Here is a 144,179-nt window from a genome sequence, read left to right on the forward strand (position 1 = left end):
TTTTAAATGCGACACATTCGTAAATTTCTGTATAACTGTCTCCCAGAACTGTTTAGCATGGCTGCGTTCCCAAACCCTCAATTTTTATTGCTATTTGTAGCAATAGCCAAGAATAAATTGTATGGGTCAAAATTTATTATTATTATTATTATTATTATTATTATTATTATTATTATCTTTATTTTATTTTTTTTTTCTCTCTTTAATGCCAAAAATCATTAGGATATTAAGTAAAAATCCTTGTTCCTTAAATGTTCCTCGAAGATATTTTGTGTATATATATCCTACCCTAAATATCACAACTTTCTTCAACTGCATTGCTAAGAACTTCATTTAGACAACTTTAAAAGGTTATTTTTATTTTTATTTTTTTATTAAAAATAGCATATTCAGTGGCTTCTCATACTTAGTCTCTTTCTGATAAACTAGCACTAAATATCACTATATTGTCTTATTGCACATAAGCAAATTTGCACTTGGATGGAAGCCCAGCTAGTGACATCTTTCGTATGTCTTATGTATTAAGTTTGAAAATGTATCATTCCTGTGAAGCAAAGCTGAATTTTCAGCATCATTACTGTAGTCTTCGGTGTCACAGCACTTCACATTTTTGTAACTATTCACAGAATCTTTTAGAGAAATCATTTGTTTGAAATGGAAATCTTTTGTAGCGTTATAAATGTTTAAATGGCACTTTTGATCAATTTAATGCATCCTTGCTGAACAGAATTCTTTAATAACCCTAATGACTTAAATTTTGAACTGTATTGTGTATTTTTGATTGCCTTTTGGCTTGCTTAGTTGGTGGTTAAAATACATTTAATATTCAGTAATATTATCAAGGTGATGACACGGCCCCTTCGATGAGAACAAAGCCTATGTACTTGTGTCAACTGAATAACACTTTCCATCTATACTGCTGAAATGAACTTGTTTGGTAATTGATTAAAGTACAGTTATTGATCTGATCCAACACTAAACTGACTTGAGCTGAATAATGACGCTATTGTCTTTTTCTGCTTTAAAGCAGAATTTGGATTTGTCTCATGTTTAAATAATTTTACATCATTGATTGTTACTTTTGTTTATTATTGTGAAGCTGCTTTGAAACGGTCTCTATTGTATTAAGTGCCTTTATTTTAAAAAAAAAAAAAAAAAAAAAAACTGTTTCCTACCGTTTGGTTCCGTATGTGACGTTCAGATGTTTGTGATTCTGTAGATGACCTGACGGGGGCAGCACTGATCCCCGCGTCTCCTGAGGCGTGGGCTCCGTATCCTCTCTATACCACTGAACTGACCCCAGGCCTGCCTCACGCCGCCTTCACCTATCCCGCCGCCGCTGCTGCCGCCGCCGCCCTGCACGCCCAGGTGAGGGACCAACCGGTGTGTTCCCTCTTTTCCTTTACTCCATCACTGTGTCTCTCTGCTTTTTGCTGTTTTTCTGTCTGGTGTGACGCCACCAGCGCTCAGTGAATATTACTTGACATTAGTTTGACGCTGCAAATCTTTGTCAGTGTGAAACTAAATCTCAGTTTGTGTTTTCAAAAGTACATGCTGTGCTTGCGAGTTTCCCAAAACGTGTAGTTGCTTGGTCCATATCAACAAACTAAATAAAAAAAAAAAAAAAAAAAAAAAAAAAAAATTTTATCAAACAGATACAGAATAAGATTAAAAAACAGGATGTATATACACCCATACAATAGCTGTGTACATACTCATCCTAACAGAAGGAACACATTAAGTACATATGTACATGCAGTATGTATACGTGACCATATATCTGCATATAAACCAGGTCACCAGGTACATGAGACCAGGACTTAGGATATTTGAGTGTTTAGATCCAAAGCCCAAGTTTTGAGAGTGTACTAATTTATTTTTTTATTCCATTTTTATTTATTTATTTTTTCATTTGTTTTAAATTGTTTATTGAATCTGTTAATATCTATTATATATATATATATATATATATATTATATTTATTTTTATTTATTTATTTATTTATTTATTTTTAAATGTGTTTGAGGTTTAATTTTGAATCTATTTTACTAAATCTTCTTGGTGTGTATAGATTATTTTTTGAATCTCTTTGTTTGTTTGTTTATTTATTTATTTATTTTAACTTTTTCTGTTTTTGTTTTAAATCTTTTTTTTTTTTTTAACTTATATTATATTTATCTATTTATTAATTTATTTTTTAATTTCTATATAAATTATTTTGTGAGTTTTACTTATGGAATTGCATACTGAACAATGTAATGCAATGCTAAATATCGTTTTATACGGCACTCGCGATGTCACTATTGTCGTATACTGCACTATTTGACAATGTTAGCCTTCATTTAAGTAGCTTGTACTTCAGTCTGCTAACTTTTCCCATAATGCCCCTCACTCACGCTTTGGTGGAAACTGACCCTGGGTCAACATGACGCAGCTACACCAAATGAGGTGTCAGAGGTCCGCTCTGAATATGACAGGTCTGATTACCCAGAATCCCTCAGAACAGCATTCCTTGGCCTGTTAGCGTTGCTAAGAGATCACATCAGAGAAAAGCTGTTTTTAATTGCATCTTAGGTTGGATTATGACTGAGTCGTTGAGTGAATCTGTACAGAGGGAGGTGCCGGTTAAAGTTTAGCCAGTGTGTGTGAGCGTTTTTATGATCCATTAAAAGCAGCACATGTTAAAATTCTCCCCCACAAACGCATTGCATTCTAGTTTTAAATGGGTAAAAATTAATTTCTGAGTGTTTTATGCTCCTCAGGTGATAATGTCATGGTTTATTATAGATCTTGCATTGTTCGCTTCAGTTTAATGAGATGTGATTGGTTTTGAAGACTGTGCTGACAGATCAAGTTTATTGATTGGAAGGCTAGATTTTGAGGTTGTCATGGCAACCCAGTGAGAACTACTGTAAAGGTCATGGATGAAGAGGTTTTAGCTCAGTCTCTTGAGCCATACTGTTAGCTCACAGCATCATCAAGCCTTAAATTGAGCTCATTTGCAATTTAAGAGCAAGAGAACAAGACAAGTTTAGTTGTAATTTAGTGTTTAAGATCTGATCCAACCAAAATCTTTTACAGTAATGTTTGGAATAACTGGTTATGGTTGTATGTTTTGTCAGGATCTCAAAGGGGTTGTAAAAGGTTTCGTCCTCTGGGTGAGAAGGAGAGCGAGAGTGTGCTAATGGATCCACACGATAACACATTCTCTGCCCAATGTCACTCTGAGAGTCTTCAGAGAGTTCAACGATCATTTTGGTTCCAAAGAATGCATGGATTTTCATTTATTTTCTTTTCTTTTATTTTATTTATTTTTTTTGTGCACCTATAAGAATTTATATAAGCGAGATTTTTATAAGAATTATACGTTTCTTATAAAATTTTATATATTCATATTTTTATAAAGAAACAAATCAAATTATTCAAATTGTATATTTTGGTGGTTGTTGTTCATCACAATATGAAAATGTATAACAGATCAAGTATTTGTTTATATAATAGCTATATAAAATCTATTTTTGCTGCACAATTTTTTACTATAATAATTGGTGATGATTTATTATTTATTATTATTATTATTATTATTATTATTATTATTATTATTATTATCACAACAATATGAAAATGTATAACAAATCAAGTATTTGTTTAAATAATAGCTATATAAAATCTATTTTTGGTACACAAAATATTAATTGTTACTTTAATAATTGATGATGATTTTTTATTATTATTATTATTATTATTATTATTATTATTATTATTATTATTATTTTTAATAATAATAATAATAATAATAATAATAATAATAATAATAATAATAATAATAATAATAATAATAATAATTACAACAATATGAAAATGTATAACAAATCAAGTATTTGTTTATATAATACCTGTATAAAATCTATTTTTGGTGCACAAATAATCGTTACTATAATTGATGATGATGAATTATTATTATTATTATTATTATTATTATTATTATTATTATTATTATTATTATTATTTAGATGGTGCCTATACTTTCTATAGTATATACACATTCTGCTTAATTTAGATAATTTTTTTTTTTTTTTTTTTATCAATTATAGTAGTCAATAAATGGTCATTTAAATAAATCATTATAAAGTACCATCATCTTGTAAAAACAGAAAAGGCATACATTTTGTAGAAAAAGCTGATAATTTCCTGCTTTTCAAATTGTGTTTCCATTAGGAGTGTAACTGTACACAGATGTCACGGTTCGGTACGTACCTCGGTTCGAGGGTCACTGTTCGATGCGATTTCAGAGGAAAAAAAAAAAAAAAAAAAGTACTATGCTAGGTTTCTTTTCATTTATTTTAAACAGAGCGTAGTACAACTTTCTTTATTTATTTATTTATTTATTTATTTATTTATTTATTTATTTATTTATTTATTTATTTAACGTTACCTACATGTGAAAATAATAAATATTATATTAAACTAATGTCATATAGGCTCTAAAATCTGCAGTACATATGTACATACAAGGAATAAATACTTAATTTAACCAGTAGACATGGCAAAAAAAACTGCGACACGTAACGCAGCCTATATTTGCTGAGTTTCAGTTCAGTTTTGTGACTGAAAGGAAACTTAAATGGCAGAAAGTGACATCCTGTTTAAGTTGATATGCTTAAATGAGGAAAGTTGAAGTAATCGCGCTGGCGCTCACAAACAGAAAACGCATATCCGATTCAGAATCAGCACATGGTCACCGTCCAGTGGGCTTTGTTTTCAAGTGAGCAACTCCTGGCATTCGCTGTTCTTTTGCTGTCGGTTATCAAATAGAGTTGCATTACTGCGCCCCCTTCTGGAATGAAGGTGAATTGCCTGTATTCGTTATAAGGACTCATGCACCGAACCGAGATGCCCGTACCGTGACTGTTCGGTACGGATACGTGTATCGTTACACCCTTACTTTCCATATTCTATATTAAACTATTGTCGTAATAATCATAAATATAAAACCCCTAAACAAACATGAACTTAATATTCAAAACAGTTTAAATCTCCTAAAAGAGGCATATAATAGCAGTCCTGCATGATTTGGCTGAAGGAAAATAGAAGTGGAATTCCTTTGGCATGTTTGCATGTAGCTAGGATGACGCAACTGTAAATCTGCAGTTAAACTCCTGGAAGCTCTTAGCTTTCTCTTACTCCACCCTCTCCAGACCTGTCCAACACACACACCTGCAGCGGGGGATCACAGCTGTGGCGAGTGTGTCCGTGTGCCGCCGATCAAACCGCCTTGTAAAAAACGTGGGAAGCTCGGAGTAATTCTGCAAAGGGCCAAAACGGACGTGCCAGGCTGATTGTTGTCGTTCTCTTGCCCTTGGCTGGGGAAGTGGGTGTTTTGGCGTGGTTTGGGAAGGCAGGACGGGAAAGGAGTTAATGTCATCTTGCTGAAAGATGTTTATAGATGCACTGATAAGAGTTTCCTGCTCAGTCAGGAAGTTCATGCTTGCGTCAGGTCATTAGCGCAGCTCAAATTGCTTGACTATGAAGTGGGTTGAAGAAATTCCTCTTTTTCTGGTTTTGTTTGTGTGTTGTTGCCATCTACAGTTTTAAAGGTTTGTGACTGGTTCTTAAATGGCTCTTGGCAGCAACATTGGTTCAACGAAGTAGTTTTAGTTGGCTGTATGGTGCTTTTGGGAGGTTTAAATTATGAATGTTAAGGTATGGTGTGTGTGTGTGTGTGTGTGTTTTTTTTTTTTTTTTTAAGTAGTTCATGTAGTTGGTTTTTATTTTCAGTGTGATCTATACATATTCAAACATTATTATTATTATTATTATTATTATTATTATTATTATTATTATTATTATTGAATGAAAAAACATTTTCTTTTAAATGTAACAACTTTAAAAATCTCATTGTAATCTTTGATGTTGATCTTGTCTGTAGATGCGCTGGTATCCTTCTCCCTCTGAAAGTTCTCAACCGGGGTGGAAGTCACGCCAATTCTGTTAAATAATCAGTAAGTATCTTTATCTTCACCTCCTGCATACGATCACTAGTCCCTATGATTGTAAATGACCGTAAACTGATGCGCTGTTCTTATCCCCACAGATGCCATTCCGTACCAGACGTTTAGTTTTTGTTTCTCCCTCCTGTTTAAATGAAGGACAACCGGGGCTCAGCATTTAATTTAATCAGGTTTATTTAACGGACAATCTAAGCATGAAGGATCATTTTCCTGGAGAAGGTCTTCTCTACAAAGCACTCTGATATGCTGAGGACTCTGACAAACCTCAACGGTACTGTCTCCATTTCAAAAGCCGCGCTTGACGAGCCAATCACGCGCAGGCGTTCAACGTGTTTAGCTGCTCTGGTAGATGTGCATTTCTGAGGTCGTCATTCTGCATGCGATACGGCATGAGTTTTAGAATCCAAACCTTTTCTTTCCCTCCCAGCCAACCCTAAAATGTTGTCTTGCAGTTTCTTTCAATGTCTGAAAGGTGGAGACCTGAAGTGTTTTTTTTTTTTTTTTTTTTTTTTTTTTTTTTTTCTTTTTCTTTTCGCAATCCAGTCTCTGTGTACTTTTGTTTTCTATTTTTAAGAACTGATGACATATGCACTGGGTATTTGTTTGTGTTCGTGATCTTGACCTGACCCGAGCGGATTCGGGTTCTTGTCTCCTCCAGACCTTCAATGCATCTTCCTCTGCCCTGAAATCACCAAACCTCCGCTATCTGTGTCTGCTTGGAGAATATTTGAACAAAAAAAAAAAAGAAATGTACAAGTATTTTTGTACATTTGTGTAATAATGAATATTTATGCATTTTTGTTTTGTGCAATTAAATAAGTATATATGTATGAGCAGTTTAGTGTTCCCTTGTGTTATTTTTGGTGTTTTAGTTGGTTGTTAATTCAGTCTATAACCTGTTTGAAGTAAATAAGTGCAATTCCTGATTTGTTTTTGTTTTTCTTATCATATTATTTTTTTTGTTTTGTTTTGTTTTGTTTTTTTTTTCGCTCTGTTACATACTGAAGTTTCCAGACTGTGGCAGTACGGCGAGTTTAAACGGACTGCTAACATGAGATTGCTGTATTATAATATTAAAAAAAAAAAAGTAAAAATGCTGATTTTTCTTTTTCAGAATGTGAAACTGGAGAATAAAAGGGAATCTGAGGATCTTGTGTTTTGAGTGGCTTCTTCTAATCCAACTTTGAATTTTCAGTCAAAGGAATAGTTCAAGTTCAACCAAAATTGCAGATTAGCATTTTTGCTGGTGATGTATTCACCCTCAGGCCATCCAAGATGTAGATTAGGGTTTCTTCATCAGAACAGATTTAAAGAAATGTAGCATTACGTTGCTTGCTCACCAATGGATCCTCTGCAGTGAATGAGTGCCATGAGAATGAGAGTCTAAACAGCTGATTAAAAACATCACAATTGGCATGACTTCAGTCCATCAATCAAAAGTTGCCTAGCCTGAATCAGGAAAGAAATATGCACGGATCAAGCACTGCTTACAAGCCATATATGAAGAGTTCATTTGCAAAAACTATTATTATTATTATTATTATTATTTTTTTTTTAATTGAGCAAGTAATATCAATCAAACTGCAGTTGGGTTGTTTTAAGTAATAACTTAAATACAGGTAGTTTACAAAATTAAAGGTCACTGAAAGTTTATTTTTTTTAAATGTATTTTAAGTTTGTTTTATAACAAAAGCAGATAACTTCACGTCACGTGTTTTAGAGTTTAAAAAAAAAATACACGTTTAGTCTTGTAATTGTCTCAGATACATTGTAGATCCCTGACAAACACTGTTGACGTTGTTGTCATAGACTGTATGGATGTGATTACATGCAGTACACCAAGCTTTTCCCTCACCATTGTAATGCGCTGTTTCTACAAGGTTCCGTGAAAATGTTTTAGATTTTATTTTCCTTTTACGCCCTGAAGAAGATATCCCAAGTTCACCAAGTTCGTTGAAATTATGGACGAAAGTCCTCTCAGCTATAGGCTGCATCCGAAAGCTCTACAATGCTGCCTTTGGAGGCAGCATTCCAAGGCAGGAAGGCATCAAGGCACGTCCGAATTCTAATTCTGCTTCAGTTCCTGTCTCCAGAGGTACCTTCTTCTGATTGGAATTTTGAAGGCAACATAGATGTATCCTTCGCTGCCTTCTATTTCCCACAATCCTGTGTGTGTTTGTCATATAGGCTATATAAATAAAGATATTCTGGTAAAATTAGACTTGTTGCTTTATATAATAGATGAGGTCTTGACCATGATAAACTTAATAAATCGTAATAGTGTAAAAAGCATAATAAATAATGTTGTTTGTAGTAATAGTATTTAATAAAAATATTAAAAGGATTCAAATGAGTAGTAAATAAGAATAATATTTACAATATACTACCTATAATAGCGAAACAGCCACTAATAACAACGACCTGTTCTGTAATATTACTTGCATCAGTGCTTTTATTTTTTAGGCAAAAAGTAGCTGCCATTCTCAGTCGTCTTCTCCGATGCAAAGACCTTCGGTGGGTAATGACATCGAGGTCTTTATGTATTATTAAAGCATTTATACATAACTGTATATCGTTTTTCTCCAAAATCTACAGCTTAACTGTTGGGTAACCTTATCAGCTTCCGTTTACAAACGACAAGATCGCTTGCCGGCTTCTGCAGTAAAACGTGAACTCGCGATGCCTTGGAAGTGGACAATACCGGCTTTTTTGACAAAACGTGTTTAGGGTGGAGAATAATGCACGGCAATCAGCTCATTTTTTAATGTGGTGTTTATCAGTTTTTGCGAATATACTCATCATACCGAAACTCCACTATATGTTATTTACTAAAATTGTCACTACCATAACGGTCACAACTAAAACATCTGGTGGAGTTTCGGTAATGACATCTTTGTTATATCTTAAAATTGTCACTACGGTAACGGTGACAACTAAAACATTGGTGGAGTTTCGGTAATGACATCTTTGTTATCTTATAAAATTGTCACTTCCGTAACGGTCACAACTAAAACATCTGGTGGAGTTTCGGTAATGACATCTTTGTTATCTTATAAAATTGTCACTTCCGTAACGGTCACAACTAAAACATTTGGTGGCGTTTCGGTAATGACATCTTTGTTATATCATAAAATTGTCACTACCGTAACGGTCACAACTAAAACATCTGGTGGAGTTTCGGTAATGACATCTTTGTTATATCATAAAATTGTCACTACCATAACGGTCACAACTAAAACATTTGGTGGCGTTTCGGTAGTGGCATCTTTGTTATCTTATAAAATTGTCACTACCGTAACGGTCACAACTAAAACATCTGGTGGAGTTTCGGTAATGACATCTTTGTTATCTTATAAAATTGACACTACCGTAACGGGCACAACTAAAACATCTGGTGAAGTTTCGGTAGTGACATCTTTGTTATCTTATTAATTGTCACTACCGTAACGGTCACAACTAAAACATCTGGTGGCGTTTCGGTAATGACATCTTTGTTTATATCATAAAATTGTCACTACCGTAACGGTCACAACTAAAACATTTGGTGGCGTTTCGGTAGTGGCATCTTTGTTATCTTATAAAATTGTCACTACCGTAACGGTCACAACTAAAACATCTGGTGGAGTTTCGGTAATGACATCTTTGTTATCTTATAAAATTGACACTACCGTAACGGGCACAACTAAAACATCTGGTGGAGTTTCGGTAGTGACATCTTTGTTATCTTATTAATTGTCACTACCGTAACGGTCACAACTAAAACATCTGGTGGAGTTTCGGTAATGACATCTTTGTTATCTTATAAAATTGTCACTTCCGTAACGGTCACAACTAAAACATTTGGTGGCGTTTCGGTAATGACATCTTTGTTATATCATAAAATTGTCACTACCGTAACGGTCACAGCTAAAACATCTGGTGGAGTTTCGGTAATGACATCTTTGTTATATCATAAAATTGTCACTACCGTAACGGTCACAACTAAAACATTTGGTGGCGTTTCGGTAGTGGCATCTTTGTTATCTTATAAAATTGTCACTACCGTAACGGTCACAACTAAAACATCTGGTGGAGTTTCGGTAATGACATCTTTGTTATCTTATAAAATTGACACTACCGTAACGGGCACAACTAAAACATCTGGTGGAGTTTCGGTAGTGACATCTTTGTTATCTTATTAATTGTCACTACCGTAACGGTCACAACTAAAACATCTGGTGGAGTTTCGGTAATGACATCTTTGTTATCTTATAAAATTGTCACTTCCGTAACGGTCACAACTAAAACATTTGGTGGCGTTTCGGTAATGACATCTTTGTTATATCATAAAATTGTCACTACCGTAACGGTCACAACTAAAACATCTGGTGGAGTTTCGGTAATGACATCTTTGTTATATCATAAAATTGTCACTACCATAACGGTCACAACTAAAACATTTGGTGGCGTTTCGGTAGTGGCATCTTTGTTATCTTATAAAATTGTCACTTCCGTAACGGTCACAACTAAAACATTTGGTGGCGTTTCGGTAATGACATCTTTGTTATATCATAAAATTGTCACTACCGTAACGGTCACAACTAAAACATCTGGTGGAGTTTCGGTAATGACATCTTTGTTATATCATAAAATTGTCACTACCGTAACGGTCACAACTAAAACATTTGGTGGCGTTTCGGTAGTGGCATCTTTGTTATCTTATAAAATTGTCACTACCGTAACGGTCACAACTAAAACATCTGGTGGAGTTTCGGTAATGACATCTTTGTTATCTTATAAAATTGACACTACCGTAACGGGCACAACTAAAACATCTGGTGGAGTTTCGGTAGTGACATCTTTGTTATCTTATTAATTGTCACTACCGTAACGGTCACAACTAAAACATCTGGTGGAGTTTCGGTAATGACATCTTTGTTATCTTATAAAATTGTCACTTCCGTAACGGTCACAACTAAAACATTTGGTGGCGTTTCGGTAATGGCATCTTTGTTATATCATAAAATTGTCACTACCGTAACGGTCACAGCTAAAACATCTGGTGGAGTTTCGGTAATGACATCTTTGTTATATCATAAAATTGTCACTACCGTAACGGTCACAACTAAAACATCTGGTGGAGTTTCGGTAATGACATCTTTGTTATATCATAAAATTGTCACTACCGTAACGGTCACAACTAAAACATCTGGTGGAGTTTCGGTAATGACATCTTTGTTATATCATAAAATTGTCACTACCATAACGGTCACAACTAAAACATTTGGTGGCGTTTCGGTAGTGGCATCTTTGTTATCTTATAAAATTGTCACTACCGTAATGGTCACAACTAAAACATCTGGTGGAGTTTCGGTAATGACATCTTTGTTATCTTATAAAATTGACACTACCGTAACGGGCACAACTAAAACATCTGGTGAAGTTTCGGTAGTGACATCTTTGTTATCTTATTAATTGTCACTACCGTAACGGTCACAACTAAAACATCTGGTGGAGTTTCGGTAATGACATCTTTGTTTATATCATAAAATTGTCACTACTGTAACGGTCACAACTAAAACATTTGGTGGCGTTTCGGTAGTGGCATCTTTGTTATCTTATAAAATTGTCACTACCGTAACGGTCACAACTAAAACATCTGGTGGAGTTTCGGTAATGACATCTTTGTTATCTTATAAAATTGACACTACCGTAACGGGCACAACTAAAACATCTGGTGAAGTTTCGGTAGTGACATCTTTGTTATCTTATAAAATTGTCACTACCGTAACGGTCACAACTAAAACATCTGGTGGAGTTTCGGTAATGACATCTTTGTTATCTTATAAAATTGACACTACCGTAACGGGCACAACTAAAACATCTGGTGAAGTTTCGGTAGTGACATCTTTGTTATCTTATAAAATTGTCACTACCGTAACGGGCACAACTAAAACATCTGGTGAAGTTTCGGTAGTGGCATCTTTGTTATCTTATTAATTGTCACTACTGTAACGGTCACAACTAAAACATCTGGTGGAGTTTCGGTAATGACATCTTTGTTTATATCATAAAATTGTCACTACCGTAACGGTCACAACTAAAACATCTGGTGGCTTTTCGGTAGTGGCATCTTTGTTATCTTATAAAATTGTCACTACCGTAACAGTCACAACTAAAACATCTGGTGGAGTTTCGGTAATGACATCTTTGTTATCTTATAAAATTGTCACTACCGTAACGGTCACAACTAAAACATCTGGTGGCGTTTCGGTAGTGGCATCTTTGTTATCTTATAAAATTGTCACTACTGTAACGGTCACAACTAAAACATCTGGTGGAGTTTCGGTAGTGGCATCTTTGTTATCTTATAAAATTGTCACTACCGTAACGGTCACAGCTAAAACATTTGGTGGAGTTTCGGTAATGACATCTTTGTTATCTTATAAAATTGTCACTACCGTAACGGTCACAACTAAAACATTTGGTGGAGTTTCGGTAGTGACATCTTTGTTATCCCATAAAATTGTCACTACCGTAACAGTCATCCCTAAAACATTTGGTGGCGTTTTGGTAGTGACATCTTTATTTTTTTTAGTGTTATCCCATAAAATTGTCACTATGGTAACAGTCACAACTGAGACATTTAGTGGAGTTTTGATAGTGACATCTTTGTTTTTTGGGTGCTATCCCATAAATTTGTCACTACCGAAACAGTCACGATGGAAACATGTCATCATTGTTTCGGTAGTGACAAAGGGGAACACATAATCTTATATTTTGGGGGAAATAAACTAAATTTTAGTACAGTTATGCAATGTTTTTGTATTTTAGTATGTTTCAGTAAATTGTGTAATGTGATGTGGTACCAAAGCGTTGCTGTCACTACCGAAACAATATATCAATATATAGATCAATATAACCCTTCGTATTAAATTATTACTGTTTTGGTGGTGACAAATTTGAGGAGAGGACAAAGATTCCAAAATTTTATGAAAATACAATATGAGAACTAACTGCCTAATTACTAGAAATGTGTACCTTGGATATTATACAATTTGCATACACACAATTTTTTTTTCGGAAAGAGACATTTTTTTTCCAAGATGTCCAAGACTTTGGACCAATTCTGTAGAATGCCCCATAAACAAATACATGGATTTTGACGTTAGAGAACAGAAAATGGACTTTTTCCACTGGAGGAAGTGATATGAATTTTTGCCAGAAGCAGTTTAAAGTTTAAATGTCTTGATGAGTTTGTTTTATCCAAACATGCAACTTTTCGCTTCACAAGATGTTAATTGATTGACTGGAGTGGTGTGGATTATTGATGTTTTTATCAGCTGTTTGGACTCTCTGACGGCACCCATTCACTGCAAAAGATCCATTGGTGAGCAAGTGATGTAATGCTATATTTCTCCAAATCTGATGAAGAAACAAACTCATCTACATCCTAGATCAGGGGTGAACCCTGTTCCTGGAGAGTTTAGTTCCAACCCTAATCAAACACACCTGTCTGTAATTATCAAGTGCTAATAGATCCTAATTAGCTGGTTCAGGTGCGTTTGGTCAGGGTTGGAGCTGAACCCTGCAGGAAGGTCGATCTCCAGGAACAGGGTTGAGCACCCCTGTCTTAGATTGCCTGAGGGTAAGTACATTTTCAGCAAGTTTGCATTTTTCAGAGAACTATTCCTTAAATAGCATTTCCTTGTATGGATTTTACGTTTTCCTATACCTCTCATATTACTCCTGCAGCTACCATGAGTTTATGGGTTATTTTAGAGTGCGTATCTGCACTCTCCTTCCATGTTTTTCCTTTTATGGCATCATTTCCTAAGCAGCTGTTAGCAGCTGAAAAACAGAACTTCATCTAATCACAACACAACTGCAGATCTGGCCTGTGAAAAGCTGGTGTTTATTTGAACAGCACTATTGTTTTCAAACTACATCTGAAAGTCTAATTGGTAGGTAATTCAGTTTATTTGAATGGTGCTTTCACAGTATATTGTTCCAAGTCAGCTTTAACAAAAATAGTACCTTACCATACTCCCAAGTGAACAAGATCCCCTTAGATGTTTAAGCAGACAAGAAAAAACCCTTACAAAGGGAAACCCTCCTTCTCATCTGGCACATCGCCAAGAACTTGACTTTTGTGACTCATAGCTTTGACCATAGCCATAGTGTAAATAACTCATATCCGCCTTTATTTTTAAAGTAGTTATGAGCGGGTGCGTCCATTTGTAACTCAAAGGTGCGAGGCTTCCGGTTACATTAGCTGTATAAGAACAACTAAAGTAACTTGATTTTGCACATTTTTATTTATTATCATACTTTATAAATGTATTATTACAATCATGAACACACTGGCTTGTAGGGCAAATAAATGTACTGCACTTTGTTTTTCCTTTAGCCTAGCTTACTTCCACGTTGCAAAATAAAGTAGATAAACGCGTGTTTCTGACAATAAAAAACAGTTGTATGTTTACACAGAGCAGAAAAAATGTTTGTCCGCCTCCCACTTAAGAGGGATTTCCTGAATCCAAGAAAACATCTCAAGTGTTCCCTCAGAGAACGGAAAGAAAGAGACAAGTATGTGTCTGTCTATTCAGCTCTCATTAGAGCATCAAACATATAACGGCATTGTTGCTGTTTACATTAAAGAAATGCCATAAATGGCTCGCTTTAAAGCATTTTAGTAAATTAATTAACAGAGAAAAGGTTTTTGTTTACTCAGGCAGGCTGATGTCAACTTTTGGCCTGAGAACTGAAAACCAAACACCCACAGGACAGACTCTGCCCAGGGTTTATTTCCCATTGGTCTGTTGCTATATGACGTTCTCTTTGGAATGATGTCATGTTGCTACTTTCAGTCTTTGGTCCTTCATACACATTTGTTTGAGTAGTAGATAAGGAAGGTATTGTGTGAATATAATCTGTGCAATAAATACATGAGGTGTGAGTCACTCAGTGTAGATCAGGTGTGACAAAACATCTGGCAGCAGGAGCGTCTGTGTGATGGAGCGCTGCCGCCATCTGGTGGTTAGAAAGTAGACTTGACAATAATAATAAAAATAATAATAATAATAAATAATAATAATAATAATGATGATGATGATGATGCACTTCAGTATTTTATAAAATGAAACATGAAATCCTTTTCAAATTTCAGACGTAAAAATTAAACTATGCTGTATTGTGTGTATGTGTGTTTATGTAAAGGAATAAATAAAATAAAATATATCAAAACATTAATTAATTAATTTATTTAATTATTGATACTTAGTAGGAAGATGAGGACCGAAATTAAAATAAACAAATATAACTCAAAATAAATTACATTTAGTTCTAAAAAAAGTACTAAAAGTACATTAGATGCTAAATTAACTTATTTTTATTTATTTATTTATTGATACTTAGTAGGAAGGTGAGGACCGAAATTAAAATAAATAAATATAACTCAAAGTAAATTACATTTAGTTCTAAAAAAAGTACTAAAAGTACATTAGATGCTAAATTAACTTATTTTTATTTATTTATTTATTGATACTTAGAAGGAAGGTGAGGGCCGAAAATAAAATTAAATACAACTCAAAGTAAAATTTTATATTTTAATCACATTTAGTTCTAATTAAAGTACTAAAAGTACATTAGATGCTAAATTATCTTTTATTTATTTATTTACTTACTTACTTATGTTATTTATTTATTTATTCACTTACTTATTTTAATATCTCACTTCAGTACTGATGAAATAAAATATAAAATAAAATCTTGTTTATATCATGTGTTTTTGGATACTTGGATACACGGAAATAAGAACAAAAAAACAATTTTTGGACTATTTTATTTGCATTTAGTTCGAAAATATTCTTCAAGAAGTCTTTATTACTGAAATTAGATGCTAAATGAAATTATTTTTCGTATTTATTTATTTATTTATATATTTATTTTCAGTACAGTCTCACTACAGTACTGATGAAATAAAATAACAAAATAAAATCGTATGTTTATATCATGTGTTTTGGGATACAGCTTAGCTAAAACTGAAAAAAAAAAAAAAAATTGATACCTCCCTTTGGTACTGATAAAATAAAACAAACAAACAAACAAAAATTTAAATATTAAAATAAAAAGTCGGTTTATTTCCCGTTTTGGGGTACTTCATATGTAAATGAGGCCATAAAATTAAAAGCAACTAAAAGTATATTAGATGCTAAAAATTAAATGCTAAATTAAATTAGTTTTCACATTTTCACTTTTTTTGGGATATCTTACTGACGAAATAAAATATAAAATAAAATATTGTATATACTATATAAAATATCATACGTCATTAAATTATTATATAATGATGTTTTTGGATACTTCACACGGAAATGAAATTCAAAATCAAATAAAATTAAGTTAAAACTTTTAGTTGAATTTAGTTTGAAAAGATTCCTCAAGAAATATTTATTACTAGAATGAGATGCTAAATTAAATTATTTTTCGTTATTATTTCCGTTGTTTTGGATACCTCACTACTGTGTTGAGAAATGAAATAAAATGAAATGTTTTCACCGCAACTTGGACAGATATGAACCGGGATGAGCGTAGAGGTGCTCGCGCACGCATGCGCGCGCCCCCGGCCCTGTCCGCTTCAGCACCGCGTAACTGGTCACGTGACTCAGTCTCCGCTCTCCGCCGCTCCGCATCATCAGCAGCAGCAGAGATGTCCGCGAGCTCCGCGTTCAGCGATGAGAAAGGAGGCTCCGCCAGCGAGCCCGAGTACGGCCACGACCCGGCCAGCGGCGGCATCTTCTCCTCCGACTACAAGAGGTGAGACACGCCGAGTCTGTAAGCGCGGTGACATCTCGCCACCGGCGGCGGCCCACCGGAGCGTTTACCGTAGAGAAAATCTCAGACGGGGTGAGGTGCGCATGCGCGGATGAACGAATGAATCCTATGGAAAAACAAAGAGATGATAAACAGTGAGATGAATTGGCGTGAATGGAGTGTGTATGTGTGTGTTGTTCGTGTGTTTGTGTTTCAGCACCGGTGGGTGGACAGCGCTCAGGTCCTATAGGATGACTTCTGTGCTGTTGTTCACCTCAGTTTGACTCTTTCAGTCGTTTATTTGGTGAAATGGTTGGTTTATGTTGTTAATATTCGTATTAATGGGATTTATCGTTGTTCTTACAGTGTAAATATAGCCCTGTAACCTATATTCCTCGCTATCCTATAGTCTTAGCGTCGCTAGCATCTTGCTGACTAGCACAGCTACCTACCTCTTCATCTACATCCGTCCCTGTTGAGTGTAACCCTAGATTATCATCTCAACAAACACAGAATGGGGGATATTTTGGGGGGAACGATAGAGAACTCTTATAAAATAACCTTCCCAGACAGTTTCAGATGTTATTTTAAGTAATTACCTAAAGAGAACTTACACAGAACGTTCTCTAGATGCCATTTTTATGTTTTATTTTTATTACCATTAGTTAACCGTCCTAGAGCATTCTGGGAGACAAAAAAACTGATAGTTGTGGTAAAATGGCAGTTGTTTTTGTCTATGTTTCACACAGATAGGCTTTACTCTAGATTTTCAATTCACACTGTTTATCTTTGGCACAACAATGAGATATATATATATTATATTTATATATTTATATATTTAATTGTTGTGCCAAAGATAAACAGTGTGAATTAAAAAAAAAAACATAAAAAAAAACAAAATTATTGCTATATATATATATATATATATATATATAGCAATAAATTAAAGCTAAATAGAAAACTAAAAAAATTACAAAAGCACATAATAAAACATAATAAATTCAAACTTAACCTAAAAAAATAAATAAATATGAAATAAAAGCTTATTTAATATATGTATACATATTATAGAAGTATATAAATAATGCAAAAAAAAAAAAAAAAAAAGTAACTACAAAAAGTAACCTCCCCAGATCATTGCAGGCATTTGTTTTTATAATAACCTAAATAATATTCTTTAATGGTTATTTCTAGCAACACAAATGAAAACGTAAATATAAAATTAAAAACTAATTCAAAATATAAAAAATACTATAGTAGTATATAAAAATAATACTAAAATTAGTAATCAGTAAAGTTTTTTTTTTTTCATTTTTCTAGGAAACAAAAATTACAAATGTGAAAATGTGATCTTAACCTAGGATTACATATAATAATAATAATAATAATAATAATAATGATGACAAAAGCATTACAAAAATATTAATAAATACTACAGTTGTAGTACAAAAATTATTTATTTATTTATTTATTTTTCCTGGGAAACAAAAATTACAAATGTGAAAATGTTGCTTAACACAAGCTTAATTGTGACCTTAACCTCTTCCTCCACCTCTATTCTGCCTCTGTTTCTTGTAAGGATGTGAAGATTCTGACGATTAGATCTTTAACTGAGATTGATAATCAATGTTGGCAGACTCTCTTTCCCTGTCTGTGGCTATATTTAGAGGCGGGTGCTTCAGATCAGTGTTGTGTGAGGAGAATATCAAGGCTCTGGTCAGTTTCTGCTGAGGTCACGTGACATGCTTCAGTGTTTATTTACTAATATTTTTCACCTGAAATGTCTGTTCTTATCGTTTATCCGTTGTGTTTTTGATGCTTGTTGAATCCAGTATTGTTATCGTTAACCAAGACTAAGATTAAAATGATGAAAAAATATTTTTGGTAGTTAAAATAAAACTAAAATTATGAGATGAAAAACTTAAAAATTCACAATTTAGTTAGAAACTCACTAAAATAAATAAAGAACTAAAATGACTGAAAACTAAAGCAAACAATTTAAATTAAAAAATAGTAATAAATTAAAAATAAATTAAATCTAAATAGAAATATTTAAGGAAAACTAATGAAAATGACAAAAGCAAATCATAAAATGACTAAATATTAATAAATGCTATAATAGTATGTAAATAAAACTGATATAACACTGCTTGGATAAATCTGGCCTTTCACTGTGCATCATTTAGTTCATGTAATTTCTCTCTCAGACAGTAGAGGGAGCCAGACCTACACATTTTCATATAATTGCTTTTTCTGGCTGTTATTTGAATTCATTTGAATATTATTTGAAGATGATTTCACACTCTATGTCAGCAAACCTGGCTTTATTACAGCTTTAATCGTCAATGATGTTCAAAATAGTGTCTTTGAATTTATACTGAATTCAGTAACTACACTACTGTTTAAAGGTTTGAGCTTTCTTAAGCTCACCAAAGCTGCATTTATTTGATCAAAAATACAGTAGAAAGAGTAATGTTGTGAAATATTATTGCAGTTTAAAATTATTGCTGTTTTCCATTTCTATTAAAATATAATTTATTCTTGTGGTGCAAAGCTGAATTTTCAGTCTTCAGTGTCATGATTCTTCAGAAATCATCCTGATATGCTGATTTGCTGCTCAAGATACATTTCTGATTATTATCAATGCTTAACACAGTTGTTCTGCTTCATATTTTGTGGAAACTGCAACGCTTAAGGATTCTGAGATGAATAGAAAGATCAAAAGAGCAACATTTATTTGAAACAGAAATCTTTTATAACATTATAAATGTATATACTGTCGAATTTGATCAATCTAATGCGTCCTTGTTGAGTAAAAGCATTCATTTCTATTTTTCTTTGAATGGACATACAGCACTATTCCAGCAGAGGTCGCTGTAATGTTAGAATTAATGCAAAACACAAATTGGTACAGTTAAGTTTGAAGATTTTAGCTCAGTTTAACGTTATTTTAGGTGTTTGTATTTCTGTTTTAATGTGTAAGGACAACATGTACCTTATTTACTTATGCTTTCAGTTTATTCATCAGCCCGCTGCGTTATTATCTACCTTTTTCTATAACACGAAATAAGCCTATGGGTGAGACTTCCGGTTCATTATCCGCAAATAACGAAATAACGAGAATAACAACGTTTAGTAAACGGTAAAACTACAAACCATAATTAAGACAATACATTAAAATAATACGATAAGACACACCAATTTGCAATATCAAGCAGCAAAACAAGCTGTTAAGATCAGACCGGAAGCCAGACTCATAATATTTACAAATGTCCGTGCCCATTCTTAAAAGAAGAAAGATAAAGAAAAATAATTTACCAGAATAACTTCTGAAGCAACTTTCCTGTTCTAATAAAAATAATAACCAGTAATATAATAGCCTAATATATTTTACACTCCCTGTCCTCAGGCTTATTTCCCACTTAATATTCTGTTTCTCTTAGAAGTATGTCGCTGTATGAACATGAGATGCACTGTTTCATACTGTTGTTATTGTGAATGAGGCATAAATGTGACAGAGGCTGACATAAATATTTTTTTCTCTGCATAATCATCACTTTCAGATTTCTGCTCTGCTGTCACAGAGCTCTGACACTGTTGCGCTGCAGGATGCGCGCGCACACGTGTGTGTCTGTGTGTGTGTGATGGCAGTTCGACTGGTTCCACAGTAAACATGAAGACGAGCGATCCTCACATGCTGTTGCCTTGGCAACACGCCCCTCTCATCTGCTACTGTACAGCTCTCCATCTCTGCTCCGTTAACAGCTAAATAAACAGAGAAGCAGAGACGCAAATCTATAGAGAATCACACTCAAGTATTCATGAGACTGCTGGAGATCAGACAGACAGGCTCTGTATGTGAGTTCAGAGAGATTTGGGGGTTTCTGACGCAGGAGAGTGTCTCTTTTAGAGGTCAGTGGCTTTTAGCACTGCAGTGTGAATTCTGCGTCTGTCTGTGAATTCGGCTGTTCCCTTCTCCATGTTATTCTGGGCTCAGAAACGCCACGTCACACGCTGACAAAAGAATCAAACTCATTCAAATGAATCAAACTGTGTTTAACAAAATAGCAGTGCATCATTTTGATCAAACTGTGCGAAACATAAAAGTATCAGACTGATTAAAATGTAGCCAAACGGTATCTGACATAAAAATGCTGCAATTAATCAATCAATCAATCAATTCGTGAACTTGAATTGATTTGTAAATTGATTCGGAGGTTTTCCGAAAGCATCGCGATTCTGTTTGGAATCGATTTTGTGCTTAGTTTTTAACCGCACATTCAAAATCGATTTGAGAGAGAATCGTTATGCATTCTGAAAATCTCAGAATCGATACACGAATCGATTTTGCATCGATTTATTGTCACATCACTAAAAATTAAGAGTAAACTGAGTAATAATGACTGAAATAGCGTTCAGAAAATCTCAGAATTGATCCATGAATCAATTCTGCATCGATTTATTGTCGCATCCCTAAGACAAAGTAATAGTAAATTGAGTCATAATGATTCAAATTAAACAAACTGTATCAGACAGCATAAAACTGAATCATTTTAATCAGACTAAATGGAACTGAATCTGAAGGATTCAAATTAATCAAGCTGTCCTGGAAAGAATGAACATGAGTCAACTGAGTCAAACTAAATCAGATAATTTCAAATGATTCAAACTGTTTAAATAGAATAAAAGTGAATCAAAATAAATCAGACTGATTCAGATTTACCCAAACAGAGTTGGACAGAATGAGTCTGAATCTAACTAAATCATACTCGTTCAAATTAATCACTGTATTGAACAAAATAACAGTGAATCATTTTGATCAAACTGTGTCAAACAGTGTTTGACTGATTAAAATGTAACCAAACTGTATCTGACAAAATAACAGTAAACTGAGACATAATTGTTCAAATAAAACAAACTGTATTGGACAGAATAAAACTGAATCGAGTTAAATCAGATTAATTTAAATTTAGACTGTACTAAAACGATTGAAACTAAATCAAAATAAATCATACTGATTTTAAACTGTGTTTGACAAAATTAATTGGACTCATTCAAATGAATCAAACTGTACTGAACAAAATGACAGTGAATTATTCTGATCAAACTGTCAAACATCAAGTATTAGACTGTTTAATATATAATCAAACTCTATCTGACAAAATAACAGTAAACTGAGTCATAATAATTAAAACAAAACAAACTGTATTGGATGGAATAAAACGGAATAATTTTAATCAAACTAAATGTGACTGGAATGGAACTGAATCAGATGGAATCAAATGGAAAGAATAGCATGCATCAAGCTGAATTATACTGATTCAACTGAAATAAAATGTCATACAGATTGAAACCGAGGCATTTTAATCAAACTGAATTAAACTAGATGAAACTGAATCAAAGTAAATCAGATGAATTCAAATTACTCAGACTGTAGTAAACAGAACAAAAAGTGAATCAAAATAAATCAGAGTGATTCAAATTTAATCAAACTGTGTAGAACGACAGTGAATCAAACTAAATCGAACTCAAATTCAAATTAATCATTAGAATGATTAAAATGTAACCAAACTGTATCTGACAAAATAACGGTAAACTGAGTCATAATGATTCAAATGAAACAAACTGTATCAGACAGAATAAAACTGAAGCATTTTATTTAGACTAAATGTGACTGGAATAGAACTGAATCAGATGGATTCAAATGAATCAAGCCGTACTGGAAAGAATGAACGTGGATCAAACTCAATTATACTGATTTAACTGAACAAAAATGTCATACAGAATGAAACCAAAGCATTTTAATCAAACTGAACTGAACAGGATGAAACTGAATCAAGCTAAATCAGATGAATTCAAATGATTCAGACTGTACCAAACCAAATGAAGTTGAATCAAAATAAATCAGACTGATTCAAATTTGATTAAACTGTGTTGGTCAGAATGACAGTGAATCAAACTAAATCAGACTCATTCAAATGAATCAAACTGTATTAGAACTAAACAGATTTTTAAGTGAATTGGACAGAAAAAAATGAATTTAACTAAATTATATTGAACTGAACAGAATGAAACTGATTCAATTTTTATCAAACTGTATTAGACAGAATAAAACTAAATCATTATTCAGACTAAATGTGACTGGAATGGAATTGAATCAGGTGGATTCAAACGAATCAAGCTGTACTGGAAAGAATGAACATGGATCAAACTGAATTATACTGATTTAACTGAATAAAAATGTCATACAGAATGAAACCAAAGCATTTTAATCAAACTGAACTGAACAGGATGAAACTGAACTGAGCTAAATCCGATGAATTCAAATGAATCAAACTGTATTAGAACTAAACTGATTTTTAAGTGACCTGGACAGAAAAAAATGAATCTAACTAAATTACATTAAACTGAACAGAATTAAACTGATTACATTTTTATCAAACTGTATGGGACAGAATGAAAGTGAATAAAATCATAGAAGACTGATTCAAATTTAATCAAACTGAATCAGACAGAATGACAATGGAACTGAATCATACTGATTCAAATGAATCAAAAGGACAGAACTGAATTAAACAGTATCAGTCAGAATGAAAGTGGATCAGATCAGTGAATCAGTCTGATTTAATTTGATTCTGTATATTTCAGTCGCTCTCACTCAGATTCAATTTGATTCAGTTTTAAAACCAATTTAAGTTAGACAAATGCTGTTTTGCATGCACATTGCTATCTGACTCTTTATATACCACATAGTATATACAACAACACTGTTGTCACATGATCGCATTTTGTGCACGTTTTAAACGAAGTAGCATCCAGTTTTGATCTTTGATGCAAAAAAACATTTATTTCACACTTCAAAGCAAATTTTGTGTAAGAAATATTAGTCAAATGGATCAAATAATGAGAAAAAACAGATACCGAATGTGAATGGTGCAGAATGTGCGCACACACTTAAGGCAACATGAATGTCTCTATGTGTGAATATCTGCACTGTGTTTTTTCATCTTTATTTAGCATTCAGAGCGAATAAGAATACAGTGCTTGTGCGTGTCGCCATCCCGACGAAGGGGTTTTCCTGTGAAAAGCCTTTTTTCAAAGCAGCGTTTCTAGCTGAGTCATATCAGAGAGAGGGAGAGGCAATCGACCGTTGCAGAAAATACGATGGAAAGAGGACGAGGGACAGAAAAATGTGCCAGAGAGCTGGGAAAGAGCGATGGTGTGAATGAAAGGAGAGGGAGAGACGGAGCGTGTGTTTCATGAGGGGCGGGGTTTGCTGCTGGTGGGCGGGGTTTAGCTCTGCTCCGCCATCAGAGCAGTGTGTTCACCATCAGTCGGCTCTGAGCAGGATGAGAACAGCTTTTTCCGTCACCTCCCTTCTCGTCTCCTCACCTCCCAGGGCCGCCTCGAGCGAAAGACGGAAAGACGCAGAGCGCTTTATAGCCTCCGTATCTGCATTGAGTTGATGGAAGCAGCTGACAGCTGAAGACCAGACCTGAGGATTCAGTACAACAGGCTGTTACGTGCTTGTACTTTGGAGTTTATGGTCTACTGTTGCTTTTGAGACGGATTCTACAAGTGTTTGTGTCTTTAAGAATCGTCTACAGGTGTGTTTACCTGCCTCAGGGGTTCTAAACAGGTACGAAAGTTTTCGGACTAGCTTGACGATGACCACCATGCAGAAGTTGCTCCAGTTGCCAGTGAATGCTGTGAATATCGTGAAGAGCGTGCAGGGAGTCGCTCAGGGTCAGGAGGAAGCTCTCAGTCCGGTTCTGACGCCCGACAGCGGCCCGCAAAACTGGTACAGCGCCGTCCAGCCCGAAGAACTCCGACACCTGAGATCTGGGGGGACGGGAGGTGGGGGTGGGAGTGGAGGGGGAGAGGGGTCAGAGGATCGACCCGGGCTGGAGGAGGGGCTTACCAGCGTTCAGTCGCAACCTTTACGGTACGCTAACACTCATGTAAAGTCGTGAATGGCTGTGTGAATGATGCTCCTTTAAAGCGTAATTTTGAATGTACTTTGCCTTTGTTTTTTCTCTGAAAAAAATTGACACAAATGAGATAGCTACTAAAAAAAAATTTGAAATTCATTTGAATTCGTTTAATCGAAATATAAAATTCATTTGAATTTTTTCTCTTTTTTTTTAAAACGAATAAAATTAGTACATATTTAGTTAGAACTAGCTGTACATTTATAAATTAGAATTTAAAAATGTATAAATAATTTTTAAAATAATAATTTTATACATTTATAAACTATATAAACAAATTTTATTTTGTACTAATATATATATTTATTTATATGTCACGTGTACTAATTTATTTAGTTGATACTAATTTGTTCATTTAGTTGATACATTTAAATTATTTTAAATTCATTAGAATTCATTGTCGAAATTTTAAAATTCATTTGAATTCTTTCAAAATGTATTTTTTTTATTAAAATGAATCAAATTAGTACATATTTAGTTAGAACTAGCTGTACATTTATAAATTATAATTAAAAAATGTACAAATAATTTTAAACAATTATAATTTTATAAATTTATAAACTATATAAACACATTTTATTTTGTACTAATATATATTCATTTATATGTCACGTGTACTAATCTATTTAGTTGGTACTAATTTATTTATTTGGGGAATACATTTCAATTATTTCGAAATTTATTAGAATTCGTTCAGTTGAAATGTAAAATTCATTTGAATTCATTCAAAATGTAAAATTTTTGATTAAAATGAATGAAATTAGTACATATTTGGTTAGAGCTAGCTATACATTTATAAATGATGATAAAAAAAATCTATAAATAATTTTCAAAAATTACAATTTTATAAATGTATAATCTATAGAAACAAATTTTATTTTGTACTAATATATATTAATTTTTATGCCATGTGTACAAATGTATTTAGCTGATGCTAATTTATTTAATTGATCAATTTAAATTATTTGACATTTATCTGAATTCGTATAGTCAAAATGTAAAATTCATTTGAATTCATGCAAAATGTAAAATTTTTTATTAAAATGAATAAAATTAGTACATATTTAGTTAGAACTAGCTATAAATTTATAAATTATAATTGAAGAAATGTACAAATAATTTTAAAAATTATTATTTAATTAAACTTAATTAAATTATTTAATACATTTATAAACTATATAAACAAATTATATATATATATATATATATATTAATTAAAAAATAATCTTATTGCTTGTTTTTTTGTATGTAACAGTCGTACACTATAATTTAATATACATTTAAATAATTTATTTAGTTGATAAATTTGCATTTTTTTATCAGATTTTCAATTTTATAATAATCTTATTGCTCTTTTTATTCTATGTAAAAGTCATACATATATAATGTTTATATATTTTTGTATATGTACATATAATTTACTTTGTTTATATATTTACATTTTTTAAATTGTAATTTTAATTTTAAAAAATCTTATTGCTCGTTTTATTATATATAAAAGTCATAAACATAGCCTATATAATGAAATACACACACATGCACACAATTTACATATAAATATTTTTATTATAAATATATATTACAATCATATATATATATTGTGTGTGTGTGTGTGTATGTGTATGTATGTGGGCCTACTTAATTATATTTTGGGGACAAAACTGTACCCAAAAGTGAGCTAAACCTGAAAAAAAATCTCCAAAAACTTCCCTTTGGGGACATCCTCATTTGTAAAACTGGTATAAAAAAAAATTAAGCACATTTTTTTATTATTGTAAAAATGCAGAACGTTTTCTGTGAGGGGTAGGGTCAGGATTAGCTTATAAAATCTACAATATATCTGTATATAAAAACAATATAAGTGTATGTAATGTCTCCATTTAAATACCAATAGTAAATGTGTGTGTATGTGTGTGTGTGTGTGTGTGTGTGTAATTGGTAAAACTCTTACGATCCAGCCTTTTCTGAAACTCCTTAAGAAACACTGCTGTCTTGGAGAAACTCTCATTAGTGCTTTTTCTTCCCTACTGGATCTTGTCTTAAGTTGTTGAACCTCTTGAGTAGAGGGGTTGTTAATTGTCAGCTGTGGCTGGTGTAACAGTCACCTGTGCAGCTGCTCGTACAGTGACACCTGAGTCATGCAGATCTTCCTCTACACACGGTCCAGAACTGTTGGCAGAAACTCCAAGAGTATCAGTGTCTCAGAGTTCGTCTTCAGAGTGGATAGCTGTGCTCCTCAACAGGCTGCAAGAGAGAGCGAGAGAAACCCTGTCGAGTGTTGAATTATGAATAACTTTAATAAAATGGAGCTCAAAATGTCTCACGCATGAAGAAGGAGACGACAGGAGATATATTGCAAATCAGATTCTCTGCAGGGAACGTATATTTCATTATATATGGTCCTTACAATATGCTATAAAATGGTTTTAGTTTCACATTAGTTCAATATTCCTCTCATGCAAATGCAGAAGCTGGGACAATGCATTGCCAGTGCTTTGTGTCTCATTGTAATCGAAAAGACGATCGATTCACATTAATACAGCAATCTGTCCCGCAACATTAAAGAGTGTGAAAAACACATTATTGTAAGACATGTTGTTTGTATTTCACCACAAAACTGACAGATTTTGAAAGCTGAGGCTTTGTTTTATATTAAAAGTACCAAAAAGTGCTATTATTGGGTGGTTGGCGCACTATAAATAGGCCTAATGAATGCAAACAAAGACGTGAAATATTATTTCCATGCATACTGTCCCTGCGAGTAACACATGGTATGATTTCTGTGAATAATCCTACATATATTAAAATAAATTCCGGTGGCCTGGCAACCAGCTCCTAATCTGGGCAATCTGCATTCGCAGACTATACTCTCAAAATATTATAATTTTAATTGCTATGATTTAATTCTCATAATTTTGACTTTTTTCTTAAAATATTTCAACTTTATTCTCAAAATTTCAGCTTTATTCTCAAAACATTTCGACTTTATTCTTTAAACATTTCGACTTTATTCTCAAAACATTTCAACTTTATTCTCGAAGTATTTCCACTTTATTCTAGAATCATTTTGACTTCATTCTTGAAACGTTTCAATTATTTCCAAACTTTCAACATTATTCTCAAAATGTTTCAACTTTATTCTCAAAATATTTCAACTTTATTCTCAAAACATTTCAACTTTATTCTCGGAACAGTTTGACTTCATTCTTGTAATTTCAAGTTTATTTTCAAAATATTTCAATTTTATTCTCAAAACATTTTGACTTCATTCTTGAAACATTTAGACTTTATTTTTGAAATATTTTAACTTGATTCTCGAAATTTCAACTTTATTCTCGAAACAGTTTGACTTTATTCTTGAAATTTCTACTTTATTCTCAAAATATTTCAACTTTATTTTTGAAATTTCTACTTTATTCTTGAAATATTTTGACTTTATTCTCGAAACATTTTGACTTTATTCTCGAAATATTTCAACTTTATTCTCAAAACATTTCAACTTTATTCTCGAAATTTCAACTTTATTCTCAAAACATTTCGACTTTATTCTTGAAACATTTTGACTTTATTCTCGAAATATTTCAACTTTATTCTCGAAACATTTTGACTTTATTCTCGAAATATTTCAACTTTATTCTCGAAATTTCAACTTTATTCTCTAAACATTTCAACTTTTTTCTCAAAACAGTTTGACTTTATGCTTGAAATTTCTACTTTATTCTCAAAACATTTAGACTTTATTCTCAAAATATTTCAACTTTATTCTCGCAATTCTCGAAATATTGCGACTTTAATTTAATCATTTTAGATTTTTTTAACGTGGCACTAAAATGCTGTCGTATAATACTTTTGTGTGCAAAGAAAACAAAAATAATGACTTTAACAGTTTCGTTCATGAGAGTACTTGGTCAATTTTTTACGATGTCCTTACTACTTTCATGTGTCTTGAATGTGTCAGTTGTGTTGCTGTCTATGCAGGGTCAGAAAGCTCTCGGATTTCATCTAAAATATCTTTATTTGTGTTCAGAAGATGCACAAAGGTCTTATGGTTTTGGAACAACATGAGGTTCATTTTTGGGTGAACCATTTGGGTAAAGTATCTAATAATAAACACACTTTTTGTAAACACACTCTAACCTGTTAAAAAATGAAATGAAAAATACAGGTTAGACTGTGTTTTGGGCCTAAGATTGCGCCTTTTCCATTAGAGTAAAATACACCCCTTGTTGTAAATATACCCAGCGTCAGATCTATCGTCAGGACTAATTAATTTGCTAAAAGCTCCAGAATGTAAATCAAAGCCTTGGTGCTCAGAGTTGCTGCAGGTCAGAAGGGAAAGCGATTACAGGTTTGTATTTCCTCCGCATGCAGTAGTTCATACTGTGATTCAGAGACTTCCCGTAGCTCATCTCTGATGTGTGACTGTGTTGATCCACTGCATTTATTATCCAAAACGACTTACAGTTCATGCACAGCACTGTGGAATATGACATATGATAATCTGGCGTACTGTGGAGGTGATGTATTTGACTGTAGCACGTCTGCTGAATCACCAAGCCCGTGTTCATCCTCTTACGTCGCTCTGATCACGACACACCGCGTGCGCGCGCGTTTGTGTGTGTGAGGTAACCGGAGCTGACGGAGCGCGTCCACACACGACTAGCACAGCCGTCATGACAGGACACACACACTGATGCGTGAACGGAAACACCGCCCACACCTTCTCACACACACATACGCACTAATATTTGACAGTGTGAATCTCTGCGGACCCTTCCGGCTAATGAAAGCCACCGAGGGAGTCTTTTTTCAAGAGCGATAGATAGTTGTGTTGGGTGGGAGACTCTGGCAGCAAATCTATTCACTGGAGTTTATTGCTCTCTTTGTTGCTGTGGAAACCAGAGAGCGGGACCTGGGTGTGTTGTGAGATATCATAGTCGTTTAATTCCGGCAACGGTGGCGTGACAGCCACCGGGGGAATGTTTTTAATTAGCGAATTGTGTTATCTCGGCCAGCTCATAATATTTTCATGCCACAGCTTTTGAGGGAACACGCTCGCTCTGACTGGCTCGTTCTGAACCCGCTGGGATGATGATGATTAGGGGTTGTCGAAATGCTTGACATGTTTGCATTGATCAAGGCTCTTTGATGACATGAGTGGAAATCCAGTGTTGCATCACTGTAGATATTATCAACCTTTTTCTTCAGTGTGGAAGTAAGCCTATGGGTAAGACTTCCGGTTCATTACCCGCTATAGGGAAATGAGAAGAATAACAACGTGCAGTAAACGGTAAAACTGTTTGCACTACAAACCAGTGAGTTTATAATTAGCATCATACATTAAAATAACATGGTAAGACACCAGTTTGAAATATGAAGCAGCAAAACAAGCTGTTTTGTACATCTAAAAAGAGCTGGACGCGGATGAGACCGGAAGCCTGACCCATAAAATGGCGCTCTCAGGCCACACATCATGCTCTTATGCATTGAAAAATCATGGAGCACAGAGGAAACTGACAATGCGCTGACAGACAAGACAGAGCAGGTTACTTTAGGTATGAAACAAAGTCTCAGCATTCAAATTTTGTCATTTTTAAAAAGTGATTACCAGGGTTCAAGTGCTTGAAGGCATATAAGCACATATGAAATTGAGATTATTTAGCAAGCCTGTAACCACCTAAATCAATGATTTAAAAAGCATTTTTGGCAAATCCAGGTAATTTACCATAGAAATATTACGTAAACGTTATGACTGTTATAGCGCCAGCTGTGATCCTTAAAACTTTGCATGCTTGTTTAGAATCACCTGTCGCATTTACTCACCAGGTTTTGTGAAGTTTTGAGTTTTCCTTTAGGCTTTATAGGATTTTGGGTAAATTTGGACAGGCCCGATTTCTAAACAACCCCATTATAGCTTCCCAAATAGTAAATGTCAATGTTTTTTTCATAATTATTGACCTAGAGGGTCCAGAGAAATGTACTACAGTGTTTTTTTCAGGTTGAGTGAAAAACCTAGGAGTAGTTCATAAAAAAATCTTCTCAATCATTTAACAAATGATTTTATTGACAGCAGTGGGTCTAGAGGCAAAGTTGTCCAGAATGAAGAGTTCTCTCATATGATACGAATATCGCGTGTATGCGCGAAAAACCGTGCAATGTTCAATTGTTAACGGCTTTGAAAAATTCGATATTGCCCCCCCCCCCGGTGGCGTTCACTGGCCATTGGTGGCCATGTTTTTATTTTTTAGATACGCGAATGTCCTTATAGACACTGTGGCACTTTGGACCAAGACCGTGCACAGCGATTTTCATGCTGAGGACAAATGGTTGCGTAGCTATAGCCATTTTATGTTTTATAGCGCCACAAAGTGGCCAAGGTCTGCGATGTTTTTTTTTTTTTTTTTCCTGTGACCTCAGACTGAGCTCTTACATACGTGCTCTGAGTTTGGCAAAGATCTCATTCCATTCAGGAGTTATAGGCATTTTACTAAATGTGGCCCCGCCCCTTTTGAATGTTTTAGCATCCCATTGCGACGGCAAGTCGTAAGTTAAGCTTTTTTTGGATAATTTTTGATATTCACTGTCCAGAGAATCTTCCTGTACTGGTTTGGTTCAGATTGGGTGAAAAACCTAAGACTAGTCTGCAAAAGTATGTTTTTCAAAAAATGCAAAATACCCAAAAATTTCGCCAGACATGCATTTTGTCCGGTGTGAGCCAAAGATTCCAGCAACATTAAACACTTGAGCCGTGACGAACGTTTAAGGAATTATGAGCGATTACGTACTTTTGATCGCTGTAGGCAGTGTGAGTACTACCATCCCTCCAGGTTTTAAGTCTCTATGACTTACGGTTTGGTCTGCACTATAAGATTGCTGATCTTGGCCATTCTAACAATTATAATAGGGTTTCAGCATTACGCACTTGAATCCCTAAATACAGTTTCGTGGCTCTTTGATGTACCATGACAAATCTCTGTAGTTTCAAGTCCCTACAACTAATGGTTTGGTCTGCACAATCAGTTTTACATGGAGATTGCTTATCCTTGGCCATTCTAACAATTACAATAGGGTTTCAGCCCTATGCAAAAATAGTTTTGTGGCTCTTTGATGTACCATGACAAATCACTGTAGCATCACAGTTCAAGTGGCTCGTGAACCAATCATCTATTCCTCTTTACTAGTTATAGCATGAAATAAACATAAATGAACATCAGAAGTAGTACATCTCAATTCCATTCATACTACCCACATTCATACTATATAGAACATACTTTTTAATGGTCAGCAATTACGTTCAAATTCAAACGTAGTACCTACTCGAGCAGTGTGTGATTTTGAATGCAGATTATGTTAAACAAGTGCAATTTAACCACAATGAACATGCTTTTTCTTGAGGTACTTACATTTAAAAAAGGCTGTGTCTCCGCCTTCCGCCACTTTTCGAATATGACGACTCCTCTCCCGTGGCCTCATGGGATAGTAAAGTGACCATCGTCCAAGTATCCACCTACTTGCCTCGCATACTGTATAGTAGGGAAGTATACGATTTCAGACGCAGCAACGATATCTTGTACCTTACACTAATGTTCATTTTTAAGGAAGTTTCTTATGCTCTGTGTTTAAATAATTCAGTGTTTGTTTAATCAAAAATACTGTAAAATTGTGAAATATTATTACAATTTAAAATAGCTGCTTTCTATTTTAATATATTTTAAAATCTAATTTATTCCTGTGATGCAAAGCTGAATTTTCAGCACCATTACTCCAGTCTTCAGTGTAACATGATCCTTCAGAAATCATTCTGATATGCTGATTGGCTGTTTGAGAAACACTTTTCTTATTATTATCAATGCCGGAAATAATTGTGCTGCTAAATAAGTTTTTGTGAAAAAGCCAAGACTGCATGTAAGTAGGATTTCCTACTAGACATGTTCATTCAGTTGATTTGTGTGTGCATGTGTCTGTTATGTGTGAACAGATGTCAGTTTGTTGATTTAAACCCAGCCAGTGATTACTGGCGAGAGAGAGATAAAACGTCTCCGCATCTTTCCTTCATGACTTCTTTCTAAAAGGAGATTGCTAACATTAGGATGTGGTTGCTATAGTAATGGGTATCTATGGACAGAAGGGTTATGGGCTTATACGTCTTGCACGCAGGATGTCAGACAGTCGCATCTGTGTCAGATTGATGAGTCGACTGACCCAGGATCAGATGAAGGTCTCAGTGTCACAGATAACTTTGTTGAATCAGAATAAGTTTAGCTCATCATGTGACTGATGCGCAGATCCTCTTTACTCATTATGGTTCAAATTGAGGATCTTTTACATTTAGTTACATGCAGAGAGAGTTTAATATTTATATCTTTGCTCATTTGAACTATAATATTAATAGCGTTTCCCAGACATCTGGAGAATCAGCGGCTTTATTCATTATCGTGGCTCAGGGTTCGTTTGGAGTCACCGAAATCAGCTAACGGGGAACATGTAGTTAGTTTAGAGCAACAAATCCTTCTATCTTCAATCATTAAAGACCCTTTGAAAACAGTTTCTTTAATGTGTTGACATACTGTGTAAAACCAAGACATATTTTATGTATTTTGAAGACCTGATTCTTTTTTTTTAAATAGCTAATAGCTATAACTCACAGAATAGCAAAATCACACTTGACTGTTCGACTTATAGATAAAAAGACACTTTTAAATGAATAAATCTACACCACTTCCTTGCAACCAGTGGATGGGAAAGGAAAATAAGCTATTAGTGTTGGAACAACACAAACGACACATTGGCGTTGCTAATTGCTAATTAAATTTTGCTAGAACTGGCTAATTGCTGATGCTTGCAGGTAGTACTTCTAAAGTAAAGCAAAGGAAAATTCTGTTTTTATGACTTATACTGCAATGTTAATGACTTAAACATGGTTTTAAACCTAAATTAAGCTAAAGAAGCTCATTTTATGATACTGTGCTATGATACTCTACTGAGAGATGAGGAACTTTTATTTTGAAATGTACAATATGATTTAATACATTCATTTTCCCAAATGTTTTGAGGATTGAAATAAAGACATATCATCAAACCAGAATTTGTTAATTGCTAATGCTTGCAGGAAGTACTTAAAGTAAAGCAAAGGAATATTCCCATTCTCTCTTTTTTATGACTTATACTTTGAAAAAAATCACTGTTTTAAACCTAAATTAAGCTAAAGAAGCTAATTTTAGGATACTGTACGGTGATACTCTACAGAGAGATGGGGAACTTTTATTTTTAAAAAAGGTACAAATTTGACTTAATACATTGTTTTTTCCAAACGTTTTAAGGATTAAAATAAAGACACATTGTCGAACCAGAATTTGTTAAATTGCTAATACTTGCAGGTAGTACTTATAAAGTAAAGCAAAGGAATTTTCTAATTCTCTCTTTTTTGTGACTTATACTGCTGAAAAAAACACTGTTTTTTAATCAGAATTAAGCTAAAGAAGCTCATTTTATGATACTGTGCTATGATATTCTTATTGAGAGATGGGGAGCTTTTATTTTGAAATGTACAAATTTGATTTAATACATTCTTTTTCCAAATGTTTTAAGAATTGAAATAAAGACACATCGTCAAACCAGAATTTGCTAATTGCTAATACTTGCAGGTAGCACTTATAAAATAAAGCAAAGGAATATTCTCATTCTCTTTTTTATGACTTATACTGCTGAAAAAAACACTGTTTTTAAAGGAATTAAAGGGGTCATCGGATGCTAAGTTCACTTTTACATGCAGTTTGAACATTACTGTGTGTTTGCAGTGTATGTACAAATCTACCCTATAATAATAAAAATAAATGCAGTGGTTTTTAATTAATCTGCAAAAATAATATCCCCTTTCTCAAATCGAGCCGTTCTCAGATGCCTGTCGTTGTTGCGTCACACCCACAGAGGCCGCTCCCACGATAGTTGATTGACATGAGCGTTTTACCTCAGATCAGTTGTAACAGTCCAACCTCCATGTTTTGATGCCGGAGCAGGGATGTAAGTTAGACAAGAATATCTCCGATTGAGCGATTGAGGTGTTGTGTTGCTGGATGTAATAATAAACGTAGTGGTCGTCATTAACTCCCGACATCTGAGCTGCTGAAGATGCAGTGGATTACGTTTGTTTGTGAAGGGAATGCGCCTCCCGATCTACATATATCATATATCATATATGTTCACACAAATCATTCATGATCCAGCTTCACTTACAGCAGAAGTGAGTATAAGGGGTTTTTTTATGAATCTTTGTGATTGCCTTTCCTAATAATGTGCTAGTTAGCAAGTTTAGTGGCTAAACGTGGCTAAATGTGGCTAAAGTAAACAGGCTCGTCACTCCACAGAGAGAAGAGAGGGGCGGGGCAAGCAGAGCTCATTTGCATTTAAAGCAACCTCAACCAGAATAGGATGATTTTTGCAGAGCTGGTAAAAAGGGTAAAAAGGATGTTGTTTTACACTACCATTGAGAATTTTTAATTTTATATTATAGACTTTTCATTAAGACCCTAAAGAATCATAACAACTTGTGGAAAATGAACATCCGATGACCCCTTTAAGCTAAAGAAGCTAATTTTATGATAATGTACTATGATACTCTATTGAGAGATGGGGAACTTTTATTATGAAATGTACAAATTTGATTTAATACATTCTTTTTTCCTAATGTTTTAAGAATTGAAATAAAGACACATCGTCAACCCAGAATTTGTTAATTGCTGATGCTTGTAGGCAGTACTTATAAAATAAAACAAAAGGGTATTCTTATTCTGTCTTTTTTTATGACCTATACTACTGGGAAAAAACAGTTTTTAACCTGAATTAAGCTAAAGAAGCTAATTTTATGAAACTGTATGATAATCTACTGAGAGATGGGGAGCTTACACATTTGATTTAATACACCTTTTTCCCCAAATAAGGAATAAAATAAAATTAAACTTACATTTTCTGAAATTGCCTGGCAAACAGTTTAAGTCTTTCTCCTCTCACTCAGTTAATAAAAAACTGTTGCTTGAGTAGAAAATGGCTGCCTGGGGGTGTAACCAAGATGGCCTCCAAGTGAACTGACTTGCCTGAAAGGGATTTTTTCCAGTGAAAACAAATGCTCAGAAGTTGCTATTTCAGAGGAGACTTAACTGAGGTCTTGTTTATGTTTGAATATCAGCATTTCTCAGTCATTTCTCCTAGAATTAATCACAAACAAGACATTTTTGGCATCTATAGAGATGAATGAAAATGATTTAGCTCAGGTGATTTTGGATATATTTGATCGGATATTTTGATTCATTCTGAGATCTCTGACTGTGCAGTTTCTTCTGGTATCACAGTTTGAGACTTTGTTGTAAAATATATGTATTTAAGAGTCTTATGCTCAGGAGAGGCATGTCAGAACAACAATTTACTGCCATTGATTTCTTGGAGAAATGATTCAAGTGAGAAAAAGAGAAGAGGTTTGTGGCTTCCCTTAAGTTAGTATCTTATGCTTATGAAAACCAAATCATGCTGTTGATGATATTTCTGGGTGTGTTTGTCTATTCTGTTCTCTGTTTGTCAAATTTGTGTGAATCCTTTGATGAAAGGCTTGATTTCATTTGTTCTGGTTGGTCCTTCTGAACTCGTGAACGTCCGCAGGGCTCTTAAAGAGCTGAGATGAGTCTCTCAGGATGATACATCATAATAGACACCTTTTTGAGATATTTAAAGTAGAGAGAACAAGAACAGATGACGAAAATTCTGTCTTTTTTGTCTTTTGTCTTCAGACACGATGACCTGAAGGAGATGCTGGACAGCAATAAAGACTCCTTAAAGCTGGAGGCCATGAAGCGCATTGTAGCGGTGAGTAAGCTATGTATATTCCAACACAAAAAAAACTAAATTAGTGAGTGAGTGCATACTATTTCTAAAGCTTGCATTATAAAAACAGAGCACAGTGCACTGAGTAATGTGTCCCACAGTGCAGTTCTCTCAAGTGTCAATTGCATTGTCTCATTGTGTGATGCACAGCTGGGCTGTGAAATTTGAGCTCTGTTTTAATGGATCATCTGTAATAAAGTCCCATCAGGTTCAGTTTTATAGCTGTATTGATCAACAGAAGAGAATCAGATATATACACAGAAATCTAAGTCGGATAAAAAACCCGATTGTTTAGCATTTCAGGAAGACATATTTGGATTTGTGTCGGTAATTATGTGACTGTGTAAACAAACAGAAGGCTGTAATTGAGGGCAATAAATGCCGCTGTCACTGTGTGTTTTGTGAAGTCTTGGCTCTCGCCGGTTTGTAACTGTTGCATCAGGTCTGTTTCTATAGCAAGACGAGCGATTTCAGCGAGCGCTTTGGAAACGGGACAGAAATGCGAAATGCGTTTAATATTCATGAGCGGTTTTAGTGTCTCAGTATTGTGAAGGATCAGATCAGGACTGAAATATTTATCACTCGGAGCTCAGAAGCCACAAACAGTCACCTGATACTGTTTCCATTCACAGAGCACAGGTGGCACCGGCAGCAGGTACATGAATCCTTCAGGACCAAGTCAAAATTCATAGTATTTATAGTTTTTAATTTCCTGTGAAGAATTCATCAGTGCATGTAATAAAAAATATGTTCTTTTCTAGTAGCGAGCAAACATTTCCAGTGAATATAGTGTAACAAATTTACTCTGGCGGTTGTAATGTTATTGCAAACTGATGCAATAATCAAATACACTGCTGATCTGTTCTCTTTTGTTGGCTTATTGCACATTTTATTGAAGTTTAATGCTATCCTTATTGTTTCTGTGTTAGATAACACTGGTTGCATATCTAAATTAGACCATGTGATAATAATAACATATTTAGATTCATTATTTATATTTAAAAGAAATTGAAAACTTCTTTTTCAGTGTAGTTGGCAACGTTTTCAAATGGGTAACTTTAACTTTAACTTAAACTGAATTGATGGTTAAGTTAGATATGTCAAGCACAGTTACGTGACAGAATCTATCAAAAATCACAGCCAATCAGAAAGAATCATTCTCTCCTAAGCACTCACAACGAAATGGATAAGTACATTTAATAATGGGGGTGAAAACTTTTTGAACTTGAATATTGCGCTAAATTTATCTTATTTTGTCTTCTGGGAAGCATGTAAGTATGTTCTGTAGCTTCTGAAGGGCAGTACTAAATGAATAAAATATGATATTTAGGCAAAATAAGAAAAATGTACACATCTTCATTCCGTTCAAAAGTTTTCACCCCCATCTACTAATGCATCGTGTTTCCTTCTGGAGCATCAGCGAGTGTTTGAACCTTCTGTAATAGTTGCATATGAGTCTCTCAGTTGTCCTCAGTGTGAAAAGATGGATCTCAAAAATCATACAGTCATTGTTGGAAAGGGTTCAAATGCACAAAAATGCTGAAAAACCAAATAATTTGTGGGACCTGAAGGATTTTTCTGAAAAACAGCAGGCAGTTTAACTGTTCAGGACAAAAAAGGGACTCATGAACGACTATCACTAAACAAAAAACAGCTGTGGATCATTCAGGTAACAAGACAGTATTAAGATGTATGTAAACTTATGAACAGGGCCATTTTTATAAATTCAACTATTGTTTTCTCTTGTGGACTGTTTGTAAATGTCTTTGATGTCAAATATCTTATTCAAGTCAGTACTAAATAAAAAATAACATGCATTTTTGTATGATCCCTCTTTATTTGGTAAAATAATTAACAATTTTCAGATTCTGCAAGGTGTGTGTAAACTTTTGACCTCTATATTGTATATCAGTATGTAAATATTTGTTTGTTTGTTTTCACACAGATGATCGCCCGGGGGAAGAACGCCTCAGATCTCTTCCCTGCAGTGGTGAAGAACGTGGCCTGTAAAAACATTGAGGTGAGTGATACCCAGCAGGGAGACAGGAAGCGGCTCAGAGCTTACAGGATGTCAGCTTTTCTGGCTGTTATTAAACTTTAATCTTGTGTTAATATGCAATGGCAACGTGGTTCTGCTCATGAGTCACTGTAAGCTCAAGTGCTGAGTCACAAAAAAACGCATTAAACACCTGCTCTATTCACCCCTCTGGTTTGTGAGTTTACAGTGACGTGTGTTTTCTCTCTCAGGTGAAGAAGCTGGTGTACGTGTATCTCGTCCGATATGCTGAAGAACAGCAGGATCTCGCTCTGTTGTCCATTTCCACCTTTCAGAGAGGACTGAAGGTCACAAAACACACACAACCACATTATTCAGGGTCTGAACATGTTGCTTCATCCTCACAAAATCCTATCATCTTCTCTGATGCCTTTCACAATATCCAAAACATAAGAAAAAGCTGCACTCTAGTTTGCATACTTTGTATTGAAAGTGCATAATGTACTATAGCCAACTGCTTATTTGTGCCCCTGGAGCACAAAACCAGTCATAAGTAGCACGGGTATATTTGTAGCAATAGCCAAAAACATTGTATGGGTCAAAATTATCAATTTAGGATATTAAGTAAAGATCATGTTCCATGAAGATATTTTGTAAATTTATATATCAAAACCATTAATATATCAAAACTTAATTTTTGATTAGTAATATGCATTGCTAAGAACTTTATTTGGACAACTTTAAAGGTGATTTTTCTCAATATTTTCATTTTTTTTGCACACTCAGATTCCAGATTTTCAAATAGTTGTATTTTGGTCAAATATTGTGCTATCATAACAAACCATACATCAATGGAAAGCTTATTCGTTCAGCTTTCAGACAATGGTAATTTGCTGTTTATCACAATTTGTTCAATTTAGTAAAAAAAAAAAATAAATAAAAAATAATAAAAATAAATAAATAAATGAATAGTATAATATATAAATATATTAAAAATAAATATAAAATATATTAAAATTCTATATTATTATTATTATTATTATTATAAATTAAATATTTAAATATTAATACAATTAAATATTAATGTATAGTCAGTTTTCAGCCTAGTTTATTGCCAAATATACCCCAAGATCAAATTCGTACAAGTGTAATTTTAGTGTTTATTTACTGTTATAGTTTTTATTCATGTTTTGAATTAGACTTACTTTAGCAAGTTTGCTATGTGCTTTTGTAATTTTTATTTTCTATTTAGGTTTTATTTATTTTTATTTATAATTTAGTTTTTATTTATTTCCAATTAATTTTTGTGCTTCAACTTAAACTTATTTCAGTTAGTTCCCATGCAACATTTCTAATTTCTTATCTAATATTTATACTAAATAATAAATATTTTTAAAAAATGTCACGTTACACATTTCCGTTTGAAATTTCAAATGTATTTTATTTCTGCTTCATTTAAAAAAAATGAAAGAAAAAGGTTTTAATAGATTTAGTTATTGTTATTGATAACACTGTACATTGCTGTTGATGTCAAATGTTACTGTACTTTTGATTATGGAGTAAGATTATCATAAAGTCATAAAGTTTATCATAAAGTCTTTTGATACTACAGATCTTGCATACCATTTGCTTTTACATTTTCGCTAAATTCCTCACCTTACAATTCAGAATTACGTTTATGTTCATATATTTAAAGGGATAGTTTACCCAAAAATTTAAATTCTGTCATTGATTACTCACCCATATGTTGTTCCAAACCTGTAAGACCTTTGGTCATATTCAGAACACAAATTAAGATATTTTCGATGAAATCCGAGAGCATTCTGACCCTGCATAGACAGCAACACAACTGACACATTCAAGCCCAGAAAGGTAGTGAACATGAACACGCATCGAAGACTGACAGAAAAGAGAAGAAATAGTTGGATAAAGTTGTTATTTTTGTTTTCATTGCGCACAAAGGTTGAACCACTGATCTACTCAATAGAGAACTCTGACAAACCTGTTTCATAGTGCAAGAGGTTTTAGGAAATACTAAATCGTAAATCAAATACATATTACCAGAATGTGGAAACAGTATATGCTTTTGACCTTCTGTTTTCAGTGTACTTTGATTGGACTATCAAATACAAACTCACCACACATATTATATAAGTATGGAGACTATGCTAATAGTGATGCAGGCTAAATGCTCAGTAAACACTCAAAATGTTGCAGAAATGTCACATGGGGCCAAAAATGCCCTCTAGTGTTCAGATGGAGTAAATACCTGTCACACCCTTTAATTAATGCATCATATTTATAATAAATAGACCTCTGTTAATCATTGCGACACTCTGATTCAGGACCCAAACCAGCTGATCCGTGCAAGTGCCCTGCGTGTGCTGTCCAGCATCAGAGTGACCATCATCGTGCCCATCATGATGTTGGCCATCAAAGAGGCGGCGTCTGACATGTCTCCATACGTTCGCAAGACCGCAGCTCATGCCATACCCAAACTACACAGGTACAATATAGCAAGTGTCTGGTCTGAACACATATCAGCTATTGGGAGTAGTCAACAATTAATTAATTTAAATACTTATGTTTATTAACATCTTTTCATTTTAGTTACATTACCACTCAAAAGTTTGGTGTCTTTTTGTTTGGGAGTTTTTGTTTTTTTTATTTTGCTCACAAGACTGCATTTATTTGATAAAAAATACAATAAAAGCAGTAATAATGTGAAATATTTTTTCAATTTGAAATAATTGTTTTCTATTTGCTTTAATTTTAAAATGCAATTTATTCCTGTGATGCAAAGCTGAATTTTCAGCATCTTTACTCCAGGCTTCAGTGTCACATGATCCTTTTGAAAATGCTTTTGTTTTGTTTTGTCAGGATTGACTGATGAAAAAGCTACTTTTAGTCTCTTTTTTTGATTGATTAAATGCAACTTTTCTGACATTAATTTCTTTAAAAAGAATTCTTACAAACTTTTGAAGGGTAATGTATTTAAAAAAAAAAAAAAGAAGAAAAATATTACTACTAATAAAAAAAATAATAAAAATAAAATGTTATATAAAAATATATTAATATAAAATATTATTATTAAAAATAGTATTAAAATATAGAAATGTTTATTATATAAAGTATTTAAAAAAATATACGTTGTGTAATACAATATATAAATAAACACTACTGCTATCAAGTTTTTGAACAGTAAGATTTTTAATGTTTTTTAAAGAAATCTCTTCTGATCCCCAAGCCGGCATTTGTTTGATCCAAACTACAGCAATAACTGTAGCAATAAAATAACTGTTTTCTGTTTTAATATATTTTAATAAAATGTAATTTATTCCTGTGATTTCACACTGAATTTTTAGCATCATTACTGCAGTCACATGATCCTTCAGAAATCATTGTAACATTCTGCTTTGCTGCTCAAAAACATTTATTATTATTATTATTATTATGTTGAAAACAGCTTTTTTTCAGGTTTCTTTGATGAATAGAAAGTTCAGAAGAACAGTATTTATCTGAAATAGAAATCTTTTGTAACTTTATAAATGTTTTTATCATCAGTTTTGATCAATTTAAAGCTTTCCTTGATAAATAATTTCTATAATTTCTTTTCCATAAAAATTATACTGACTCCAAGCTTTTAAATGGTATAGTGTATAATGTTACAAAAGCTTTTTATTTAGATAAATGCTGATCTTTGGATCTTTATATTCATCAAATAATACTTTAAAAACTCTGTTTGAAATATTGATTATAATAATAATAATAAATGTTTCTTAAACAGCAAATCAACATATTAGAATGATTTCTGAAGGATCATGTGACATTGAAGACTGGAGTAATGATACTGAAAATTTAGCTTTGATCACAGGAATAAATTACATTTTAAAATATATTTAATATCATCTTTTCAATATATTTAAAATAGAACGCAGTTTTTTAAAATAGTACAAATATTTCAAAATGTTACTGTTTTTTGCTGTACTTTGGATCAAATAAATGCAGACTTGGTGAGCAGAAGAGAATTCTTTAAAAAACATTAAAAATCTTACTGTTCAAAAACTTTTGACTGGTAGTGTATTTTATATAAATATAAATTAGAATTTATATAAATAAGAAAAAAATTAATATATATAAAATATATATAAAATACATTTGTTTGTTAATCTTAAATATAGAATAAGTATAAATATTCTTAAATATAAGAATGTAAAAAATAATGTATAGTCACTTTTTCAAGTCAGTCTCAAGAGAATGATCAAGAACCTTTTGTATCCTTAAATGTTTCACTAGCAAAACAATAAATAAATAAATAAATAGACATTAAATATTTATTTGGAATGTCATAATTTATGTACAAAAAAGCATGGAATAATGTGAGTGATATCAAACTAGAAAACATGGTGATTTATGCAGCTAAGTGCTCATTATATCACAATATTTGACCACATAAATGCAATCTGTATATTAATCTGTATATTAATTTTTTTGTAACATTGTAGCTTTTAGTTTGACTACTTTGACATTCAGTAAAAGTAAAACGAATTCACAGGTTGCAGGGGCTGATGGTCATTTTTCTCTCTCTCTCTTTTTTTATTCTTTCAGCCTGGACCCGGAACAGAAAGATCAGTTGATTGAAGTCATCGAGAAACTGCTGGCTGATAAAACCACAGTGAGTGACAGAATCATTTCAGGTCAGTTCTGAGATATAATCATCGTTCCTGACATGTGTGTTTGTGTGTAGCTGGTAGCAGGCAGTGTGGTGATGGCATTTGAGGAAGTGTGTCCAGACCGCATCGATCTGATCCATAAGAACTACCGCAAGCTGTGTAACCTGTTGATTGACGTGGAGGAGTGGGGTCAGGTGGTCATCATCAACATGCTCACACGCTACGCCAGAACACAGTTCCTCAACCCCAACATCAACGTGAGTATCACGGATGTGTGAGTGTGTCTCGGAAGAACGTATCCACTCTTAACGTGTGTGTATATGTGAAGGAGTCTTTGTTGGAGGAGAGCAGCGAAAAGGCCTTCTACGCCTCTGATGATGAGGAAGATGAAGATAAGAAAGCCGAGGCGGCCGCTCTAGCGAAGAGGAAGCCTTACGTGATGGACCCCGATCACAGACTCCTACTGAGGAACACCAAACCCCTGCTGCAGAGCCGCAACGCTGCCGTGAGTCACACACACTTTCAAAATTTCTCACATTATCACAGTTTATTTGCTATTGTTTAGAAAATGGTAATAAAATATGACAAGAACTTGATAATGTCAGATAACTTTGATAGAAAGGTATGTAACAAAACATGGTCAGGTCAAAGTGTCTGAATAATATTTGGGTATAATATGTGACAGTTTGCTTTATTTTGCTATCCTCATTTACATACTGTACTATACTATAGTGCTGTAGTGTCCTGCACCTACTAGTAAAAAAATATAAAAAAATTATATCTGGTGTCTGAATAATTTTTGGTTTGACTGTATATTAAGGCAAAATTTATGACTTTAAGAACTGAATTTGAATTTAACTGTCTATTTACCACAGGAAATTGAGTTGGAATGACATTAGTCCAGTCATTAATTTTGACCAATTATACCTTAATTTATTCCCTGATATGTATATTTTTTAAAGGCGGATTAGACATACAAACAGTATTCCGTTGTTATTATTATTATTTAAAATATTTCTAAAACTTTTTTCAGTTCAGTTCAAATTACAGTTCTTCTTTCTGTGCCTTATCAATTTAAATTTAATTCAAATTCAAGAATTTAATGGGAATTTAAGAGGCATTGTCAATTCAGATGTAAATGATGCACAACCCGCTTTAAAACAGCTATTATTTTTTATTTTAAAATCTACTTGCATACATAATGTGAAAAAACAAAACATTAATGTACGTCAAAAACTGAAACTTAATTTTTATTTAAAATTGCTTTGGATAAAAATGTATGTCAAATGCATAAATGTTAATATTTTAATTAGTTTAAGAGTCATAAAAATGTTTTTTTGGTCAGGTTTTGTTGTTGTTATTAAAAACATGTATGGTTGTTTTTATTTTATTTATGAAAAATTTGTAATTTTAGCTTATTGTCTTATTTTATTTGTTTCCAGTTATTTTGTTTTTATTGTTGTTTTTTTGAATTGTGTGTGTGTGTGTGTATAGATAGATAGATAGATAGTTATATTTAATATATATAATATATATGTATGTTAAATATAATTTCATTATTACATAATAATATAATATATGTTATTATAATAATATATTATTATTAAATGTGTTTATGGTTGTTTTTCATATATACATAATTTATAATTAAAAAATATATATAATTAATTAATTAATTTTTTTTTATTGTTGTTATTATTACATGCATGGTTGCTTTTATTTTTAATTTAGTTTTTTTTTATTTTGATAAAATGTATATGTTTAATGTCCGCTTTATTTTTATAATTATTTTGATAGCTTTTGTCACACTCAAAAAAATGTTGGGGTAAAAACAAACAAAATAAAAATAAACAAACAAAGTAAAAATAAACAAACAAAGCCAGCGATTGAATTGTTTTGATCAAGCGGTAGGGTTAAATGTTTAACCCAGCCTTCTGGGTAGTTTTATTTAACTCAGTTATTGCTTAAAAATGACTATATTTCTTGTTTAAAATGAACTCAAAATAGGTTTGAAAATTAGCATGTATTAATATGTTCAATAAATTAAATGTTTTTAATAAGCTGAATAAATAAATTGCTTAATAAATGCTCACCTTTTGATTATTGCTGATGGCTCTAGTAATTATGTCTGATTTTTAATCGACAACCCATTTTAAGCCAGCCATACAGTTATTTTTCAACAATAGTTGAGTTAAATAAAACTACCCAGAAGGTTAAACATTTAACCTAACCTCTGGGTCAAAATAACCCAATCACTGGGTTTGTCAGCATTATGGCAATGATACCTGTTAACACATGACCTCTAAACAGAAAAATCGCGTTGCTTTAGCCGTAACTATCTCATAATGAGCCCCTCTCTCTATCTCCATAGGTGGTGATGGCAGTAGCTCAGTTATACTTCCATTTGGCTCCTAAAGCAGAGGTGGGCATCATCGCTAAGGCTTTGGTCAGGTTAATGCGCAGCCACAGGTGAGTAATCAATCACTTCCTAATGAAATGCACTCACACGCAGCTCAGAGACAAACAAGCTTCCTGAGGTTTTCCTTCAGGCAAAGTGTGACACAGCGTGAAGTCTCTCTGTTTGATGATGCAAAGCTGGCCATCAGCTGATGACATCATTAGTCAATACAGGCGAACTGGATGATGACACTGCAATTCTCACAAAGAATTTGGCATTAGCTACGGCTAGAGAGATGCTCAGACCATAAACATCATCCATTATTCACATGCATTTAGCCTCTTTTTGAAAATTTGTTTGTTCCTTCTCAAATACCTTTTAAGGGTTTTGAATTATAAACATCTTCATGTTATTGTGTCACTGATGTTGTTGTGTTTTGTGTGTTTGTAGTGAAGTGCAATACGTCGTGCTTCAAAACGTCGCTACGATGTCCATCAAGAGACGAGTGAGTGATTCACATTAAACTGTAAAAGCCCACGTGTCACTTGAAAAGCGCTGCAGATCACCGGGTTACAGAAGGGCAATTTTACCATTTATTTACATAATATGATGATTATGTATTTTCTGAATGTCATGACATGCTCTTGATATTGTATTGTTCAACTTTATGCATCCACTGTGACTGGAAAGGTTGAAAAACAGGGTCAGCATGTTACAGCGCTTGATATAAACATTGGAGCTTGATGTTTAATGCACTGAGGAAGGTTGCTGCAAATTATATGAAAAAGGCTTTAATACAGTTTAAATATTTTATGATTCAGTGATTTTGCTTTTATGCATTTATTGGTTTGTCCTTGAGAGGTTTTAGATTTTTAGAAGCGTTTCTGTGAAGGCACAATAGAACTGAAAAATTCAATCAGTATTAAACATGTTTGTATTATGTGTGTTTTTGTCGTTCAGGGGATGTTTGAGCCGTATCTGAAGAGTTTTTATATCCGTTCCACGGACCCGACGCAGATCAAAATCCTCAAGGTGAACAGACACGCTTAAATGTTTTCACTAAACAATGTTGATTCAGATCGTTTTAAAATTGGACTGATGAATTTATCTTCTCTTATTAATACAGCTGGAGGTTTTGACTAATTTGGCTAATGAGACAAACATCTCCACCATCTTGAGAGAATTTCAGGTACTATTTTACTTATGCTGTTCTTACAATGTTCTTATAATATAATATAATATAATATAATTTATTGTACTATACCCTTCTAAAGTTTGGGGTGAGTAAAATAATGTTTTACCATTTTAAAAGAAGTCTCTTCTCACCAAGGCTGCAATTATTTGACAAAATAATAATAATAATAATTCTATTTTAGAATTTAAAAAAATGGCCATTCAAAAGTTTGGAATCAATAAGATTTTCAGTGTTTTTTAAAGAAGTTTTTTGTGCTTGTCAAGGCTGTGTTTATTTGATAAAAAATCCAGAAAAAAACTAATATTGTGAATATTATTCATTTTTATTACATATTATTACATATTTTCTATGTCAGTATATTTTAAAATATAATTTATTTCTGTGATGCAAAGCTGAATTTTCAGCATCATTACGCCAGTCTTCAGTGTCACATGATCCTTCAGAAGTCATTCTGATATTCTGATTTGCTGCTCAAGAAACATTTCTGATTGTTATCAATGTTCGTGGAATTTGTGGGAATATTTTTGTGGAAGCTGTGCTAATTTTTTTCAGAATTTTCGGATGAATAAAATGTTTGAAAAGGAAAAGGAACATTTATTTAATGTATTTTTTTTGTTACATCATAAATGTCTTTTCTGTCACTTTTGATTAAAGTCGTAATATTTTGAGGAAAAAGTCAAAATTATGAGAATAAACTCATAGAAATATAAGAAAATATTTTAAGAATAAAGTCAATTATTTACAAAGTCAGTTATTGCTATTATTGGGTGGCTGGCAGTCTACAAATAATTAATGCATTCGAAGATGTGAAATATTATTTTTAAACATACTGACCCTGCGAGTACGACACAGGGTATGATTTCTGCTAATAATAACACATATATTCAAATCAGTTGCCAGGCCACCGGAATTTCTCCTGGTGCTCCCAATCTGGGCCATTTGCATGTGCAATATATAGGCTATACTCTCAAAATATTATAACTTTAATCTTGTATTTGCTAACTTAATTCTTGTAGTTTTGATTTTATTCTCAAAATATTGACTTTATTCTCAAAATATTTTAATTTTATTCTCAAAATATTTTTACTTAGTCTTGTAATTTCAACTTTATTCTCAATATTTCGACTTTGTTCTCAAAATATTTTGACTTTATTCTCAAAATATTTTTACTTAATCTTGTAATTTTGACTTTATTCTCAATATTTCGGCTTTGTTCTCAAAATATTTTGACTTTATTCTCAAAATATTTCGACTTTGTTCTCAAAATATTTTGTCTTAGTCTTGTAATTTTGGCATTGTTCAAAAATATTTAGACTTTATTTTTAAAATATATCGACTTCATTCTCATATTTTTGACTGTTTTTTTTTTTAAATATTGACTTCAATCTCATAATCTTAGATTTTTTTTTATTTTTTTTCACTTGTCACTAAAACACTGTCATAATTACATGCATCCTTACTGAACAAAAAACATCAACAAAAAAATGATTACTTTTAAATTTAAATCTTACTGACCCAAAACTGATAGTGTAAAACGAATAATTTGAAACTAATATTACAAAATAACCTAAAACTCAGATACTAATATTAAACAACATTTGCTGCTTAAGAGTATAGATTATTTTAAATTAAATATTTACTTTTAAAGTTTATTTATTTATTCGTCACACCACATGACTTCTTAAATGAACTGCAAACTAAATAAAAATGGTGAAAAAGAAATGGTGAGCTATCATAACATCTAAAATACATTGAAATTATACATACATATAAATTCTAACCTAAAATGTTGAATAAAATTTAATGTCTGTGTTATTTTGTCAACCACCCATATTAAAGAGATAGTTCACCCAAAAATTAAAATTCTGTCATTAATTACTCACCTTCGTGTCGTTCCACCTTCATCTTCGGAGCACAAATTAAGATATTTTTGATGAAATCAAAGAGCTTTCGGACCCTGCATAGACAGCAATGCAAATTCAATGTTTCCAGGCCTAGAAAAGTAGTAAGAACATTGTTAATTATACCAAGGTACGAGAATACTTTTGTGTGCAAAGAAAACAAAAACAACGACTTTATTCCACAGTTCTTCTCCACTGCGTCGCCTCTGCCGCCATTATCAAGAGTACCATGATGCAAAAAGTATTCTTGTAGCTTCATAAAATTAGGGTTGAACCACTGATGTCACATGACCTTTTTTAACAATGTCCTTACTACCTTTCTGGGCCTTGAACGTTGTAGTTGTCTTGCTGTCTATCATCAAAAACATCTTAATTTGTGTTCCAAAGATGAACGAAGGTCTTACGGGTTTGGAACGACATGAGTAATTTTCATTTTTGGTGCACTGTCTCTTTAAGAGCATAAGAAACAGTATAATTCTCTGCTTGTGCTATAGTATATTCCAGTGTATTTTGAATAGAGATAATGATTTTTACTCTCTATTTGTGTTCTAGACGTATATTAAAAGCATGGATAAGGATTTCGTGGCGGCCAGCATTCAGGCCATTGGTCGCTGTGCTACAAACATCGGTGAGGTCAGGGATACCTGTCTAAATGGCCTCGTACAGCTGCTGTCCAACAGAGATGGTGAGAGCATGTGTTTTGCTAGATGAAGTGCAAGTGAATGCAACAGAACTGTTTTTAATGCTCACACTGTCATTAATTATCCATTAAGTGAGAACCACTTAGGCAGACATCAAAAGCGGTTTGCTCCGATGTCAGATGAGGTTCTTATCGTGCGAAAGAAGAAAAATATGAGCCTCTGACTTTGTAACATGCAAATGTTGCTGGAAATACCCATCACAGTATCAGTGTGTGGTACCCATCATGCTCCATCACATGCTTTCTGATAGTGTTGAGTAATATTTGGTGTGTTTTGCAAGCTAACATTGGTGTTTATGTGTGTTTTTTTTAGAGTTGGTTGTGGCTGAGTCAGTGGTGGTGATCAAAAAGCTTCTGCAGATGCAGCCTGAACAGCATAGTGACATCATCAAACACATGGCCAAACTCATCGACAACATCCAGGTAGAGTTGTGATCTAAACTACCCGTTTTCACATTTCAAATATACTCCATAATCCTGGTTATGTGTGTGTGTCAGGTGCCCATGGCCCGAGCAAGCATCCTGTGGCTGATTGGTGAATACTGCGAACACGTCCCCAAAATCGCCCCTGACGTCCTGAGGAAGATGGCCAAAACCTTCACCAACGAGGAAGACATTGTCAAGCTGCAGATTATCAATCTGGCTGCCAAATTGTACCTTACTAACTCAAAACAGGCGAGTGGACTGTGGTTGTGGCCAGTCTCACAAAGCAGCAGTGCAATTTTAATATTAGTTATCATTTATAATAAATTATTATAGCTTTTATTTATGCTCTCAATTAATTTTAATTTTATATTTTCAGTTTTCATTAAATTTTTTTCTTTTTTTAAAAAATAAAATTTATGTGAATAGTTTTGTTTTAGTTTTTCCATCTAATATTTAGATTTTGTGCTAGCTTTATTTCAGTTACCAAAAATTAGCTTGTCATCAAATTAGCTTGTTTGCATGCAGTTAACTGGTATTTAACATACTAGGATAAATAATGCAAAGCACATTAGCAGTAAGCAAGCTGACTTGCATTATGCAACATGACGAAACTCATAAATGAAAGCAAACAAGAAAACAAAAGGGTAGTAAGAATAATCAAACTGAAATCTGTGGTTTTCATATTAAAAATGCATTAAAAGCTAGTTTAGGATGTTAAAGGTAATCTGATGTTGTGCAGCATTTTTCAAAACATCGTTTTTGTTGTGGAGGACAGGAGTGAAAACTTGGAGACACAAATAAAATGTATTAATAAATGTACACTACCAGTCAAAAGTTTTTGAACAGTAAGATTTTTAATGTTTTTTTAAAGAATTATTTTCTGCTCAACCAAGCCTGCATTTATTTGATAAAGAAATATGGCAGAAGCAGTAATATGGTGAAATATTTTTACTATTTAAAATAACTGCTTTCTCTTTAAAAATATGTTTTAAAATGTAATTTATTTCTGTGAACAAAACTACATTTTCAGCATCATTACTTCTGTCATCAGTGTCACATGATCCATCACAAATCATTCTAATATGCTGATTTGCTGTTCAAAAAAACATTTTTTATTACTGCTATCAATATTTACAACAGTTGAGTATATTTTTTTGGATTCTTTGATGAATAGAAAGCTCCAAAGATCAGCATTTATCTGAAATAAAAAGCTTTTGTAACATTATACACTATACCATTCAAAAGCTTGGAGTCAGTATAATTTTTTGGGGGGAAAGAAATTATAGAAATTAACAGTTGTAGAAATTAATAATTTCTATTTCAGATAAATGCTGTTCTTCTGAACTTTCTATTCATCAAAGAAACCTGAAAAAAATTCTACTCAGCTGTTTTCAACATAATAATAATAACAATAAAATGTGCAGGATCATGTGACTGGAGTAATGATGCTAAAAATTCAGCTTTAAAATCACAAAAATAAATTATATTTTAAAATATATTCAAATAGAAAACAGTTATTTTAAATAATCAAAATATCTCAAATTTGTACTGCTTTTACTGTACTTTGGATCAAACAAATGCAGGTTTAGTGAGCAGAAGAGACTTTAAAAACATTACAAATCATACTGTTCAAAAACTTTTGACTGGTAGTGTGTTTTTAATTTCCTTTTTATTTTGTAATGTTAGTTTAAATTATTTTATTACATCAAGTTAAACTAAATAAAAAAAGAAATGTCTTGGCCAATAAATAATAAAAAAAATGTAATTTTTTATATATTTTATTTTACTTCAGTTAAATTTCTCTCTCTCTCTCTCTCTTTTTTTTTTTTTTTTTTTTTTTTTTTTTTTTTTGCTTTAGTTAACTATCATAACCCTGTAATCAGTGCATCAGTCTGAATGAAAGCTGGAGAGACCCAACATGAGTCATTGTTTAATCAAGCGAGACAATCTCTGTCTACATGTCATATCATTTAGATGTGCACAAGTACGTTGCCTGTCAGGCATAAAACTCTTGAGACTCTTGAGAATTAAATTCCTTTGTTTTCTTCTCTTTTCTGTCTTTCAGACTAAACTGCTGACGCAATATGTACTGAACCTGGCGAAATATGATCAAAACTATGACATCAGAGATCGTGCCCGCTTTATCCGCCAACTCATTGTGCCCACCGATAAGAGCGGCGCTCTCAACAAATACGCCAAGAAGCTTTTCCTTGCACTCAAGCCTGCCCCTGTCCTGGAGTCTCCATTTAAAGGTAAAGGTTTTCATTTTAGTTTCAGGTTTAATTTTAGTTAAAGGGATAGTTCACTTTCAAGCCATCCTAGGTTTATATGACTTCCTTCTTACAGACGAAGAGTAATGTTAAAAAATGTTCAGGCTCTCCAAGATTTATAATGGCGGTGAATGGCTGTTGAGATTTTGAAGTCCAATAATATGGATATTTTTCTTACACAAACACATCAGTTTGCTTCATAAGACCTTTATTAACTCGCTGGAGCCGTGTGGAACACTTTTTATGATGGATTGATGCACTTTCTTAGACTTCAAAATCTCAGCAGCCATTCACTGCCATTATAAAGTTTGTAAGACCCAGGACATTTTTTAATATAACTCTGATTGTATTCCTCTTGAGACTACTCAGACCTTCAGGAAAAAAATTTAAGGAGCAGGAGACAACTGAGACATTAAAGAGATCTCATTTGTGATTTTCTTCATATCTTTGCAGACAGAGATCACTTCCAGCTGGGGTCACTGTCTCATCTGCTGAACGCTAAAGCCGCCGGATACCAGGAGCTGCCCGACTGGCCCGAATCGGCACCCGACCCATCCGTGCGCAACGTGGAGGTGAAGGATTCTGTGTGTGCAAGGCGAACAGTTCTGACAGGGCCAGAGGGCGCAGGGGTGCTTCTCCTACAGACCACCAGAGGGAGCTCCAACATGCAAGACCTCCCAAAGAAACGCCCCAAAGCGCTGACAAAAAAAAAAACACGCTATGCTCAATCACTTTTATATCGCTCACTTTCCTCGCTCATTAGCATAACTCCACCCTCATAACACATAAATCACACACTCTGCATTTCAACGGGGTGGTAGCTGCTCATCCTGCAGCCCTATTGGTTGATGTGTCAAAATTATTTCCCTCGGTAACAGAGTGCAACAGTCGGATTCTGGAATTCTGGAAGTAATCAGCTTGCAGTATTTAAACTTTTAAAGGGATAGTTCACCCAAAAATGAAAATTCTGTCATTAATTACTCACCCTCATGTCATTCCAAACCTGTAACACCTTCGTTTATCTTCGGGAACACAAATGTATGTATTTTTGATTAAATCTAAGAGCTTTCTGACCCTGCATAGACAGCAACACAACTACCATGTTCAAGAGCCAGAAAGGACGTTGTTAAAGTAGTCCATGTGAAATCAGTGGTTCAGCCACAATGCGCGTCAAAAACTGACAGGGAAGAGAAGAAATTGTTGAATAAAGTAGGACCCTACTGGAATTGCTCAGTTTCTTCTCCAAAATGAATCACATTTTTGAGGGTCTAAACATGCTCAAAAACTCATGAAACTTTGTAAACACACCAAAAGTGGTGAAAATTTGCCTGAAGACAGGTAAAGGCCAATATTCAGGTATAACCATAGCACCACCTGTTGGTAACAGGATACGTCATGCTTTAGACTAACCGTGCTTTAGACACACCATGTTCAATCTGCACCAAACCTCATATGCTTGATAAAAGTCCTGGCCTGATGCCATCGACATGCCAATATTTAGTTATAGTCATAGCGCCACCAGCTGGCAGCAGGAAGTTTGGCACATATAATTGACAATGGCATATTCCTACTATATTTGCCACTCTATGAGCCCGGGCGAGGGCCCTTTCAACGCTGCATGCAGCTTTAATTGTTTTCTTGCACAAAAAATATTCTCGTAGCTTCATAACATAACGCTGAATCACTGATGTCACATGAACTATTTTAACAATGTCTTTACTACCTTTCTGGATCTTGAATGTGTCAGTTGTGTTGCTGTCTATTCATGGTCAGAATACTCTCGGATTTCATCAAAAATATCTAAATCCAAGATGAACGAAGGTCTTACAGGTTTGGAATGACATGAGGGTGAGTAATTAATAACAGAATTTTCATTTCTGGGTGAACTATCCCTTTAATCGTGTTTAACCAATAAATTCCTGGTAAAAAACTACATTACCCATAATTCCGCAAAGAATTTCCACCAATCAGAGAATCACAACAAGCAAATTGCACCAAAAGAAGTCTTTTCTCAATACCGCTAAAAAGTGTACTGTTGCACTCTATTAACAGCATGTCAAAAATGACCGTTATGGAGTTTAACCTGAACACTGAACATTCCTTCAAACGGAAATTATTTAACAAAATCAACAATCTGAGTGCTAGAGCTCAATGCTTTTTTGTGGTTCTAGAATTTTTTTTTTTTAATTACTGAGTTCTAGAACTGACTAGACACACACATGTACACATGCCACTCTTTCCTGATTAATATTCCATGATCTGCATATGCATGAGGTCTGTACCACACACTGATCAGTCAGGGTCTTGATTCCAGCTTCAGGTTTTTGTCTGCATAACCATGTTTGTTATTTCATACAGCACTCATCATTCACAGCAGATTTCTTGTCTCTTAGATGTTATCAGTTTTATCCCCTCCAGTGTTCATCACATTCCCTTTCTGACAGTCTGTCTGTCTCTTTATGTTCCCGCCCACCATATTATGCAGCAAGAGGAGGTCATAGACACCAGTGAGGGCCGAATGGGTCTCTTGGGAGACTGGAGAGAGGTGCCTGCAAGAGTGCAGTGGCTTCTCTCTCTCTGACCTTTATGTACTTGGGTCATCCGGCTTGACCTTTCTGTACTAAAGTGTGTGTTTTTGTGTCTCACTCTGAAATCTGCTGACCTCATTTCCCGCCAAGCCAACCATCACATCGCAAAACCTTCATATTAATGTTGCACTTCCATTACTGTGACACCAAATGCTCAGCAAAGCATTAAAACATCATCCTAATACAGATTTGTTATTGACATATTGAATATATGATTAGAGACCTTCTGAAAGCTCTAAACTAAGGGGTGAATTCACTAAACGTGCGATTTTTTTTTTGTATGCAATATTTTAATGAAAACTAAACACGTGCTAATTTAATTAGCCGCATATCCAAGACAGCAGGTAGTAAACCGAAATGAAGAGGTATTTGTGAACATTTTAAGTAAAGTAAAAGAGTAATATAACTGACACGAATAACAGCTGTAGCAATATTGTACTGTCCCAGTAAAGTATGTCAAATTGCGGTAATCTGTCGTATTCATACCCAGCTAACAAAATGTTCTAAGAACATTTGCTAATGTACCAATCTGATTATTAAACTGTTGTTTCTGATGTTCTCTGAACATTCAAAATGTCCAGGTTTAAAAACTTTTTTTTGTTAGTTATACATACATTTTAAACTGTAATTTAAAAAAAACGTTGAACATCTAACTGAAACATTTAAGAAAAAAAAAGCATTCCATGAATTATGTGCATTTGAGGTCAAAAGTTTACATCCCCCTTTCAGAATCTGCAAAATGTTAATTATTTTACCAAAATAAGAGGGATCATAAAAAATGCATGTTATTTTTTTATTTAGTACTGACCTAAAAAAGATATTTCACATAAAAGACGTTTACATATAGTCTACAAGAGAAAATAATAGTTGAATTTATAAAAATGACCCTGTTCAAAAGTTTACATATGCTTGATTCTTAATACTGTGATTTTATCTAAATGATTCACAGCTGTTTTTGAATTTTTTTTTTTTTTTTTTTTGTTTGTTCTGAACAGTTAAACTGCTGAACAGTTGAACTACTGTTCATCAGAAAAATCCTTCAGCTTCCACAAATTCTTTGGTTTTTCATCATTTTTGTGTATTTGAACCCTTTCCAACAATGACTATGATTTTGAGATTAGTTTTTAATACTGAGGACAACTGAGGGATAGTCATATTCAACTATTACAGAAGGTTAAAACGCTCAATGATACTCTATCACTAAACAAAAACAAAAACAAACAAACAAACAAAACCCTGTGGATTATTCAAGGGAATGTAAACTTTTGAACTGGGTCATTTTTTTATAAATTCAACTATTATTTTCTCTTGTGGACTATATGTAAACATCTTTTATGTGAAATATCTTATTCAGGTCAGTCCAATAACATGCATTTTGTATGATCCCTCTTATTTTGGTAAAATAATTAACATTTTGCAGATTTTAATTGGGGATGTAAACTTTTGACCTCAACCGTATAACATTTTTGTGCTAACGTTTTAAGAACATTACTAAAGACCAGATAACGTTACTGGAAATACGTTTGTTCATAACTTCAAAAACCTTGCCAGAACTTTAGCCAAAGTTGTGAGAACGTTTCTTGTTAGCTGGGTAACCACTTGGTACTTAATAACGACCCAAAAGATTACGACTTGCGCTTTGCAGATTGATTTCAGCTTTAAATTGGTGGGCGTGTTTATGCAGTTACCTAATTTGCTTAATTTACATTGAAAATTATGAATGCTAAATTGAGCAAATTTAATAAATTGAACACTAAAACAATACTGATGGATGTAAATAATGCTATTTGTTTTAAGTGAATTCCCCCTTAATGGCCCGATCACACCAAGAACGATAACTATTACGATAACTATATTAGCGCACAAACCAATGGGCGAAAACGTTTCTGTTTATTATAAGCGTGCACTGAATTTTTGTTGTCTGCCGTTTTAAATGCTCATTCTCGTTAAAGTCAGACGTATTCTGATTGGCTGTTGGTGTTTTCATTGTTTAGCAACTCTAAAAAAAAATTTGTCTAATGATATCGCTCTTCTGTGTTGTTATCGTTATCCACCTTTTTCTTCCTGTGAGAGTGGGCGTGGTCTATTGTACATTTTATGGGTGTGGCTTCTGGTCTCATCCACGTCCAGTTATTTTTAGCTGTACAAAACAGCTCGTTTTGCTGCTTGATATTGCAAATTGGTGTCTTACCATATTATTTTAATGTATCATCTTAATAATGAGCACACTGGTTTGTAGTGCAGAAAGTTGTACCGTTTACTGCACATTCTTATTTTTCTCGCTATTTCCCTATAGCAGATAATGAACCGTAAGTCTCACCCACTGGCGTACTTCCGCATTGAAGAAAAAAGTGGATACCTGTGGTGTGGAAATCGCAATTCTCGTGTAGTTATAATTTATTCTCTTTCTAAAGTTATCGTCCTTGGTATGAACATAACACTTTCAGTTGCTTGGACTGAAGCTGTTAACGAAATATGGACGTAAAACGCATCCAAATATACATGCTAATCTGTTGACAAGTGCAACCTGAATCCTTGTGTGTACTTTTTAAATCTTTTTCTTTCTTTTCTGTTCTGTTCTGTTCTTTTCTTTCCTCTTCTTCTGGCCATCTCACAGCATCATTCTTGCGTTTCTTTTTATTCTTTCCTGTTTGCCAGGTTATTAGGCTGCTCGAAAGAGTCACCACTTTAACCAGCGTGAGTCTGTCAGTCACCCTTAGCGTCAGACCCAAAGAGCTTTTGCCACCAGCCTAGCGTAGCGTCTGTACTGTGCTAGATCAGCCTTTCCCTTTCCTCAGCCCTTGCTCTACGATTAAAGACCAGAATCCTCAAAAACACCCTGGAAATGGCCTACAGCACTGATGCCAGTTGCTAATCACTCACCCATGTTCTAAACAACATGCTGATTGTCTTAAAAAGTCAAATTAATCTCGGGGAATTCAGTGCTGGAGGTCTTTGGGGTCTTTTTTAGGATGTGATTTCTTTAATTACATGTTTAAGCGTCACAACGAGAATGAAAGTGGCCATGAATGCACAACCTTCCCTGCTGTAGACATCAAACGCTGAGCGAAGAGAGACGCAGGTCTCTAGAACTGTAATTATATTCATGTATGAGTGTAAACAAAGATGTTTGCTGCTTGTAAAGAGGCATTCATGGCCGTTATATGAAAGTCTTTCTCTGATTAGGTCCTCTAGATGTTTTTGAGCTGGTTTTGATGGTGTTTTGCGATCCTTTGCAGATTCCAGAGTGGAGCAAATGCACAAGCCGGAAGGATCGTAAGGAGAAGAAAGTGGAGAAACCGTTCTACTCAGACTCCGAAGGAGAATCCGGTCCGACCGAATCAGCAGATAGTGGTAATTGTGGCAAATGTGACATATGTACCAGGAGCACCTTAAGAAGCCACAACAAATTCCTTGTGTGTTTGCGCACACCTGGGGAATAAAGCTAAAGCTGATTCTGATATAGAAAGTTATCATCTTAGGCAACTATTAAAGCTATTAAAAACATTTTTTGTTAATTGAAATAAAACTAAATAAAAAAAATAATAATGAATTATTGAATTAAAAATTTAAACCAGAAGAAAATAATTAACTGGGAATTAAAAATTAAAACTGAAATAAAAACAAAATAAACCTAAATAAAACTATTTAAAAGAACAAAAACTAATAGGAATGACAAAGGCAACACCAAAAATGTAATTATAAAGCTAAAATATTAATAAAACGATACTAATAATACTAAAGTAGCACTGCACCATGCTAACCATATGATATTATAATATTTTCTTCATGGCAACTGTGTAATGGTCACTTATCTACAGGGTTGCCAAGTTTTCACAACAAAACCCGCCCAATTGCTATTCAAAACTAGCCCAATCGTGTTTCGAAGGGGGTCCCCTGGTAAAAATTGCATTCTGGGGGGGTTAAATATCATGTTATTAGGGTCGCTTCAACCCGTGGACATGGAACACAACCTTTGGCAACAGTTTTAATATAGCCCAATTCCACTGTAAAATCAACACTGATTAACTAAAACATAAAACAGATTTCAATCATTCTGATCTTAGCATGTTTCTAAGCTAATGTCTTCAAACGTTTATTACCAAAAATACATAGTACACAAAAAATAGTTACTCACCTCCCAGATAGCGCACGTACGTCTGCAAGATGTCTGTTAAAGATCTTTTGGTCTGGAAAAAGTATCTTCTGTGTGCAAACGTCTGGCAGACATCTGTAAGATGTCAGTTTTACATGCATTCTAAATCATAAACATCTTAAAGACATCTAATAGACGTCTATTTGACATCTGATAGGAAACGTCCAATAGATGTATTGATACGTGTGCTATCAGGGTTGAGATTCAACAGTGATTCCTTTTTGACACTGGCATGTTGCTAATCTAACGACTTTATATGCTAATAAGCATAAAAAATACAAATAGAAAATACTCACTTTTATTTGATTCCCAATCACTTATTAGTTAAAGCTTATTTAAATTTTATTTCTGAGTGTTCATTGTCGTTTTTAATTTATTTTTACTGAGCTCATTACAAAGCTAAGCTTCAAGGTTAGTTAATACAAGTTTGATGTTATCATGTTGCTAATGTCTTTAAATGTTTATTACAAAAATGCACATTACACGCAAATATTGAGTAAAATAGTTAATTCATATGAGATTTAACAGATTCCTGTGTGACATTAGCATGTTGCTAAGCTAACGACTCTATATGCTGATAGCACAAGAAATACAAATGGAAAATGTTAAATTAGATTTGTATTTTCATTAGTGAATAGAAATTATTTACATTTTCTCTCTAAATATTTTTATAACCATTTTGTATGAAAATTTTATCTGAACTCATTACAATGCTAAGCTTAGTCAGGGCTAGTTAATGTTAGCATGATGCTAAGCTAATGTCTTTTATTACAAAAGACATAAAAAAAAAAACATTTATTACAAAATATACACATTACTGTATAGTACATGTATAGTACATGCAAAAATAGTTCATTCACATGAAATTCAACACTGATTCCATTCAAAATAAAAGATTTTGCTTACTTTTCCTCTCTCTCCCTTCAGAATCAGATTCGGGCAGCGGTTCAGAAAGTGCTAGCGGCAGTGATGAAAGTGCTTCCGGTTCAGAAAGTGAAGAGAGCGGAGAAGAGACCGAGTCTGAAGAGGATGAGGAAGATGAGGAGGAGGAAAAGAAAAAAAGGAAGAAGCTGGATAAACCCAAAGCAAAGAAACCAGTAGAGGAGAGCGCAGAGAGGTGCGTCAACACATTACACCAAATCAGTGTCAGTTATAAGTTCTGATCAGCTTGTCTCGCCAAATGTCTCATGTTGTGCTCCATCATTCCCACAGCGAGCAGAGCAGTGGCGCAGAGGACAGGAAACGAATCAGGAAGGCAGTGAAGAATCAGAAAAGTGCTTCAGAATCAGAAAGCGAATCAGAAAGCAGCGAATCAGAGGATGAGTCGGAGGAGGAGTCAGAGGAGGAGTCTGAGTCTGACACCGACGTCAGGAAGAAGAAGGTTGGACTAGTTAGTAAATATTGTGCATACTACCTGCTATTTTTTAAAAATAATAAATTAAACTTAAAAAGTAGTATGTTACTGTTGTCATATTAGCTGCATAGCAGTGCAGACATTGTTAATAAACAATACTATTATGCTGTTTTAATGTTATTCACATGGATAAGAGTTAATGTAAGACTTTTTCTCGTTTCGCACAGGCGCCCGTATCAAAACAACCTCCCAAACAATCCAAAAAAGAGAGCAAGAAGGAGACACAGGAAATGTCTTTGCTGGATCTGGATGACTGTGAGTAAAACCTCTATTAAAGGAGAAGTTCACTTCCAGAACAAAAATTTACAGATAATTTATTCACCCCCTTGTCATCCAAGATGTTCATGTCTTTCTTTCTTCAGTTGTAAAGAAATTATGTTTTTTGAAGAAAACATTTCAGGGTATCTCTCCATCTAGTGGACTTCTATGATGCCCCCGAGGTTGAACTTCCAAAATGCAGTTTAAATATGGCTTCAAAGGGCTCTAAATCATCCCAGATGAGAAAGAAGGGTCTTAACTAGCAAAGCGATTATTTTTCTAAAAAAAAAATTGACAATTTATATACTTTTTAACCTAAAATGCTGATCTTGTCTAGCCCTGCGTGAACTCTGTGTTCATGACAGTTAGGGTATCCTAAAAACTCCCATCTCATTTTCTCCTCCAACTTTAAAATCATCCTAAATTGCTGCAGAAGTCCCGACCCAGTGTTTACAAAGTGAACGTGCAAAGAAGATCAAACACCCTTCACAAAAAAAAGGTAAAACAACGATGTAGGATGATTTTGAAGTTGGAAAATGAGATGGGAGTTTTTCGACATACCCTAACTGTCATGAACAAGAATACACAACAAGAGTTCATGCAGAGCTAGACAAGACCAGCATTTGAGGTTAAAAATTATAGAAATTGTAATTTTTTTTTTTAAATAACTGATTGTTTCACTAGATAACATCCTTTTTTCTCGGCTGGGATCATTTAGAGCCCTTTGAAGCTGCATTTAAACTGCATTTTGGAAATTCAAACTATTGAAATACACTATATGGAGTGAAATCCTGAAATGGTTTCTTCAAAAAACATAATTTCTTTATGACTGAAGAAAGAAAGACATGAACATCTTGGATAACAAGGGGGTGAATAAATTATTTGTACATTTTTGTTCTGGAAGTGAACTTCTCCTTTAACACGTACAAGACCAAAGACAATTGCTTGAATGCAAAAACACATAATTTGTTTTTCTCTCTCTGCCAGTTGAACCGTCTCCAGCATCGGCTCCGGTGACTCCGGTTAACTTCCTGTCCAATAGTCTGGTGTCTGATCTGGAGGGTTTGTCACTGACTGACACTATTCTTGCACCTACTGTGAGTTTTGGGCCTAAGTACAATTGTAAATTGCAAGAAATACAGCATAAATGTTGTTGAAATCTAGGATTTTCATTTTACAGAGCCTGCAGAAAAACGTTAATGTCCCTTTAAAGTAGTTCTTACATTTTTTAATACACCTTTTATTATTTTCAGAATGCAAAAAAGATTATTTATTTATTATTATTATTATTATTATTATTGTTATTATTTATTTATTTTTTATTTATTTTTTTACATTTTTACCACTGGGAAATTTTTTTTTACCATTTTTACCACTGGGATATTTTTTTTACCATTTTTACCACATTTTTTTCTCTTGTTTTAAACAAATTTTTGGTGGAAAGCCTCTTTCCACCACTGAATAATTTTTTTAAAAGGTTATTGTGATTCTTTATCTCACAATTCTGACATTTTTTTTTCTCAAAATTGTGATATAAAGTCAGACTTGCATAATATAAATTCACAATTGCAAGTTATATAGTCATAATTGCGAGATGTAAACTCACAGTTGCGAGAATTTTTTTCTTGCAAATGTGAGTTTATATCTCGCAATTATGACTTTTTTTCTCAAAAAGCCACAATTACCTTTTTTTGTTTTTTATTCAGTGGCGGTAACTGGCTTTCAAAGAAATGTAGTATTTAATATTATATACATTTTAAATATTGCATTTTAGACTTTTTTCCTCTGAATTGCAAAATATATATGAAATATGTACAATGACATTTTTCAAAAATGCAAAAGTAATTACTTGAAATAGAAATTTTTTTGTAGCATTATAAATGTCTCTACTGTCATTTTTGATTCATTTAATGCACCCTTGCTAAATGAAAGTGTTTTTGCAAGAAAAAAATCTAACTGACCCCAAACTTTTGAATGGTAGTGTATAACAAATTTTAATTGAATAAATTCTCTTCTCGCAGACCATTGCACCTTCTGGTTCAATAAGGATGTATGAGCTCCTGCATCGTATAACAGGCGAGGGCCTTGCGGTGGAGTATTGCTTCAGTCGGCAGCCCTTCAGTCCAGACCCCAACATGGTGGCCGTGCAGATCCAATTCACCAACAACACCACCTCCGAGACCAAAAACCTGCACATCGAGGATCCCAGGCTTCAGTCCGGGATGAGGATCCGAGAGTTCGCTGAGATAGGTCTGCAACCCATCACAGTATGAGATTTTCAAAAGAACGTTTTTCTACAACTACTTTAGGTTTATTTTTGTTCTGCTTGCTTTGTTCTCTCAGACATGTTAGCAGCCGGTGAATCAATTACCGTGGTAATGGGCATAGATTTCTGTGATTCTACGCAAGCGGCAAACTTCCAGCTGTGGTGAGTGTTTAAAAGGACGTAAATTATAAACTTCTATTTCCTGATGTCAACTTGTTACAGCTTGCTCATTTTGAGAAACTTTCAAAGAACATACCAAAGTAGCAAAAACTTATAAAATCTTTTGAACAGTCGGAGAACATTCAGAAATAACATTTTCATAATGTAATGGGAACACTACCAGAATGTTCCTAGAACATGTTTTTGTTAGTCATTTTGACATTAAAATAATAGTTCACCCAAAAATGAAAATTCTGTCATTCCCTTATGCCGTTCCAAACTCGTAAGACCTTCGTTCATCTTCTGAACTCAAATGAAAATATTTTTGAGGAAATCCGAGAGCTTTCTGACCCTGCATAGATAAAAACAACAGAATAGTAAAATAAGAAAAAGTTACAAATAAAATGAAATCAGTATTAACACAATTAATTTGTACTACAAATGTGGCACAGAAGAACACAAAAGTGGTTTGTATGTATGTTTTCATATGTTTAATGAGGCTCAGAGGTGGCATGAGTGCAGTCAAATTCATAATTTCAAGTTGAGATTAATGTTTTAAATATAAAATTTTAAATACAGAAATATTAAATGATTAAGTAACTGAAAAGATACTTTAGTTATGAAACTAAAACTGCCAGTAGGTGGTGGTAAGTCACTGATTTAATTACTGAATCATTCATTCATGTGATTCGTTCAAATGGCTGATTCATTCAGGAAAAAATCAAGTGACTGTCTTTATGAATGGGAAAATAAATCAGGCTCACTAAATACGTTTAGAAACGCATGTTCATTTATAAACAAAACTCCGCTGTGTTTGAATGGAGATGCGCAGCGGCTCAGTTGTGACTTGTTTCAAACCGTTTTTGATGACAAAATAGAGCAAAATTAGGTAATAGTGTTATAGTCAGACAATGTAAGTCACTTGATATTAACTTCTTGTTTATTTAACTGTTGTATTAAATTAATATCTCATTTACAAACTCCCTTAAAAATCATTAAAAGTTCCCTCATCTTAGTTCATTGCGATCTCACAAAGTTCCATTATAATCAATGAAGCTCTCTACACTGCACAACCAGTCTCTTATTTACACTCTCTCTACACTTGGTTTATGAAGGGATTTGTGAGATATTTCTGTGATACATTACTCAACGTTGTAAAAACATGTAGAAACCTTTGAAGCTCCCCTCAGCGCAAACACAAATTTGCTGATTGGGTCAGTCGCACTGGTGCTCCTAAATATTTTTTTGTGGGTCTCAAGTGTTTGGAACGACATGAGGGTGAGTAATTAATGACAGAAGTTTTTTTTTTTTTGGGTCAACTATCCCTTTAACCAAAAATAGAACGGTCCATTTATGGTCATAATTTATGTTTTCATGAGCATTCTTTGCCTTTAGAATTAAACGGGGTGCATATTTATTTATGTAAATCACCTCGATTATAATTGGCTCACCTCCATTCATACATATCATATAACAGTTTCTTGAAGTCCAAGCATCTTTTCAAAAAATCACTTTTTCGATCTCCTTTTCAGCACTCACACCCGCAAGTTCTTCGTTTCCATCCAGCCACCTGTCGGGGAGCTAATGACACCAGCATTTCTGACAGAAAACGACTTCAAGAAGGAACAAGGTGAGAAAACCTCAGCCCATCCTCATTTTAACACTCCCAGTTTCCCTACTGATTGCTCCTTTACCTCAAAATGTCTGTCAGTTTTCTTTTCCTGTGTAGCAGTGTCTCTCTGAAATTCATTTTCAAGATTATGAATTTCATGTTTCATGGCTTTTCCTAATCTGTATTTTAGCTCTTGATACCACAGATCCCTTTCTGCTAGTATTTGCATGCAAGCATTAGCTTCTAGCTAAACTTTTTAGCTTAAAATTCATTATTTACCATAGCACAAAGGTGTTGTGTGTAGCTTCAAAAACATGCATATTTAGAAAATCCACTGGAAGTGGAAGTAGTACCATAGACACACTATTTTTAACATGAGGCTAATTTGACTCTAGCATACATAGCACAGATAGTGTGTAAATTGAAATTTAGCCCGTAGTTAGCATGCCGCTAACATCTCAGGTCTGCCTGTTAGTTTAGCATGTTAACGTATTTGTTTAGACATAATAGTTTAACAAACTTATGTTTTCCTCTTCCGTGGGCTCATTTTGCCGCTGTTCATTAGAGAATCTTTTGAATGGTAAGTTTCCCTGATGTAGCCGATTAGCGTAGTATCCTCCTTTTCCCCTATAGTTCCTGATTTGTTTACACAGACTCACACAACCAGCTAACAATGAACGTTTTCAGAACTTTGGCTAATGTTCTGGCAAGGCTCTCTCAAGGTTATTAAAGGGAACCTGGGATATTAAGACTTGTATGGCTTAATATACCATAAATTATGTCTTTTACTGAAATGTGTAGTAGAACACCCATGAAAGATTTACGTTATTTGAAAAATCCACATTGTTTTCTGCATATTTTGGGGGCGCCATTATTTCAATGATGTGAAATGGTTGCACTCGGTGAGCTACTGCTGCTACCTGTTGCTATTTTTACCGCAACACAACATGGAAAATAAAATACTAATACGATGCCACATTGTGTGGCTTTTGGTTGTAATTTTCAGTCAAAGGGCAACAAGAGAAGCTATGCAAGTCTTTATTGCTTTCCTAGCGATAAGAAAAGGAGAAAAGAATGGATGGGAAGATGCCTGTGGACGAATAAAACTTCCTAAAAACCAGCGTCTTTGTTTTCTCCACTTTAGCCCTGATGCCTTTGAGGCTTTTAGTAGATCACAGCTACTGAAAGAGCTTACAAATGGCAGAGACAAGAAATGCTAGATGCCATCCTGGCAGGATGTAAACATGCCGATGCTCCTTCATGACTGACGGAGTTTTTCAGCGTGGATTTTACTCGATATCCAGGAGCTTTTAGACTCCTTGTGAGGAAAAATCAATGGTACGGCATTTGGTTTCAAGCCTATGTTTATATCCATCGCCACCGGTAAGCTCCTTCAGCAGCTGTGCTCAACGTATCAGTATTTTATTTTCCAAGTTGCGGTAAATATAGCAACAGGTAGTGCCACTTGCCCACCGAGTGCAACCATTTCACATAAAACCAAACATAATGGCGGCCCCCATAGCTCAAAATATGTATAAAACCATGTGGATTTTTTAAATAACATAAATCTTTCATGGGTTTTCTACTACATACTAGGAGTGCAACAATACAGTTAGTCAACGGTTCAATACGTACCTCGGTTTTTAACCACCGGGTTTGGTTTGGTTCTGATATCTTGCCGCTTCAGTGTGGGTTTTTTGCAACAAATTAACATAATACCCCCGAAAACCTCTGTACACTACAAAAAGGGGGGTTTAGTATATGTCTGCGTAATTTTTCTTTTGAAAGAGGTATTATTTTTTCGATTTTTACGTAAAATAGAATGGGTTTTATTTATACTGGATGCCAGAGGGCGCCCGTTTGCAGAAAATCCACATATGTGTCAAAGAAGTATCACTGATGATGTTCCGTTCTAGCTTCTCTAATATGGATAAAGGCATCGCTATAGAGGGTATGCATGTGATGTTACCGTCAGCTGAAGTGCCTGCGGCTCCGCCTACTGAGTGGCAGCATTGGTTTCAATGCAAATGCTGCGACAGAACACACAAAACACCTCTAAAACAAGAACGAGCTTTGCGATTGATTGTACAAAGAGATTTGACGAGAAACCCGAGGTATATTTTTACAGACTGCTGAAAGCTACTAAAAAGAGAAGTAATTCAAAGAAATTTGTTCTCCAGGCAGCGAAACACGGATTTGCAGTTATCATTTCATGTTAATATGTTGAATTGTGCAGTACATTCATATCCTATATGTTGTGTTATAGTACTGACATCTCATCAACTAAATATTTACCATCTTAAATTCTGCATAACTGGATGTTTTTAAATAAACACTGACAAAAACTATATACGTTTTTCAGCTGGATGATATGACGATATATATAACATTGATATAAGTGATCACCGGGGTGTAGACCAACCTATTTTGTATTTACAAAATGAGTTCACAGGCAAATTTGCTTTATTTATTTTCCACAGCGTCAAAATCTGACACATATAAGTGTTAGAAAACACGATTGATTCCTGGCTGCATTAATATCCATTGACCACTGGATATTTGTGAAGTTGTTAGGAACATTATATCAAGTTTGGCAACCTTTAGTTTAAACTGATTATCGTTTGTTTTACTCGTGTTTTCCCATTTTCCCTATTAAATCCATTCACGCTGAAGGCTCTTTTCCACTCAGTCTGGCTGAGGGGGCGTGTCCCGGCGGGAAAGTGACGTCAAAGCATCCCCTCTATTGCTGTAACTAAATAAAAATAAGATATAACATTAAAACTTTTGAATGATGAAATGTAAGGACAATAAACACTCATCTGCAATAATGTATGGTTTATCTGTGTTCTTCAAGCCATCTTGTGTATTTTCATAAGCAATTGCTAATCGTTCATACATAGAATATGAATATACAGGTGCATCTCAATAAATTAGAATGTCGTGGAAAAGTTCATTTATTTCAGTAATTCAACTTAAATTGTGAAACTCATGTATTAAATAAATTCAGTGCACACAGACTGAAGTAGTTTAAGTCTTTAGTACTATTAATTGTGATGATTTTGGCTCACAATTTTGGCTTTAACAAAAATCCACCAATTCACTATCTCAACAAATTAGAATATGGTGACGTGCCAATCAGCAAATCAACTCAAAACACCTGCAAAGATTTCCTGAGCCTTCAAAATGGTCTCTCAGTTTGGTTCACTAGGCTACACAATCATGGGGAAGACTGCTGATCTGACAGTTGTCCAGAAGACAATCACTGACACCCTTCACAAGGAGGGTAAGCCACAAACATTCATTGCCAGAGAAGCTGGCTGTTCACAGAGTGCTGTATCCAAGCATGTTAACAGAAAGTTGAGTGGAAGGAAAAAGTGTGGAAGAAAAAGATGCACAACCAACGAGAGAACCACAGCCTTGAGAGGCTTGACAAGCAAAATCGATTCAAGAATTTGGGTGAACTTCACAAGGAATGGACTGAGGCTGGGGTCAAGGCATCAAGAGCCACCACACACAGACGTGTCAAGGAATTTAGCTACAGTTGTCGTATTCCTCTTGTTAAGCCACTTCTGAATCACAGACAACATCAGAGGCGTCTTACCTGGGCTAAGGAGAAGAAGAAATGGGCTGTTGCCCAGTGGGCCAAAGTCCTCTTTTCAGATGAGAGCAAGTTTTGTATTTCATTTGGAAACCAAGGTCCTAGAGTCTGGAGGAAGGGTGGAGAAGCTCATAGCCCAAGTTGCTTGACGTCCAGTGTTAAGTTTCACAGTCTGTGATGATTTGGGGTGCAATGTCATCTGCTGGTGTTGATCCACTGTGTTTTTTGAAAACCAAAGTCACCGCACCCGTTTACCAATGAATTTTAGAGCACTTCATCCTTCCTTCTGCTGACCAGCTTTTTAAAGATGCTGATTTCATTTCCCAGCAGGATTTGACACCTGTCCACACTGCCAAAAGCACCAAAAGCTGGTTAAATGACCATGGTGTTGGTGTGCTTGACTGGCCAGCGAACTCACGAGACCTGAACCCCATAGAGAATCTATGAGGTATTGTCAAGAGGAAAATGAGAAACAAGAGACCAAAAAATGCAGATGAGCTGAAGGCCACTGTCAAAAAAAACCCTTCCATATCACCTCAGCAGTGCCACAGACTGATCACCTCCATGCCACACCGAACTGAGGCAGTAATTAAAGTAAAAGGAGCCCCTACCAAGTATTGAGTACATATACAGTAAATGAACATACTTTCCAGAAGGCCAACAATTCACTAAAAATATATATATATATTTTTTTATTGGTCTTACGAAGTATTCTAATTTGTTGAGATGAATTGGTAGGTTTTTTGTTAAATGTGAGCCAAAATCATCACAATTAAAAGAACCAAAGACTTAAACTACTTCAGTCTATGTGCATTGAATTTATTTAATACACAAGTTTAATAATTTGAGTTGAATTGCTGAAATAAATGAACTTTTCCACGACATTCTAATTTATTGAGATGCACCTGTAGAATTTATTGTCTGCCTCATTCTGTGATAAGAATCCACACCAGATCACATAAGGAAGTTATTTCAAACACTCGACTGATGTTGTGAATTAAAAACAAGTTATATTGTTTTTTGTAACTTGCTTTTTCAAATAGAAGTGGGGAAGTGTTTCCTCATTTCAGCACATGAAATCGCGGGCACACATACAGCAAATTCCAAGAGAAATAAAACAAGGAAGTTATTTAAATGCAAAACCGAAAAACTGCAATTCACAAGCGCATACTGAACCGTGGATGTCGTACCGAACGGTTCAATATTATATTGAGAATTATGACATCCCTACTACATACTACATACAAGTCTTAATACATGGGGTTCCCTTTATTAGAAAGCTTACTGAAATCTCATCTTTAATAATGTTCTCAAAATGTTAGCACAAAAATGTTATGTATACATTGTTATTGTTCATGGAATTAATTTTTTTGTGAGACAATTTGAGCTTTTTGACATTTGGTAACTACAGAATGTTCAGAGAACATTCAAAAGTAACATTCCCCCAGTGTTTGCAAAATTCTAAAATGGAGTGTTTGCATAACAAAGAAATAACATTTGAAAAACTGGTCGTTTTGAAAATTTCAGAGAACATTGACTGTTTTTTGAACATTGAGAGGTTTTCGTAACTTAATGGGAATGTTAGCAAACGTTCTTAGAACATGTTTTTGTTAGCTGCACACCCTCTTCCTGTTATTGTGGAATTGCTTTTGCTTCCAGCTGCCTCTCCCTCTTACCGCAGTCTCCAAATATCGCCTTGGCGACTGTTACCATGACTATGCATTTCCTCACGGCATGTCAAGGTAACATTATGCTGCATCTAGGAATGTGCCTTAGTAACACTGATCCTGTCAGATTGACCCTGAACCATCACAATACTCGTGAGACCAGCACGCTCAGCACAGCTCACAAAACCTGTTGTGTACTGACATAGACAGCTACCTTCCAAGGTGGTGTCGTTAGTGACTTTTTAAGCTTTAAGGTGATTGAATTGAAACACTGTTAATGGGCTGCAGCTCTGTTAACGCACAAGAGACCAGACAGACTTTCACTGTTGAGTCCAATATTTTGACATTAGCATGTTGCTAAGGTAAGAATGCAGTGATTCTGAGTACATGGAATTATTTTCTTTTTAAGCTTTCCAGCACATAAATATATTTTTCCAACACTTATTGACAATTCCAAGATGGGGTTTGTGGGCAGTGCTATTATTGTTAGCTAAAACTAAAACTAATAAAAAAAAAAAATTGTTTTTGGACATGAAATATAGCGAAAATAAAATATGAATATTATAATTTTAGAATTAAATTCAAAATAAAAACTTACACTTTTTTAGATAAATATAAATATTTAAAAAAACAAAAGCTCATAAAAATGACAAAAACAAAACTGAAATCAAAATAAATTAAAGTTAAATAGAAATATTAAAGAAAACAAAAGATAATAAAAATAACACAATATTGAAACTAAAAATAAAATGAAAATTAATTAAAGCTAATTAGAAATATTTAAAAAACAAAAGCTCATAAAAATGACAAACTAAAACTGAAATGAAAATGAATTAAAACTAAATAAAAATATTTTAAAAAACAAAGGCTAATAAAAATAAAAACCAAATTACTAAAACTGAAATGAAAATTAATTAAAGCTAAATATTTTTAAAAAACAAAAGCACATAAAATGACAAAAACAAAACTGAAATGAAAATTAATTAAACCTAAATAGAATTTAAAAAAACACACAAAGGCTAATAAAAACCAAATTACTAAAACTGAAATGAAAATGAATTAAAGCTAAATAGAAATATTTTTTAAAAAATAAAAGTGCATAAAAAGGACAAAAACATGACTTAAAACTAAAATGAAAATAAGCTAAATAGAAATATTAAAAAACAGAAACTGCTAAAAATGACAAAAAGAATATTATTAAAATTAAAACTGAAATGAAAATGAATTAAAGTTAAATAGAAATATTTAAAAAAACAAAAGCTCACAAAAATGACAAAAATTATTAAAACAAACTGAAATGAAAATGAATGAAAGCTAAATAGAAATATTAAAATAAAAACAAAAGCTAACGAAAAAAATGACAAAAACAAACTTACTAAAAATACAACTGAAAAAAAGCTAATTAAAAATATTAATAAATACCACACACAAGAGTATGCGTTTTACATAATATGTATAATTTTTAAACAGATATTTACTATAGTTCACTTAGTTGGTTATAGGTTCTTTAATTAATGCATCTGTTTCTGGATATTGGCCATTGATTGTTTAAACAAAAATAATCAGCATAAAATATTTCTAATTTAACTAGCTTTCATCTGTAGCAACACATCTCAGGACAATTTGATAAAGCACTGCTCTGACGAAGAGATGCTTTGTCTCTTTTCACAGGCAAACTGATGGGAATGAATGAAATCTCAGAGAAGCTGACGCTGGGAGCGAAATGCGTAAATGAACACGTCATCGTTGAGAGAGTCACAGCCACTGCCAACCTGAGCAGAGTACCATGCGGTTCAGATAAAGAGTGCAGGTAACACACACACACACACGTGAAGACAGCGACCCTGTCCCAAAAGAAGATTTTTGGAGTCCATGTAATCTTGCATAGGCTGTTGTGTAGTTAACAGCTGGGGGTGCTAGAGCACACTTTTGAGGCAATATATGACAATATATGACCGTTTTAATAATATTTTTTTTGTCATTTTTTAACAGCTTTTGTTTTTTATATATTTCTATTTAGCTTTAATTTATTTTCATTTCATTTTTAGTAATTTTGTTTAATCCTTATGAGCTTTTAAAAAATATTTCTATTTAGCTTTAATTTTTTTTTCATTTCAGTTTTACTTTTAGTAATTTTATTTTTGTCATTTTTTTAACTTTTGTTTTTTAAAAATATTTCAGTTTAGCTTTAATTCATTTTCATTTCACTTTTAATTTTAATAATGTTGTTTTTGTCATTTTTAGCAGCTTTTGTTTTTTTATATTTCTATTTAGCTTTAATTCATTTTCATTTCAGACTTAGTAATTTTGATTTAGCCTTTTTTTATGAGCTTTTGTTGTTTTAAAATATTTCTATTTAGCTTTAATTCATTTTCATTTCAATTTTAATTTTAATAATATTGTTTTTGTCATTTTTAGCAGCTTTTGTTTTTTTAATATTTCTATTTAGCTTAATTTCCTTTTCATTTCAGTCTTAGTAATTTTGATTTAGCCATTTTTATGAGCTTTTGCTGTTTTTAAACATTTCTATTCAGTTTCTATTCAGTTTTAGTTTTAGCAATTTTGTTTTAGCCATTTTTGAGCTTGTTTTTCGTCATATTTCCATTTAGCTTTAATTCATTTTCATTTCATTTTTAGTTTTAATAATTTTGTTTTTGTCATTTTTAGTAGCTTTTTTTTTAATATTTCAATTTAGCTTAATTCATTTTCATTTCAGTCTTAGTAATTTTGATTTAGCCATTTTTATGAGCTTTTGTTGTTTTTAAGTATTTAAATTTAGCTTTAATTCATTTTCATTTAAGTTTTAATAATTTTGTTTTTGTCATTTTTGAGCTTTTGTTTTTTAAAATATTTTTATTTAGCTTTCATTTATTATAACTTCATTTATAGCTTTAATAATTTTGTTTTTGTAATTTTTAGCAGCTTTTGTTTTTTTAATATTTCTATTTAGCTTAATTTCTTTTTCATTTCAGTCTTAGCAGTTTTGATTTAGCCATTTTTATAAGCTTTTGTTGTTTTTAAATATTTCTATTTAGCTTTAATACATTTTCATTTCAGTTTTAGTTTTAGCAATTTTGTTTTTGCCATTTTTTGAGCTTGTTTTTCTTAATATTTCCATTTAGCTTTAATTCATTTTCATATAATTTTTAGTTTTAATAATTTTGTTTTTGAGCTTTGTTTTTAAAAATATTTCTATTTAGCCTTAATTTATTATCATTTCAGTTTTGGTTTTAGTAATTTTGTTTTTGTCTCTTTTTTTTTAGCTTTTTTATATTTCTATTTGCTTTAATTTATTTTCATTTCAGTTTTAGTTTAAGTAATTTTGCTTTTGTCATTTTTGAGCTTTTGTTTTTAAAAATATTTCTATTTAGCTTTAATTCATTTTCATTTATATATGACAATTGTGCCCATTTGTGACGGGGCCTCTACAAGTTCACACCAAAAAAAAAAAAAAAAAAAAAACTTTATCAATACAGTTTTAAAAACCGAGCCTAGTTTCAGTATAAGTTATATTTTAGAGAAATTTGTATGTTCATGTATATTTTACGTAGGTTTGATTAAAGGGTCTATTATTTGAGTATGTTAAACTCTATCATTCTTCACTTTTCTTCGCTTTACTGTCTGTTTCTCTGGCCTGTGAACTTTTTGAAATCTCAGTACACCTCCTCCTCCTCCTTCCGCTCCTGTTTACAGATTCGCAGGTAAAACGGTCAGCAGCGGTTGTCTCGTGCTAGTCACCGTCGCTACGAAGGAAGGCGGCGGAGCTCAGCTGACGGTGAACTGCGAGAAGATGGTGATCGGCACGATGCTGGTTAAAGACATCCTGCAGGCCCTGTCGCAGTGATGGCGCCCCCTACAGCCAACACCCTCCTACTGCTGCTTACCGCATCAATTCGCATCTCTGTGTAGATATTTCCCCCACGTGGACTGGCTTGTAGCATCAAAAATATACTTAGAACTGACGTCAGAACAGCGACCGTAACGTTCACGGCCCCCGTAATCAGGATGTTCGTCTGTTGAATGTTGCATGGCATCAAAGAGAGTTAGTAAAGATCTCACCTGAAATATCAGACCTGGATTGATTTTGATTTAGAAGCTCTTTAGGATATACAGTACATGGCCGACAGTATTTGGACACCTCAAGTCAGTAACCAGTTAGTAAATCCATCTGCTCAGTGAAACAAGTCTAATAATCATCTGAGTGATTCATTTGCTGCCTTTGTGATCTTCCTGAAATCAATAGAAACTCTGTGTGGTTTATTTCAGCATATATATGCTGACTGTAATGTCTTACATCTGATGCCAGACCGCATCCCAATGACGACAGCAGACCTGTTTCCAGAAATCGGCTTTGAAAACATGAACTTTGTTGAACTCTCTAAACATGTCAGTATCAGTTTCATAACGCAGTTGATTTCTGTTGGTTTAGGAAAATCTGAAGCTTCAAAACACATCAGTATGAATTCACTGCCTTCATGTTGTAGCAACTTCGTCAAATCTCTCTCGACAGGAAATGTATGTCTTATCCGTATTTGCAAATGTGTAACTGCTGAATTTAGGACTATGAACTGGTGTATCACTCAACGTTCATCAGCTTCTTGTTCTCGTGAAGCTCTCAGAAGAATTCAGTATCTCACACGCCGGTTATTTTAGATATTTTAATGCAATCTGAAGCTGTTCATCCTGGTAAAGACACTGTTAGTAGTTAGTTTTAGACCTTTTTTAGTTATGATGATGTGCTTGATGGCATAAACCAGATCTTCCTTCTTCCCTAGGTTAAAAACGAAATCCAGCTTTACTGACTCATCTCTGTGTGACTGTGGGAAATCATGTGTTGTTTAAATATTATATCTCTATTTATTATAAAGAGTTTTAAATGTCAATAAAAGAGAACGCACACTCAAATTAAGATGTCGTCTATTTTTTATTTAACTTTGATGTGTTTATATCATGTCCACGGTCGGAAATTAACGAGGACTTGTTGTAAAAATGCCCCATAAATTCAAGACGAAGGGGCAAAAAATGCGCCTGTTTAATTAAACAATGCATTACAGCTGCACTGTAAAAAACAATTTGTTGAGTCAACTTAAAATAATTTGTAACCTGGCTGCCTAAAAATTTTAAGTTCAGTCAACTCAAAAAAAGTTTATTCAGCTTGAAATGTTAAATTATACTAAATGACAACTTAGATATTTGAGTTGAATCAACTTAAAATTTTAAGGCAGCTGGGTTACTTCCATTTGTTAAGTTTAACAAACACAAATATCTAAGTTGTTACTTAGTACAACTTAACATTTCAAGTTGAATAAAATTTTTTTGTTTGGCTGAACTTAAAATTTTAAGGCAGCAGGGTAACAAATTATTTTAAGCTGACTCAACAAATTGTGTTTTTTATTTTTTACAGTGTGTATGACAATGAATGAAAAGTATCATGGAATTACATTTAGATTCGCTCACACTCCATCAGATTGTTTTTACTCGCTGTTCTGGGCAGCGTTGAGCCTTACATCCAATCAAGCGCGTTCCTGTTGAATTTAGTAATGCAGTGGCCAATCAGAGACGCTTAGATTAGTCAGCGCTGAAAACGCTGGAGCTGTTGTTGACCTGTCAGCGATTACCCCATCATAAACAACACGTCAGATATGATGTAAATAAATTAATTTTGTAATAAGATTAATACGATTAGTTTCGTAGCTTAAAAGCTAGGCCATAATTTGTGCTAGAGTAGGCTAATGTTTGTCTGTGAAGCCAGGATGTGACCGTACCCAAAATGAAACAAAACGTTTTATATTTTCTACATTGATAAATAATCATTATTACATAAATAATATAAAGTATAAAGAGTAATAATCTACAACAGGGATTTTTATCATATTATTGAGCTCCTGTTTTTTACATGTATAATATAGATACAATTTTAAACAACAGTTTAAAATAAAAAATATAATTTCTTTACGACTGAATGACAAGGGGGTGAGTACATTATATGTGAATCTTTGTTTTGGAAGTGGACTTCTCCTTTAAAGACAATGAGACCAATGGGACCGGAAGGCGCTCCCATAAAATTTACAAATGGCCACGCCCACTCCTACAGGAAGAATGGAGGGAAGATGCAAAAAGGCACCTCATAAAATTATCAAACTTTCATAAGCAATCATTAGAAGCATGAAAATTAGCCTTTAAACATAATTTCTCTCCTCGTTCATGCATACTATGGAATAACCAATTTGTGTTGTCTAAAAATAAGAGTATATTTAAAAAAGATTGGTTTGATTAAGGGATTGTATTTCTTTCTGACTTATTGAACACTAATGGTGAGATTTATACTTATCAGCAATTTCTTTCTTTCTCTGGGATTGAATCTTCTTGTAGTGATTATAATTTGGTTGTGAAAAGCATTTCCCCTAAATTGATTTACCTTGTAAAACTACATCTCAGTTATTATTCAGCTCTCAGACAAATTCCAAATCTTGTTATTGGAGGTATTAATATCATGGATTTTAAATGTAATAACTCACACATTAGAAAATGTCTTACTCGAGATGTCAGCTGTTTTCCAAAAACACTCATGAAGTGAAAAAAATTCTTCCTCATACCTTCTAATGAGAAAATATGGTTGGCATCTAATAAATTTTTACTCCCAAATAAGGTAAAGGAAATACATTTTAAGATATTGCACAGGTACTATCCTTATAGCTCTTTTATTAACAAGTTTAGGAAAGATGTCTCACCTAAATGTTCATTTTGTAATTTAGAAAATGAAACACTTATACACTTATTTCATAATTGTAAATACTCTGAAGATTTTTGGAAGTAGGTATCTAGGTTGGTTTTTGATATATTTTATAAAATAATTAAAATAGATGAATCTATGATCTTTTTTTGAATTGCAATACTGGATCACATGTAGTAGATAACACTTTAAAGGTGTTAATACTTCTTGGGAAGTTCCATATACATAAAACAAAAATAATGTCTATTACTCCCTCTTTTAATTTTTTTTTTTTTTTGTAAAGACCTTAATATATTTTACGACTCATTGATCTCAGGTACTAGAAACAAGAAATGTATAAAAACGTCTCTAATATTAAAAAATGTTGTTTGTAAAATTTTATTTTTTACCCTCCATGATGCATACTTGTTATATGTGTCCCCCACTTTTACTTCTGTTTATTTTATGTTTGATGTTATGTATCTTTGTATTTTTGTTCTTGAAAGAGAAATAAAAAAAAGCACCTGCATAATTAAACAATGTATTACGACTGTAGTGATTAAAATGAAATGTGAAAATGAATGAAAAGTGTCAATTTAAGTAATTAGATTCGCTCACACTCCATCCGATTGCGTTTACACGCTATTTCGTGTAGCGTTGAGAATTGTAACCAATCAAGCGCGTTTCAGTTGAATTTAGGAACGCATTGGCCAATCGAAAGCGCTTAGATTAGTCAGCGCTGAAACGTCGGAGCTGTTGTTGACCTCGCATCGATTACCTCATCATAAACAACACGGCAAATACGATGTAAATAAATTAAGATTAATTTCGTATCTTAAGCGATAGGCCTACTAACGGCAGTTTATCCATAACTTGTACTAAAGTAGGCTAATGTTTCTCTGTGAAGCCAGGATGTGACGTGCCCAGAACGAAACGGAACGTTTTATATTTTCTGTATCGATAAATAATCATTATTATAATATAAAGAGCAATAATTTACAATAATGATTTTTATCATATTATTATAGCCCTATGAGCTCCTGTTTTTTACATGTAGATACAATTTCAAACAGTCTGTTGTTATAATTATTGTCTATTACAACTATTGACATCAGTTGTAATATTTATTAAAGTAACTGGGTAAATTTAAGTATTTGACATTAAAGACAACATAGTATGGTGATTAAAATTAAGTGATTATAGAAATTGCCCTCACGGATGTGAAAAAAAATCTAATAGGAAGAGTTGCAGCTAGATGTAACCGGGGCAAGTTGTCACACTTTATCCCAGTTGGTTTATTTATTAAACGTAATTTCTGTATATGGACGCATAACTTATCTACAAAAAGTAATTGAACGTTTTCGTCGTTATTTCCAACATACGTTGACCGTTGTGACAACATGCCCCAATAGCGGTCACAGTGTAGCAGATTATTATCGGCTTTTCAGCTCAATTTAAATTGTGAAAGTATCTTTAATATATATATGTTCCCTTAATTTCTGATCACAGATGTTACAGAAATGATATACAGGTTTTATTTTAGCATGTTTAATTTAAAACGTTGTGTAAACTAATACTTGCTGAAAACGCATTTGAATTACTGAACCCTGAACCCTTGCCGTGTGACAACTAGCCCCGGCGTCCACTGTGCGCGTGATTTGCTAATGCTGTAGTCATGCACCTGTTTAATCCGAAAATGACTGAAACGTTTTCTGGTTTGAGCAGGAGTGTGTAGTGGAGCTGCGTTACACTTGTTTTGAGTTGCGGCCTGAGCTGTTTTATAAAGTAAAAATTAGCGTGTTTTGTCATTTTGAACTGCATATTGACGCTTTAATGGATTTCTGGAGGGTAAGAGACAGTCTATGTGTGTGAAAGAGGGACGTACACACACTTTCAGTTTCAGTTTTTTAATGGCGCGAATTCTACATCAGCACCAAACATTTGCAGCTTAGCTGTGGGTGATGAAAACAATGCAAACACAACGTACACAAATTGAGACAAGTCACAACACCCTGGTGAAAAAACCAGCATATGCTGGTAGGTTTGTTTTGATGCTGGAATGCTGGTTAGGTATGTTTTGATGCTGGTTTAAGCTGGTCCTTTGCTGGTTTTTGCTGGTCATGTTGCTGGTCAAGGACCAGCATAAACCAGCAGAGGACCAGCTTAAACCAGCATTAAAACCTACCTAACCAGCATTCCAGCATCAAAACAAACCTACCAGCATATGCTGGTTTTTTCACCAGGGAAGGCAACTGGAGAGCATTAAGGCATAAAAATGTAAAAATAAACTTAAGCTGACTAAATAGGGAGCTCACTAGGTTTTAAGACACACTTAACAGTAAGCTAGTGGAGTTTTTCATAGTTTGCTACTGTAGGTTGTCTCAAAAGTGTGTTTATGTGTAATTTTGAGGTTTAATTTTTAATTAGCAAGTTGAATATAGGCCTGCTTAAAAAGTCAAGTACAAGTTGCCCTTTAGTTTACTAGTTGCAATTAAAGGAAATGTTTAGCTAATATGACAATTCTGGCATCTATTTGTGCATGTACCATGCTGTTTCTTTTTAACAGAGAGAGGAAAAACATTGCAGTGATGCTTATGGAGATCCTGGAGCTGACGGGGTCTTTGGGCCGCTCACAGGAGCCAATCCGCAAAATGTTTGGAAACACTTCCCAGGTGAGATCCACAAACACATGCACGCAGTTTCTGGTCTTATTGTGTACAGTTCATCACTGCCTGTTATTCCTTCATCATCTTTAATCAAAATGTTAGGTCCCAGTAAGGTCAACATGAACTAACAATGAGCAAAACATTTGTTGCGTTATGTATTAATTGTTATTTAATAAAAATACAGCTGTTAATTGTTTGTAGCTCAGGTGCAATAAATAATATCGAATAATTAGGAAATGTTGAAAATACATCAACTAAAATTAATAAATGCTTTTATTGTTAGTTCATGTTAACTAATGTAGTTAAACTAATGTTAACAAATGGAAGTTTATTGTAAAGTGTTGTTACCGTGCAGTAATAACAGTAATAACTCTGATAGTCTGATGCTTTCCATTTCTGCTGATGTCACTGAGGCCACACAGACTATTGTTAACCAATCGCCAAACAGATATTTGACAATTGCTTTAGCATACTTGTATGGTATGTAACGCACACTATTCATTTTCCTTATGGTTAAAATTAATACCCGACCTATGCGTTTGTCTCATAATGTAATGTAATTTCACCTTTACTCAGAAATATATCATATTACGGATGAAAAAGTAGTTTCGAATGGCAATTAACATTCAAAGTAGTTAATTAGTATAGTTAACTAGTATGCCCTTAACAATATATATACAGTCAAAAGTTTTTGAACAGTAAGATTTAATGTTTTTTTTTAAAAAAAGTCTCTTCTGCTCACCAAAGTACAGTAAAAACAGTAAAATTTTGAAATATTGTTACTGTTTAAAATAGCTATTTTTTATTTGAATATATTTTAAAATGTAATTTATTCCTGTGATTTCAAAGCTAGGGTTTAGCATCATTACTCCAGTCACATGATTCTTTAGAAATCATTCTAATATTCTGATTTGCTGCCCAAAAACACATTATTATGTTGAAAACATTTAGACTTCTTTGATGAATAGAAATTTCAGAAGAACAGCATTTATCTGAAATAGAAATGTTTTGTAACATTATAAATGTCTTTATCACACTTTATCACTTTTGAGCAATTTAAAGCATCCTTGCCAAAAATATGATCTAAAATAATGATCTTTGGATCTTTCTATTTACCATAAAAATCTGAAAAAAAATTATACTCAGCTGTTTTCAACATAATAATAATAATAAATGTTTTCTTGAGCAGCAAATCAAAATTTTAGAATGATTTCTGAAGTTTTATGCGACTGGAGGAATTATGCTAAAATTCAGCTTTGAAATTACAGGAATAAATGATGTTTTAAAATTATTCAAATAGAAAGCAGTTGTTTTAAATAGTAAAAATGTTTTAGAATTTTACTGTTTTTGCCGTACTTTGGATCAAATAAATTTAGGCTTGGTGCGCAAAAGAGACTTCTTTAAAAAACATGAAAAATCTTACTGTTCAAAAACTTTTGACTGTTAGTGTGTGTGTAATTATATATATATATATATATATATATATATATATAAAAGAGCCAAAACAGTTTTTTGTATTATATATACACTATGCATAAGATGGTGATTTTTTTCATTTTAATTAATTGATTATGAATATATTTTTTATAATCAATTATTAATAAATTAAAATAATCTAACTGTTAATTTAAACTGAAATGCTAAAAAAACATATAACCAAGATGCAAACTCATTATTTTTTTTAAATCACTGATTTTTGAAATGAATCGTTGTTATTTAATACAATATATAAATATGTAAACACTTAAAAAATTGGAAAACAAGCAGTTTGGCCATAATTACAGCAGAAATACTGAAAATATTCTAATCTACATGGAGGGGGGCACATTACTTTTTCTTGGAGAATATGTAAAATATGTTTGACTCTATCACCAAAGTTTTTACATGCAGTTTAGATGTGGGTTTGCCCGTACACTGAGTAAAACAATTTTCACTCATAATTTGCTAGTAAAGTTTACAAATAATTACAAAGTAACAGCACGTAACGGAAACAGTATCAAAAAAATTGAGAGTATTTATTTATTGTTTTTACTGCGATAATAGTTTGACATGTAAAAGGGCAAAATCTGCTGGTAGAATTGCTGGTGGACTCGCCCTGTCAGGCTGCATACTTTTGCCCCAATCACGTTGCATACTTTGGACATGCTCACATCATGTTGCCATTGTTGGGGAAAGTTACTTTTAAACGTAATGCATTACAACATTGCATTACTCCTTAGATAAAAGTAACTGAGATAGTTATCTTTTATAAAAAGTAATGCATTATGTTACTTTTGCGTTACTGTTTCTCATCTGGCCTGGGCTTGCTTATTTGTTTTTAATATCAAAAATGGTAACCCATCACGTTGCATATTTTCAGACACGCCCCCATCACATCCTATATTTCTGGACACGCCCCAGTAATGTTGTACACTTGTTTGCTGTGAGTGTGAACACCCCTTTAGTCCGACGCTAGGGTGTGTCTGGTACAGCCTGGGTTTAGCAGAGAGAGACAAGTGTGTGTGAAATCAAACGAGCTGAATCATAGTGATCACTGGAGCCCTGCCCCCTTCCGTCTGTCTCTCTGCTGAGTCAGGCCATGAACGGGAGACGGGCCAGAGAGACAGACAGTACACGTGATTCACACACACACAGAGGGACGGGAGGTGGTGAGGCTGTTCTGGCAGACCGAGTGTGTGTGTAATGGAGTGAGCATGGCTTTAGCACTAGCAGCAGTGTGTGAGGTTTGAGCGGGCTGGTCACATGTTTAACAGGTCAGTGATGAACACACAGCGGTATGATGACCTCCACTGGACCCACTGCAGGTCGGTATAGGAAACCGGGTTCGGTTGTGTGTCTTTATGCCTCTGTAACTCTCTCTCTCTCTCTCATAGATGGTTCAGGCACAGCCTGCTCTCCGCTGGTTAGCAGAATGCTGTTCGCTCCAGAGCAGCAGGATCCTCTGGCTGCCGTGCCCAGTGTTGATGAGCTCAGTCTGGGCCTGCTGTCTCTGAGCTTCCCCTGCTGGAACCAGCAGCCCTGGAGCCGCCCAGAGTCCCAGCAGGCGACCCAACCCTGCTCCCAAACGCCCGGTGAGTGAACCTGTGTGACCAGCGAAAAGCATACTGTTGAAATGTTAAATGGCCGCTCCTATCTGTCTGTTCAAACTAGTTTAAGACTTTCTCAGTGTTTTTGTCTTGATTGTCTAGTAATATACAGAAATATAGAAATAAAATATAGAAATAATTTGAATATAAAAATATAAATAATAAATAAAATATTTTAGAATACAAAGAGGGTAAAATATATAAACATCCACAACAAATACATTTACTAGAGTAGCAAAGTAAAGAAAAATAAGAATTGACTTCAGAGATTGTCTTGAATATTGTATATATTGTTAATTAATATGCACATAACAATCAGTCGATGTGTTTTTTTATACAGTTAATAAAAAAATATGTGTAATATAATGTAATATATACTTTCATATTGTTTATATGATTAGCATATTTACTGTAAAGTACATCATATAAATTGAATCTTTTTTAAATGTATGATTTTTTAATACTTGAAACCTATAAAACATGTTTAATAATTAAAAAATATATATATATATATATATATATATAAAATTAAAATGTATTTAATATTCATTATAAATATTTATAAAAATGTATATATTAAATACAGGTTTCATATAATGATACATTTTATATTATGTTATATAATATGTATATTCACTATATGTTTTACTACTGTAATTAAAAAAATACTACTGTAACTAATATATATATATATATATATATATATATATATATACACACACACATTGGATCTTCATTGAATTTAAGATTTTTTTACATTTTGAAATATCTATATATAAACATAAATTATAAAATTAAAATAAATATACATATATAATTACAAATATGTAGTTTTTGTATATATGTATATTAGATTTTTTTTTGTTTAATAATAATATATGTAAATTAAACTTAGGTTTCCAATAGTTAAATATAGGTTCATTTATATGTATATTTACTGTAAAGTACACATAAATTAATAATAATTCATTCAATTTATGATTTCTTTTTAACTACTTATATCTATACCTATATACAGTGTTTGTATATATTAAAAATAGTTATTTTTTATTTTAAGCATAAACCTCAATCAGTGTTGTTTTATATATAAAGCAGGATAAAAATACCAGTAAAGAAAATGTTTTTGTTTGGTTGGATTCTTCTAGAAGGTCTGAACTGTAGTGATGTCTCATATCTTGATTTCTCACTCATGACTAATCATTTTCACACCGTTCACTGAGGACAGAATGCTGGATTTTTCAGCGTTGGCTTGCATTTCATTTTGACTTTCCCTTTAGCTTCCCTATCTCAAATTACAAGCGTATATGCGTGTGTCCATCCATGTTTTAAATGAAAGCCATGATGTGCCTAAGGTTTGTTCTGACCCAAATCCAGTAATAGAGGGACACACGCGCACACACACGCACACAGACCGAGCTGGTTTCTGCTGTCTCATCCAGCAATTCATTCAGTCTTTTCACAGGAATTGAGCTAAAGTGTTATTTTTGGACAGCATTTCAAACAGATATACACAAATGATAACTCACAGCACTCACAGGTTTAGCCAGAATTTGGCCAATTTGTAAAAAACAGCTAATACTAATATTTTGTGTTCATATTTTATAAATATTTTTGTATTATTTATTAGTTTAAACAAGGCTGCTTTTATTTGATACAGTAAGAACAATATTAATGTGAAATATTTTTTCAGTTTAAAATAACTCTTTTCTATTTTAATATATTAAAATGTAATGTATTCCTATAATCAAAGCTGAATTTCAATCGTTACTCCAGTCTTCAGTGTCACATGATCCTTCAGAAATCATTCTGATATGCTGTTTTTTTATCTCTCCTGCAGCATTGGATCTCTTGGGTGCTTCAGAAGGCAGTGATTCAGGTCAGCAGCACGCTTTCCAGACCCATGAGTCTGCATCTGGAGATCCACTGGAGCACTTCTCCAGCCTCATGGCGGCACTCGAACCTCACTCTCTGCTGCACTCGGGATCCAGCAGCCCCGTCAACTCGGAGAACAGCGCCATCTCGTCAGGATCCGACCACCTGGTATGCAATAACATTCCGCTCTGATACGGAACCCAAAAGAGTGCAGTGTAACCTTTCAAAGATTCTGTTTCTATGGCGACAGAGTTCAAAAAGTTACAGTAAAGTTCAATCTGTATCTGTCTCTATTAGGTCTCTCTCAGAGTTTCTCCTCCATTGCCCCTGATGCTGCCTGGACTGCAGGCAGAGGGTGTGAAACTGGACACGGATGCCCGTTTGGAGCAGAACCCTCTAAACGCCTTCACGAATGCTTCCAGTGCACGGGCCGAGGGGTCAGTGGTTGGGTGCTGGTCCACAGGTCCCGTCTGGCCCGGCTGGGACGCTTTGGGCTTGAAGAAACCCACGTTCTGCATCGAGAGGGAGGCGAAACTGCATAAACAAGCTGCAGGTACAGTGACTCTAGCCACCTGTGCTAAACAGATTTGCTTAAAATGTTACTTATGTTTAAAAACAGCTAGTCGGAGCACAGAGAAACTTAAAGCAGGGGTTTTTGACAGTTGACAGTTGAACTATTTTTAACATGACATGTTATTAAATAAAATGTGATGCTCACACTATGAATGCAGATGGCTAGTTGTTAGTTTTCAGCATTTCACATTGTGAGTGTCATGTTTATAAGATGCCATATCAAATTAAAGAGATAGTTCACCCATCAATGAAAATTAGCCTATGATTTACTCACCCTCAAGGCATCCTAGGTGTATATGACGTTATTCTTTCAGATTACTCTAATCAGAATTATAATTATAATGGCAGTGAATGGCTGTTGAGATTTCGAAGTCCAATAAAGTGCATCCATCCATCATAAAAAGTTCTCCACATAGCTCTGGGGGGTTAATAAAGGCCTTCTGAAGCGAATCAATGCGTTTTTGTGTAAGAAAAATATCCCTATGCCACTCTCCTATGAACGCGATAGTTACAGCAGCTAGCAGAAGCTGGAGATCACGGTTTATAAAGTTTTAATATGGATATTTTTCTTACAAAAATCCACCAGTTTGCTTTAGGAGGCCTTTATTGGACCCGAGTGGAGCCTTTGTTATGATGGATGGATGCACTTTATTGGACTTCGAAATCTCAACAACCATTCACTGCCATTATAAAGTTTGGAAGAGCCAGGACATTTTTTAATATAACTCTGATTGTATTTGAAAGAATAAAGTCATATAGAACTACGATGGCTTGAGGGTGAGTAAATCATGGGCTAAGTTTCATTTTTGAGTGAACTATCCTTTTAACACTATAATACCTGCCATTTCATATTTGACATGCAAATTTCTTTTTATGTAATAATTCAACAGCCTGTCATCAGTCATTCCTTACACAAGCTATCAGAACTGCATCTTACATTTTGGCCATGAATATCAGCAATCACACTAAGTTGCATATTTTTACTCATGCCTCTGAATAAAAAATATCATACTATATAAGCTATAAATGCCAGACATATCGAATATGATACTTAAAAAATATTTTTCTGCCTGTTATTTCATATGTCACACTTTACAAGGTTAAAATGGTTGAACATTAAATTGAACTTCTTAAAAGCATTGCGTTTAGCTGTGATGCAGACTGTCTTTAGCTGTTATTAAAGGAGAAGTTCACTTCCAGAACAAAAATGTACAAATAATGCACTCACCCCCTTGTTATCCAAGATGTTCATGTCTTTCTTTCTTCAGTCATAAATAAATTATATTTTTTGAGGAAAACATCCTACATCGCTGCAGAAGTACCAACCCAGTGTTTACAAAGTAAATATGCAAAGAAGATCAAACACCCTTTACAAAAAAAGGTAAAACAGCGATGTAGGAGGATTTGGAAGTTGGAGGAGAAAATAAGATGGGAGTTTTTCAACATACTGTCATGAACCGGAAAAAACTGAAGTTTAGGCAGTCGGGACAAGACAAGCGTTTGAGGTTAAAAAGTTTATAAATTGTAATTCTTTTTGGAAAAAAACCAATCCTTTTGCTAGATACAACCCTTCTTCCTCGGCTGGGATTATTTAGAGCCCTTTGAAGCTGCCTTTAAACTGTATTTTGGACGTTCAAAATTGGAGGCACCATTGAAGTCCACTATATGGAGAAAAATCGTGAAATGTTTTCCTTAAAAACATAATTTCTTTACAAAGAAAGAAAGAAAGACATGAATATCTTGGATGACAAGGGGGTAATTAAATTATCTGTACATTTTTTTTCTGGAAGTGAACTTCTCCTTTAATTACTGTATGGCTGACCATTTCTCACAGCTGTAAATGAAGCCACTTACACCTGGGAAGGACGACTTCCTCCACGCCACTACAAAAACCCTGTTTACTCCTGTAAAGTGTTTCTGGGAGGAGTGCCATGGGACATCACAGAGGGTGAGATGACTGACACTCATGTAGGTTTTTATTCTGTATTATGTTTCTGAACACAAACAAGTTGTAAATAACAACTTTTCTGTCTCTGTAGCGAGTCTGTTGAACACATTTAGTGTTTTCGGTCCATTGAAAGTCGAGTGGCCTGGTAAAGATGGTAAACATCCACGCTGTCCTCCGCAAGGTAACAGTAAAATCCTTATAGTAGCATATTTCATTTACAATTCAACTGCATTTCATACTAAGGAAGCTTAGTGCAAAAAGAGCCAGCACAGAAACATATTTGATGTATGATCCATGGCTTTCTAGAGTCTCAATATCATTTACATGATCAGCACTTTCCTGAAATTTTGTACAGTGAAATTTTGTCATGTCTTATGCCCCCTGGTGGATTATTGATGCTTTTCAGGAAATAGAAAGCTTTTAAAATAATTTCCAAATTATCAGCATGTGTGTCACGCATCATTTTGTTGAGAAATCTTTACTGAGTTTGATAAAGTAACAGCAAGAATACCTTTGTTACAATTTTGTTATGCTATTTGGTCATTATTATTATTAGTAGTAGTAGTAGTAGTATTTATTTATTTATTTATGTTTTAGGTTAAAGTTAAAAGGTTAAAATTTCAATTTAGTTTAATTTAAATTAATTTAAAATGTCTTCAATAATTTTAGTTTTAGATAACAATAATAACCTTACTTAAACTGCCTTTAATGATGGCAATAAATAGACAATACAAAATCATCAAGCCATTTAATCATTCAGTTAAAAAAATAAATATTAGACTTTACTAAGATATATAATTTTTTTAGTTTAACTCATATTTTATATGCATATATTTCATAAAGCAGCTTTGTAATTATTAAAATTACAAAAATTATCAAATTTGCTTAACATTTTAACTACCATATTTGTCTTATTCATAATAATGTAATTTATTCATATATTGATACATTTGTACATTTATATTTATTACTATTCATAATATTCATGCTTTATAATAATTTATATTAATCTTATTTTGCCTGTTTGACTTGGTGGCATTGAAACTCAATGACAATGAAATTCTTAGCAATGCATATTACTAATCAAAAATTAAGTTTTGATATATTTATGGTAGGAAATTTACAACATATCTTCATAGAACATGATCTTTACTTAATATCCTAATGATTTTTGACATAAAAGAAAAATCGATCATTTTGACTCATGCAATGTATTTTTGGCTATTGCTACAAATATATCCATTCTACTTAAGACTAATTTTGTGGTCCAGGGTCACACATATAGTGCTCTGTTTTCATATGTAGTTTGTTTTTGTGTAGGTTACGTGTATCTGCTATTTGACTGGGAGAAGTCAGTGAAGACGCTCCTGCAGGCCTGTACTCAACACCGCCTGCAGTCTGACGATTATCTCGAGTTCTACTACAAACTGTCCAGCAGGCGAATCCACAGCAAAGATGTGAGAAGATCATGCACTTAAACATACCCCTGACCCCTGACCCCTGACCTCTGACCTCTGACCCCGCCCTCTCACTTGCTGTGCTGCAGGTGCAGGTCATTCCATGGGTGATCTCAGACAGCAATTTCATCCGCTGTCCCTCTCAACGCCTCTGCCGCAGTAAGACGGTGTTCGTGGGCGCTCTGCATGGGATGCTAAATGCAGAGGGTCTGGCCCACATCATGGACGAGCTCTTTGGAGGGGTCATGTACGCAGGCATCGACACAGACAAGCACAAATATCCCATAGGTTTGTCCATTCTCCTCTCATCTACACTGAAACAAAAATAGCTGTGGGATTTATACTGGAAATCGAATGTTTGGGATCATTTGGAATAAAGTAATGTTTAGAATGGTATTTTGTGCCCATCTAGACTGCATTTATTTGATCAAAAATACAGTAAAAACATTAATATTGTGAAACATTATTACTATTTAAAATAACTATTTTCTATTTGAATACATTGTAAAATGCAATGCTGAATTTTCAGCATCATTACTTCAGTCTTCAGTGTCACATGATCCTTCAGAAATCATTCTGATATGCTGATTTTATGCTATTTTTTTTTTACAACTTAAAATTATTTTTTTTGCAGTGTATATGTATACAGTCTTACAATTTCTTCAGTCATAAAGTGAATGTATTGTGTTTGATCGTGTAGGCTCCGGCAGAGTGACGTTCAGGAGTCAGAGGAGCTACTTGAAAGCCGTGACTGCAGCGTTTGTGCAGATTAAAACCTGCAAGTTTACCAAGAAGGTACAGAAGAGCAGGACTCAGATATGCCATATGCTGTGGGATCAGCCCTGTGAATCTAATTATCTCTCTTCGTGTTTCCTCTGTAGGTCCAGATTGACCCGTATCTGGATGACTCCATGTGCCAAATCTGTAACAGTCAGCCCGGCCCGTTCTTCTGTAGGGCTCAGGTAGGAATCAGACGCTGATTATCAATTGACTGGGTTTTGGTTAAATTCAAAAGCAAGCTTTACATTTCATTATCAATTAATCAATTAGTTTTGATATCAGTTTGGTACACAGTCTAGATTCATTTGATTTTTAGTTGCCATTTTAAATAAGTTTTACATATAGAATTGAATCATTCTCAAAAATTTGAATCTCTATCTATTTATAAATATGTGTGTGTGTGTGTGTGTGTGTATATATATATATATATATATATATATATATATATATATATACATGTGGTGGTTTTCTGAAAAGAGGAGTTAAATTTTTTTTTTTTGTTTGTTTGTTTTAAATCAAATGTAAATTCATGCCACAGTATTTGGTTGAGCTATTATTTTATTATTTATTTATTATTTTTCAGTCATCAAAGCTTGGTAAATATTGGACACAGAGGTTTATTTTAAATTTCACCAAGTTGATTACTCACTGAAAACTCCCACAGATTTTTTGCAGAGCCCCTATACGTACATGGTGGTGGAAAAAATTTAGGGTGGTAGGAAAAATTTATTTTTCACATTTTTTGCGCTCTCTTGCAAAACTTTTGTGTTCCCTTAAGAAACTTTGCATTCCCTTGCAAAGATATTTGTGCTTTCTCACAAAACCAGTTCGGACAAAGTCTTCCTGTTCACTTTACAGCTGTAGCAGTGTAGCATTTCATAGAGTTTTATTTTAAACTTGGACTCAAATATAAAGAAATATAGTCAGAAGAAATGTATGTACAATATAATGAGTATTTAGTGTAATATTTTGCGAAATGCTCTTCTGTAGACTTAATTTCTCTAGTGAAATAATAAGCTGTGGACACTGATGACTGAGGTAAATGAAATGCTACATGACGTTTTATTTCCATGCTGTTTTGCTGACGTCTTACCATGATTGAAACTCTGATTGAGTGATTACATGAGGCGTGAGATGTTGATTCGTTTTTATTTGCGTTAATACTAGTAGTACAGAGGAGAGAATGATCGCGTTCACTCGCGCTCCGTGCTGCCATTTGAACAGACGATGCACAAGTCTGCGGTGTGTTAACGGCTCTGACGCAGCCACTGGAGCTGATTGCATCCACTCTAGTCAATGCTTGTCTGTAAAATAGCAAGTTTCTGAACCATCCCAGAAGCGGCTCTCCAAGGCGTTTATACAGCGATCTGTCATGCCACATCAAAGAGCCAAAATGTCAAAACGGCATTTATTGTTTGAATTTCCTGGGGGAAAAAAATGCTGTACACATGCGTACCGAACCGAAAGACCCGTACCGAAACTTTTCGTGTACCATTACACCTCTAATATTAACAGTATTTATTAATACCGAATTTGGGCCTCCAGTGTCACCGTTATAGCACATTAAGTGAAAACTGCAAAGATGTGCCTTGAACTGTAAGCACTAACTGTATTTCATTACACTTGAGTCCCAGTTCAAAATAAATCTCTATGAAATGCTACACTGTGAATGTACAGGGCTGTATGAACCACTACAAGTTGTAAAGTAAACAGAAAATGTGTTTGTCTGAACTCAACTGGTTTTGCGAGAGAACACAAGACATTAAAAAAAATATTTTTCCTTCCACCACCATGTCCCTATAGGGGCTCTGTATGTTTTCATGCCATTTAAGTCTTATTTTGACGTAACAAAAATGGTTATATGTAAGCGTATGAGCTGTTTACTCACTTTTTTTTTTGTCTTCCCATTAATGCCATTATATTGTTCATTCAGCACAAGAGCCGGGATTTATTTCATGAACCAATCACAGCCGAACATAACCAGTCATATCCAATCAAATGATCGATTGAGCCATTGCCTCCCCTCATGCGACTCATTTTAGGGGGTCTGTTAAAACTCAGTGGGCTCAGGGGAGGCGAGAGAGATGCAGACTCCTGCTGTAACTTTACCTGTCACTATCGGACAGTATTACTTACTTATTAAAAACGGTTGTGATTTATACACTTTTTAATGTTATATATTGTAATATTGGCGTTGTTTTATATTTGCGCTACACACACACATATATATATATATATATATATGTAGACAGATTCAGATTTGCAATTATTTATGTATAGATGCAATTTATTGATAAAAACATAAAATAAATCAGTTTTCTACACCCCAACAACCAACCAAACCAAACTGTTGTTAGATTGCGCTGTGTAACGCATACATTTTTGTTAACTCTTCAGGCCTGTTTCAAATACTACTGTCGGTCATGTTGGCATTGGCGGCACTCTCTGGACGTGTTGAGCAGCCACCAGCCACTCATGCGCAACCAGAAGGGCCTGAACCCCAAATAAACCCACCGCTGCCGGCGTGGGGAAGAGTCCGGACTGAGTTCACTGTTTCGGGGGAAGGATGTTAGCGTGAGTCAGGGGCGACTCACTTGAGGAAGTCACTGCGTTGTATTGCACTGCTCTCGTTCTTGTTCATTAAGGCTCTATGCACACTAAAGGGTTTCGTTGATTGTGACCCGTTTGCACAGTTAACCAGACAGCCATCGCCATGGAGATCTGATTTTAGGAGTTGTGTTTTAGATTTTGCATGCACAGATTATTAGTTTATCTCGCAGGTGTGACCCTCTGATGCAGGCAAATGCCAGTCGGTGCCTTTGGCTTCTCTTTTGTTACTAGTGGTGTTTTAAGGTCATTATTTTGATTTTATTAATTTTTAAGGTGGTTTTATCTGCTTTTCTACTGCTGGTTTAGGTCATAGCATATGAACCTGATTTTTAAGTTTGCCTGCCTCAAGCGTCTTTTCTTTATTTAACCTTTTTAACACTCTATTAAATGGTTGATGAGCATCTTGGCTTGTGAAATGCTCCCGGAAGTGACATCACAGCTGGCTGATGCTGTTGCTTAGCAACCACCCCGCCGTCAATCATCCATCAGATCGAATACACGTTAGCAACTCTGGATGGTTCTCTGACCTCTGTGCTGTATATAGTTTTTATCAAATTGTAGCACTTTTTTTAACGTAGCACTAGGGAAACGTTTGCCAGTGGTTTTAAAATCGTTCGTTCGAGCAGATAGAGGTGGAATCCTCACGTTGACTTTCGTGTTTTGTGTTAAAGCCTCCTAACCTTAGTTAGCCGCTCTGTTTTCTCGCTCAAGCTGTGCCAAAGAGTATAATCTCTTCCTTGTTGCCTTTTGCAGCCGCTTTTTAGAATTTCAAAGTCTCTACCTCATTGCTCTGCAAGTATTGCCATGGTTATTTACAATGTTCTGATTGGACAAAATAAAGTTGTTGAAGCACTGAAACATCGGATGTTCTGTTTATTTCTAGGTTCAAACATGAACGTGTTAGAACAAGAGAATTATGCAATAAAATACAAATGTAAAGTTAATTGAATATCCTCTGATTTCATTTATAAACTATTAAAATTAATTTGTACCATCAAAATAAAAAAATCAAATACCACGAAACATTTTTTTCTTGGTATAAACAAGAAATTATTTGATTTATAATTTATACAACTTATTATTATACAAATACACCATTTTATATTCCCACAATCAGCACAAAAGTGCAGAGTCTACCAAGAGTCTGCAAAAAACGTCTGTGGGCCGACTTCTCCAAGTGCACTTGTGCAACATTAAGGCAAAACTGCAAAGTGTCAAAGCTCTTTGGGTTAGTGTTTGGTCCCGGAATCACAGTGTTGACAGATGATGTCAATTGAGTGTGTGTGTGTGTGTATCATGTGAGTTCAGTCTGTTTAGTTTGAGGCAGTCGTAGAGCTGCCAGTCCTCCTGCCAGCAGGAGCGCAGACACCATCAGCAGTGGTATGGCACAGTTTGAGTCCACTAACTGCCCAAAAACTACATTTCCCATGATGGCCGCCACACGACCCACTCCGGTGAAAACCCCAAGCGCTGATGAGCTAATGAAGAGAAAGTGCAATTAATAACTTAATTCTTTCAATGCTCAGAATTTGTCTGCTCACCATGGCTGAATTTATTTTAATCAAAAAGCAATAAAATTGTGAAAAATTCTTCCAATTTAAAATGTTTTCTGTGGAAGCCCATTTCCGCCACGGAATAAAAAAAAAAGAAAATGGTAATTGTGACTTTTTTTCTCGCAATTGCAAGTTTATATCTCAAGTCGAAATGTTTACATTTTCCCTTAGAACTGCGAGTTTATATCTCGAAATTGTTACTTTTCCCCTCAGAATTGCGTTTATATGCCAAAACTGACTTTTCTTCTCAGAATTGTAATTTTAAATCTCAAAATTGCTACTTTTTTCCTTAGTATTACGAGTTTTTATCTTGAAATTGTTGAATTTTTCTCAGAATTGCAATTATATCTTGAAATTGTTACTTTTTTCTCAGAATTGCGAGTTTATATCTCAAAATTCTTAGTTTTCCCCTTAGAATTGCATGTTTAAAATCTCGAAATTGTTACTTTTTTTTTCTCAGAATTGCAAGTTTAAATCTTGAAATCATGATTTTATCCTCAAAATTGCGAGTTTTTATTTGGAAAACGTGACTTTTTTTCATAAAACTGCGAGTTTATATCTCGAAAACGTGACCTTTTTTCTCAGAATTGCAAGTTTATATCTTGAAATCATGAATTTTATTCTCAGAGTTGCGATTTTATATCTCAAAATTCTTACTTTTTTCTCAGTATTATGAGTTTATATCTCAAAATTGTTACTTTCTTCCCAGAATTGTGAGTTTATATCTCGAAATTGTTACTTTTTCCTCCTAATTGTGATTTAATATCTCAAAATTTTTACTTTTTCTTTTAGAATTGCGAGTTTATATCTCGAAATTGTTACCTTTTTCTCAAAATTATTTATATCTCAAATTTTTTACTTTTCCCCTTAGAATTGCACATTTAAATCTCAAAATTGTTACTTTTTCCTCAGAATTGCAAGTTTATATCTTGAAATCATGATTTTATCCTCAAAATTGCGAGTTTATATTTGGAAAATGTGACTTTTTTTTTATAGAACTGCGAGTTTATATCTCGAAATTCTGACTTTATAACTCACAATTGTGGAAAAGTCAGAATTGCAAGATACAAACTTGCACTTGTGAGAAAAAAGTGTTTATATTACGCAATTCTGAAAAAAAGTCTGAATTGTGAATTTATATCTTGCAATTTCTGACTTTTATAACTCACAACTGCAAGTTTATATCTCGCAATTCTGAATTGTGAGATATAATAATTGAACAGCGAATCAGCATCATTTCTGAAGGATCATTTATGATATTTTAAAATAGATTCACACAGAAAACAGTTATTTTTAAATTGTAATAATATTTAACAATATTATTGTTTTTATTGCATTTTCGATCAAATAAATGCAACTTTGGTACTTTTAATATTACATTAACAATGAATTTAAGGGTTTACCGTAGTTGTGTGGGGTAAAGTTCAGTTCCCACCACGTCCAAAGCGTTCCAGGAGATGACAGAAACGCCGCTGAACACGCAGGACACGATCAGACTCTGAGCTTTTGTCTTCACCACGTAAATGACAAACACACTCATGCTGGACACCAGCAAACTGACGGCTATCGGATAGAAAAAAAAACGCATTATTATATAAATGCCTCGTAGTGCTTCATTAGTTCTATAATATTTTGTTTAATGTAGTAAAGTATTTTAAGCTGCAGTTCAGACATTCAGACAAAACCTGTACTAACAAAGCAGGATTTTCCCGCCAATTCTGTCCATGAGCAGGATAGTGAAGATGTTTCCCGGCAAATTTGAAGCCGCTGTTACAAAACCCTCCATGTAGACTAGAAAACACACATAAACGCATGTATATGACACAAAGACACTTTATGTGCTTTTGGTATTGAGAAACACAATGATAAGTCTCATTCGGTCTGGTTTTAGTAAGATTAACCTGCAGTTTTGACTGGATAGCAGCTTTCATTTTTTGAGCTTTGGACTCGAGATGTGTTGGCACATGGAGACCCTCCATCTTCGGCTCTCTTAAAAAGCTCCGGAAACCACATCCATAACCCATAATAGCTGCACAGAGAAAATTACAATATTGAATCATGCTTACTTACAATCTGCAGCATTTTAAATTAAGTTAACTGATGTTCAGCCAATCAGAACTAAGCTCATTTAAATATTAATGATATGATATAGTATCAGAAACAGCCAGTTTAATTCTGAGGGTCAAATAGCGTGGAAAATGGCCTTGTAAAATCAAATTAAGATTGACTTTGGTGTAAAAACCTTGACTAAGAGAAAATAATACACCTTAAATTGGCAGAATATTTTGACTTTATCATTTCATTATTTAAGTTTAGTACCCAAACGAAATGCAGAAAAATATAATCAGCAGAACAACACTTCTGGAAGCCAGTGGTCCAACAAACAGCTGTTTCATGGGGTCCACAGCCTGTAAAAAAAAAAGGAGCAAGGCCATGAAGAGTTCAGTAAGGCTTTGTTAGCATTAATAGTTTCTCAGTAATGCATCAAAAGTGCTGTGAACCTGTTTGAGTTGGTGGCTGAACCGCTGACATCTTGAGCCGCTAATGGGTCTGTTTTTTTCTTCATCATCTTTGGATCTGATCACAAGACCTGGTGCCTGTTAAGAGAAACTGTTTTATTAACTAGCAAACCAAATGTAGTTTTCTTTATGAAAAGTGGGAAGGGTTGACCTAGAATTGAAAGCAAACATCAGTGATGTGGCACTTACAGGAAATGGTTTTGTAGCGCATCTGTTGTTCAGGTTGAACATCTTCTGGAACACAGACAAAGCCTCTGTCTCACGTCCAGCCTGTGGAGGAAAAACATATAGTGAAATGCCACCAAACATGACAAACATGCAGCTTATAACAGAGAACTGAACATTCCACACAAGTTCTAGAATTTGTTGAACTTTTATATCAGTTTAAATGTGTTTATTGTGCCTAGTGGAGTCAGTACACACCTCCATGAGGAACTTAGGACTCTCTGGCATGAACAGTCTGAAAATAAGTGCTGATGACAGACTGGGGACGGAGCAAAGCACCACAAAAAGACGCCAACTCTGAAAATCCAACCAGCCCCAATCAGCGTTCAAAGATGTTCTAGGAATCACCAACCACGCCACACCTGGACAAAACACAAAAACTGTATTAAAATCAATATTTAAGTGTGAATATTTTGTGCAGGTGACAATGAATTGAGTATAGCCTATTTATTAGCTTATTATTTAGACTCTTTTTTTCTAATTCAGTTAATTTATTAATACAATTACAGTTAAGTAGTTTTGTCTTTATGTATTTTTATTTCTTTATATATTTTATTTAATATTTATTTTGTATTTTTATTCCTCAGTTTATATATTGTTTATTTATACACTACCAGTCAAAAGTTTTTGAACAGTAAGATTTTTAATGTTTTTTAAAAAAGTCTCTCCTGCTCACCAAGTCTGCGTTTATTTGATCCAAAGTACAGCAAAAACAGTACAATTCTGAAATATTTTTACCATTGAAAATAACTGTTTTCTTTTTGAATACATTTTAAAATGCAATTTATTCCTGTGATTTTAAAGCTGAATTTTTTGCATCATTACTCCAGTCACATGATCCTTCAGAAATCATTCTAATAATCTGATTTTGTAACATTATATGTTATAATGTAAATTTCTATCATTTACAAAAGCTTTTTATTTCAGATAAATGCTGATCTTTGGATCTTTCTATTCATCAAAGAATCCTGAAAGGAACTCAACTGTAATAAAAATGTTTCTTGAAGAGAAAATCAGAATATTAGAATGATTTCTGAAGGATCATGTGATACTGAAGACAGAAGTAATGATGCCGAAAATTCTGCTTTAAAATCACAGGAATAAATTACATTTTAAAATATATTCAAATAGAAAGCAAGTTATTTTAAATAGCAAAAATATTTCACACATTTACAGCATTTTTTGCTGTATTGTGGATCAAATAAATGTGGGCTTGGTGAGCAGGAGAGACATTTAAAAACATGAAAAATCTTACTGTTCAAAAACTTTTGACTGGTAGTGTATGTTTTCTTTTTTTTATTTGAGAAAAGCTCTATATGTTCAGATTTTGTTCTTTACTGCTTTAAAAAAACAGGAAAAAATACAGCCTTTTAGACAGAATTGTAAACACACTCCTCTCTTAGCTTAGAGGACAATGGTTTTACCTGCTGCTAAAATATTTCCAGCCATCCAGAAGGTGGCTAGAGCACTAATCATAGCCCCCCTCCTCAAACGTGGTTGAAACTCAGAAAAATATGAGAAGATGACAGGAATGGAGCCGCCGACCCTGAGAGTAAGACACAGATGCATTCATGTGATTCTAGTAAAATGCATAAAATCTAAACCTTCAGAATCTCTGTGAATGTAAAAACTCGTGGCATGTCGTTACCCGACTCCACTGAAGAACCGCAAGAGCAAAAAGAGCCAGAACATCGGGGCCAAACTGGCCACCGCCCCAAATGTGCCATTCACTGCCAGAGAGACGACCAGAATGCTCCGCCTTCCTCTGCGATCAGCCAGATACCCCCAAACATAACCGCCAACCATCATCCCTTTCAAAGAAAACAGGCATTTTACACATTATATCTTACTGAGCAGCAAGATAGTCAAATCACATAGTTATGTCAGCAGTTATGTACTTCTTGTATAACTGAAAAACTGAGCATGCAGATTTTAGACACGTGACAAGGCAACCAAGAGGGAACAAACTGCATTTTTGACCTGATTTAACCATTTGTTTGATAAAAATGAGAAGTTAATGTTTGATTGTCTTTGTTTGAGATTGCATAATCTTGCCTTTGACCATTTTCTCAACATTAATCAATCACAAATGCCTAATTTTCTGGTTTTAAAATACAACATGATCAGATATTTGATTAGAAATTCAAGTTAAAAGGAAAACAGCACAGATAATAACCAAGGAATATGCTGGCGGTGAGAAGCCCCATGTCGGACGAGGTGAGATGGAGGTCGCAGCGTGCCGTGGGCAGGAGGAATGAAACACACAGGATCTCCACAGCATCGCTGGCGTTCGCCCACCCGCAGACCACCAACAGCAGCCAGTGGAAGAGCCCGAACCCTGCAGACAGACAGAAACATGAGGACACACATATGAAACTAATTGCAGGACAAATTATTTAGCACAATAAATACATAAAGGTAAAACAAAGGTGATTTAACCTGCTTTCTCAACAGCTTCCTCATATGAAAGTTTACTTTTTCTGGACGCCTGGTCATCTAATGAAAACAGTATATATCAGTACATATTACATACATTACAATAAATCATATATATATATATATATATATAAACATTACATTACATTACAATATTTTATTTATATATTTAAGATCTATAGCAAAGCATTTATTGCCACCATAGATGTACCATGGTACTACTATAGTATTTTTTGTGCATACAAATTTAGTGCGTAACGTTCTCATGCTGAATACAGATTTAATCTATATATCTGTTGGAACAGTGTACATATTAACATTGTACTCATTTAAAAACACTCCACAATATCAATAACTTAAATATTATAAACAATTCAAACCGAAAGAGATCGAGTAATACACGTTTTACGTGATAATACTGCATTTTACCGTCTTCGTCGGTATGAGTGGACGAAAGCAGGGGTTCTGTGTCTTCATGAGCCCGTCGAGACATAATAAAATTTCAGATGAAACTATTTATGAGTATAAACTACATGATCGCTGATCACAAGATTCAATTCACTCCAGTACTTCTGTAAACAGACGCTTCGGTGGGCGTGGTTTGTGTTGACGTCACTAAGCACCGCCCCTCTCACTCACACTTCCTCACATTTAATTATAGTTTTTTTTACGTATTTAAATATATGTAAATCTCAATAACGACACTCAAGTACTGCACTAAAAAAACGGTGTATCAAAAAAATATTTTGCAATACATAGGCGTGGTCTTGTGTGCGTGACGCAACAGAGCAAACCCCGCCCCTGTTGACCTGCAGGCGTCGCTGTTTCTCTCTCTCTCTTCGGTTCAGTTCAATGTCGCTCTGTCATTTTTCTCTCTCGCGCTCTCCGCTTGTACTAAAGTTTTTCCGTGTGTGTGTGTGGAGCTGAAGATGGCGGCTAGCTCGGAGCGCAGTCCTCCGCCTTTCCCGGACTCAGAGGAGCCCGAGCTGCTGGAGGACAGTGACGAGGGCGCGGATGCGTTCACGGGCACGGTAAGTAACAAAACGAAACGGATTTATAAAGCTAATTAGCTGCATACTTCATACAGAAAGAGAAGAAGACCGATCACTTTCACTTCTCTGACACCCTCAGATCTGGCTGTTCTTCTTCTTCAGCCGTAGATCTTCAGCTCTGCTGGTTTACATCGAATTTTCTGTGGTGTTGTTTACGTAATGATTTAATAAAGAGATCTTTTTCGTCATCACCTCAGATTTGGTCCTTCCGCAGTGTTAAATAGATCTGAGTTTAGGCCTGCATGTGACATAGTGAAGTTCTTGGAGGACTCTTGTAGTTGAGTAAATAATATCACAAGGAATGTGACCCAGTTTTCCAAACTGACTGAAGTCACAGTGTTAGAGAGAGAGTGTGTGTGTGTGTGTGTGTGTGTGTGTGTGTGTGTGTGTGTGTGTGTGTGTGAAATAAACATGTTATGTCTAATAAAGGAAGTGAAGGGCAGTACACGAGCTTGTTTATGCAAAACCACCCAACAGAGTGCAGTTAAGATATTTTTATACATATAAAATATGCATGCATGCATGCATGCATGCTGAGCAAAACTAAAAGCTTAAATATGAAGGCAGGTCTGTCTCTAATGAATTAGATGGTGTCCAGCAGTCAATATTTATTTAGTGCAATAATTCGTCTGTTCAGGTCAAAGTACTGATGGTGTGATCATGTGAGTCTCAGATGTGAGTGAACGTCTAAATGCCCTTTTTTCCTTAGCAAGCTTTTATTTTGGGTAGATTTTGCTGTGTGGGAGGGAATTTACAGTTGCTGTATGTGAGTCATGATAGGGTGGATTGGTGGTTAAAGATCTGGGCTGGTAACTGGAAGGTTGTAGATTTAAACCCACCGTGGGTTGATTCATGAGCTGTAACTGTTGTTCTGTTAAGCAAGGCATTTAACCATGGGTTAATCCTGATGGATTGTCCCTGTAAAGATACTAGAAGACGCGTTGGATGAAAGCAACTGCAAAATTACTTGCTATCTCCTGAGAAATGTGCAGGTCTATAAAACATAGCATGTAATAAATATTTTACCTTAAAATCAAAGATGATTATTCAACATAATAGCCAGTTTTAGAGCCATTTTAAGAGACTGTTTATTTATTTATAATGTAATATTTATTCAGTTACAAAAATTATATTGATTTAATTAAAAAACCACCTATTGTGCAATGCTCAAATACATAAAAATAACACTAACATGAATATTTTACAATTTGAATAATATGTAGTTCTTTTACATTAATGAGATTGGTTAGATTTGGTTGGAAAATATGCTTAACTTTCAGTGCAAAAAAAGTACTAAAATAGTATTATTTATTTATTGATTTTAAATCACTAATTGTACAAAAGCACAAATACATAAAAATAACAAATAGTAATATTAAAAATATTTTAGAATTAAAATTTTATGTAATGTTACAGTAATGGGAATTTGGTTGGAAAATGTGCTTAATTTTCAATGCAAAAAAGTATTAAAATAGGCTTTGTATTTATTTATTTATTTATTTATTTATTTAAAAACGCAAATTGTACAAATGCACAAATACTAACATTATAAATATTTACAATTAAAATATTTTAAACCACTAATTGTACAAATGCACAAAAACATAAAAATAACAAATACTAATATTATAAATATTTTACAGTTTAATAATATGAAATATTGTTATAGTAATGAGAATTTGTTTGGAAAATGTGCTTAATTTTCAGTGCAGAAAAAAAACTAAAATAGGCTTTATTTATAAATTATTTATTTTATATCACCAATTGTACAAATGCAAGCACATAATTTGGTTGGAACTGTGCTTAATTTTCAATGCAAAAAAAGTACGAAAATAGGCCTATTTATTTATTTATTTAAAATCGCCAATTGTAAAATGCACAAATACATAATGATAACAAATACTAACATTATAAATATTTACAATTTAAATACTATGTAATTACTCTTATAGTAATGAGAGTTTGGTTGGAAAAAAATTGCCTAATTTTCAATGCAAAGAAACATGAAATAACAAATATCTGTAATAACATGTGTAATTACTGACACAATAATGAAAGCATTAAATAGCGTTTAAAAAGCATTAAATTGTATATTTATTTATTTTAAATCATCAGTTGTAGAAACACACAAATACATAAAATAATAAATTCTAATTTAAATAAATATACATCATATAAATGTATACATATATAATACATAAGGTAAATATATAATTATTGTTACAATAAGAATTTGGGTGGAATATATGCTTATTTTTTAGTGCAAAATAAAATAAAAACTAAAAATGTATTTATTCCTTATTTATTCATATATTTATTGGTGAGCTTTAACATATTTCAAAAAATGTTTAATGTATTTAATTACATTTCATGCCAGATGGAAAAGTATTGCACAGACTGTTGAACACAATCTAATCTTGTTTCAACTCATAATACATTTATAGTCATTTTACAGCATAAGCTCTATAATCATATCTGTGCTGTTTCTAGTCAATCTCAGAGATGGATTCTCCGTCACCGGACAAAGCCAGACCTCCTAAAGACATCTTTAATGACCCACCAGAAGACATCTTCAGTGATCCTCTTAGCAACATCAACTCTGAACCCCAGAAGAAAGTAGACACCAAAATCCTTTCTCCTAGCAGCGACGAGGCCGTCGACCTGTTCAGTGACACGCTGGACGATGATAGCGAAGTTATTAGTTCACCTGAGGTCCAAAATCCCATGCCGGATCTCTTGAGTGAGCCTGTAGAAGCGCCAAAGTCTGATGTCGTGGGTAAACCAGCCCAACAGCAGGGTATTTTCGAAGACCCTCCGAAGACCAGCAGCAAAAGCTCTTCCGTCAAAAAAGCAGCGAGTGTGGAGCTGTTTGGTGACGATGATGATGAGGAGGATCTGTTTAACGAGCCGCAAAAAGTTGTGACAAAGAAGCCTCAGCCCTCAGGACCACCTGTCGATGTTTTCACAGAGGTGAAATCAGACGTGAAGGTCAAGCCGCAGGTTAAAGACGACCCCACAGATCTGTTCGCAGAGGAAGCCTTGACGACACCTGCCAAACCCTCCGCCGGCAGCAGCTCCAGGACCAATGGGGTTCACTCTGAGGAGCAGGATCTCTTCTCAGGTATGATGCATTTCACCTGTGACACCCGAACATAACTGTGGCACTTCTGAAACCTAATAAACCACAGTTTTTGGGCATCATAACACAAGTTGATTCAAAACCTAGTCCTACCTAGACTGCATTCTTAGGTGTCATATATACTGTACTTAAAGGAGAAGTTTACTTCCAGAACAAAATGTACAGATAATGTACTCACCCCTTTGTCATCCAAGGTGTTCATGTCTGTCTTCCTTCAGTCGATCTCCATATAGTGGACTTCAGTGGTGCCCCCAAGTTTGAACTTCCAAAATGCAGCTTCAAAAGGCTCTAAATGATCTCAGCCGAGGAAGAAGGGTCTTATCTAGCAAAATTGACAATTTATATACTTTTTAACCTCAAATGCTCGTCCTGTCTAGCTCTGTGTGAACTCTGATGCACATGCGAACTCTGTGTAATCCGGGTCAATACAGTTAGGGTGTCTTGACCCGGATTACACAGAGTTCACATGTGCATCGCAGAGACGAGGCAAGATGAGCATTTGAGGTTAAAAAGTATATAAATTGTCAATTTGTTTAGAAAATAACCAATCGTTTCGCTAGATAAGACCCTTATTCCTCGACTGGGGTCGTTTAGAACCATTTGAAGCTGCATTTAAACTACATTTTGGAAGTTCAAACTCGAGGGCACCATTGAAGTCCACTATATGGAGATTCCTGAAATGTTTTCCTCAAGAAACTTAATTTCTTTGCGGCTGATGAAAGAAAGACATGAACATCTTGGATGACAAAGGGGTGAGTAATTTATCTGTAAATTTTCATTCTGGAAGTGAACTACTCCTTTAAAGGGACAGTTTAGCCAAAAATGAAAATGTGGTCATTAGTTACTCACCCTCATGTCGTTCCAAACCCGTAAGTCCTTTGTTCATCTTCAGAAAATAAATTAAGATATTTTTGATGAAATCCGAGAGCTTTCTGAACCTGAATAGTTCAAGGCCCAGAAAGGTAGTGAAGACATTGAAAAGAAATCAAGGTTTTTGAGGAAAACATTCCAGGAGTTTTCCCCATATAGTGGACTATGCGGATCAGTGGGTTGAAGGTCCAAACATGATCCCAGCTGAGGGATAAGGGTCTTAAGCCGGGCTGACACTACAGGATTTTTAAAATCCTAACCGATTATGAAATCTGGTTGCAGCGCACACATAAGGAGAATCTTTGCAGATTATCTTCCCTGAAATTGTAAACATGCACACACTACAAGATTTGAAAATTGTGGCGCATCACACACTACAAGATATTATTAAGATTGTCATGATGGAGGGAGCGCTTCATGTGATCCTACACAACAGATCGTCATTTCAGCAACTAATGTTTACAAATGTTAGTTAGCGTGCTAGCATCTTTTTGCACTCACCTGGTATGTTGAAAACTGAGACGATTTCACTCTAGAGCTTTCCTTGCTCCATGCGGTTGTGGTATGTTTTCAACATATTATACAGACAGTGTTACTATAAAAACATGAGAAGCAGTTTCCTCCATCTCCACTATCCAAAGGACTGTACAGCAGCTGTTTTGTGGTCTTGCATTGGCTGTCGTGAAAGTACTGACGCAATCATAGCTGTGATCATCCCGATTTAAAATCCTGAATATCGAACATGTTTGATATGATCGGGGCGGCCCTGATTTGTGTGAGAGCAGATCGGGAGGTGCAAGATTCGATCTGTGAACATCTCACATTACCAGATAATCCGTGCTGAACATCGGGACCGAACGAGGTGCTCAACAAGATTTTGGCTCCGATTCTCAGGAGGGAAAATCGGGGCAAAATCGGGCTAAAAATCCTGTAGTGTGAGCCCAGATATACCTAGCAAAACAATTGGTCATTTTCTTAAAACTCATTATGTATTCATATTGTAAAGGTCACATGTGACGTAGGCGGAAGTACCGGCCCAGTGAACAAAAAGAAAGTCAAATGCCCTTCACAAAAAAGGTAAATCAACGATGTCAGATGATTTTGAGGTTGAAGGAGACCTTACCCTACTTTTTTAAACTGAAGTACGCAGACGAAGAAATAAGCACGTGTGACTTTTCCAGTGTAATTATGCAAGTGAGTGAGCGAGTGCAAGATGAGCATTTGTGGTTAAAAAGTATATAAATTCAATTTTTTAAGGAAATGACCAATCGTTTTGCTAGATAAGACTCTTATTCCACAGCTGGGATCGCGTAGAGCCCTTTGAAGCTGCATTGAAACTGCAATTTGGACCTTCAACCTGTTGATCCCTTATAGAAGTCCACTATATGGACAAAAATACTGGAATGTTTTTTTCAAAAACCTTAATTTCTTTTCGACTGAAGAAAGAAAGACATGAACATCTTGGATGACATGGGGGTGAGGAAATTCTCAAGAAATTTTCATTCAGGAAGTGAACTTCTCCTTTAATAATTGCTTTCATAGTATGTCACTTATAGTAAACTAACACTGATTTGAAGTGCTGTAGGGTTTTCACAGTGTCAGTGTTTTTTCCACCACAGAAAATTTTCCTGCTGTTGACTCCTTTTACTGGCACATTTATAGTACAAACAGGAATGCATGCACATCACTTTTGAGCAATGGATGATGAAATCGCTTTCTCAGCGTTGACTCAGGAAGGGGAAAAAGGAATTCCTCAGTGACCCTTGCCCTTTCACCTTGTGTTATGTTGCTGATGGAATGTGTGTGTGTGTGTGGGTTTAGTTTATATTTACTGGTGGGGACTTAAACCTGAATACACACACTCATGGGGACTCGTGAGGACTGAGATCCCCATAGTTACAAAAGCTTATAAATCATGCAGAATGAGTTTTTTTGAGAAAGTAAAAATGCAGACAGTTTCCTGTGACGGGTAGGTTTAGGTGTAGGGTTTGTGTAGGGCAATAGAAAATATTGTTTGTTCAATATTAAAACCATTACGCCTATGGAGATTCCCTACAAGGATAGCAGACCAGACATGTTGCACCTAGGGCTGGGTGATATGGCTAAGAAAATTATCACGATCAAATTGTTCATATCAGTCGATACTAGGGATGCCACAATACTTACAATTCGCTACAATACAATACGCTTGTGAATTGTGGTTTTTCGGTTTTGCATTTAAATAATTCCCTTGTTTTATCGAAATTTGCTGTGTGTGCCCGTGATTTCACGTGCTGAGATGAGGAAACGCTTCCCCCGCTTGTATTTGAAAAAGCAACACACTCAGAGCATCTTCCATTCTAATGAAATGCAATGATAAGCCTTTCTAAACCAGTCGTCCAACAAAAGAGAACACTATAACTTATTTTTACTTCACAGCATCAGTCGAGTGTTTCAAATAACTTCCTTTTGTGATCTGATGTGGCTTCTTATCATAGAATGAGGCAGACCATATATTCTACACTGTATGTCGATTATGGCTTACAAATATCATTATGAAAATCATTATGAAAATACCCGAGATGGCTTGAAGAACACAAATAAACCATATATTATTGCAGACGAGTGTTTATTGTCCTTACATTTCATCATTCAAAACATTTAACGTTATGCCTTTATCCATATTAGACAAACTGGAACGGAACGTAATCAGTGCTATTTCTTTGAAGCATATGTGAATTTTCTGCTCAAGGGCGTCCAGTATGAATGAAACCCATTCTATTTTGCGTGAAAATCAGAAAAAAAAATACCTCTCTCAAAAGAATATTAAGCAGACATTTAATAATCCACGCTTTTTCCAGTGTACAGAGGTTTACAGTATTTTGTTGTTAATTAGATGCAAAAAAAACACTCTGATGTGGCAAGCTATCAAAACCGAACCGAACCGAAAACCGTGGTTAAAAACCGAGGTACGTATTGAACCGTGGACTAACTGTATTGTTGCATCCCTAGTCGATACTGATAATTATTACAACAACCAGAGTTTGTACAAGGTGCTTAAAGTACTTGAATTTGACTTTTTGAAATGTAAGGTCTGGAAAACCCTTGAAAATAGCAATGTTCCTGAAGTTCAGTGTTCAATGAAAGACAATGTATCTAAATAAATGTTTAATTTTGTCAATAAGTACATATCTTTTCACGTAAATTTCACGCTTTTTAAAAAACATCATACCTTTCTCGCTTAATTACGTCCTTGAAAATCAAAAAAGTAGTGCTTGAAAAGTCCTGGAATTTTATTTTACAATATCTGTACGAACCCTGGATAATTTTCAAATCTTAATTTCTTTCAAGTCTAAAGGCAGATTTCTTTTCTCCAAAGCGAAAGTTGTAAAAACCAGACCATTAATTGTTGTTTTAAACTACTCTTTATGGTCAGAACATGACAAACACTTCACGCTTTTGAATTCTTTACACTTTTCCAGTCATTTTTCTTACAAATCTATATATACAAATACATGTGTATATCTATAAATTTGTGCATTTGTAAATATTTTAAAAATATATATTGTATGTGCGTTAGGGTTGGGCGATGTCTACCAAATTGGCATTGGATAATATCTACTGTGAAACATACTGCTGCTCTAGTATAAACAGAACACGTGCGATCACAAATCTCGAAAGTGAAAGTAAAAAGCGATTGTGCATTCAAAATCAGTTTCAATGTCACGTATTATACGTATCACGTATCATATTAATAGCGGCTCCCTGATGCCCACAATTTATATACAGTATTTAATTACCCAACAATATAACTATGAGAGAAAGTATTGAAATATGTATTTTCCTCCCATTTATATATTTATATAATTATTCCCTTTAGGGGTTCCGTACACGCCATAACACACGTCATTTTCTTTCCAAACACCGTATTGGGATGTGGCGGTGGATTGGGGGGGTTGGATCGTCTGTCGGCCCAACCCTAATGTGTGTGTGCCTTCATATATACATAATAAATATACACAGCACACACACACACATTATGTACACAAAAACTTATTTTGGGTGTGATTAATCATGATTAATCATTGTCCAGCACTACTAAATATAATTTGTATAAATGCATAAACACTATAGCTTAATCACAAAATATGGTAATTCTATTCCATTATCCCTTTAATACATTTAATACAGGTCTATATTAATAATATAATCAAATTTCATATTAATATCCCACATTTCTACCTCAATACCATGGTACAGTTAGTGTTGCTACAGTAAATCAATAGTAAATTATGGTGATTAGTAGATTTAAAAACCTTCTGACTATATTGTTGCACACGGTGTTTCTTCTGTTTGTCAGCGCTGCTTTAAACTAGTTTAAATCACCGTTATTTGTGTTCTTCTCTGAATTTAAGCACTTCACACTGGATCTCACAGGACTATTTAGTGTCTGTTTAGCAAGTAAAAGCATCTGTTCGAGTAAACTCATGCTGCGCTGCAGTTTTAACTTTGATCTGAGCGTATAAATAGTCTGTGTGTCTCAAATAATCTTTGTTTCGCTTTTGCCACATAAATATTATATTTATCGAACTTGTTTTATCGAGGAAAATTATATCAATTATTGTTATCGTTTGATCACCCAGTCCTACTTCCACCAAATTTTTAGTTTCATTGAACACATGAAATACACTTTCTCTCACTGTTTTTGTCAGAAGCTACAGTGGAGTTGTCTCTGGACAGTCCTCGTAATGACCGCAAGAAGAAAGACGCTGTGAAACCATCAGTATCGGCTCCTGCCGCCCCTGTAGCCAGCAGCTCCAGCAAAGCTCCATCCAAAACCCCGGAGGAGGTAAAACACTATTTTATAAAAAAAGAAAAAGATGTTTGATTTCCTTTAATGCTCCACTTCACATGCAAATGACTCTTACCAGCTGATTCTTTTTAATGAATCAGTCCAAAAGACTTATGAATCAGTTTTAAACTCATGCGTTATTTATTTTTGTTGATTTAAATTTTAATCACACACCAAACGTATTGAAATATACTAAAAGAATCATTCAGTGGAATCAAAATCAAAACCAGATTTGTTAAATTTATTGCAATTCCCAACTCTAGAGATCAGATCAAACCTTCATAAACCTTCTCACTCAGTTTCCCTCTTCTTTTCTCTGTCTTCTGTTTCCTTTTTTCACATAAAGCTGGAGGAAGAGGAAAGCGAGGACAAGTTTGATCTGAACATTTCCGTCACGAATCCAGAGAAAGTTGGTAAGCTGGGTTTTTACTTTCTAAAGTGTCTTTTTTTAACTGTGTATTTATCAGAGTGTTTGTTTAAAATAGTATTTGAAAACAGTAGTGGGCTGAGTTTGCAGAAAACCAGAAATCGTGATTATCTTTTGAGGTGAAATTGTTCTAATTAAGGATCAGAGTCACTGATACGGTTGTCTTGAGCTTCCTCTGTTTGTCCTGTGCCAGCTATTTTTCGTTTCCTGTCCTTCTTCTTTTTTAAAGGTGTGGTGTAACTGTAATGTCTAAAATCAGCACTAAATGTTCTAGGGAAGATGTGTAGTATTTCTGTTTGGCTATATATGGCATTATGATTTTATAGACAGTTGTAGAGAAGATGTAATGAGTTTTAGCTGTTTGTGACTCAGCAGATACTGATTATTATCTAGTTACAATTGCAGAAATACATTTGGTTTGGAGGATCGTAGAGAATAATTTATAAACAGCATAAACAGATCCTATAATAAAAGCAAGATTTTTTTGTTCTTTTGAAATAAAAGATGTATTTAAAGCAAAACTCCCTCCCTAATCCAATTAATATGCATTGAGATTAGCTAATCATAACAGAGTTCATTTAAATATGTAAATCTTGAGGGTTCGATAATAAAATCATTTTTTCATTTTGTTGGTTTATGTAGGGCCTATAAAAGATATTTTATTATTTATTTTTATTTTTATATATATACACTACCAGTCAAAAGTTTTTGAACAGTAAGAGTTTTAATGCTTTTTTTAAAGAAGTCTCTTCTGCTCACCAAGCCTGCATTTATGTGATCCAAAGTACAGCAAAAGCAGTAATATTGTGAAATACTTTTACTTTTTAAAATAATTGCTTTCTGTTTGAATATATTTTAATATGTAATTTATTCCTGTGATCAAAGCTACATTTTCAACATTACTCCAGTCTTCCCCACTGTTTTCAACATCATAATAATAAATGTTTTTGAGCAGCAAATCAGAATATTAAAATGAATTCCTAAGGATCATGTGACTGGAGTAACAAAGCTAAAAATTCAGAATTTTACTGTTTTTGCTGTACTTTGGATCAAATAAATGCAGGCTTGGTGAGCGGAAGACACTTCTTTTAAAAACGTTAAAAATCTTACTGTTCAAAAACTTTTGACTGGCAGTGTTTTTATTTTTATTTCATTTTATTTTTTTCCACACTTTTTCTGGATTCAGGTTTATTCAGTTTAAATTGTTGTGGATTCCATTTTAATGGTTAAATTTAATTTTTGTAATCAAAAAGATTGTCTGATTAATTGGAATCATGCAACTTTTGACAACAGTTTATTGACAGTTTAACAGAAATTAGGGCTCTTTCGAAATCTACTTTACTTTTTTCCTAAATTCTGTGTTTTTTGTTTTGTTTTGTTTTTTCTTGAAATTTGCATCTTAATCATATAATTAAATATTAATGATCAAAATCATGTTTAATCAATCATGTTTTACAATAATAGGGCCCTATGAAATGTTGTTCATTATTTTAAATATTTGTGTGTTATTTAAATTTTTCTCGATTCCAGCTGCATTTTCTGTCTTTCTGAAATCATAGGGTCTTATTTACACTAGTTTGCTGGTTTGAGCTGGTCTTTTGGCCTGGACAAACTGGTGATTTGCTGATTTAGTCTGAAAAGCTGACAACTCTTTTAAAACCAGTGAACCAGATCAGACCAGCTTCGGCCAGTTAAGACACTTTTTTCCACCCTGGAAAGCAGGATAATAAAGCATCTCGTCTACTTGAGACTAAACCTGTTTGTTATATGTGCTATAGCATATGGTTTTATTTTGATCTGTTGGATTTATTTTGTTCATGTGTGGTGATTCTCTCTTCTCCTCGCAGGTGATGGTATGAACGCTTATATGGCCTACAAAGTTTCAACACAGGTAACTTTTCAGTCTGTTTACTCCTTGTTCACACCATATTGCACACAGTTTAAACCGATCATTTTCTCATCATTTCCCAGACGTCGTTAACCATGTTCCGTAGCAAGACGTTTACCGTCCGCAGACGTTTCAGTGATTTCCTTGGATTGTACGAAAAGCTCTCAGAGAAACACTCACAGAACGGATACATCATACCTCCACCACCAGAGAAGAGCATTCTGGGTAAGAACTTGTTTCTGCTAATGCATCACTTCTGATCTGATTGTGAATACATGACTGATTATGGATAAATGTGTGTGGATTTGCCAGGTATGACAAAAGTCAAAGTCGGGAAGGACGACCCATCGTCAGCAGAGTTTGTGGAGCGGAGGAGAGCTGCTCTAGAGAGGTTTGTCACTCATGACATTGTTTCTTATCTAGGTGCACTAAACTAAAGTCATGAATCACAGTTCTTATCAATGTTTTTGTCTTGACAAGCCATAGTTGTCAACAGGATGGCATTATTTCATTACGTCACACTAAGTTGCCCTGCCTCCAATTAAATCTCATTGGTCGAAAATCCCAAATTGCTGCTATACAGTATTTTAATTATAATAGAATTGTATCTATTGTAAAAGTTATTAATATTAATGTGTATTTTTCAGTTAATGAGGACAGAAAAAATACCTAGATTGGATAATACAATATTAACATTAATTACTAACTACTGACTAGTATATATTTTTTCAAATTAATGAGGATGAAAAAAATACTTGGATTGAATAATATATTGTCATATAATATTTAATATTAATAAATAAGTACTTAAATTAAATGTAAATTGCTTACAAAATAGTTAAATTAAATAATGATATATAGTGATCATAATAAATAATATTCTATGTGTTTTAATGAGGATAAATACCAATATACATTTTAATTTTATTATGGACATATTGTTATTATTATCATAATAAATGTTTTAATTTATTGTTGACAAATTATTTAGATCAAATACTAAAATATTTACAGTAACTACAAATAATGACTTTAATGAGGACAGGAGAAATGCGTAGATTAAATGTCATATAAATCATATATGATTGACAATATATGATATGACATCATAGTAATACATATATATCAGTCATATGTTAATTTTAATTTATATTAATAATTACTTAAATTACTTAAAAAGTTATTTAAATAAAATAATATAATGTTATATAGTGATTATAGTAAATAATAGTGTATGTATTTTAATGAGGACAGAAAATAACTTGGATATAATATATATAATATAATATATGTTATAATTAATGAATGTGTGTGTGTGTCTGTGTGTGTATATATATATATATATATATATATATATATATATATATATATATATATATATATATATATATATATATATATATGCTTTGCATCACAGAAATAAATTTAAATATGTAATGTTATTTTACATTGAAATAATATTTCACAGTATAACTGTTTTTGCTGGATTTTAGACCAAGTAAACCCAGCCTTGATGAGCATAAGAAACTTCTTTAAAAAATCGGCAGTGTATATTTTAATTTTAAACAGAAAAAGAACATTTTCTACTGTAATGTAAATGTTATTATTAGTAATTATTATTGTACTTGCGTAAAATGTAAATGTGAGGCTTGTTTGTGTTGTTGCAGGTATCTTCAGCGGGTTGTGACTCATCCGTCTCTACTGCAGGACCCTGATGTGAGAGAGTTTTTGGAGAAAGAGGAGGTGAGACAGCTTCTGTTTAGTGACATAGAAATAAACATTTTGAATTATTCAGCACATGCAACTGCAAAATTCAGCATTAGCATAAACCTTTTCTAAGAGAAGTGACTTGAAGATGTTTATCTGTCTATTTAACACGTAGAAATATCAGCTTTGCTGTTTGTGATGATAATTCAATCTGTTTTCTCTGTGTGTGTATGTGTTTTAGTTACCCAGAGCAGTCAGCACACAGGCTCTGAGTGGAGCCGGCTTCCTTAAAATGCTCAACAAAGCCACGGATGCTGTGAGTAAGATGACCATCAAGATGAACGAACAGGACGTGGTGAGTAGAAGAACATGCAGGTCTAACCCACACTGAATTCCTCTTTACAGAGACTGAGGCTTAAAACAAACCTAGAAAGGATACTAAATATAAAACGGTGTGTTGATTTCAGTGGTTTGACGAGAAGATCCAGGATGTTGAAAATGAAGAACAGCATTTGCGGAAACTTCACGTCATGGTGGAATCCCTTGTCACTCACAGGAAAGGTCAGAAGTACAAACAATCAGTCTCATATTTTAAAATTAGCTTGTTTGCATCTAAATGTGAATATTTATTCTTTAAAAATGTATTGGAACCAATTTATTTCTGTAATGTGACCTCTATTGAGTGAAACACAATTCATTGATAAAAAGTAGGATGAGGTTTTATTTTATCCATCATAAATTGATTGGATGAGAGAAAAACTATGTAATATTGTCAATCACCTACTTGTCTGATGGTGTAATGTGCATTTCAGAGTTGTCTGGGAACACGGCTGTGTTTGCGAAGAGTGTGGCGATGTTGGGCAGCTCGGAGGACAACACGGCTCTGTCGCGAGCTCTGTCTCAGCTGGCCGAGGTGGAGGATCGAATCGAGCAGCTCCATCAGGAACAGGCCGCCAATGACTTTTTCACCTTCTCTGAGCTGCTGGCGGATTATATACGGCTGTTGGGAGCCATCAGGGTACAGACAAACACACACAAAAAGCTTTGTGTGACGCTCATCTAGTTATAGTTATTGTGTATCACTGTTCAACTGTTTTAAAGAGCAGGACATATGGGTTTTCGAAAAATATATTTTTTACATTTTTAAACGTAGCTATCCCTTAATTTAAAAAGTCTCCAAAGTTGTTAAGCAAAAAAGTATATGATAAAGATATTGTCTCTCAAAAGAAAGAGTCGACTCTGAGCCGCCTTAACGAGTCGTCATATTTGGTAACACATTAGCATAATCCCCGCATAGCCGCAAAATATCTTTAACTTGCTTTAACAGACATCTTGCAGACGAAGTCATAAAGTAGACAAAAATTTGTCATGAAAAAAAAACGTACGTGTGCTATTTGCGTTTGATTACAACCCTGATAGCACAGGTACATCTCAGAGACGTCTATTTGACGTCTGCATTTACATCTGCAAGACGTATTTGCTCATCTGCAATACGTTTATAGGACGTTTCCTATCAGATGTCAAATAGACATCTATTAGATGTCTTTAAGATGTTTATGATTTCGAATGTATGTAAAACTGACATCTTACAGACATCTGTCAGATGTTTGTACACAGCAGATGCTTTCCAGATCTACTGATCTTTAACATACATCTTGCAGACGTACGTGTGCTATCTGGGTTTGTTTACAAGTAACCCTCTGGAGCAAAACATTAATTATGGTAATGGGCGTTTTGTTTCTAACACGCATTGTATACGGAAAGAGCAATCACAACAGACTTGGCCAGCTGCACAATCAGAGCAGAGTAGGCTTATGGAAGGGAGGGGTTTACAGATATTCAAATCGAATCAAAACGGATTCAAATGAACCATTTCGAAACATTAACAAATGACTCTGTATAAATGTATATTCTGAGAAAATTATGTTTTCTGACCTTAAATGCATTTAAACCTGTTGTAGGGCACTCTAACATAATATTAGGACCATAAGACCTGCTCTTTAACGTTTTATGCAGTATGAAATATAAATTGTTATTATTGTATTTTATTTTAATAATAATAATAATAATAATAATATAAACAATGTAGATGTATCATGATCCTAAAATCCCAAGTCTTGCAGTAATATGTCTAAAATAATAATAAAATAAATTATTTAAAATAATAATTATTATTATTATTATTATTATTATTATTGATTTGTTTCCAAAAGATGTTAAGCATTTTTAGCATATAAATCTGTATATATTAGGGCTGCCCCTAATAGTCGACTAACCGTTAGTGGATGAAAAATGGCTTGGTCGACCAAAATTTTATTAGTCGCTTAGTCGTAGAAAAAAAGTTACATTATGCAGGCCGTGATGGACAGATCGTTAATGGCTGGTCTATGTGGTAATACATCTGACAGGACATCCAAATGCTCGGCTATCATTCATCAGCCTCAAATATGACTTATAATCTGAAATATGTAAATAGTAGCAACTTTACGTGGCCACTCATCCTAATACTTACTTAACTTAGAAAAATGTGCGCTATTAAAGTGTGTGCGTAGTGTGGAACCGAAACTCCATGTATGCTTGCCTTACAGACATGAAAAAAATTTGTCTACTTTTAAACTAAGAAGTTCAAATATTCTCAGATTATGTAATCCGTATGAAACATGCATACAGGTGCATCACTACTGCGGCGATGATGAGTCAGTGTCGCCGACTTCATCTCTTAAGCCCAAAACAAAGAAAGCACTAGTTTATCAGTAAATTATTATAATGTTAATGCAGTCTCCTTGCTGTTTTTCCCTGACACATTCATAATCATTGCTTCTGCCAGTGTCCTGTGGCAAGCTTTATGCGTGTGGCTGAGCGCTTATTAGGCTACGTAGGCAATTAAAGTCTCATTATGGTGATTTAAATGGTTTATTAATAAACATGATTAGTCAAGTAATCACTTAAAATGAATGACTACTAGTCAACCAGAAAAATCTTTAGTCGACGGCAGCCCTAGTATATATCTGATTAATCTTGTTCCTATTGTAGCACCATCAGATTTCAGTCATACCATCCAACCCATAATATATTCTATTAATAATAATAATATTGTGTTTGTCAGGGGTGTTTTGATCAGAGAATGAAAGCATGGCAGCGCTGGCAGGATGCTGAGAACATGCTGCAGAAGAAGAGAGAGGCTGAGGCCAAACTCCTGTGGGCCAACAAACCCGACAAACTCCAGCAGGCCAAGGATGAGATCGCAGAGGTAACTACGCAAACACACTACTGTTTGTTTGGTGGATGTTTTATAGACTCACAGATAAACAATAACATCTGTAACTTTTACAACTCAGCTTTATTATGAGCCATCACTAAAGCTACGTTCTTGTCCTCCAGTGGGAAGCAAAAGTCACGCAGTACGAGAGAGAGTTTGAGAGAATCTCAGCAACCGTACGGAAAGAAGTCATCCGATTTGATGTAAGACCAGATTTCTGCATTGATTTAAATATCAGAATTAAAGGAACAGTTCACCCAAAAAATCTAAATTGCTCAAAATATACTCACCCTCAGGTCATCCCAAGATGTAGATGAGTTTGTTTCTTCACGAGATTTGTCAAAATGTAGCATTGCATCACTTGCTCAATATTGGATCCTCTGCAGTGAATGGGTGCCGTCAGCATGAGAGTCCAAACAGTTGATTAAAAACATCACAGTAATCCACAAATAATCCACACCACTCCAGTCCATCAATTAACGTCTTGTGAAGTGAAAAGATGTGTGTTTGAAAGAAACAAATCCATCATTAAGATGTTTTTAACTTTTTAAAATACAAGTCTTCTATCCATAATATTGGTTCTCCAGTGAAAAAGTCGCCCTATATGAATCAGGAAGGAAATATGCACAGATCAAGCACTGTTTACAAGTGAAAACAGTTCTAAACAAATATTTGGGTGGATTTTGATATGAGAGAACAGAAGATGGACTTTTTCACTAGAGGAAGTGTTAAAATTAATTATGGACTCTATTTTAGCCAGAAGCAAAATTTTGAAGTTGAAAACGTCTTAAAGATGGATTTGTTTCTTACAAACATGCAGTTTTTCGCTTCACAAGATGTTAGTTGATGGATTATTGTGACGTTTTAATCAGCTGTTTGAACTCTTATTCTGACAGCACCCATTCACTGCAAAGGATCCATTGGTGAATGATTTAATGCTACATTTCTTCAAAACGAGTGAAGAAACAAACTCATCTACATCTTCGATTGCCTGAGGATGAGTATATCTTCAGCAAATTTTTTTTTTTAGGTGAATTTTAGAATTTATAAATACATTTTAGGTCAATTTAAAATTGTTATATTTTAGGTGAATTTTAGGTACATTTAAAAAAATAATTTTTGAATTCTTCAAACATTTTTCTCTACAAAAAGACTATTCATTTTAACTTCTTTGCTAACAGAAAGAGAAAGCTCGAGATTTTAAGAAACAAATCATCAAATATCTGGAGTCACTGCTCAACTCGCAACAACAGGTACAGAAACGGGCACATTTTATCTGACTGAATTCATTCATTCATTCATTCGTAATTCATATTTCCTTCTCTCTCTCTCTCCTCTAGCTGATAAAATACTGGGAGGCGTTTTTGCCGGAGGCGAAAGCGATCGCGTGAGGCACCATCCGCGCACAAATACACACTCACGATAACCGAGGCCTTTCTACACTCTTTACCTCTCGCCTATAAACCAAGAGAAATTGTGCTGCAAAGGGAAAAATCATCTATCCGGCCGCTCGTTACTCTGATTGATTTAGAAACTTGTATATTTTTCATGTAATCTTCACCTTTTATTTTCTTATATTGCATCTTTATTGTTTGGGGGATGTGAATGCATGTGGTGGCTGGGTGTCTTCCTCGTCTGTATGCAACCAAGCCTCTTTCACTTGATTTGTTACTGGTCAGCAGTGATATCAGTGGTTTACACTAGAGGGCGCCTGTCGCTCATTCATAGCGGTAAGAAACTTCCTGTCAAGAAGTCTGTACAAATTAAGAAGGGTTTTCAGAGACAAATAGTGACCTAGTTTGTTTTAGAAGTCCAGAGTATTGATATATACACTTTTAAACAAGTAAAAGAGGTTTAAATACAGTTATTAGGAACTGTTGAAATGACTGAAACTGGCTGGATTTGGTAAACTGGCCAGTGGAAATAACAGGACCTGTATATGTCAACACTTGTACTCATTGATCAAACTGTTAGAAATGATCTTTTTTTCTTTTGCTGGCTTATTGTTTTTATTCAAAGGATCGTTTTAAATCTTCCATGGATTTATGATCACGCTCAGCATTTGAGAACGCACTCCTAATGCGTTTGATATCAATATCAAAGCTCTTTCACCTGGTCCAACAGGAGGCCCAAAGCACTTCAGTCTTAAAAGTTGGTTTCTTTGTTTATTATTTCATTCCTTTTCATTTTACATTTTCATTTGTAGACTTTTATGCCAACATGTTATTTTGTGTCAAACCATATTTGTGTTATCCAGTCGATTATGGCATGTTATAATAATTAATACACTTTTGCTACGTTACTAATAATGATTAAATTGTTTCTACATCAAATTTTGTTTTTTCCGTTTTTTTATATTTACAGATTTTGCTGCTGTCAGAGTTTGTAAGGCTGTTAGATTCATTGTCATTTATAATGTTTTGTTTATTGTTTATTAGTTTGCTTCATAAATGATATTTTGGGCCCTGCTGTAATGACACTTTGAACAGACGTTAACAGGTTTGACTTCACCATTAGGTGCCATAATAATCAAAAGGTTGTTTATTAGAAAAATGGGGGCAGATATTTTTTTCACTATGGACACTTCTTTTGAGAAAAACAATAAAGATTTAATTACAAATATCAAGCTTTGGATTTAATAGTCATTTGTTCTGTGTGTGTACCTGGTATTTATCAAGTTATGGGGACCAAATGTCCCCACAAGGATAGTAATACCGGTTCCCCATGAGGAAATGGGCTTATAAATCATGCAGAATACGTTTTTTGTTGTTGTTGTTGTTGTTTTTTTCCTTTCCAGAAAGTAAAAGTGTGCACAGTCTACTGTGAGGGCTAGGTTTAGGTGTAGGGCAATAGAAAATACGGTTTGTACAGTATAAAAACCATTTTGTCCCTATAAAACATGGAAACAACATGTGTGTGTGTGTGTGATAGTTAGATATTAATTATAGATAGATCTATTATTTATATTCTTTCATTTAAATGTTTTAATTAGATTTATTTTGTATTTTCAGTTTCTATTTTAATTTTTAACTAAGTAATTTTTATGAGCATTTTTCATGGCTATTTTTAGTGTTAATTTTATCTTTTAGTGTTTTTAGTATTTTAAACATTTGATTTAATTTTCGTTTTAGTCTTATCATTTTTGTTTTCATCTAAAATGTATATATTTCAGCTTTATTTAAGTTACATTTTAATTAAACAATAGTTTTAGTTAAAGCCGTGTAAAGGCAATTCAGAGAATTGTTTCTAACACATGATAAATATATTGCTAATAAACACATTACAAAAGCTATGAACTAGATACACGCCCCCAGCGTTTGAGAGCACAGTTTTAAAAGCTTACGTCGCGGTTTGTTCAGTTAACCGGATGCGCGGCCATATTGGAGATACTCGGAGGTAAACAACAGCACTGATTGCATGGTTAATGTACTACTGAATAGGTTGTTCTGCTAATTTATGCAGTCTAACCATGGAAAAAACGTGTGGAAGCTGCTAAATCAGATAGAGAAGGACTTATTAAGCAGAAAAGGGCGCAATAGTTTGACAAACTAAAGCTAACAGGTGGTAAAGATATATACGAGCAGTGTAATCAAGATATTAGCCTAAATATTTCACCTACCTGACTGGAAATGATAAGAACAAACATAAATGTTTTTAAGTTCCTTGCCCTGGAAGTCCTGCTTCAATTTGGTCAGCAATAATCAGCAACATTTTTTTTGTTCAGTTCAGTGGCATTGTTTACGTTCAGTGCCGCTAATATGGTCGATTATTGACGCGTCGTGAAAACGCTTTATTAGCATCAGTTGTTCGCCCGCTCTATAACGAGTTATTGTCATTACTGTTAGTTACTAAAGCCTACAACTTGCTAGCTAGATATGCCTTCGTCGTGTAAATGCATATTACCTGGTTGCAATAATTTACAAAACAGCATGGTCATTCATTCAGGTTGTAGCGTATTTGACGGTTGAGAGAGGCGCAGCTTTCCCGCGAGTGGGCGTGGTTTCAGCGCGGATGGTGGACACGCCCCCAGCGTTTGAGAGCACAGTTTTAAAAGCTTAGGTCGCGGTTTGTTCAGTTAACCGGATGCGCGGCCATATTGGAGATACTCGGAGGTAAACAACAGCAGGGATTGCATGGTTAATGTTCTACTGAATAAGTTGTTCTGCTAATTTATGCGGTCTAAGCATGGAAAAGACGTGTGGAAGCTGCTAAATCATATAGAGAAGGACTTATTAAGCAGAAAAGGGCGCAATAGTTTGACAAACTAAAGCTAATAGGTGGTAAAGATGTGTAGGAGCAGTGTAATCAAGATATTAGCCTAAATATTTCACCTACCTGACTGGAAATTATAAGAACAAACATAAATGTTTTTAAGTCCCTTGCCCTGGAAGTCCTGGTTCGATTTGGCCAGCAATAATCAGCAACATTTTTTTTGTTCAGTTCAGTGGCATTGTTTACGTTCAGTGCCGCTAATATGGTCGCTTATTGACGCGTCATGAAAACGCTTTATTAGCATCAGTTGTTCGCCCGCTCTATAACGAGTTATTGTCATTACTGTTAGTTACTAAAGCCTACAGCTTGCTAGCTAGATGTGCCTTCATTGTGTAAATGCATATTACCTGGTTGCAATAATTTACAAAACAACTCAGGTTGTAGAAAATGTTTGAGAGAAGAAGCGGCAGCTTTCCCGTGAGTGGGCATGGTTTCAGTGCTGACCGTGGACACCCTCAGCGTTTGAGAGCAGAGATACTGCTTATTTAAATTTTTTTATCAATTAATTTTGGTTGGGTAGTTAATAATACATTTTTCTCTGGTGTGACAAACTCAGAACATTTTATATTGGTTTACTCAGACTTTACCAGTAACAACATTGGTCGTAACTGGTTGTGTGAAAGCACAACCAGTTCACACTTTCTGAAACCTTGAGCCAAAAGATCCACATCCACACAGTGGACTAAAGAAGGAAGTGATCCTGCAGGTCTTCCCTCTTTTAGTATTTGTTCTGTGTTGAAAGCGCCTGCTCTCATTTAATACTCTTATCGCAAGTGGTTGTTTCTCTTCTGAGCTTTGATGAGACATTTTCCTGTGACCTCATTGAAGGTTTACTGTGGTAAAATTATTACTGCTGCAGCGGAATTAATCTTTCACCAAAAGCCTTTAAAGTGTAAATTCATTAATCATTAAACTTTTCAGCTTGTTTATTTTCCAGCAATGTGTAGGTCAAAAAATGTCCAGAGTTCATGATCAGTTGCTCTTTTTGGATAAGAATAAGCTCTGAGAGCACTGAATAGTTGGGATGAAGTGGGAATGTTGGGATAACACTTGAGCGTCAGGAATGTGGGTTATCTTCAGACTGGTGTGTGTTTAGTCAGCAGTAAATGCATGAATGGTTGTGTGTCACGGGAAATCATGTGATACTCATTTATCCTCCATTCAGATAGAAGAAATGAGGACGTCAGGTTTAGTGCTGATGCACAAAACCATTTGACCTTTCAAAAATAGGCATTCTATTTTAAAAACTTAACACTTAAATATTTATTACTGAAATTAAACAGTAAAATTCAATCAATACCATTTGTAGAAACTAAGACTAGAATATTTTATTGCACAAATAAATGTGCATTTGTACTCTCCATAGATAAATGACACAAATATCCTTTTACGTAACTTCTCTGAAGTCTATTATAAAGTTTAAGGATAAGTGTTTATAAATGAGAGATCTCATGACAGCCTCATGATCCGAGTAAATGACAAACTGACACTGGACTCTTTATATTTAACCTTCAAAAAAAAAAAAAAAAAAAAAAAGATAGATGTTCAGAAAACACTGGTCTGAAGAACTTGAAGAATATTATAATCTCTAGAGAAACGTAGTTTTCACTCCAAAAAAAGAAAAAAAAAGTGATAAGCAAAAAAAGTGAGGCATTAAGTTTGTTAATAGTAAAGAGCTTTTAATTTAAATCACAGTGATAAATTGTAATTCACTGGCGGAGGTTGAGGCGGGACATTCTTACTGGAAACTAGCCTGTTTCCGACACTGAATAAAAAATAAAAAAAGGTAATTGCGACTTTTTTTATCTCACAATTCTTATATTTTCTCTCGCAATTGCAACTTTTTGTCCGAATTGTGTTTATATCACGCAATTTTTACTTTTTTTCCTCCGAATTGTGACTATTTATCAGAATTGCAAGTTTATATCTTGCTATTGTGACTTTTTTTTCTCAGAATTGCAACTTTATTTTTCAGAATTGCGAATTTATATCTCATAATTGTGACTTTTTTCCTCAGAATTATGACTTTTCTTCTCAGAATTGCAAATTTATATCTTGCAATTGTGACTTTTTTTATCTGAATTGCAACTTTTTTTTCTCAGAATTGCAACTTTATTTCTCAGAATTGCAATTTTTTTTCCTCAGAGTTGCGACTTTTCTTCTCAGAATTGCAAATGTATTTCTCGCTATTGTGACTTTTTTCTCCGAAATGCGACCTTTTTTGTAAGAATTGCAACTTTATTTCTACGAATTCCGAGTTTATATCTCGCTATTATGACTTTTCTCTGAATTGCGACTTTTTTTTTTCTCAGAATTGCAACTTTATTTCTGAGAACTGTAAGTTTATATCTCGCTATTGTGATTTTTTTCTCAGAATTGCATCTTTTTTCTCAGAATTGAATGGCGAGTTTACATCTCGCAATTGCGACTTTATTTCTCATAACTGCGAGTTTATATCTTAATACTGTCTTAATACTGAGTTTATATCTTTAATACTGTTTTGTACACTGTAAAAAACAATTTGTTGAGTCAACTTAAAATAATTTGTAACCTGGCTGCCTTAAAATTTTAAGTTAAGTCAACTCAAAAAAAGTTTATTCAACTTGAATTGTTAAATTATACTAAGTGACAACTTAGATATTTGAGTTGAATCAACTTAAAATGATAAGGCAGCTGAGTTACTTACCCATCTGTTAAGTTTAGCAAACACAAATATCTAAGTTGTAACATTTCAAGTTGACTGAACTTAAAATTTTAAGGCAGCAGGGTAACAAATTATTTTAAGCTGACTCAACAAATTGTGTTTTTTATTTTTTACAGTGCCAGTACACTATTCTACATACTGTAAAGCATTACAGTACATTGCTGTAAAACAAATTACAGTAACTTGCTGGCAACCTTGCTGCTAGTAACTTACTGTAAAAATAAAGAAAAATGTTTAAGTGTTGCTGTTGTGACTTTTTTTCTCAGAATTGTGACTTTTTACTCAGAATTGCAACTTTATTTCTCAGAATTGTGACTTTTTTCCCGCGAGTTTATATCACAATTCTGAGAGAAAAAGTCACAATTGCAACATATGCGAGAAAAAAGTCAGAATTACGAAATACAAATTCGCATTTGTAAGAAAAAAGTTTTCTTGCAATTGTGTTTATATCATGCAATTTCTCAAGTTTATCTCACAAATACTTTTTTTTTTTTTTTACAATTGTGTGATATAAACTCACAATTGCGAGAAATTAAATGCGAATTCACAGTTGTGAGATAAAAAGTCCCAATAACATTTTTTTAAATTCTTATTTAGTGGCGGAACGGGCTTCCATAGGGAAACACCATTTGATTGGACCAAAAAAAAAAATCGGACAAGCCAGTGAAGACGATTATGTCATTGATATTTTTAATGTCTCAGTTTATGCAACTTTTTTTTATACTCTCTGGCAGTTGGTTTACCTGTGTTAGCAATGTTTTTTCCTAGTGTGATTGTTATTCAATGCAATTTAATTAATTAAAAATTAATTAAAACGCTTTACCAGGTCGTAAATAATGTTGGGTACGATCTTAATCTTCACAATCATGCCGTTCTGTTTGAATGGCATTATTTATGTCAGCTGTCTGTCCGTGTGTGTGTGTTTGTTTGGAGGAGGAGCTCTGGAGATCCACGGCGGCGGATTGTTCCCCAGTCAGCCGTGATCATTCAGAACAGACGGATCTGATTTTCGGTTCAGTCAGTGATCTGTGCGTTTGTGTTTGAGATGTTGGATCATCAGTGTGTGTCTCCAGTCATCGAGGTCTTCATTCCGTCTCTCATGAGAGAAGTGGACGAGACTGGAAAGTTGCGCAAAGTAAGTCATACAGAAACTCGTTTCTATTTGTGGTTCCTCAGGACTGATGTATTATAGAGCTCGAACGTGCGTTTGACGTTTCACATGTGCTTTTGTAGTTGTCATTAATTATGAAAGTTGAGAATGATTACCAGTCAGTCTGTGCGGCTTCCCTTACAGAAATACCATACAGGTTTGCTGTTGTAACCGTAAAACTATTGTACATTTTTTGAGATATCACATTATTTCTATAATTTAGTTTCATTTTTCAACTATAGCGACTGTGTTTTGAAGGAAAATGCTTATAATGGTGAACCATTGCAAAGTTACTAGTATTTTAGATTATGTAATCAAGTTATTCCTGCCATAATCTCTTAAATATACTGTATGAGTTCTAAGATGCAGTCAACGTTCTGTGACGTAATGTTACCTAGCAACCGAAAATGTAAAAGTATTGCTTCACTAAATTGAGTTGCTATTTTAAATACATGCATAACAAAAGTTAGAAACATTTATTCATTTAGCAGACAACACAAGAAACATTTATAACAACGTTATTTTTTTGTACTTTTGCAATGTTGGTTGTAACAATGTAGAAATGTAATATGCAAGAGAGCTGTGGCAACATTGTTGCGCTACATTTAGATGACCTTCCAACTAGGGATGGTAAATTTATTGTGCGCTTATGTTTTCAGCATGTTGTTTGCATTACGACAATGTTCCACTGAAAAGGAAGACCAGTACAAGCGTAGGTATATCTCAGAGTACTAGAAATTATTTTAAAAATGCAATTAAATATAAAGTAACAAGTTATCTAAGTGCTTCTCTCAAAGGTGTGTCTCCAACGGATTTTAATGCCTGAGGAAAAATGACGAAATATGCAATTCTATAGAAGCGTGATGCACTCCAGCAGCTCTTCTGTCGTCACTTACAGGAACGGATGGAGCAGGAATATGACAGGACATGTTTGACGCAACACAATTTAGACAGCGTGAAACATCTCAACTCGTTTTATCCTTTTACTCTTGATTTTGGATGATTTGAGTGTTTTATAGCATTCATAGCACTGACTGATCACTATGGAAGCATAATTCCATTTCATTTCACAAAACTTTTTTTTCTCACATATCTTGCAATTGCAGGTTTACACTTCACAGTTGACTTTTTTTTTTGTCTCAGAATTCTGAGGTTACATCTTGCAATTCAGACTTTTCTCATAATTGCAATTTCATATCTCGCAGTTGTGGATTTCTTTCAATTCTGATTTTTTTCTCCAGTTTGTCAGTTTATATCTTTCAATTGTGAGTTTACATCTGCAATTCCTACTTTTTTGTCAGAATTGTGAGTTTATATTTTGCAATTGCGGTTTTACATCTTGAGATTCAGGCTTTTTTTCAGAATTGTGAGTTTATATATTAAAATGGTAAGTTTATGCCTCGCAGTTCCAATTTTTTGTTTATGTCTTACAATTATGACTTTTTTACACAGAATTGAGTTTACATCACACTATACTGACTTCTTTTTTCATAGTTCTAACTTTTTTCTCAGAATTGTGAGATTGTATCTTGCAATTGTGAGTTTACATGTCGCAATTCTTACATTTTTCACAAAATTCTGAGTTTACGAATCGCAATTCCAACTTTTTTCTCAGAATTGCGAGATTACCTATTTTTGCAAGTTTACATCTCACAGTTCAGATTTTTTCACAGAAATCTGAGTTTACATGTTGCAATTTCAACTTCTTGTCAGAAATGCGAGTTTATATTGTGCAATTGCAATTTTATATCTCACGATTCTGGCTTTTTTTTCCTCAGAATTGTGAGTTTATATATTGAAATTGAAGTTGAATCCTCGCAATTCCAACTTTTTTTTTTTTTACAAAATTGAAAAAAGAGTTTATGTCTAACAATATTGACTTGTATCTCATAGTTCTAACAGTTTTCTTGAAGTTGTGAGTTTGCATGTCGCAATTCTGAAGTTTTTTCCCAGAATTCTGATTTTACGAATCGCAATTTCAACCTTTTTGTCAGAATTGCAAGTTTACATTTTGCAATTGAAAGTTTACATGTTGCAATTGCGTTTTTTTTTTTTTTTTCAGAATAGTAAGGTTATAAAGAAATTGTGAATTTACGGCTCGCAATTCCAACTTTTTTCTCTGAATTGCGAGTTTATATTTTGCAATTGCAAGTTTACGTCTCACAGTTCTGACTTTTTTCACAGAATTCTGAGTTTACATCTCACAATACTGACCTTTATCTCACAGTATTTAACTTTTTTTCTCAGAATTGTGTTTATATATTGCAGTTGTGAGTTTACATCTCACAATTCCAAATTTTTTCTCAGAATTGTGAGTTTACCTTTTTAAGTTTACATCTCACAGTTAAGACTTTTTTTCACAGAAATCTTTTTAAAGTTTATATTTTATGTTTATATTTTACAATAAAATTTGTTTATATTTTGCAATTTTAAGTTTACGTCACACAATTATGAATTTTTTTCAAAGAATTCCGAGTTTACATTACACAATACTGACTTCATGCACTTTTACGGCTTGCAATTCTGACGTTTCTCAGAATTGCAAGTTTATATTTTGCAATTGCAAGTTTACGTCTTACGATTCTGACTTTTTTCACAGAATTCTGAGTTTACATCTCACAATACTTTAATCTCACAACTTTTTTTCTCAGAATTGCTGGTTTATATCTTGCAATTCTGAGTTTACGAATCACAATTCCAACCTTTTTCTCAGAATTGCGAGTGTACCTATTTTTTGCAATTGCAAGTTTACATCTCACAATTTTTTTCACAGATATCTGATTTTACATCTTGCAATTCTGACTTTTCTTATAATTACAAAATTATATCTCAAAGGGAAACATCTTTCAGGCCTAAAATTTCCGGGACTTGTACGTTCACATCTCACAAATCTGACTTTTTTTTTTTTTTTTTTTTTTTTTCAGAATTCTAACTGTTACATCTCGCAATTCCAACTTTTTCCACAGAACTGCGAGTTTATATTTTTCAAGTGCAAGTTTCCGTCTTGTGATTCTGTCTTTTTTCACAGAATTCTGAGTTTACATCTCACAGTTCTGACTTTTATCTCGCAGTTCAGATATTTTTTCTCAGTTTATGACTTCCAATTGGAAGTTTACATCTCACAATTGTGAGTTGAACATGACACAATTGACTTTTTTCACAGAATTTTGAATTTACGGAATTCCAACTTTGTTCTTAGAATTGCGAGTGTACCTATATTTTGCAATTGCATGTTTACATCTCACAATTCAGACAAAAATATGAGTTTACATCTCATAGTTCTAACTTTTTTCTCTTGCAAGTTTATATTTTGAAATTGAAAGTTTACATCTCACAATTCACAAATTTTCCATAGAAATCTGAGTTTACATCTCACAATTCTGACTTTTTTCACAGAAAAAAGACTTTTTTGTTTCTCAGAATTTTACATGAGCATGTAGTCAGGTCAAGTGTCTAAAAGTCTAGGGGGAAAAACAAAATTGGGAAATATAATTCCAAGATAAAAATAAGAATTATGAAATGTAAACTCAGAATTCATAGAAAAATGTCAGAATTGTGAGATAACTCGCACTTGTGAGGAAAAATGTCACAATGACCTTTTTTATATTTTTTATTCTATGACTGAAATAAGGTTCCATAGATAAATAGTAGAAGCAGTGTGTTACGTGGAGTCTGAGCCAGTTCTCTAGGCCTGTCCAGCTGCAACCAAAACCGACCCAGCCAAGAGTGAAGGAAAGAGAGTCACTGTGCTTTCAAAACACCTAAAAGATGTTTTGTGTGTCGTCTAGATAACACAATGCCGGTTTGGTTTATTTATCAGATTTAGATGGAGCCAAATCAACTGACCAAACTAGAATGTGTGCATTTTCCTCACCAGTTTATTATCAGAAATGGATAACGTGGAGCTGTGTGAGGAGTTTTTGTGCTCAGAAGTCTGAATGAGAGGGTTTAACGGGGGCAGTTGTTTGTGTGTGATGCTAAAAGTAGAACAGCTAAATCACAGCTGAATCACAACCACACGGCAACATGCTGATGTCAGTCAAAGCTGTAATGCCAAATGCACACTCACACCTGTCAGACTGAGCAGGCTGTGAAAACTTCTCTAAACACTGAGAGCTGTAGAACTTCAGAAGAATGGAGGTCAGAGGTCACAGTCGAGAGAGATGAGTATTACTGTACTGGAGATGAATAGAGAAAGAGAGTTCTTCATCTTAGCGGAAATATCCAGCCCTGAACATCAGTAACAATGAGAGCTTTATAAGATCGACAGAGGGAGAAACTCGGTTTAAATCGAGTCCTCATGACCCTGATAAACACGACACAATCTGGTGCCCAAAAGAGACATGTGTCTTCATTGTTAACCAGGAATGCTCTCCACCCGCCTGCACTAACTCACTTTACCCAAAAAGCTTGTGTAGAATTCACTGATTTAAAGGGATGGTTCAACTAACCCTCATATTGTTCCAACCCTGCATTATGTGAATCTTTAACCAATAATAATTTTAAAAACAAGTATTGTGAAAGTAGTATATATGGACAGAAATGCATTTTCAGAAATTGAAAGTCAATATTGTGGTTTGTTTGATTACAATAAGTTAACATTTTCATTATATTTATATAGATATATAATTTTGCTATTAAAATGTTACTATGTGTTAATTCATTATTTTAATATACAATATATTTTGTTTATTAAAATTAATTTACATGTATATGTATTACTTTTTACATTTATTTATACATTTATGTTATAATACATTTATTAAAAAATAAATGTATATTCATATAAATTAAATTGTATATATATTTATACATTTACATACAGCAGCCTGTTCACTTTCCTTGTATGGAAAAGCGATTTAATATTTTAGTATATAATTAATTAATTAATATTTATTTATTTAAAAAAATTATTTATTTACATATTTATATTAAAATATAACAAAGTAAAACTAATTTTTTTTTTTAAATGAAATTCAAATTCAAAAATGTATATACATATTTCTGATCGACAACCTAATTAATTAATTAAATGATATTTAAATTATTTAAAATGTATTTTTTAGGGTTAATTTAAATATTTATATTAAAATATTACCTAATGTGTTTTGTTTTGCAAAGGTTATTTACATATTTATATTAAAACATAAATAAATGTATGCTTATATAAATTAAATTGTATATACTAAAACATTTCTATACATATTTGTGATCGACTACCCATTTACTTTTATTTTATGGAAAATGGCTTTAATAATTTAGTATATATTTAATTTATTTATATTTAATTTATTTTTTTTTTAATTTATTTTTTTTAGTTTATTTACATATTTATATTACAATATAAATAAATGTATGTTTATATAAATGTAATTGTATACAGTATATTGAAAACTTTCTATACATATTTATGATTGACAACCCATTCACTTTTATTGTATGGAAAAGGGCTTTAATATTTTAGCATATATTTATTTATGTTAATTTATTTAAAATGTGTTTTAAGGTTATAAACATATTTATATTAAAATATAAATACATGTAAGTTTATATAAATTAAATGGAATATTTTGAAAGAATTCTATACATATTTGTGATCAACAACCCATTCACTTTTATTGCATGGAAAAGTAAATAATAAATAATTGATTTATTAATTTTTTAAAAAAGGTTATTTTTTATTTTACGGAAAAGTGCATTAATATTTTAAAATACGGTATTTAATATATTTTTAAATGTATTTATACAGTCAATTTAAACAATACATTTATTTAAGATTTTTAAGATTTCTGAACGTGTATGGTGTTCTCTTTCATTAAAACGGAAAGGACTTTTGTGTTTAATGGAAGAAAGAAATCATTATACAGGTTTGGAATGACATGAGTGTAAATATGATTTATGATTATAATCTTTTGGGGTGAACTGTCCCTTTAAGTTCTTGAATAGCTCTTAATTTCAATCAGGTTTTTTTTAGTTCATAACACCGCATAAATAGTTCCCATCACCGTGTTGAGCATGCTTGAACACCGACTTGTCAAAACATGCTTGAGACACAATCATTTTTATTTCCTTCTCCCTATCTCCCTCAGCCTCTGATTTAGCAAGAAAAATATTTGAGGTACTAAGAAGCGAAAGATTGAGATTGAGCTCACAGTGGGAAATGTTTGGTGGAACTGAATGTTCTGTGTTCCTTTGTTATGGGTGGAAAACGGGAAACTGCTAATTCTCAGATCTGCTCACAATGTGGCCTAAACCCCCCATGCACACATACATCAAGGTTAAACTGGCAAAGAAGTACTAACTCAATGCATACTGTGTAGTATAAACTCTGCATACCGCCTTTTAAAAATAGTAGTCACATGACCTCATGTCAAAAATAGTTATATTTAAACAGGTATTTTACATTTTAAGCATCTGGTCAAGAAGGAAGTAAATGCTATGCACTGTCATTGTGAGAGACAGTATTCACCTCTCATTATTCACATTTATGAGTAAAACACTTGTAGTGTCAGGATCACCAGAGATGGATGGTTTAGAGATACATCACGTTGACATTTCTTTGTGTTGTGGACAATAAAGAGCCGTGAGTCTTTATAAAGAGACACTCAATACCTCAGGGTGTGATCTTACCTGAAGAACCGCCACGCCTGTGCTGATTTAACCTGTGTAAACTCACATGACCTATATTAAGACTAACTTTTGCACAGTCATATTTGTTTGGCTTTGATGAGGTCATTCACTCTGAACAGTCTTTGGTGTTTCTAAATCATTTCTGATAGAAAGGTGATGTAAAATTTGAGTTTGGTTACTAATAACTGCTGTGTTTAAACCGTGATGACCACATTAGAGCTCTAGAGGGCGCACTGACGCAAAACTTTAAACTTTAAGTTTAAAACGCGCACCGGCGCCTCCTGCTGGCGAATAATGCCTTGTCATGGTGGTAGTTATAGAGTCATTTAGTTTTATTGAAGTTTGTTCTAACCGTTTACGGGTTTTATGACACAGACTCTCTTGTTTTTCAGCTCTTCAGGTTGGAAATTCTCTTCAATGGAAGGAAACACTTTGTTCTGCGGCGATACAGTGAATTTCAGACACTTCACCGGAAGCTGAAAAAGATTTTGCGAGCTCCCGATTTTCCCAGTAAGAGAAATCAGCATTTGAGAACCAAACCACTGGAGCAAAGACGACAGGAACTTGAAGACTACATCCAGGTAGAGATATTTAGTGTTTATTTTATTATACTGTTTATTATACTTGTTGTTGCTTTGTTCTGTATTTATTATGCTATTTATTCATATTTTGAATTAGCATTGATTTTTGCACTTTCAGTTTTCATTTGTTGTGTATTTATTATGCTATTTATTCATATTTTGAATTAGCATTGATTTTTGCATTTTCAGTTTTCATTGTCATTTTTGTTATCAATTTACACTACCAGTCAAAAGTTTTTGAACAGTACGATTTTTTATTATTTTTATCTTCTGTTCATCAAGCCTGAATTTATTTGATCCAAAATACAGCAAAGTAATATTATGAAATATTTTTAATATTTAAAATAACTGCTTTCTCTTCAAATATATTTTAATGTAATTTATTCCTGTGATCAAATCTGAATTTTCAGCATCATTACTCCAGTCTTTAGTGTCACATGATCCTTTAAAAATCATTCTAATATGCTGATTTGCTCTTCAAGAAACATTTATTATTATTATTATTATTATTATTATTATTATCAGTTTTTAAATTGGTTGAGTAATTTTTTTTTTCAGGATTCTTTGATGAATAGAAAGATTAAAAGATCAGCATTTATCTGAAACAAAAAGCTTTTGTAACATTATACACTATATCATTCAAAAGCTTGGAGTCAGTATAATTTTTTTTATTTTATTTATTTAATTTAATTTTTTTTTGGGGGGGTTGCTTTGAATTGATCAAAAGTGATGATACAGACATTTACAATGTTACAAATGATTTTTATTTCAGATAAATGCTGTTTTTCTGAACTTTCTATTCATCAAAGACACCTGAAAAAAAATCTACTCATCTGTTTTTAACATAATAATAAATGTTTTTGAGAAGCAAATTAGAATAAAAATTCAGCTTTGAAATCACAGGAATAAATTACATTTTACAACAAAAATATTTCACTTTGGACCAAATAAATGCAGGGTTGGCGAGCATAAGAGACTTCTTTAAAAAACAAAAAATCGTACTTTTCAAAAACTTTTGACTGGTAGTGTAGCTGTAATTTCACTATACAATACAATATTTATAGTTTTTGTTTAAATTTTTATTTTTCCATTTTTTCGTTTAATTTTTTAAAAAATGTTTTTTATTTCAGCTTCAATTTTCATTTACCGAAATCAATTTTTAGTCAGCCAACAATGGATATATACTGTATAATTCTTAAATTATGTGTGTGTAGTACACAGGAATATATTTTTATATAGTACATATGTCACAAAATGGAGAGTCATGTTTAGGGTCACATAATTGGATACGGTATTGCACACAATCTGGTTGTATAAACCACATTTTGGTTGTTTTTTTAACCTTTATGAAGACTTGTGCTTGTTAGAAATCAATATATACACAGTATTCAGTATACACATACAAATAAGATATAAAGCACAGTATATAGTACATACAACATTTTCCAAAAATATAGAAGAAGAAATTAATCAGCAAGGATGCATTGAATTGATCAAAAAGACGTTTATAATAATTTCCTATTTCCAATAAACTGCTCTTTCAATTCAAAGAATCCACAAAAATATTAAGCGACTTATTCAACATGGTAATAATAGGAATAAATGTTATTTGAGCATCATATTAGAATGAATTCTGAAGGATCATGTGACACTGAAGACTGGAGTAATGATGCTGAAAATTCAGCTTTGCATCACAGGAATAAATTACATTTGAAAATATAGTAACATAGAAAACAGTTATATTAAATAGCAAAAATAATTCACATTTTTACTGTATTTTAGATCAAATAAATGCAGCCTTAGTGACTTTTGTAGTACATAACAGTATACAATATATAAAATACCATTCCACCATATTAAAATATATTGGAATATATCAACTTTTTAATATAATGTCATACTGAGGTTATAACTGTTTTTTTATTTGCTACCAATTTCAGGAAATTCTATATCGAAATGATATTGTCCCTCAAGAGCTCCTGGACTTCCTTCAGGTCAAACATTTTCATTCGGCGAGCAAGAACTGCAGCTCTGAGTATGTATTTACACCAGATCACTTCACTGGAGCATCACAAATTTAATTTAGCAATGTATCGAAATGTTTATTAAGAAAATTCAGTTAAATTAATAACAGTGAGCTAATAATAATATTACCACTGCTTTCAGACATTATTAATGTCTTAATTGTCATATTTCAGTGAAAACCAGTCAGATGACTGTCAAGAGCATGGATACAGGTATGCTCATCCTCATTTCTTCAATAAATAAATAAATAAATTCAGCCCTTATTTAAAATCAGATTTTGAACGCTGTCTTTCTACAGATTTCAGTTATTCCATCAGCGTGTAGTTGGGTTCTCTGATGATCCTTACCAGCTTGAATCCAGATCAGGTAAACCTGACAGATTACTGTAACTGTGTCATTACACAAATGTGTTTTTTGCACCCAAACGCCTATGAAACACTCTGTTGTGGTCATTTCCCCCCCTCCAGATCTTCCTGATATCGTGGTGGCAGGCGTCTTGCAGGGTTTGTACCCCAGAGATGTCAAAGTGAGTTTCAAAAAGACCTGCGGTAAACCCAGTGGCCTCACCTGTGCACCAGAGCTCCCAGTGCATCCCAAAATCCCCATTATTACCATAAACAGAAGCAATATCAGCTCTCTGCCAGAGTCACACAGAATATGAGCGCAATCACTGTTGCCTAGCAACTCCATCTGCTTTAAATGTGCCTTTGCATGTTTATATCGACTGAATCTTTCATCTTTGGGTTTGTCATATTTCATTATGTGAATCTCACAAAAACTGTCTGTAGTTTAAAAAATAAGGACGATTTTTAGGAGCCCTGCCAACCATACTATTCCAAAAAAAAATTTACATGTAAATACATTACAAGTGAAAAGATTTTTTATGTTTTTTCATCAAGCCTGCATTTATTTGATCCTAAATACAGCGAAGCAGTAATACTATAAAATATTTTTACTATTTAAAATGACATAAAAGTGATGATAAAGAGATTTATAATGTTACAAAAGATTTCTATTTCAGATAAATGCTGTTCTTCTGAACTTATTATTCATCAAAGAAACCTGAAAAATTATATTCAGCTGTTTTAAACATAATAATAATAAATGTTTTTTGAGCAGCAAATCAGAATATTAGAATGATTTCTGAAGAATCATGTGAATAGAGTTAATGATGCTAAAAATTCAGCTTTGAAATCACAGGAATAAATTACATTTTGAAATGTTTAAATAGAAAAAAAAGTAATTCACCATAATGCATCTGCAGAGCTGTGAATTAGTAAAAATATTTCAGAATTTAACTGTTTTTGCTGTACTTTGAATCCAATAAATGCAGAAGAGACAAAACTTTTGACTGGTAGTGTATTTATATTACAACTGCAATTATACATTATTGCAATATGTTGTACTGAATTTAATTTATTCAAAAATAATCATTAGAATAAGCATAATTCTTATTGTCATAAAAATGGTAATGGTCCTAAAAATAAGACATAAAAATGGTTTTATATATATATATATATATATATATATATATAATAAAGATTTTTAGGAACACTGGCAATGCACTAAAGATATTTGAAGTATAAATGGAGTTTTACAATATCATTGTAATATGTTGTGTTGAATTTAATTCATATTTTAAAGGTTTTTTGTGCATAACTTTGATTTGATCTTTATGAGCATAAAAATAAGACATAAGACATCTATATATGATTTTATTTCATTTAGCATATATTTGTTATGTCAGTAATAAAGAATATTTTTAGAAACCTTGGCAATACAGACACACTATATATATAAGTACAAATGTCATTGCAGTATGTTGTACTAAATGTTCTTTAATTTCACCATATTAAAACCAAGTTTTGAGCTCAATTTTCATTTCTATAAACAAAAGACCTAATTTAATGTAAGCTTTTTTTTGCATTAATTTGTTATGCATTCATTTAATATTTTTCTGAAGTATATATTTTGTCTTTCAAATTTCATTGTAAAATATAAACTGGACAATTCTCCATGAAATTTACATTTCAAAGTCATTTTGTTTTACTGCGCCAAGATATTTACCTGTACTGTAAAACAACTTTTGCATTTTTATTAAGAGTATTTCTATTAAATAAAAACAGTGTCTGATTTATAATGAGAAAAAGACAACAGCATTAAGAAAACCTGGATCCTTTATTGAAGTTTTGTTTACAAAAGCAGGTTGAAGTGGGTCAGGAATCTGACCGTGTGGAATGCCGGTTTGAACTGGACCCAGGATGTACCGCTCTGCGGATCAGGACTGGTGTGTGACGGTCCCGTGAGGGGCGGAGCTCCAATGAGCACGTACACACACTCTTATTTCCACTAGAACTCTAGTGGCACCAAATTCAATCCCCTTAAACCCAGAGTCCTCTTGTTCCCCCAAACTTAAATTACTCTTTAGCTACTGCGAAAGGCTTTTCCACCTCGATCTTGCCGCTGTCGTGGATAATGACGTCTTTGAGAGGTTTATCTCGCCCATCTGTCTTTGTGCTCTCAATCTTTCTCACCACATCCTGGAAGACAGCAGGAAAAAATCAGCACGGCCACTGGAGTAAATGCACTTCTATGAGTATGGAGGAACAGATAACTTCTTCACAGATGGACAAAGTGGAGATACTCACCATGCCCTCCAGGATTTTGCCAAACACAACGTGTTTGCCGTCCAGCCATGGTGTTTGGACGGTGGTGATGAAGAACTGGGAGCCGTTGGTGTCTTTACCAGCATTGGCCATGCTGAGCCAACCAGGTCCATAATGCTTCAGCTTGAAGTTCTCATCAGGGAAACGGTCTCCGTAGATGCTCTTACCTACATAAAGAGGCGTTAGAAATGTCTTCGAGCTAAAAAAATTAGGTTTAACATTCGTCTTTGGCATCTGAGAGACCCCAAAGCCTCAAAAAAAACATATGTACTGCATTGATAATCTTAATGAGATCTAATTTTGAGTACTTTAATACCTCCGGTTCCATCTCCTCTAGTGAAATCTCCTCCCTGGATCATGAAGTCTTTGATCACACGGTGGAACTTGCTGCCCTTGTAACCAAATCCTTTCTGGAAATCAGAATAGCATTCATTTAGACTCATTTTACTATGAATCACACATGCTCAACAGCAGAGCAAGGAAAAGAAAGCTCACCTCTCCGGTGGCCAGCTGGAGGAAATTTTCCGTTGTTTTAGGGACAGTCTTTCCAAAGAGTCCAATGACGATCCGTCCTGCATCCTCATCGCCGATCCTGATGTCAAAGTACACCTGGGAAAACCAAATCCGGAGTCACACCAGAACATCAAACAACAGTTCTGCACATGCATTATGGTGAATTCATTTCACAAGAGGCCATAAAACCCAGATTTATTGTTAGACATCAGGTCAAGTGGCAAATACTCATGCAATTTTTTTAAAATCAATCAGGAAACACTTGCGCAATGTTACCAGCTTTGCTGTAATAGTATATTTAGCACAAAACCAATTAAATTCGGAAAATGCTAACAAAAAAAAACAAACAAAAAAAAAAAACATGCAAATGGTTTTCAAGCAAGCTACGCGAATCTGGCACGCTGAATGCAAGTGTAAACGCAATATTAAAATTCGAAATGGAATTCGGATTATATCATTTGTCTGCCATAGGCCAGACACGGCTATGCAGTGAATGTAGAGCAGCGCTGCGCTTTTGTACCTTGGCCGTGACTTTCGGTCCCTTTTTCTTCTCATCCGCCTCTGACCCGCTCGGGAAAAGCAGGAAAACCACCGAGCCGACGATCAGCGTGACTGCCACCAAAAACTTCATCCTCCTCTCACAGATCCGCACCATGAACAACCCGAAAAAACTGTATGTGTGGCGATGACTGTGTGTTAGGGTTTCTGGGGCATCCGGGGAGGAGATTTGCGCTGCGCCCAGAATTCAGTACAAACCACAGGACGAGGTTCGAGCGCTAGCGCTGATCCAGGAACACTTCAGTAAATCCGCTCACTGTAGGAACAAACAACGCTGAGCTGATCTGAAAACAGGCGCTGGGAGCGTATTCCGTTCTGTGTGACGTGGCCCGACTCGTCGGACGCTGATTGGACGAGCTTTTGTCTGTCAAGGAGCGAAGAGCCAATCAGAGTTTGAAACGCGTAAGGAATGGACGGAGCCACAGCGGCGTCTGGAATGGCATCAGCATTAAAGGCACAGGACGCGAAGAAAGCACAAAGGTGATGTTTGTAATGGCTTTCAGACGTTCTGCAAATATAATAAAGATAAAAAATGCTTACGACTAAATTTAAGTACAAATACGAAACAAATACATCACAAATGTGACCCTGGACCACAAAACCAGTCTTAAGTCGCTAAGGGTTTATTTGTAGCAACAGCCAAAAATACATAGTATGGGTCAAAAATACATTTTTGTTTATGGGTCAAAATTATTGATTTTTCCATGAAGATTTTAGTAAAATTCCAAAATATATCAAAACATTTTTAATTAATTAGTAATAAAATGAAGAACTTTATTTGTTCCATGAAGATATTTTCAAATAGTAAAATTTGGTCTATTATAAATATATCAAAACGTAATTTTAAGCTTTCAGATGATGTGTAAATCTCAATTTGGAAAAATTGACCCTTATGACTGGTTTTGTGGTCCAGGGTCACAAATAATACACACTACTAACCAAAGTTTAACAAAGACCAAAAAGGCTAGTTATATAGCGATAAAACTGTTCCTTAAGTTAAAATTACATTTAAAACCAGCGAAATGTATTTTCCGTCGTAATATATAACAGGTTGCTGCATTTCGTATTTTAACACGTTTTGGGGGTATAATCAGTGTTGGGAAGGTTACTTTGGAAATGTAATAGGTTACAGATTACAAGTTACTTGATTTAAAATGTAACAAGTAGTGTAACTTTTCAATTACTTTATAAAAGTAATGTAACTTATTACTTGTAATTAATTTTTGATTACTATTCTAAATCTGTTAATTTTCAACTGTTAATCATTTTGAAACATTTAAACCAGGCAGAGTTAAACTTACAGTAGCGTTCAACACTGATTACTGTCAGACTCTCAAAATCCTTCATCACTTGAATTAAAATTATAATAGGTAAGGCATAATACACATTTTTATTTTGCAATAACAGCTGGCTACATTATCAACAACATTATCCAACTTATTACACAACTGCTTGATGGATTATTTAGATGTTTTGTGTCAAAATAATTAGACACGAAACACTGATCTGAGTTGAAATATTTGAACGCAAAGCTTCCATGAAGAAATCAGTTGCTTAGCAAACGACAAGTTCAAACTAGACATTTTAGGGATACAGTGCAGTCATACCAGTTTTCTTACACAACATTTCACCACATAAATAATTAAGGAAGTAGTACTAGTTTGTTAGTTATCTTATAATCCATTACAGTGTACAAAAAAAAAAAAAAAAAAAAGCAGCTGCGTTTGTATGAAACAAAGCGAGTCCACGATACCAGGATGACAGAATTAAGAAATTGTCCACATAATATTGAATTAAGCTTTAATATTTTATTAGCTAACCAAACACAAAGCTTCCGCCAAGAAAAATTATCAAGCATATAGCACTGACTTAAGTTGCCCAGATGAGTCTGTGTTATTAGCTCCTACCTGTTGTTATTGGGGAATGACATACCTTGGAATGTCATGACTGACCAATCAGAATCAAGCATTCCACAGAGCCGTATAATCATTTAATTTAAAGCACAGCCACCACAGACTTTTTACTTTTTTTTTTTTTTTTTTTTTTTTTTTTTTTTTACTTTTTATGCCTCTTATTGTGATAGGACAGTAGAGAGATGACAGGAAAGAGCTGGGAGGAGAGAGGGTAGCGAGATCGCCAAAGGACCTCGAGACGGGACTCGAACTCGGGTCACCGTGAGCGCAGTTGCGCTATATGTCATAACAAGATCATAACATAAATAACATCATAACAAGAAATAGTTTAATAGCTATGATACTGGGTTTGAAATCAAATGTTTACATAGTTATGACAGAAAACACTAGCATCTAACAATGCCTTGGAAAAAACAATCTTAAAAAATAAGCTTTATGCATAAACCCAAATAGGAAATAAAACAGTTATCGAATAAGCTGTGTCCTATTCTGTGTCCTAAACTCCTGAAACATTGGTGTCTCATTTAGAGCAGTCAATGCAATTTATGAAAGAAGTCAATTGAATCTGTAAGTGGGGGTGGGTGTGTGAAAAAATTCAGATGTAACCCCCTTTGTAATCACTGACATTTTTCAAAAGTAACTGTAATTTAATTACACATTTTTTCTCAGTAACTGTAACTAAGTACAATTACATTTATTTTGTAATTAAATTATGTAATTCCGTTACATGTAACTAGTTACTCCCCAACACTGGGTATAATCAGGGGCGTTTCTAGGATTTGAAAACATTTGGGGCTGGTGGCAAAACATCAGGGGCTAGTAGTGGTGGATGGGAGCTCACATTATACTTACGTATGATGTATGTATGACGTACGTATCATACTCGAACCTTTTGTTAGACACAGATGGGTGAACCTGGATCCTTCTAGGGAGGTCCGGGTCCGGGCCTCTGAGAGTTCAAAAATAAGAGCTCCAGGTTAACCCATGTTCATTGTGCAAATTGAACAAAGAAGAAGGATTAGGACCTGACTCATCCCTCTTCTGATACTCTGAAAACATCGGATCATGAACTCATCGTGTGAGCAAAGTCATATTGTGCTTTCGATTTTAGTTCATTTGACAGATACTTTGCCTTAGCACAAAACAACATTGTTACACTATGAAAAAATAGTAAATCGTAATCACTGCAAAAAGCAAACATATAAAAGTATTTTCACAAAATTATAACTTTACAAAAATATATTACACACTTAAAATAATACATTTAAAATATATATATTTGCATGCAAAAATAGGGGCCCGTTTTTATATTTATTTACTTATTTATTTATACCAAATTCCATTTTTTTTTTTTCTAAATTCATTTTTTTTTCTGTTTCAATTTTTCTGGACTCCTTTTAAATGGTTAAATTTAATTTTATTAATCAAAAAAGACGTCTAATTAATTAAAACAATTAAATTTATACAATTTAAAGTCAATTTATTAAAAATTAAGTTATGTTTAGGGCCCTATGAAATCTTTTATTTTTTTCTCACCTTATATTTACACGTTTAAAATACACCTTATTGTTACCAAATTTGTTTTAGCATGTTTATTGAAATACATAAAACTTTTTAATTTATTTCCACAACAGCCTTATGAAATTCTGTGTTGTGTATTTAAATTGTTCTGGTTATGAAATAAAGACATAAAATATTAATTTATCTTTTCATTAATGAAAATTAAATTTTATTTTTGGCAAATAAATGGGATGTACTATTAAAATTTAAAAGATGGAAGAAATATTGTGTAACAAAGTTTTTTATTAATTTTTCAACAGTAGTAGTAGTAGTACTGTAGGTACGTACATTGTACTGAATGATAGTGATGTATTTCTGGCACAATGTCTACAAGCTAAACCGAACTTTTCATTTCCGTGAATACCTTTAAACCTCTAAATTTCTTCTTCCTCGGAAATCATAGGGCGATACAAAAACATTCGGGGTTAGAGAAAAATCTTTCGGGGCTCGAGCCCCAAATGATTAGCCCTAACGACGGCCTGGGTATAATATGAACATTTAACGACCCATTTTTTGTAACATTCTCACTTATAACCTTATATTAGTACTTTCAGTGATATTTATGAAGCATAATGTACTTAGGGGGCCATTCTACATAACAGATGTAAACTGCTGTCCCACAACAAAAAACACATTTAAAAGCATTTAAGTATTCAAATAGATGTTTACTAACATCCTACTATTATCCATTGAAAACCACAATAATATTTAAAATATTAGTATGTTTGATATATTTTAAATTAGCATTTATTGGGCACTTTTAATTTGGAGGTGGCTGTTCTGAACCCTAACCCCTAAATTTCAACTTATGAAAATGATATTGAAATATTTTTTGTATTTTTTTCCATTTTTGTTTTTAAAAGTATCTTTTTGATTCTTTTAAAAATTAAAGTTAAAAAAAAAAAAAAAACGTTTAGTGGAGTTTCGTTAGTGACATCTTTGTTTTTTGGGTGTTGTCCCATAAATTTGTCACTACCGAAACAGTTACAACCGAAATATGTCATCATTGTTTCGGTAGTGAGAAAATGGAACACATAATCCTCATATTTGGGGGAAATAAACAACATTTTAGTACAGTTATGTAATTTTCTTTTGTGTTTTAGTTTGCAAGTTAAAATTCTGTAATGTGATGTTGCTACCAAAGCATTACTGTGACTACCAAAAATGTGCATTCATTACCGAAACATGATGTTTTGTCAAAAATACTGAATTAACAGATGTTATATTTTTTGGTTCAGTTGAAATCAGTATGATCAATTTGCCATTTACAAAGAAAAAATGGATTCAAAATACAACAAATCTCATAAATTACTCGAAATATAGTTAAAAATGTAATTGTTATTGATTTATCTCTGAAAAAAGTGTTAATAAAATAGCAAAAAAATATATATTTACAATGTAGATGTAAGAAAAATATTAAGAGGTCAATATAACTCTTCTAATTAAATTATTACTACTGTGTTTCTGTAGTGACAAATTTGGGGAAAGGACAAAAATCCAAAACCTTCTGAATATACAATACGATACAATAATTTTCTGCACAATTACTAGAAATGTATACCTTGGATATTACACATACATCATTTTTTTTTTTTTTTTGGAAAAGACATTTTTCCAAAACGTTTCCAACTCTGACCAATTCTGTAGAATGGCCCTTAGGCCTATCCAAAACAATTTTTGCACTAAGAAGGTGGAATATCACATTTAGACAATTTAAATACATACTCCATTCTTACTTGACACTTAAATATGTTTATTTTTATTTATTCGGATACAAACATTCAACAAAAGCATTTACAGGACAAAGTGAAATTAAACTTCAAGAAGGTTCAGTGTGCTCAGTCTAGACCCAAAATACTGCATGAAGATGTCTGGATGGCCCTTATAAAACTGCGCCAAGAGTCGTTTCTTCTCTTTCAGGGAATATTTGGTGTTTTCGTCAATGTTTTTTAGGAGAGAGTACAGCTCATTTTTAGTCGAGTCCTTTATGGTCTCTTTGTACACGTCTCTTGGCACTCGCTGACAAAATGGGGTTTCTAAAACATTCAGATAAGACAAATAAAACATTGTAAAATTGTTTGTAGAAACAGAGAGATAGATAAGCACTGTAAATATCATACCAGTTGTAGTTGAATCTCTATGTTTCACAATGTCATCCAGTTTCTCACTGACCAGTTTGTGAAGAGAACCTGGAATCTAATAAAAGAAAGCAGGATGATGCACAACTAATTATTTCTGTGTTATATTATTTGTGATCAGTACAGTTTTAATTCATTGAATAAAAAACCTTGAAGATCTCCTGGTGGTTGTCGAGCATGAAGAGCATCAGCAGGTCTGTCTTTCCTTTTGTCAGGCTCTTGCTCTGGATTACAGCTCTGGTGAACGTCTTTTTCACAACCACCCGGTTTTCAATCTGAAAGTTTGAAGTAAGTGTAAACAGTTGATTTATATGTGAATAACTCGTCACATGCATTATGACTCCTCACTTCTTTGTGCAGCCGGACATTTGCAGCATCTGCAGCTGCAGCCATGAACTCCAGCAGCCTGCGCAGTTCCTCACGTGCAGACGCAGACAGCAGCTTCAGCGTCAGCTGCAGGACTTCCAACGCTCGTTCAAACTTTCCGTTCACTAGATAAACAGGTAAACAGTGAAAATTGCCACTGAGAATAGTTGTTTTTGGAAAGATTGAATCATTTGAGGAGCATTATTTACTTATGAGTTCCATGATCTCAGTGTAGACGTCTGCCATGCTGTCACAGAGGAGAGGTTTGCGCTCCATGTGTCCGTAGTGTTTGTCCAGCACGTGAAACAGCAGTAGTTTACATTCAAACATCTTCTCGCCATCCTCTTCCTCACAGGAGAACGTGGGCAGCTCTCTGCTCACCTCCACCACAAGCTGATCCGGAAGGAAATCCAGCAGGTCAATGGCTGCCGACAGCCAAACATCAGCTCTGGGTGGAGAAACGAGGATAAGTAGGTCTATCAGGGCTTTGTTGTTTCATAAATGTGTTAAAATGTGAAGATGTCTCACTGTGATTCTTTAAAGGCCTTGAGAACCTCTCGGTCAAGGTAGTTGCTGGTGTAGAGGAGGTCAGGCTCGTTATTACTGCCACGACTCGGTGGAGAAACTATCTTTGAGCAGTTCAGCACTCCCTCCAGCAGGGGGAGATCTATCAGTTGAGACAACCTCCGTACGGTCTGCTCTTGCCACACTTCTCTGACCACTGAGGGAAAATTCAAATCAGTAGTTGTTTCTAGGCTTTTTTCTGAATGGTTTGTTTAATACAAGCAATATAAAATGACAACATAAGGAGAATCTGAACAAAGCTCTTACCAGATGGAGGAAGACATTCAGTGGGAGGAGAACCGACAAGTCCGGTCATGTCCAGCTTCTCCATGAGACGATCCAACACGTGGTCTGGTTTCACCGGCGTACTATGGGAGAATAACAGGATGTCCTGCCTAAAAAGGTCAAAAATTCCAAACAGTAGAATTCAAATTTAGAATAAAACCATTCAGTGCTGCAGCATAAACATCTGCAGTGATCTGAAACACCTGCATGGTGTGATGTTCATCAAACTCTCTTCACTTGGTGGGAAAAGCGCCATTTCCAACTCATCCAGAGATGCATCCTCCATGTTCAGGAATCTGTAGAGGCTGCTGCTGCTGTCCTGGAAGCCTCTTGGCTTACTGGTTTTCCCCAAAACGTTGGTTCCCACTGCCTCAAACACCTTACAGTCCAAGAGCACCTGGCACAGATGTGCCACCATGGCTCTGGAGACCTGGGCATCTCCAAGAACCTTATTCTGAGTCAGATATTCTTGAATAACATCCACTGCTTCAGAGCCCAGAAAGCAGTTATCGTGAGATTTGAGATGCTGCCTGCGTTTCCTGATCGTCACTTGGGCTTGTAGAGTAGCGATGATGTGGCTCCAGATTTCTTTGTTTTGAACCTTGTTTGGTTGTACATCTTGAGGTCTGTTGATCAATCTGTGATCTGAAGAAACACACAAAAAAAGTATTTTACTATGCTCTTAAGTGCTCAATTGAAA

The 144,179-nt window shown here is 33.9% G+C and overlaps 8 protein-coding genes across 15 annotated transcripts in view; 5 read left to right on the plus strand and 3 right to left on the minus strand.

Moving 5' to 3' along the window:
* rbpms2a (RNA binding protein, mRNA processing factor 2a) overlaps positions 1-7,160 on the plus strand; it is a 15,462-nt gene extending 8,302 nt beyond the window's left edge. Inside the window, exons 6-8 of one of the 2 annotated variants that reach the window (XM_051099411.1) lie at positions 1,220-1,383; positions 5,930-6,002; positions 6,095-7,160. In XM_051099411.1, the coding sequence (XP_050955368.1) occupies positions 1,220-1,383; positions 5,930-5,995 (230 nt within the window). In that variant the 3' untranslated portion in view covers positions 5,996-6,002; positions 6,095-7,160. The remainder of the gene's footprint in view (positions 1-1,219; positions 1,384-5,929; positions 6,003-6,094) is intronic. The other variant, XM_051099412.1, reaches the window with a different exon arrangement.
* A 9,507-nt stretch (positions 7,161-16,667) lies between these two features.
* LOC127156646 (AP-3 complex subunit beta-2) lies at positions 16,668-74,732 on the plus strand. 5 transcript variants are annotated; one of them, XM_051099610.1, is made up of 27 exons: positions 16,668-16,808; positions 36,574-36,649; positions 38,613-38,687; positions 38,915-39,010; positions 41,009-41,169; positions 43,272-43,338; positions 43,411-43,593; positions 43,665-43,841; positions 45,708-45,805; positions 46,185-46,239; positions 46,695-46,766; positions 46,861-46,923; positions 49,383-49,515; positions 49,844-49,953; positions 50,029-50,205; positions 52,022-52,208; positions 52,680-52,810; positions 58,054-58,168; positions 59,898-60,087; positions 60,183-60,351; positions 60,552-60,639; positions 61,630-61,739; positions 62,664-62,892; positions 62,986-63,070; positions 64,600-64,697; positions 71,616-71,754; positions 73,638-74,732. In XM_051099610.1, exons 1-27 carry the CDS (start codon positions 16,702-16,704, stop codon positions 73,786-73,788), a joined length of 3,342 nt encoding a protein of 1,113 aa, XP_050955567.1. In that variant the 5' UTR covers positions 16,668-16,701; the 3' UTR covers positions 73,789-74,732. The 5 variants fall into 5 exon arrangements, with proteins under 5 accessions (XP_050955567.1, XP_050955566.1, XP_050955568.1 ...); XM_051099609.1 differs by having other exon boundaries at positions 52,680-52,798; positions 73,602-74,732; XM_051099611.1 differs by having other exon boundaries at positions 52,680-52,798.
* Positions 74,733-78,304: 3,572 nt separating this feature from the next.
* Positions 78,305-92,493, plus strand: cpeb1a (cytoplasmic polyadenylation element binding protein 1a). Of its 2 annotated transcripts, XM_051099330.1 has the most exons (12): positions 78,305-78,504; positions 79,223-79,328; positions 82,196-82,393; positions 84,246-84,448; positions 84,578-84,833; positions 86,688-86,801; positions 86,893-86,982; positions 88,122-88,258; positions 88,348-88,546; positions 88,959-89,053; positions 89,140-89,220; positions 91,436-92,493. In XM_051099330.1, exons 1-12 carry the CDS (start codon positions 78,490-78,492, stop codon positions 91,544-91,546), a joined length of 1,605 nt encoding a protein of 534 aa, XP_050955287.1. In that variant the 5' UTR covers positions 78,305-78,489; the 3' UTR covers positions 91,547-92,493. The 2 variants fall into 2 exon arrangements, with proteins under 2 accessions (XP_050955287.1, XP_050955288.1); XM_051099331.1 differs by lacking the exons at positions 78,305-78,504; positions 79,223-79,328 and adding an exon at positions 81,992-82,126 and having other exon boundaries at positions 91,436-92,491.
* On the minus strand, positions 92,494-98,990 carry sv2 (synaptic vesicle glycoprotein 2). The gene is made up of 13 exons (XM_051099333.1): positions 98,811-98,990; positions 98,385-98,441; positions 98,122-98,283; positions 97,594-97,756; positions 97,370-97,491; positions 96,144-96,307; positions 95,910-95,990; positions 95,703-95,798; positions 95,521-95,609; positions 95,103-95,230; positions 94,897-94,992; positions 94,605-94,764; positions 92,494-93,126 (listed from the first exon to the last, which is right to left on the minus strand). Exons 1-13 carry the CDS (start codon positions 98,872-98,874, stop codon positions 92,943-92,945), a joined length of 1,566 nt encoding a protein of 521 aa, XP_050955290.1. The 5' UTR covers positions 98,875-98,990; the 3' UTR covers positions 92,494-92,942.
* A 255-nt stretch (positions 98,991-99,245) lies between these two features.
* On the plus strand, positions 99,246-118,180 carry snx1a (sorting nexin 1a). The gene is made up of 15 exons (XM_051099329.1): positions 99,246-99,412; positions 101,924-102,554; positions 108,134-108,270; positions 108,620-108,686; positions 110,548-110,591; positions 110,672-110,813; positions 110,901-110,979; positions 112,256-112,331; positions 112,537-112,650; positions 112,763-112,856; positions 113,108-113,313; positions 115,402-115,545; positions 115,677-115,757; positions 116,736-116,807; positions 116,895-118,180. Exons 1-15 carry the CDS (start codon positions 99,311-99,313, stop codon positions 116,943-116,945), a joined length of 2,040 nt encoding a protein of 679 aa, XP_050955286.1. The 5' UTR covers positions 99,246-99,310; the 3' UTR covers positions 116,946-118,180.
* A 3,230-nt stretch (positions 118,181-121,410) lies between these two features.
* Positions 121,411-135,014, plus strand: snx22 (sorting nexin 22). The gene is made up of 7 exons (XM_051099881.1): positions 121,411-121,612; positions 123,464-123,665; positions 130,703-130,891; positions 132,832-132,926; positions 133,090-133,128; positions 133,215-133,282; positions 133,384-135,014. The coding sequence occupies exons 2-7, from the start codon at positions 123,576-123,578 to the stop codon at positions 133,575-133,577; spliced, it is 675 nt and encodes a 224-aa protein (XP_050955838.1). The 5' UTR covers positions 121,411-121,612; positions 123,464-123,575; the 3' UTR covers positions 133,578-135,014.
* Positions 135,015-135,075: 61 nt separating this feature from the next.
* Positions 135,076-136,856, minus strand: ppib (peptidylprolyl isomerase B (cyclophilin B)). The gene is made up of 5 exons (XM_051099882.1): positions 136,616-136,856; positions 136,078-136,191; positions 135,899-135,992; positions 135,565-135,749; positions 135,076-135,456 (listed from the first exon to the last, which is right to left on the minus strand). Exons 1-5 carry the CDS (start codon positions 136,748-136,750, stop codon positions 135,334-135,336), a joined length of 651 nt encoding a protein of 216 aa, XP_050955839.1. The 5' UTR covers positions 136,751-136,856; the 3' UTR covers positions 135,076-135,333.
* A 4,986-nt stretch (positions 136,857-141,842) lies between these two features.
* depdc7b (DEP domain containing 7, paralog b) overlaps positions 141,843-144,179 on the minus strand; it is a 2,787-nt gene continuing 450 nt past the window's right edge. The window contains exons 2-9 of one of the 2 annotated variants that reach the window (XM_051099050.1): positions 143,683-144,124; positions 143,462-143,562; positions 143,159-143,351; positions 142,840-143,078; positions 142,613-142,755; positions 142,414-142,539; positions 142,247-142,322; positions 141,843-142,162 (exon numbers count right to left, since the gene is read on the minus strand). In XM_051099050.1, coding sequence (XP_050955007.1) covers positions 141,939-142,162; positions 142,247-142,322; positions 142,414-142,539; positions 142,613-142,755; positions 142,840-143,078; positions 143,159-143,351; positions 143,462-143,562; positions 143,683-144,124 — 1,544 coding nt within the window. In that variant the 3' untranslated portion in view covers positions 141,843-141,938. Of the gene's footprint in view, positions 142,163-142,246; positions 142,323-142,413; positions 142,540-142,612; positions 142,756-142,839; positions 143,079-143,158; positions 143,352-143,461; positions 143,590-143,682; positions 144,125-144,179 lie in introns of both variants that reach the window. The other variant, XM_051099051.1, reaches the window with a different exon arrangement.

Source organism: Labeo rohita, chromosome 25 (genome assembly GCF_022985175.1).
Source record: "Labeo rohita strain BAU-BD-2019 chromosome 25, IGBB_LRoh.1.0, whole genome shotgun sequence".
Classification (NCBI taxonomy): Eukaryota; Metazoa; Chordata; class Actinopteri; order Cypriniformes; family Cyprinidae; genus Labeo; species Labeo rohita.

Coding starts and splice junctions, on each gene's coding strand:
- cpeb1a (XM_051099330.1), top strand. Junction 82,394..84,245: donor ACCCTGCTCCCAAACGCCCG/GTGAGTGAACCT, acceptor TCTCTCCTGCAG/CATTGGATCTCTTGGGTGCT. Junction 84,834..86,687: donor ACTGCATAAACAAGCTGCAG/GTACAGTGACTC, acceptor CATTTCTCACAG/CTGTAAATGAAGCCACTTAC.
- ppib (XM_051099882.1), bottom strand. CDS start 136,750: ATGGTGCGGATCTGTGAGAGGAGGATGAAGTTTTTGGTGGCAGTCACG. Junction 135,750..135,898: donor TAGAGGAGATGGAACCGGAG/GTATTAAAGTAC, acceptor CTCTTTATGTAG/GTAAGAGCATCTACGGAGAC. Junction 135,457..135,564: donor GCAAAATCCTGGAGGGCATG/GTGAGTATCTCC, acceptor GCTGTCTTCCAG/GATGTGGTGAGAAAGATTGA.
- snx22 (XM_051099881.1), top strand. CDS start 123,576: ATGTTGGATCATCAGTGTGTGTCTCCAGTCATCGAGGTCTTCATTCCG. Junction 132,927..133,089: donor AGCAAGAACTGCAGCTCTGA/GTATGTATTTAC, acceptor GTCATATTTCAG/TGAAAACCAGTCAGATGACT. Junction 133,129..133,214: donor TGTCAAGAGCATGGATACAG/GTATGCTCATCC, acceptor GTCTTTCTACAG/ATTTCAGTTATTCCATCAGC.
- snx1a (XM_051099329.1), top strand. CDS start 99,311: ATGGCGGCTAGCTCGGAGCGCAGTCCTCCGCCTTTCCCGGACTCAGAG. Junction 102,555..108,133: donor GGAGCAGGATCTCTTCTCAG/GTATGATGCATT, acceptor TGTTTTTGTCAG/AAGCTACAGTGGAGTTGTCT. Junction 110,592..110,671: donor CCTACAAAGTTTCAACACAG/GTAACTTTTCAG, acceptor ATCATTTCCCAG/ACGTCGTTAACCATGTTCCG.
- LOC127156646 (XM_051099607.1), top strand. CDS start 24,473: ATGACCACCATGCAGAAGTTGCTCCAGTTGCCAGTGAATGCTGTGAAT. Junction 46,924..49,382: donor CCATCTTGAGAGAATTTCAG/GTACTATTTTAC, acceptor TTTGTGTTCTAG/ACGTATATTAAAAGCATGGA. Junction 71,755..73,601: donor GGTTCAGATAAAGAGTGCAG/GTAACACACACA, acceptor TTGAAATCTCAG/TACACCTCCTCCTCCTCCTT.
- sv2 (XM_051099333.1), bottom strand. CDS start 98,874: ATGTCTCGACGGGCTCATGAAGACACAGAACCCCTGCTTTCGTCCACT. Junction 95,799..95,909: donor GCGCTACAAAACCATTTCCT/GTAAGTGCCACA, acceptor TTCTCTTAACAG/GCACCAGGTCTTGTGATCAG. Junction 94,993..95,102: donor CTATCCAGTCAAAACTGCAG/GTTAATCTTACT, acceptor TGTGTTTTCTAG/TCTACATGGAGGGTTTTGTA.